The 144,179-nt window shown below is 34.3% G+C and overlaps 5 protein-coding genes across 8 annotated transcripts; 1 reads left to right on the top strand and 4 right to left on the bottom strand.

Moving 5' to 3' along the window:
- Positions 1–39,156: 39,156 nt before the first annotated feature.
- Positions 39,157–44,018, top strand: LOC120088886 (protein RETICULATA-RELATED 4, chloroplastic-like). Its single transcript, XM_039046325.2, has 8 exons — positions 39,157–39,912; positions 40,385–40,453; positions 41,236–41,367; positions 41,450–41,503; positions 41,605–41,649; positions 42,215–42,354; positions 43,344–43,469; positions 43,641–44,018. Exons 1-8 carry the CDS (start codon positions 39,337–39,339, stop codon positions 43,675–43,677), a joined length of 1,179 nt encoding a protein of 392 aa, XP_038902253.1. The 5' UTR covers positions 39,157–39,336; the 3' UTR covers positions 43,678–44,018.
- A 1,045-nt stretch (positions 44,019–45,063) lies between these two features.
- Positions 45,064–50,431, bottom strand: LOC120088023 (ABC transporter G family member 15-like). 2 transcript variants are annotated; one of them, XM_039045046.2, is made up of 9 exons: positions 50,017–50,431; positions 48,770–48,849; positions 48,116–48,577; positions 47,801–47,917; positions 47,447–47,578; positions 47,045–47,332; positions 46,373–46,645; positions 46,038–46,145; positions 45,064–45,642 (listed from the first exon to the last, which is right to left on the bottom strand). In XM_039045046.2, the coding sequence occupies exons 1-9, from the start codon at positions 50,288–50,290 to the stop codon at positions 45,274–45,276; spliced, it is 2,103 nt and encodes a 700-aa protein (XP_038900974.1). In that variant the 5' UTR covers positions 50,291–50,431; the 3' UTR covers positions 45,064–45,273. The 2 variants fall into 2 exon arrangements, with proteins under 2 accessions (XP_038900974.1, XP_038900975.1); XM_039045047.2 differs by lacking the exon at positions 50,017–50,431 and having other exon boundaries at positions 48,756–48,846.
- An 844-nt stretch (positions 50,432–51,275) lies between these two features.
- LOC120088024 (ABC transporter G family member 15-like) lies at positions 51,276–57,796 on the bottom strand. 3 transcript variants are annotated; one of them, XM_090305724.1, is made up of 9 exons: positions 57,394–57,796; positions 55,239–55,318; positions 54,670–55,131; positions 54,460–54,582; positions 54,214–54,345; positions 53,780–54,063; positions 53,418–53,691; positions 53,195–53,302; positions 52,387–53,003 (listed from the first exon to the last, which is right to left on the bottom strand). In XM_090305724.1, the coding sequence occupies exons 1-9, from the start codon at positions 57,629–57,631 to the stop codon at positions 52,647–52,649; spliced, it is 2,058 nt and encodes a 685-aa protein (XP_090161850.1). In that variant the 5' UTR covers positions 57,632–57,796; the 3' UTR covers positions 52,387–52,646. The 3 variants fall into 3 exon arrangements, 1 of the variants encoding a protein (XP_090161850.1); XR_005484797.2 differs by lacking the exons at positions 53,780–54,063; positions 54,214–54,345; positions 54,460–54,582; ... (1 more) ...; positions 55,239–55,318; positions 57,394–57,796 and adding an exon at positions 51,276–51,881 and having other exon boundaries at positions 52,589–53,003; positions 53,418–53,712; XR_005484796.2 differs by lacking the exons at positions 53,780–54,063; positions 54,214–54,345; positions 54,460–54,582; ... (1 more) ...; positions 55,239–55,318; positions 57,394–57,796 and adding an exon at positions 51,276–51,892 and having other exon boundaries at positions 52,589–53,003; positions 53,418–53,712.
- An 11,029-nt stretch (positions 57,797–68,825) lies between these two features.
- LOC120088151 (phenylacetaldehyde reductase-like) lies at positions 68,826–78,026 on the bottom strand. Its single transcript, XM_039045254.2, has 6 exons — positions 77,697–78,026; positions 77,362–77,531; positions 76,559–76,750; positions 75,799–75,961; positions 75,396–75,582; positions 68,826–69,143 (listed from the first exon to the last, which is right to left on the bottom strand). The coding sequence occupies exons 1-6, from the start codon at positions 77,815–77,817 to the stop codon at positions 68,999–69,001; spliced, it is 978 nt and encodes a 325-aa protein (XP_038901182.1). The 5' UTR covers positions 77,818–78,026; the 3' UTR covers positions 68,826–68,998.
- Positions 78,027–124,695: 46,669 nt separating this feature from the next.
- On the bottom strand, positions 124,696–128,876 carry LOC120088152 (phenylacetaldehyde reductase-like). The gene is made up of 6 exons (XM_039045255.2): positions 128,718–128,876; positions 128,425–128,594; positions 127,127–127,318; positions 126,441–126,603; positions 125,684–125,870; positions 124,696–125,044 (listed from the first exon to the last, which is right to left on the bottom strand). Exons 1-6 carry the CDS (start codon positions 128,839–128,841, stop codon positions 124,900–124,902), a joined length of 981 nt encoding a protein of 326 aa, XP_038901183.1. The 5' UTR covers positions 128,842–128,876; the 3' UTR covers positions 124,696–124,899.
- Positions 128,877–144,179: the final 15,303 nt, after the last annotated feature.

Genomic DNA, 144,179 nt, shown 5'->3' on the forward strand with positions numbered 1-144,179 from the left:
AATTATTTTTAATAGCAAATTTGTAACATCCTAAAATTTTCGATGAATTTAAATTAATTATCTTAAATTTACAGGATGTTATCTTCTTTTTAATTTTGGGTTTTGAAGCTAAATTCGAGAAAATCATTAATTTAGATTATTTTTTCATGGAATTGTTGGAGTTAATTTGTTAAACGGTTTGAGATATTGGGATGGTTTTTAGTAATTTGGGATTATTTTCCTTTAATTTAGTAAGATTTTGGGGGCAAAATTAAATCAATTTGAAAAGATAATTGGAAATTGTAGGGGTTGATGCTAAATCTCTTAGGGTCCTATAGTTTGTATTTGTAATGTACAAATATTTTATTCATGTAATAAAATATGTGATGTTTTATTTCAAAATTAGTTGCATTAAACACAAACCAATAAACTAACATCCAGGGTTATCTTGTAGCTTAAACATGTATGTAGAGACATACGGGTGGATCATGTTTAAGTGATAATCTAAATGATCTGTAGTAGATGGATAAGATTGGATACCTTATTTTGTTGACTCTACATGTATGACCTGCTTTGTAGGTGTTACAATTGTTGTAAAGTGCTACAAATGATTTAATCCTAATTATTCATGTGGAGACACGTGAGCGGGGATATTCTATACAAAGGAGTTTGTATAAGACCGGACCACGAAATGTTTAGTCTCATTACATAACATTGTTCATAATAGAGACTTACATTCCACCAAGATGACCATAGGTAATATGACCTGAATCCTGAGTGAGTTGTAAACTCCCGCCTATGAGGGCGTTCCTTTGATTTGTATGGGTGAGTATGACCAGATCGTCGACTCAACAAGCCTACCATTTTGGGTATTTGTCTGATTTGGGAGTTAGGAACACGGCTACACAATAAGGAATTCACTCTTCCCTAATGTCGGAAAAAGTAGATAAGTTGCACCCTTTAAGACTGATTCTGGGATTTGAACAATGTGGCACCACACCTTCTCCTGGTCCAAGAGAGGTTTGATCATAGTTGGACTACGATTTATTGTTAATTAGAGGGATCAGTGGTACTTAAGGAGTTAGATGTAACTACAAGGACAAAACGATAATTTTGGACCAGCTGTACTTACGAGCAATTCGTGAAGGGTCATCATACTATTGATTGGTTATATCCAATGGACACATAAATATATTTGTAGTGCGGAGAGTGCAACTGTCGGTCTTTAGTGGAGTGTCCGACAGTTAACGGATGGTGAATAATTTAAATTAAAGAGTTTAAATAATTATTCACGTATTGTTGGAGCTTCAAGCTACAGGTCAATGAGGTCCCTTCGATAGCTCAACGGAAATAAATGAGAATCAACTTTTGGATTAATTTGAATTGTTCAAATTAATTGAGATAATTAATTTTATATGATATAATTAATTAAATTTTAATTATGTGCGATATAATTACTATAATGTATTTGATACATTATAATATTACTTAAGAAGGGAAATAAATATTTGAATATGATTCAAATATTAATTATATGAATTTGATTCATATAATTGAATTTAATGTAAACGTGATTTTTATTAAAAGCCACTGGTGAGAGAAAATTGAAATTATAAACTATATCGTATTTGATACAATATAAAAACTATAGGTTATATGTTATATGTGATATAACATATAGTTATGTATATAAGTATAATAAATTAGTTATTATATATATGTGTGTGTGTTATATTAATTAATTAATTTAATGTTTTAAATTAATTATTCTATGTTTGAATTATGGGAGGGAATTAACTTCCCTCCCCAATTTTCTCTCCACCCACGTACTATGTGGGTGGTTGACAGACGAAGTGGGATGTGGGTGTTCTGTTTTTCTTCTTCCTACAACATAGAAGAGTTATGTGTGAAAAAAAACAAAAAATTGAAATTCTTCTCCTCCTCCTCTCTTCTCTCAACCTTTTTTCCTTCATGAAAATTCAAAATAGTCAGAGACCACAACTCTTGGGAACTCTACCCGAGAATACCGTGGTCTCCAAGTGGTAGTGTCCTTTTGGTATTTGTGTTCTTCACAAAGAAGAAGGATTCGTGAAGTTTTTTTGTGTCTTCAAAGGTAAGGGTTTTCTGAAACCCAATTTAATTCGTTTGCAATTTATGTTCAAGCATGTTGTATTTTTATGAAATTAAATGCATGATTTTGTTTCTCTGTGAAAATTTTTAATTATATAAAAATGGGATTTGGGTAGATTCACTTTTGCTCAAGGATCCCTTCACAAGGGTTCCTTCAATTGGTATCAGAGCTTTTAGGTTTTGGTCCAAAATTCCCATTTTTATTATGAATTAATTTGTAGTTAATGGTGGGATTTTTCGTTTCTGCATTCTGTGATTCATGTGATGAATTTTTGAGATTGTTGTTTGCATTAACGGATAATTTCGGGGTTGGACTGTTTATAATTTATGGCTTTCTTTATGTTTTGATATGTAAAGGCCCATGTTTGGGGCATTATTTGCTGCTATCGAGTCTGTAATTCATTAGTTGGGTCGCTCGTGATGGTTTTTGATTGAAATATGGAGACAACTGTTGGATTTTATGTCCTAAAACTCGTAGTTTGTAATATCATATTATTGTTCAATAAAGCTGTTATTGAAAATCTTTAGTAAATTTAAATTATATATATTCATGAATCCAATAAACTAAGGTTCCGAGGCTATTAAGTTTAAGTCTGAACTTTATGTAGTGACATAAATATGGATCAAGTTCAAATATATAGCCAAAATAGTCTATAGTATATAAATAAGGTTGGGCGCCTTATTCTGGGGACACTATGGATGCGACCCATTTTGTAGTTAGTACAAACGATGTGATCCTAAACCGTTCATGTGGAGACATGAAAATGGGAGCATCCTATGTAAAGAGTTTATATAAGATTGAACCATGAAATAGTCACTTTTTACGTTCTAAATGTCGTTTAATGTATAAAACTGACTATTTCGTTAATTGATGACCTAGGTAACTTAATCTTAATCATGAGCTGACTATGAACTCCTGTTCACTCGGAATTATCCTTAGATCTGCATAGGTGAGAGCAGCTCATTATCGCTGGCCCAATAAACCTCCCATTTCAGGTGTAAGATCAGGTGGATAGCTGGGAACATAAGGTGCAAGACGGAATTCACCTACCCGTTATAGGGATAATATATAGGTTGTTCCCTTTAGTACTGAATCCAGGTCTTGAACAAGGACCCCACTCTTTCATTGGCCCAAGAGGGGTTCGGTTTATAGGTTGGACCTTAAACCAATTGTTCATTAGAGGATCAGTAGAACTTAAGGAATAAGATGTAGTCTCGAGGGTAAAACGATTTTTATGACCCAACCGAGATTACGAATAACCTGTGAAAGATTAACTTACCAATTGGTTATATCATATGGACACAAATATATCTATAATGAGGGGAGTGCAACTATGGGACTATAGTGGAATGTCCCATGAGTTAACGAATGTTGATTAGCTCCATCTAAAGAGTTTAGCCAGCTAATCTCGGATCGCTGGAGCCCATGATCTATAGGTCCATTAGGTTTCCCTGCTAGCTCATATGGAATAAACTTAGAACAGTATGATAGAATAAATCGAATTGTTCGAATTAGGTGAAGAGAGAGAAACCAACAAGTATATGTGATATAGTGGTCAGTTTTTCAGTTTAGAGATATAGTTTTAATGTTTAAATGTGATTTAAATATTCGGAAGCTCGGAAATAATGAAAATGGTCAAAGATGTAAAAAGTCAAAGAGTTGACTTTTGACTTTGAAAAGTTAAACTTTGACCGACCTTATATTCAAATGTGATTTGAATTTCAAGAAAATGAATGTGGATTCATGCTCGGGAGGTCAAAATTAGTCAACACGAAAAAAATCATAAAAGGTCAAAATGTTGACTTTTCGGTCAAATTTTGACTTTGACCAAATGACTATTTTGCCCTTCTGACTAAATTTAGTGGGAAAATATAAACTTTTATTGGATAATTCCACTAATAAAATAGTGGGCTAGGTGTTGGCTTATAGTGGAGACATTAAGCCCACTTAGATAATGGATTCTAGGTGTTGGATTTTTATGACATTACTTCATGCAATTTTGCATGGCCCTTTTCTATAAATATGAGCTTTTGAATTTGGATTAAAAACTTTTGGACATTTTGCCAAAATAGTTTTCTAAAAATTAGGCTGAAAAAACCTAAACCCAACCCAAAATTCATTCTACTATTTCCATCTCTTTCTCTCTCTCGAATTCTTCATCCATCGGGTCCCACAACTCGGTTTTGAGTCCAGAGGATAGTAGGTCAGTTCTAATGATTGTCCGGTTCGTGTTCGAGCGGAGATAGTGGAGTTTTGTGAGCTTCAAAGGTAAGATTTCAAAAAAACCCTAATTAACTAATTTAGGGTTGTATGTTTAATTTATGCAATTAGAGTAAAATTATATCCTTATTCCGCTGCGCATGCCTATTTTTCCATCATGTGGAAACTAAAATGATTTTTAGGTTTTGGAAATTAAATTAAGTTTTTTTTTTTGTAGTATTAATTTGTAATTGCTCACACGTTTACGAGCATTAATGTGTGAAAAATGGTCTGTAAATTTGCTAGAGTCATTAGAATTGAAATTAGGATGTAATTGCTCGGTTCCGGGAAAGAGGATAGCTTCAAAATGAAGAAAAAGCTCACAGACCCGTTTTTCCTCCCAGAATCGAGAAGATTGCTCCCAGACTCGAGAGAAGTCACCAGACCCGCCGACCCGGTTCGCATGACCTACACACCCGCCCACTCCGTTTAACGCGACCCGTGCGCCCACCTACTTCGCCTGCTTCGTCGACCCGCTCTGCGCTTCCATTGACTATGCCAGCAAGCATTGACCAGCCGGTTTGACCGATTCAACCGGTTTTTGGAGTTTTTTGGGCCGATTCGGGAGTTTTGAAGTTGGTTCGAGAGCGATTTTTTGTACTACATCAAATTATTATTGTAATAATTTAGTTGTTAGTTTAATTTAAGAGCCAAAACTAATCCATTTTAGAGTGTTTAATTAATTATGCATGTTGATGTATGTTTTAATTAAATTTTGAATCTTGTTGTGCATATAGTATGCCATATAGATTTAAAATCCCACCATAGGTTAACATGTACATGCATTTGATATATGTTATAATTGTTATAATGTATATAGTATGCATGTTAAGTTTTTTTTTAATATAAAGTGTTATACTAAAGCATGATCATTAAGTATGAATGTATGTTATAGATGTATGATTCTAGGGTTATAATAGTTATAATTTTATTTTATAATTGTTATGAAATAACCTAGACTTTAAAATCTATAACAAAGGTAAAAGTTGCATGCTCACCTAGGATTAAATTGGTGCAATTTCAATCGGCTTTTCTAAAGAGTTAGAATAGGTTGATTACTTGTTAAACAAAGAGTTATTTACTTACCCGGGGAGATCTTATCTAAGGTTGGAGGTTCTTAAGATAATGGTTTACGGAACACTTTCTACCTGGAGATCAAACTGGCGTCTAAGTCAAATAACCCTAGTTTTAATGAGCATGCATGAAAGATGTGAGGTAATAAAATTTGTTTATCACCTAGACATCATAGGTTAAAATCCAGTATAAGAGTTATACATGGATCTATAACCTAGACTTAGGATATGTTTAATTTAGCCGAAATATATCTCTAAGTATTTTTTATATATACCCTAAACCGTTATAGAACACTTCAGCTAGAGAGAAGTAGCGTACTTTTAGCTCTAGCATTCCTAAGAGTTCACATCGTGAGGTCCATGCAGGGATTTGGATCGTGCTTAGGAGTGGAGTCCTTCCGGAAAGTGTTTGCATGGATCAATATCAAGGTGAATAGGGGAAATAGTTCATAGTAAGTGGGTGAGGGATATGTAACAACATATCCCACGGTCTCTTCCATTAGGCCACATCATGAGATTCCTATAATGCGCTTGCATGTCTGCCCTGGAGCAACCTTTCCCTTCAGAGGGTTGTATTATAGGATTCGGAACACCGCAAACTCCAAATCTGGATAGACTCTCTTAGATCAGTTTTCATATTGACTTTCCACTTTCGGGAGCATGTTGATTCTGGTTTCTGAAATTAAAAAAATGGAAGGTTATACTAACAAGAATTACTAAGATGTCAATATATTCTTGACCAAAGTAGCGATAACTAAAGTGCTATAAGAATAAAGATTTATTCTGGGGGTTAGCATCTAGTCAAGATTGTCTTGGTTCAAAAGAGGAATAATCGACTGCCCTTCGGTGGAGGTTACTCTAAACTTTTGAAGTATTGTTGCAAAATATAATAATGAAGGGTACATCATTAGTTTTTTTTTTTTTTTTGCTAAATTTGATTGGATTTAAAAGATTAATGTTTTTTTTTTTTTACTAAAAAGGATATGTTTATCTTTTCAGCATGAATAACTCGATAATTCAACTCTTAGCTTCTGAGAAACTAAATGGCGATAATTATTCGGCATGGAAATCAAATCTAAACACAATACTGGTAGTTGATGATCTAAGGTTTATCTTAACTAAGGAATGTCCTCAAGCTCCAGCCTCAAATGCTAACCGAACTTTCGGGAAGCATACGATCGATGGGTCAAAGCCAATGAAAAGGCTCGTGTTTACATTTTTGCCAGCATGTTTGATGTTTTAGCAAAGAAACATGAATCCTTAGCTACGGCTAAAAAGATAATAGATTCATTAAGAGAAATGTTTGGGCAACCATTATGGTCCCTAGACACGGGGCAATTAAGCACATTTACACGAAGCGGATGAAGGAGGGGACCTCTGTTAGAGAACATGTCCTGGACATGATGATGTACTTCAATATCGCTGAAGTAAATGGCGGACCCATTGATGAGGCTAACCAGGTTAGCTTTATCTTATAATCTCTTCTGAAGAGTTTTATACCTTTTGAGACACATGCGTCTTTAAATAAGATAGAATTTAACCTCACTACCCTTCTTAACAAACTCAAGTGATTCCAAAACCTTACTTTAGGTAATGGGAAGGAAGTGGAAGCAAATGTTGCTATCACCAAGAAAAAATTTATAAGAGGATCGTCCTCTAAAAATAAAGTTGGAACCTCTAAAGCCCAAATGAAAAAGAAGGGAAAAAGACAGGCTCCCAAGATAAGAAATGGAAAGAAGGATACAGATAATGGAAAATGTTTCCACTGTAACCAAAACGGGCATTGGAAGAGAAATTGCTTGAAGTACCTTACAGAGAAGAAAGTTGAGAAAATGACACAAGGTAAATATGATTTATTGGTCGTTGAAACATGTTTAGTGGAATATGATACTTCAACCTTGATACTAGATTCAGGAGCCACTAATCATATTTGTTTCTTGTTTCAGGAAACTAGTTCTTTGAAAAAGCTTGAAGAAGGTGAGATAACCCTTAAAGTTGGAACATGATAGGTTGTCTCAGCTCTGTGTCACAGTCCTCTTATAACAAGAGCTACCTGATCATTTAGCTGCAGCTACATGATCTGGAACCTCTGTTTCGTCTTCTCCATCGAAACAACGCTCTGTATCACGGTCATGCTTGTCTAGAGCCTGTTGCCTATGGCCGCATGACCGCCTCCACCTCTTTTTACTATGCTTTCATCCTATGTATTTCCTTTTGCTAGGTAGTTAGGTTTATATGTACTTTTCTTTGTGAGTGACCGCTTGTCTATTTCCATATGCAAGGGTGGCGGATGTGTTTTTGTTCAGAATACACTATATGGGGATAAGACTAACCATTACTTCCCCATACCCGGAGTAGTATGTTATAAAGTTGTTGCTGTTGTTGCTTATTACTTTCTAGCATACTACAATCTTTCTCTTCTCTATTCTTACAATCAAACTGTTTGCGAAAACATTTTCTTCAAACCCGTTTTATAAAACCGTTTTCTCTAAAATGGGGGTGGAGGTTGCGACAGGCACCCGGTGTGCCACTGGCTGTTCATATTTGAATTGGCTGACTTGTTCATGAGCGGAAACAAGTGCCGCACAATCACTAAGTGAAGCTTCAGAAAGTGCGATTGTGACATTTGGTGTAAGAGCCAAGTTGGCTCGTAGAGTTGAGAAGCTGCGATCATGTCTGCTACAAAGCAGTTGGGAAAGTCTCATGTTGACCGATTAGTCGAGATTGAAGAGCAAATGCTCTATTTAATAGAAGTCCTTGATTAGGTTCGGTTCCTAGAGACTCAGTTACAAGAAGTCACCGACAAGGCCTATGAAATTGATGCGGTGGCTGGACGCCTAGACAGGATGCTCGTCAGAGAATTGTTGACAAGGGTTAAAACTCTAAAGGCAAAAACCACGATGGATAGGCCTCTCGAGCATGGGGGTTGTTTGCCGGGATCTGTTGCCCTAATAAAAGAACGTGTCAAAGAACTAGACAGCTCGCAAAGAACGATCATTCAGATGGTGATCGAAATGTCCAAGGACTTTTGAGCCACCATCGATGTCATCTGGACAGAGATTGCAGACATTGGTGCAAAAATTAACCTCATCATGAGAGCAATGGGAAATCAAGCCCCAGTGGGGGGTGCAACCTAATTCAACAGGGTAAAAGTACCCGAGTCTAAGCCTTTCTGTGGGGCTCGTGATGCAAAGGCGCTAGAAAACTTTATCTTTGATATGGAACAATACTCAGAGCTACAAACATAGCGACTAAGGAATCAAAGGTCACCCTAGCGACGATGAACGTAGCAGAGGATGCCAAGTTATGGTGGAGATCCCGTTTCATGGATTTCCAAGAGGGACGGTGTACCATCGACATGTGGGAGAGACTGAAATAAGAATTGCGTTCTCAGTTCTTCCCCAAAAATGTTGAGATTTTGGAAAGACGCGAGCTACGGGAATTGAAACATATTGATACTATTAGGGACTATGTGAAATAATTTACCGGATTGATGTTGAACATAAGAGATATGTCCGATAAAGGCAAAGTTTTCTTTTTTGTCGAAGGCCTTAAATCGTGGGCAAAAACGAAACTGTATGAGCAGAGGATACAGGATCTCCCAGTCGCATACGCCATGGCCGAACGGTTATTTGACTTGATTGATGAATCTCAAGAGATGAGGCAACACTCGAGATCCCTTAATAGGGGGAGAAAGAGCAACGGTCCGAGCCCATCGAGAAACAGTGGGGGAGATAAAGACAACAATGGGGACAGTAGACCTCATCAGCAGACGACTAGAAATACATGGCGGGGGCAGAATCAGAAGAATTTTTATCGGCCCTTACCCTGTTATATATGCAAGGGTCCACACAAGGCGAGCGAATGTCCAGAACAAGCCACCTTTAATGCTTTCTAAGCCTCATTAGCTTCGAACTAGAAAGGCAAAGCTGTTCATGTAGAAGACGAGAATGTGCAAGTAGAGAAAGATAGAATCCCATGGGTTGGGGTCTTGAGATATTTAGCTGCCCTTTAAAAGGATGTAGGGGAAGAAAAAGGGATCCCATGGAGGCGGACTGATATATGTTGATGCTTGGGTCAACCATAAATCGGCCAAAAGTACCATGGTCGATTTGGGGGCCACCCATAATTTTATGTTCGAAACAGAAACTAGACGGCTTAATCTCCATTGGGAAGGAGACGCAGGTAAAATGAAAGCAGTGAACTCTGAGGCTTTGCCGATTACAGGAATGGCAAAGAGGACAGTCGTTAAGTTGGGGGACTGGAGTGGCCCTGCTGATTTCGTGATCGTTAAGATGGATGACTTTGATGTAGTGTTGGGAATGAAGTTTTTGCTTGAGCACACGGTAATACCAATACCCCTCACCAAGTGTTTAGTGATCACCGGGTCTACGTCCACCATTGTGAATGCTGAGATCAGACGACCGAAAGGGATAAGGATGATTTTGGGCCTCCAGTTAGATAAGAACGTTACCTATGAGTCAGTCAAAATCGCAGAAGAGAAGGCCCCCCAAGACATTCTGCGTGTCTTGGAGCAGTGTCTGTTGTTGAGCCGGACAGTTTACACAAGTCCCCGACTCTAAAGAGGAGGAGAAGAAGAAGGAGGAAGCCTAGACACTGAGAGTTCCTAATAGAAGACTGGGTTCGAGTGAATTTATGCTTAGACAGTTTCGAAGTTGAGGGCAAAGAGAACATCGCCTCGTGAGCAACTTTAAGGGACCATTGGAAGTCATCGAAAAGGTTGGGAAAACCTCTTATCGGGTGCAGTTACCATCGTGGATGGAGATTCATCCTATCATCCACGTGAGTAGACTGAAACCCTATCATCCCAACCATGCCGAGGAGAGATGTAGAGTGGTGACCCATCCGCAAGCCACAACGAAGAGAAAGGCAGGAGAAAAAGCCAACGAGAGACTTGCGGGAAGGAGCGACAGAGCGAAAGGACCAGGAGCAGGCTGGGAAGAGTTCCTAGATAACTGGAGAAGCCTCCAAGACAGAGAAGTTTGTTGGGAGCGCATGGAAGGCCTCAAAGGCAGCTGTTCAACAGTATACTGGGTTCGAGCAGAGTCGGTTGACGGGGACGTTAACCAATTGAGTGGGGGAGAATGTCACGGTTATGCTTGTCCAGGGCGTGTTGCCCATGGCCACATGACTACCTCCACCTCTTTTTACCATGCATTCATCTTATGTATTTCCTTTTGTTAGGTAGTTAGGTTTATATGTAATTTTCTTAGTGAGTAACCGCTCGCCCATTTCTATATGCAAGGGTGATGGATTTGTTTTTGTTCAGAACGTACTATATGGGGATAAGACTAACCATCACTTCCCCATTCTCGGAGTAGTATGTTATAAAGCTGATGTTGTTGCATATTGCTTTCTAGCCCACTACAATATTTCTTTTCTCTATTCTTACAATCAAACTGTTTGCGAAAACATTTTCTCCAAAACCGTTTTCTCCAAAACGGGGGTGGAGGTTGCGAGAGGCACCCGGTGTGCCATTGGCTGTTCGTATTTGAATTTGCTAACTTGTTCGTGAGCGGGAATAAGTAATGCACAATTTCTAACTGAAGATTCAAAAAGTGCAATTTTGACACTCTACAACCCTTCTTGAAGCCTCATGGGAATAGCACGAGCGACTCTAGCTTACAAATTATAGACTCGATTGTAAAATTAATGCCAAAAGACGCAGGGATCTTTATAAACCAGATTTGTAAATTAAAGAAAGCCTTAAACAGAGAGTTTTATCCCGAAATATCCATAAACAAATTCATCCACAACCATTCATCGCATATATAGAATGCAGATTATAAAATCCACCATTATTGTAAAACAATTCAATATAAGAATGAAATTTGGAATACAAAACCTACAACCTTGCTCTGATACCAATTGAAGGAACTCTAACAAGGAGATCCTTGAGCAGAAGTAGATCGACCAAATTCCATTTTTATTGAATAAAAAGTTTACAGTAAACAAACAACAAGATATGCATTTAATTCTAAATCACAACATGCTTTAAAAGAAAGGGTTTCGAGAAACCTCACTTTGAAGACCTTTCTTCAAGTTTTTCCCTTGAACAAATCACGAACTTCTTGAAGACCTTCTTCAAGATAAACCTCGAACAAAACCAGACATAACCACAAATGTTACCTTGGTATTCTTAGGGTAAGAACCCATGAGTGGTGGGCTCTGACTATTTTGGTTAAGAGGGAAAACTTAAGGTAGAGAAGGAAGATTGAAAATGTTTACCAAACCAAGACAAAACCATAGAACACTTCCGTATTTTCTTTCTCAAACATCCAGCAACAACAACCACAAGAAGAAGAAAATATTTTTCTTTTTAATCTCCTTGCCAAAAATAACCACCACCCACGTAAAAGAATGGGTAGGGAGTTATAACTCCCTTCCTTATTATTTGTATCACATACAATACAAACTATAGTTTTTTTTCTCTTTTATGTGACATTTAATATAAATCTATTTATATTAAATTTAAAAACTACGAATCCAATTCATAAAAACTATATTTGAATCTCATTCAAATTATTATTTCCTCCCATTAAGCTATAATGTATCAAATACATTATGACAAATATATCACATATAATTAAAACAACTTAATTATATCATATATAATTAAATCCCTCTATTAATTTGAAAAATTCAAATTAATCCAAAAACTGATTCTCAACTAAATCCTATTGAGCTATTAAAAGGACCTCATGGACCTGTTGCTTGAAGCTCCAATGGTACATGAATAATTAATTAAACTTTTTAATTACATTATTCACCATCCGTTAACTGTCGGACACTCCACTAAAGACTGACAGTTGCACTCTTCACACTACAGATATATTTTTTATTCCATGAGATATAACCAATCAACAGTACAATGACCTTTCACAAATTGCTCGTAAGTACAGCTGGTCCAAAATTATCTTTTTGCCCCTATAGTTACACTTAACTCCTTAAATACCACTGATCCCTCTAAAGAATAATAAATCATAGTCCAACTATGATCAGACCCCTCTTGGGTGAAGAGAGGGTGTGACGCCACATTGTTCAAGCTCTAGAAGCAGCCTTTTAGAGAGTAATTTATCTACTTACCCCTGCCTCGGGGAAAGTGTGAATTTCATCTTGTGTAGTTGTGTTCCCAGCTCCCTAATCAGACAAATCCCCAAAATGGTAGACTTGTTGATTTGGTGATTTGGTCATTCCCACCCATTCAAATCAAAGGGTCGCCCTTATAAGTAGGAGTTCACAACTCACTCAGGATTCAGGTCATGTTACCCATGGTCATTCTTGTGAAATGTAAGCCTCTATTATGAACAGAGTTATATAATGAGACTAAACATTTCGTGGTCCGGTCTTATGCAAACTCCTTTGTATAAAATATCCCCACTCACATGTATATACATGAATGATTAGGATCATATCATTTGTAGTATTTTACAACAATTATAACACCTAAAAGGGGGCCATACTCGTAGTGTCACCAGGATAAGGTACACAGCCTGATCCATCTACTACAGACCATTTAGGTTATCACTTAAACACGATCCACCCGTATGTCTCCACATACATGTTTAAGTTACAAAGATAACCTTGGATGTTAGTTTATTGGTTTGTGGTTAATGCAACTAATGAATAAAATATCAAATATTTTATTAAATACATAATGAGTTTGTTCAACAATGTTTACAAACTATAGGACCCTACGAGATTTAGGGCATCAACCCCAACATTAACAACGCTCATGAACTTGCTAAAATCCTCAAGTAGCAGGTGTTCCATAAACCGTCAACTTAAGTACCTCAAACCTTAGACATGATTTTTGCCCGAGTGAGTTTGTAACCAAAATTTTACAAAATAACGATCTATTTTAACTATTTAAAAACAAGTTGTTATTTGTTAACCTTAGGTGAGCATGCATCTTATCTTTGTTATGGATTTTAAATATCTAATTCATTTCATAACACTTCATAAAAATAAACATGCTTTCAATCCATAACATTCATCAAGCATTTCATAATTTAATATTAAAGCATGAAACCCTAACACGTGCATAATGTATATTATAACCATTTTTAACATACTTTCAATACATGTTACGTGCTTCCAACGATGAAGTTTTAAATCTACATAGAATACTATATGCACATATAAGATTTATTTAATTATAACATACATTCATAATGCATAAATAATTAAACACACACTAATATGGATCAGTTTTGGCATCCTAAGCAAGCAAACCTAAATTATTTCATTAATAATTAAAAGCAGCTTTAAACAGCCTCTGGACCACATGAACCGTTCCGAACCACCCAAACTGGACCTTCAAGACTCTAAAATAGGCTGAACCAGTCAGATCCCTGTTGAATCAGACAAAAAAGAGTCAAACCGGTCCAATCAAACCATCTGGACCACCCGTTGGAGCGTGCACACATTCTGGGTTGACTGAAGCACAGCGTTGCAATGCTCCAAACTAGCATTGCAACACTTCGAGGAGTCTCTTCATGTTGCTTGGCTGTCGAAGAATAGCGTTGCAACACTGCAAGGCATAGGCTTCAAAAACAATTTTCAATTGTTGAACTTGCTCCCTTCTTTCTTCAATTACAACCTAATTGCAACTCTATTGACTCTAACAAACTTGCCGATCTTAAACACACATTAAAGCCTATGAACAAAGAGCCAATTACAACTTTTGCAACATAATTGAAGAGAAATCTAATGTCAAAACTGAAATTATCCATATCAACACCCACTTTCATACTACTTATGAAAAACACCCACCAAGCTAAAATTAACAAGAATTGAGTACTTAAATCATGCTCTGATACCAGTTGTTGGTATTGACTTTAGCCTCTTTAGGTGTTCGTCAGTCAATCAACAAGTAGAAGCAATTTGGATTTTAAGTACTCTAATTCCATCAATTTTAACAATCAAGCTAGCATGTTCATATTAAAGAAATAGAGTTTATGAAATTATGTCTTTGAATAACTCTTCAATCCTTCAATTTCAGCTGAAATATCCTCTTTAACACTTTGTAGACCACCATTTGACCTTCCCTATTATCCCCTTGGCCCTTAGATTAGGTGGTGGAACCCAAAATGAGACTGAATGAAGGGAGATTGAAGAAGAATGTTCTGGTTTTTTTGTTTGCATGAAGAAGAACTTTTCTTCTTCCGTTTTTCTGATTCTCAACCATCAATTAAGTCGATTAAATTTGTTTTCAAACAACTTAAGCATGCAAACAGAAAATGTATCTTAGAATGACACTAGGACATGCTAAAAATGGTTGAAATTTTTGGCATCTTGTGTGGGAAAAACCCACTCAAACTAAATTCCATTTTTAAATTGAATTCAAAATCCAATTTTTCAAAAATTATGAAATCAAAATTTCAAAGTTAAAAATGAAATTAAAAATTTTATTATCAATTCAATAGTTAATATTATATAAAATTCATTAATAATTAATTTATAAACACAATTAATTCTATAATGAATTTTGTATAAAAATTATTATTAATAATTAATTAAAATTTTTAATTAATTATATTAATTTAATATCAAATATTAAATTAATCTAATACCAATTCCTAGTTTCATGTAATTAATGTTTAAATCATATCGAAATATTCTTCAACTCTCCAATTTCTTCAAAATTGTTTAATTCGATAATTAAACATTTAATTATATCGCATATAATTAATAATTTCCTTAAATCGATTTTGAATGTTTCAATTGTTTCATCACACTATTCTAAGGTTTAATCCATTTGTGAGCTAGTAGGGAGACTAATGGACCTACATATCGTGAGCTCAAACGATTTGAGATTAATTGGCTAAACTTTTTAAACCAAATTAATCAATATTCGTTAACTACCGAGTCATCCACTAAAGCCTAGTAGCTTCACTCTCCTCACTGTAGATATATTTATATCCACTTGATATCACCATAATTAGTAAGTCAACCCTTCACAGGTTGTATGAAATAATGGCTAGGTCAAAAGTTATTTTACCCCCGGGAGTACATCTTGTTTTTTAAGTCCTATTGATCCTCTAATGAACAAATGGTTTGTGATCCAATCACCAAACTGAGTCCCTCTCAGGTCAATGAGAGGGTGGGCCCCCTTGTTCAAGACCCATAGTCAACACTTAAAGGAACCACCTCTCTATTATCACTAAAAGCGGGTAGGAGTGAATTTCGTCTTGCACCCTCTGTCCCCAAGTATCTATCCGATCTTACCCCTTAAATGAGGTGCTTATTGAGCTGATGCTATTGGGCCAACCCTCACCAATGCAAATTTAAGAATAATCCCGTATAAATGGGAGTTCATAGTTAGATCAAGATTAAGGTCAAGTTAGCCAGGTCATCGCTTTGAAATAGTCAGTCTTAAACAGTAAACAACGTTATAAAGTAAAAGTGACTTATTTCTTGGTCCAGTCTTATACAAACTTTTTACACAAGACGCCCCTACTCGCATGTCTTCATATGAATGATTAAGGATCACCTTGTTTGTACTAAAATATAAAGTGGACTGCATCCGACAGTATTCCCAAAATAAGGTACCCAACTTTATTCATATACTATAGACCGTTTTGGATATCTACTCAAACATTATTCGCTCTTATCTATATAAAGTCCAAGTTCTTTCTAAGATGAAATGAGCAATTCATACATTCAATAAGAACTTTATTGAATAAACCTCAATAACATCTTTATTGATAACAAAATAAGTTTAATTATTTACAAACCACGAGTTTTAGCACATAAAACCTAACAAAAAGTTGCCTTAACATCTCTATAACTCTCATGTAGAGAGTGTTGGGGATGATGCCCTAAAGTCTCATGTCCTGTAGTTTGTATGAATGCTTGTGATATATAATATGTGATATTTAGTTCACTTCTTGACTTTGCACATTTGGATGTTTTATTTGCTTTACCAAAAACTAATAAACTAAAATATTTGGTTGTCTTTATGTAAATTAAGCTTGTATGTGGTGACATACAAGTGGATCATGTCTTAAGTGATAACAAAAATAGTCTGTAGTATATGGATATAAGAGGGAAACCTTATCCTGGTAACGCTATGGATGCGTCCTGCTTTGTAGAATAGTTACAAGTGTCGTGACTGAAGGAACTCTTAAACAAGAGTATCCATGAATGGAAGCGGATCTTTCCGATTCATTGTGACAAAATTACCATACATACATTCTAACAAACAGATATGCATTGTAACACTAATCACTAGCATGCTTAAACAAATAAAATACAAAAGACCGAGAGACTTACCAGTTGAGGACAATCTTCAATCACACTTTGTCCAACGGAAGCGAACTCCTCTTACTCCTTATCGTCCAACAAGCAGTCACCTAGCAGCACCACGGTCGTCTACATAGCAGTGCATGAACAAACAGCAACCGAGGACGATACCACCACTCGAAACCCTCATTATTCTTGGAGTGAGAATCCAAAGGGGGGACTTTGATGGAATTGGTAGAAGGACGGAGGAAAAGTGAACTTGTAAAACGAACAAGCAAATGAGAGAAAGGGATGACTATTGTATAGTCGGGTGCTTGTCGTTTAGGCCCGGGTACACGATCGTGTAGGTTTAGCTATGATCGTCTATTAAATGGTAAGCGATCGTTTAGGTCTGCTCGACGCACTAAGCAATCATATAGAAAACGTAAGCGATCATTTAGATCTCATGGGCAATCGTTTAGTGCACGGGTGTGTGATCGTTTAGGAAGACAGGCACTATTGTAAAGGCTCTCAACACTATGCGATCGTATACTTTCACATCGTGAGCGATTTTTCTGGTGTGTCTTACGTAACTCGTACAAAATAAAAACAGTTTAGGAAGACAGGCACTATTGTAAAGGCTCTCAACACTATGCGATCGTATACTTTCACATCGTGAGCGATTTTTCTGGTGTGTCTTACGTAACTCGTACAAAATAAAAACAGTTTTCATTTTTTTCTTCAGTTACAAGAACTGAATCGAACTTCCCACTTTCGCACGAATCCAGAGAAAAACTCGGCCAATTATCACATAACCGCCCAATTAATTAGTTAATGAATATAATCATATTATATTGTTAACCTATAGTTTGATATCGTATATCTACTATAGTGTTTTCTCCTCTATTTGAGATAAATCATATTTATATCCAAATTCCTCCAAAATAAAGTATCTCATAGATTTAGTCAATCATATCATATATAATTAACCAGTTCAATTATATCATACATAATCAAACTTTCTCTTGTCAATTTGAACATTTCAAACTGACCCAAAGATTAATTCTCAACTTTATCCAAGCTACCAAGGGGACCTTATGGACCTATGGCTCGAAGCTCCAATGGTACATGAATAGTTTAATAAATTCTTTAGCTACGAGATCCACCATTTGTTTAACTGCCAGACATTCTACTAAAAACTGATAGCTGAACTCTTCTTACCACAAAATATTTCTGTGTTCATCAGATATAAACAATCATGAGTACGATAACTCTTCATAGATGCTTGTAAGTACAGTTAGGCCAAATTACGTTTTGCCCCTGTAGTTATATCTCACTCTTTAAGTACCACTGATCCTTCTAATGAACAGTACAACATAGTCCAACTATGTGTGAACACCTCTCGGGCTAAGAGAAGGTGTGTAGCGCCACATCGTTCAAGCCCCGGAATCAGCCCTCAAGGGAGCTATCTATCTACTTACCCCTGCTCTAGGGAAGGAGTAAGCTCCATCTTGTGTAGCTGAGTTCCCAACTCCTAAATCAGACGAATCCCTAATGGAAAGTAACTTATATGTACTAAGGTCGTTAGTCATAAAATCCTTGTTTAACACTGAAATGTTCAATACGACAACAACAGCTAAAAGACCAAAGGTTTCTCCTAAGGAAAACGCTCATCTTTGGCATCTAAGGTTAGGTCACATAAACCTCAATAGGATTAAAAAGTTGGTGAAACGTGGACTTCTAAAGACTTTAGAAGAAAACTCTTTGTCGATATTCTCGATCAACTATCTTACTTATCAAAGAAAAGGGCGGAACACATAGTCTTTCAGTCATTTCCGAGGAGTAATTAGAAAAGTTCTTTATAGGTGTGAATCATGCCTCGAAGGCAAGATGACGAAACAAACTTTTACTGGAAAAGGTTACAAAGCCTAGGAAGCCTTGAAGCTTGTACATTTAGACCTCTGTGGTCCGATGCATGTTAGAGCTTGGGGTGGGTATGAATATTTCATCTCTTTCATAGATGATTATTCAAGGTTTGGGTATCTCTACCTAATGCAACGTAAGTCTGAAGCCCTTGACAAGTTCAAGGAGTATAAGGCTGAAGTTGAATACTTGTTAGGTAAGAAGATAAAAACACTACGATCTGATCGTGGTGAAGAGTATATGGACCTCCAATTCTAGAACTATTTGATAAAACATGAGATTGCATCCCAACTCTCGGCCCCATGTACACCTCAGCAGAATCGTGTATTAGAAAGGAGAAACATAACCTTGTTGGACATGGCTCGGTCTATGATGAATTATGCTCATCTTCCAGACTCGTTTTTGGGGTAATGCAGTGTAGACTGCATGCTATATCCTAAACAAGTTCCCTCGGAAAGTATTTTTGAACCACCTTTTGAGTTGTGGAGAGGTCGTAAAGGTAGTTTATGCCACTTCAGGATTAACCGCGTTCAATGGTTTTCCTCTTTATAGGCTACCCCAAGGAAACGAGAGGTGGATACTTCTATGATCCGAGTGAGAACAAAGTGTTTGTTTCTACAAATGTTATCTTCTTAGAAGAAGACCACATTAGGGTTTATAAACCACGAAGTAAGCTCGTTTTACGTGAGATCTCTAGTGAGACTGAGACTACTGAGAGTTCAATAAGAGTTGTTGAACAGGCCGATAGATCAACAAGAGTTGTTGAGGTTAGAACATCTAGTCAACCAGCTCAAGAGTTGAGACTGCCTCGATGTAATGGGAGGGTTATGAACCCACCAGATCGCTACATGGGTTTGACTGAAGCCCAAAACATCATTACGAATGATGGGGTCGAGGATCCGTTGTCTTTTAAGAAAGCAGTGGAGGATGTTGACAAAGATGAATGAGTTAAGGCCATGATGCAGGAAATTGAGTTTATGTACTTCAATAACGTCTGGGCTCTTGTTGATCCACCTGATGAGGTAAAACCTATTGGGTGTAAGTGGATCTATAAGCGAAAGAGAGGTGTAGACGGAAAGGAGCAAACTTTTAAGATTAGACTCGTGGCAAAGGGTTATACCTAGCTTGAGGGAGTTGACTATGAGGAAACTTTCTTACTTGTTGTCATGCTCAAGTCTATCCGGATTCTCCTATCCGTGGACACATTTTATGATTATGAAATATGGCAAATGGACGTCAAGACTGCCTTTCTTAATGGTAAGCTTGATGAGACCACCTATATGACTCAACCAGAGGGGTTCATAGTTCCAAATCAAGAACGAAGAGTTTGCAAGCTTAACAGGTTCATTTATGAGCTGAAATAAGCATTTAGATCTTGGAACATCAGATTTGATACTGCTGTCAAATCGTTTGGCTTTGATCAGAACGTTGATGAGCCTTGTGTTTACAAGAAGATCATCAACAACTCAGTAGCTTTCCTAGTACTATATGTAGATGATATCCTACTCATTGGGAATGATGTGGGGTATCTGACTGATATTAAGAATTGGCTAGCTGGCCAATTACAAATGAAATATTTAGGTGAGGTACAATATGTTATAGGGATCCAGATCATTCAGGATCGTAAGAATAAGCAATTACCCTTTCTCAGGCATCGTACATCGATCAAATGTTGATCAGGTACAGGATGCAGGATTCTAAGAGGGGTTTGTTACCCTTCATGCATGGAATCTTTTTGTCTAAGATTCAATATCCTAAGACATCTCAATAGGATGGGGAAATGAGACAGATTCCCTATGCTTCTACTGTAGGAAGCTTGATGTATGCAATGTTGTGTACCAGACCCGATAATTGCTATGCAGTAGGGATTGTCAGTCGATATCTGTCCAATCCAGGATTTGATCATTGGACAACGGTCAAGACAATCCTCAAGTATCTTCGGAGAACGATGGACTACATGCTCATGTATGGAGATAAGGATTTGATCCTTACAGGATACACGAACTCTGACTTTCAGACCGATAGAGATTCTCGTAAATCGACATTGGGGTCAGTGTTCATTCTGAATGGAGAGGTTGTAGCATGGCGAAGCATCAAGAAAGGCTGCATCGCGGACTCCACTATGGAAGCCGAATATATAGTCGCTTCTGAAACAGTTAAAAAGGCTGTTTGGCTGAGGAAATTCCTTTCAGATTTGGAAGTTGTTCCAAATATGGATTTGTCTATCACTCTTTATTGTAATAACATCAGGGTTGTGGAAAATTCGAAGGAGCCACGGAGTCATCGTCGGGGTAAGCATATCGAACGAAAATATCACCTAATCAGGGAGATTGTGCATCGCGATGATGTGATAGTCACACGATCGTATCAGAGCACAACGTTGCTGATCCCTTTACAAAGGCCCTCACGGCTAAAGTGTTCGAGGGTCACCTGGAGAGTCTGGGTCTGCGGGACATGCAGCATCTTGTCTAGGGCAAGTGGGAGATGATACTGGGGTATGCCCAAGTTTATTGTATATTGTATATTTTTATAATGCATTGTACATTAGTCTCCCGTGTCATTAGGACTAATGGGTGATTGTTAGGATTGGTGTCCCAATTCTCCCGGAGTCTCGTTGCTTATAAAGATGCACGTTGTTTGATGAATAAAATAATTATTATTTCATTCTGGCATTTACTCATATCCAATAAACATAGCTCCTTGGTTATCTATGTGAACTTAAGTATGTATATGTGATATACAAGTGGATCATTCCTTAAGTGATAACCTAAATAGGTATGTAGTATAAGGATTAAGGTGGGATATCTGATCATGGTGACCCTACGGATATAGCCCGTTTTGTAGAGGTTTACCTGTGTTGTAAACTACTACAGATGGTAGATCCTGACCATTCATATGGAGACATGCGAGCGAGGGTGTCCTATACAAAGAGTTTGTATAATACCCGGATCACGAGATGACTAGGCTCTATATATAACGTCGTTGATACTAGTGACTTACATCTCACCTAAATGACCATAGGTGACATGACCTCAATCCTGAGTGTTTTGGGAACTCCTACCTTTGAGGGCGGTCCTTTGATTAGTGTGAGTGAGAGTGGCCAGATTGCCAACTCAACATGCCTACCTTTTTGGGGACTTGTCTGATCTGGGAGCTGGGAACTCAATCCACAAGATAGAATTCACTCATTTCCCGAAGCAAGGATAAGAGAGAGATTGCTCCCTTAAGGGCTGATACCAGAGCTTAAACATAGTGGCCACAGCTTCCCTTTGGAAGAGAGGACTTAGTCATAGTAGAACTATGACTTATGTTCATTAGAGGGATCAGTGGTACTTAAGGAGTTAGATGTAACTACAAGGGTATAACGGTTATTGGCCGAGTTGTACTTACGAGCGATCTATGAAAGGTTATCGCACTGTTGATTGGTTAAGATGGTCACATAATATATCTGTGGTAAGAAAAGTTCAGCTGTCGATCTTTAGTGGAGTGCATGGGGTTAACGGATGGTGGATCTCATGACTAAAGAGTTCAGTCAGTTATTCACGTACCGTTGGAGCTTTGAGCTACAGGTCCATAAGGTCCCCTTGGTAGCTCAATGGATTTAGTTGAGGATCAGTTCTTGGTGTTGATTTGAAATGTTTAAATTGACAAGAGGTAATTCGATTATATATGATATGATCGGTTTGATGTATGAGATACATCTAGTGGAGGATTAATGTAAATGAGATTTACATTAAGTACCATGGAATAGAAAAAGAACTATGGTTTATATGTTTCATGAGATGAAATATTAAAATTATAGGTTATAAATATAGTATGATAAGTTGATTATCATTTATATTTATAATAATATTAATTATTGGATAATTAAATCTTTTTCTCTAATAACTGTGAGATAAAAGAAAAATTATTTTCCTAATTTTAGTAATGTTAAAATTTGAGATTTTGTGAATTCTCTCTCAGAAAAAGAATCTCACTGAAGTTGTCAAGTAAATCGGATTTACTAAGCGACAACTTGACTAAGGTAAATGATCGTGTAGTGTTTTGTAAGTGACAGACACGGAACTAAGCAATGAGCTAAATGATCGTTTAGCTTTTGCTAGACGATCGCTTAGCTTTTGCTAAACGATAGGTTTCAGCCATCTCCTGCTTGCTCAATCGTTTACACGATTATTGAATCTTTCGTCTTCTGCCTCAAACCAAGTCCACACAGAGTGCACCTTCTGGATTCTCAGATCGAGAATACCAAGGTAGCCTTCTTGGTGGTATTATACTCAACTCGATACCATCGAGGTTCTGTGGAGGCCGTTCGTGTTGTTGGGGAGTTCGTGACCGAGGCGATCGCTGAGTTCGAGTGTGCAGTGTTTGTACTGTGTAGCGGTCGTGTTGTTCGAGTGTTCGAGGTTTCTGTGTTCGAGTGTTCGTGATCAAGAAGCATGGAGATGAGTCTACAAATGTGTGTAGAGTTTCTCATTGATCATTTGTAATTTCATGTTGTAATTTTTGTAATGAATGCATAACCATTTATTTCTGTGTACGATTATAATTTGTTAAATTCATACATGATCATAATTTTGGAATGATCTTTTCTGCTACTCATGGAAATCTTCGTGTTCGATTTTCTTCAAACACTTCATGGTTTGGTCTACAAACCCTTTGTATAGGTCGCCACTGCTCGCATGTCCCCTACACGAATGATCAGGATCAGATAATCTGTGACAAGTTACAACACTTGTAACTATTCCATAAAGCGGGACGTTCCCATAGCATTACCAGGATAAAGTTTCTTTCCTATATTCATATACTACATACCATTTTGGTTTTCCCTTAAGACATGATTCACTTGTAAGTCACCACATACATGCTTAAATTACAGACAAATAACCAAGGATTTTAGGTTTATTGGTTTGTGGTAGAGCAAATAAAACATTCAACTGAGAAAAATCAAGAAGTGAAGTAAAATATCATATATTATACATCACAAGCATCTGTACAAACTGTTTACAAACTACAGGACATGAGACTTTAGGGCATCAACCCCAACAGTGACTTGTTACAGATGGTCTGATCCTGATCACTCGTGTAGAGGACATACGAACGGGGGCGTCCTATATAAGGAGTTTGTATAAAACCTGACCACGAAGTGTTAACATCTCGTTATATAATGCCATTCATGACAGAGACTTCACTTCACTAGGACGACCATAGGTAACATGACCTCGATCCTAGGTGAGTTGGGAACTGTTGCCATTGAGGGTGGTCCTTTGATTTGTGTGGGTGCGAGTGGCCAGGTTGCCAACTCAAGGCTACCATTTTGGGGACTTGTCTGATTTGGGAGTTGGGAACTCAGCTACACAAGATGGAATTCACTTCTTCCCCAAAGTAGGAGTAAGTAGATAGATAGTTCCCTTAAGGGTTGATCCCGAGGCTTGAACGATGTGACGCCACACACCTTCTCATGGGCCGATTGGTGTTCACATATAGTTGGACTATGTTGTATTGTTCATTAGAGGGATCAGTGGTACTTGAGGAGTGAGATGTAACTATAGGGGCAAAACGGTAAATTGGCCCAACTGTACTTACGAACATCTGTGAAGGGTTATCGTACTCATGATTGGTCATATCCGATGGACACAAAAATATATTTGTGGCAAGAAGAGTTTAGTTTTCTGTCTTTAGTGGAATGCCTGGCAGTTAACAGATGGTGGATCTCGTGGCTAAAGAGTTTAGTTAGCCATTCATGTACCATTGGAGTTTCGAGCCATAGGTCCATAAGGTTCCCTTTGTAGCTTGGATAAAAGTTGAGAATTAGTTTTTGAGTCAAATTGAAATGTTCAAATTAACAAGAGAAAGTTCGATTATATATGATATAATTGAACTACTTAATTCTATATGATATGAATGACTAAATGTATGAGATATATTAATTTGGAGGAAATTGGTTCTAAATATGATTTATATCAAGTAGAGGAGAAAACACTATGGTTGATATATAATATCAAACTATAGGTTATGAATATAATATGATTATATTTATTTTTTTATTATTTGGACAGTTATGAGATAATTGTCTGGCGTTTTCTCCATTTTCATGTGTTAGTGGGAAGTTCATTTTGGTTTTCGTAACTGAAGAATAAAATGAAAATAGTTTTCATTTTGCAAAAGAACACGCATAATTGCTCACGGTGTGATTGGCATTCCATCGCTTAGTTTTTTTAGAGGCTATACGATAGTGCCAAATTACTAAACGACTGTACACCCACACCCGCGCTTCTCTAAACAATCGCTTAGCTCCTGAGCCTTACTAAACGATCATATAGATGATCGCCCAATTTTTCCTACACGATCGTATACCTTGCCTAAACGATTAAGTAGCTTGGCGGTACGATAATCATTCCCTTCTCCCACTTACTTGATCTTAGTACACAATAGCCTTTCCTTCTCACCTCTACCAAATCCAAACAAAGCCCATACTTTGGATTCTCACTTCGAGAATACTGAGGGCTCTGAGTGGTGGTGTTATCCTCATTTCCCGGTGTTCGTGGTAGACGACACGAGAGTTGTTGAACGATTGCCTGACGTTCTAGCAAGAGTGCAAGGAGTCCGTTCATGTGAGAGCGAGTTTTATGTTGAAGAAAGTCTTCAATTGGTAAGTCCTCATTCTTTTGTCATTTATCCTTGAAGCATGCCAGTAATTTAACGTTGTCAACACATATCTATGTGTGTGAATGTATATGTGGAAATTCTGTCACAATGAATTGGAAAGATCTGCTTCTACTCATAGGTACTCTTGTATAAGAGTTCCTTCAATTGGTATCAGAGTCAAGTTTCTGATATTTCAAATTCATTAATGCAAATAATGTTGGGATTGATGTCCTAATTCTCCCAGAGTCTCGTCATTTGTAATTATACACATTGTTTTATGAATAAAATAATTGTTATTTCATTCTGAAATTTACTCATATCCAATAAACAAAGCTCCATGGTTATCTTATGTAAACTTAAGCATGTATATGAGATATACAAGTGGATCATGCCTTAAGTGATAACCTAAATAGGTCTGTAGTTTAAGGATTAATGTGGGATACCTAATCCTGGTGACACTACGGATACGACCCACTTTGTAGAGGTTTACAAGTGTTGTAAACTACTACAGATGGTAGATCTTGACCATTCATGTAGAGACATGCGAGCGGGGGTGCCCTATACAAAGAGTTTGTATAAGATTGGACCACTAGATGACTAGACTCTGTATATAACGCCGTAGATACTAGAGACTTACATCTCACCTAAATGACCATAGGTGACGCGACCTCAGTCCTAAGTGTTTTGGGAACTTCTACCTTTGAAGACGGTCCTTTGATTAGTATGGGTGAGAGTAGCCAGATTGCCAACTCAACATGCCTACCTTTTTGGGGACTTGTCTGATTTAGGAGTTGGGAACTCAATACACATAATGGAATTCACTTCTTCCTCGAAGTAGGGGTAAGTAGAGAGATTGATCCCTTAAGGGCTGATCCTAGGGTTTAAACATAATCTCCACAGCTTCTCTTTGGAAGAGAGGACTCGGTCATAGTAGAACTATGATTTATGTTCATTAGAGAATTTAGTGGTACTTAAGGAGTTAGATGTAATTACAGGGGCACAAAGGTTATTGGTCAAGCTTTACTTACGAACGATCTGTGAAGAGTTTTCGTACTATTAGTTAAGATGGACATATAATATATTTGTGGTAAGGAGAGTTCAGTTGTTGGTCTTTAGTGGAATGCTTGTCAGTTTACGGATGGTGGATCCCATGATTAAAGAGTTTAGTCAGTTATTCATGTACTGTTGGAGTTTCAAGCTACAGGTCCATAAGGTCTCATTAGTAGCTCAATGAATTCAAGTTGAGGATCAGTTTTTAGTGTTGATTAGAAATGTTCAAATTATGATATGATCGGTATGGTATATGAGATACATTTAGTGGAGGATTAATGTAAAGGAGATTTACATTAAGTGCCATAGAATAGAAAAAGATCTATGGTTTATATGTTTTAGGAGATGAAATATTAAAACTATAGGTTATAAATATAGTATGATAAGTTGGTTATCATTTATATTTATAATAATATCAATTATTGGATAATTATCTATTTTTCTCTAATAACCAATTGAGTGGAAGGTTATTGGTGGTTTCATGGTAACCGTGAGATAAAAGGAAAACTATTTTCCTAATTTTAATAAGGCAAAGATTTGTGAAAATTGGTTTTTTGAGATTTCCAATCTATAAATATACTCCTAGATAGTCATAGTTGTCAAGTAAATAAGATTTACTAAGAGACAACTTGGAGTTAGCTAAATGATTGAGGAGTGTTCTTAGGCGATAGGCCCTCAACTAAGCGATGAGCTAAACGATCGTATAGCTTTTCCTAAACGATTGGGCATCGACCTATACGATAGCTTGTTCCATCTCCCACCTGCTCAATCGTTTACTTGATTGTGGTTTCTTCTATTTTCTGCCTCAAACAAAGTCCACACAGAGCCTACCCTCTGGATTTCTCACACGGAGAATACCAAAGTAACCTTCTTAGTGGTGTCATACTCAACTCGACACCGTCGAGGTTCTATAGAGGTCGTTTGTGGTATTCGGGATGTTCGTGACCTTGGCGAATGGCGATTGCTTAGTTCGAGTGTGCGATGTTCGTGCAGTGTAGCAGTCATGTTAGACGAGCGTTCGTGTGTTGTTGTGTTACTATGGTCGAGTGTTTGTGATCAAGGAACTCGAAGATTAATCTACAAAAGTATGTTGATTCTTATCCTTGATTTTTTATATAGCATGTTGTAATTTATGTATTTTGCATAACCATATGTTTCCGTTTGTGATTGTAATTGTAAAGTTCATATATGATTGTAATTTGGAATGATCCTTCTTCTGCTCATGGAAATCCTCGTATTTGATTTCCTTCAAAGAATCGATTTACATTCACGGTGGGTGGAGCATGTCTACTCTCTGTTTTAATTGTCAATTCGTTTGTGGATGTGAGGATTAATGGAGTTTTCTGGGATGAAACCTCGGTTTGTAAATTCTTTTACATTTTCAGTTAATTATAAAAGCCCCTGCATTTTTGGGCATTATTAATTGTTAAAGTATGTAATTTCAAAATTAGTTTGAGTTTTAAGTCGTTCGTTAAAAAGCTTCGTAGCAAGGGTTGCTGTTCTTCGAGGAAGAAGACGATCAAGCATTAGTCGAGTCGTGTAGAAAATGGGGTAGACGATCGCTGAGTATCGGATACTTGGGAGTCATTTAACGCGCACGCGTACTAGACGATTGTATAGCTCAACAAACCTTATCGCTTAGTTACTGACTATATGATCGCGGAGTAAATTGCATGGTAAACCGTTTACCTTTCGCGTGTTAAGCGATCATCTAGACGATCAAGTTTCACAGCCTTGTTGTCGTCTAAGCGATCGTTTTGAATTCGTGTTATCGTCTAGTGTGTACAACACGATCATTTACCTGAAGCCCTTTACTAAACGTGGGGAGCTTTGCTCGACGGTTTAAGACTTAGTTTGCCTGTGAACTGTTTTGCTCGGAGGGAAAATGTAATAGATAGAATTTTGCTGTCCAGTTTTAGTGTTGGTTCATCCTAGTCCATTAATATATGGTTTGATACATGTGATGTATGTTCTTTTTATATGTCATATGGTATGTACATATAGAAAAATCCCACCTTAGGTTATGCATTGGTCATGCATCATCTCTTTATTATAGATGTTATGATTTAGAGAAACATGATTAATTACGTAAGAGCATGCTCATGCATCATATAATATAAGAGTTGTATTTATGCATGAATAAAGGCATTGATATGCATCATCTTTATATTATAATTGTTACAATATAAGGGTGTATGGAAAACATGTTTGCTTGGTTATTACTTGTATATAAAATTTATGTATAGTAATGACCGGACATTGCATAAAGCATGACACATAGGTTATTTTATAAGTGTTATAAATACCTTGTTGTGTGTCGATATGTTTTAGTTGTTTCTTTTTAAAGGTTAAAGAGAAATTAAAACTAAAAGCAATAAGAAAGACATGCATGCTCACTTAGGTTTATTCATGGTTTTAAAAAGTTTAAAATTTGGATGAGATAGACCTAAAATCATGGTTCTAATATGATTAGCAACCCTTAGGCTTTAATCTTTTCATCAGTTTAATAAGATTAAATTGACTAATAAAAGGTTAAAATGTAGCAAATCTATCTATAAGGGACCTTTTGTCTAAGGCGGATTTTGTCTAGGCTGGGGTATTTAAGTTGATGGAAACATAACACCCCTACCTGGGAACCTACCTCGAAAGGCAAATTAGATAGATTTGATGCATGCATGCAAGTTAAGGACAATTCATTAAAGTGTTTAAATGTGACTACTTGAACTTTTTTATTTCAAAGACAAAAGTTGTTTTTTAGCAGACTTAATAAATGATTTAGACTAAAATCAGTAGCCGAATTGTCTAGGTTAATGAACCCCTAGGTAGAACATTCAGTGAAAGGTACTTAGGGCATATGATGCTTCATCTAAACCTTTCACGTTTCTCCCTTATAGTACACACCGCGAAATCTACTCTCGACCTCGTGGCACCCTAGGAGTATCCCCCTAAAGGATGGTGTTTGGGTAGGTCAATATCAAGGTGGATGGAGAGAATGTTCATAGTAAGTGGAAGCGGGAAGTGCGACAACATATCCCACAGTCCCCCTCGTTAGATTGAATAAAGTTTGATCTCCTGGGAGTATCCCCCTATAGGATGACAATTTTGCGCATTTCTTTATTTGATCTCTTGTAAGAGGATAAGGTTACTTAGTCTCTTGTCTTAATCTGCTTCTTCCTTATGGTGGGCTCATTAGGGCGGGACTTTGGCGCCGAAAACGAGGGGTCACGCTTACGCGAAATTGTTAAGGGTTAACAGTTTTGGAGCAAATAAATTGTAGCTGTTAGGTTCAGTTCCAAGAGTTGGTTCTGCATAATGGTTAAGAATGTCTCATCCTAGTGAAAGAGCATCTAATCACCCCACTGTCATTTATCCTACCTCGCAGAGGCATCATTGCAAAATAGAAGTCTTATCGCTTATGGTACTTGGAAACTATTTTACTAAAACTAATTGGTTAAAATGTGGTTTAGCAAAGTCTTATAAAGGTTCGTTCGTTTTTTAGCAATGGTTTTAAAATGGCTATAGTCACAATCGCTTTGCTTAGCGTCGAAAAATTGATTGGCCATAACTATTCCAGTTGGAAACATATGATCACGATGATACTCATCATCGAGGATCTGATGTTTGCCCTTACGGAGGTCTCTCGTCCTATTCCAACTCCCAACGCCGCTTGAAATGTTTGGGAGGTGTACGAGCGATGGACACAGGCAAACGAGAAGGCTCGAGCCTATATCTTGGCTAGTTTGAGTGACGTGTTGGCCAAGAAGCATGAGCCCATGGTCTCAGTGCAAGAGATCATGAAGTCCCTGCGGGGGATATTCGGACAATCGTCTAGACAACTCAAACACGAGACTCTAAAATACATATTCAACTCCAAAATGGAGAAAGGCACCTCTTTTCGTGAACATATGCTTAATATGATGGTCCACTTTAATTGGGCGGAGATGAATGGGTAAAGAATTGATGAGGGCAGTCAGGTTAGCATCATCCTATATTCATTGCCGGATAGCTTCCTCCACTTTGTTAGCAATGTGATGCTTAATAAAGTGGAATACACCCTTACAGCTCTCCTCAATGAGTTGCAGACATACCAATCTTTACTGAAAAGTAAGGAGAGGAAAAGGGGTGAGGCAAATGTTGCTTCATCTTCTAGGACGTTCCATCGAGGTTTGACCTCAGGAATGAAGTCTGCACCTTCTACTTCTAACTCTGCAAAGGGGAAGAAAAAGAAGGGTGGTTAGGGAAAAGGGAAAGTGCCTGCTAACCCGCCACCTGTTGCCCCAAGGAGGCGTCCACTGCCGGTTGAAAAAGAAAAATGTTTCTATTGTAACCAGGACGAACACTGGAAGATGAACTATCCTCACTGGCTGAAGGAAAGGAATGTCGCCAAGGCTAAGGCTAAGGCAGACAAAGGTAAATATGATTTACTTATAGTAGAAACATGTTTAGTGGAGAATGATGATTCAACTTGGATAATTGATACAGGCACCACTAATCACGTTTGTTCTTCTTTTCAAGAGATTAGATCCTGGCGACAGTTGGAAGCTAGTGAGATGACAATGCGAGTAGGCATCGAGCACGTCGTCTCAGTTGTGGCAGTGGGAGACATCCAGTTATCTTTACATAATAGGTTTCTAGTTTTAAAAGATGTTTATGTTGTTCCTGATTTTAAAAGGAACCTTATATCTGTAAAGTGCTTGTTACATTGTAAATATAGGCTTTCTTTTAATGTGGATAAAGTGTTTATTGTAAGGATGTTGTTGAAATTTGTACAACTAAATTGGAAAACAACTTCTATGTGCTATGATCATTGGCCTAAGTTCCCTCCATAACACAGAGTTGTTTAAATTTGTTGTAACTCAATCTAAACGTTAACGAATTTCTCTGAAAGAAAATGCCCAACTTTTGCACCTTCGATTAGGGCACATCAATCTCAATTGGATTGAGAGATTAGTGAAGAATAACCTTATAAGTGAGTTAGAAGAAAATTCTTTACCGGTGTGCGAGTCTTGCCTTGAGGGTAAGATGACTAAAAGACCTTTTACTGGAAAAGGTTATCGAGCCAAATAGCCTCTTGAGTTGGTACATTCTAACCTTTGTGGTCCTATGAATGTTCAACCCCGAGGTGGCTATGAGTATTTTATCAGTTTTATTCATGATTACTCGAGGTATGAGTATGTTTCTCTGATGCAACGAAAGTCTTAATCTTTTGAAAAGTTCAAAGAGTTCAAGGATGAAGTTGAAAATGCATTAGATAAACGGATTAAAATACTTCGTTTAGATCGAGGTGGAGAGTTTTTGGATTTTGGATTCTAGGACTATTTGATAGAACATGAAATCGTTTCCCAACTCTCAGCACTGGGTGCACCTCAGCAGAATGGTGTAGCGGAGAGGAGAAACAGAACCTTGTTGGACATAGTTCGTTCGATGATGAGTTACGCTTCCTTACCGGACTCATTTTGGGGTTTCGCAATGGAGATTGATAAGAACTCTCGCAAGTCCACTTCAGGGTCAGTTCTTACTCTTAACGGGGGAGCTGTAGTGTCGCGAAGCACTAAGCAGGGGTGTATCACCGACTCCACTGTGGAAGCAGAGTACATAGCAGCTTGTGAAGCTGCTAAGGAGGTCATTTGGCTCAGAAAGTTCCTGACAGAGTTGGAAGTTGTTCCATATATGTCCAGGCCCATCACCCTCTATTGTGACAATAGTGGTGTTGTGGTGAACTCCAAGAAGCCTAAGAGTCATAGACGCGACAAACACATGGAGCGGAAGTATTACCTGATCCAGAGATTGTACAAACGCTTGTGATGTATAATATATGATATTTACTTCACTTATTAACTTTGCACGTTTGGATGTTTTATTTGCTTTACCACAAACCAATAAACTAAAATCCTTAGTTGTTTTTATGTAACTTAAGCATGTATGTGGTGACATACAAGTGGATCATGTCTTAAGTGACAACCAAAATGATTTGTAGTATATGGATATAGGAGGAAAACCTTATCTTGGTAATGTTACGAATGTGGCATGCTTTGTGGAATAGTTACAAGTGTTGTGACTGTTGGGTTTTATATCCTAAAAACTCGCAGTTTATAAAATAATAAACATTTTCTATTATCAATATACTTGTTATCGATCTCATAAATTGTATGAAAATCTAAATCCAATAAACTAAGACCCATGTATGAGTACTTGAACTTTATGTGGAGACATAAGAGTGGATCGAGTTCGAGTAAATAGTCAAAATGATCTATGGTACATGAATGAGGTTGGGTACCTTATTCTGGTAACACCATTGGATGCGGCCTACTCTGTAGTTGTTACAAAGAGTTTTAAAGTTCTATATACGATGTGATCCTAATTCGTACATGTTATGACATGAGGAGTGAGGGTGTCCTATGCAATGAGTTTTCATAAGATCAGAATAAAAAAATAAGTCATTCTTACTTTATAACGTTGTTTACTGTTTAAGACTGACTATTTCACCTAGATGACCTAGGTAACTCGATCTTAATCCTGAGCTAACTATGAACTCCTGTTTATTCAGGATTGCCCTTAGATTTGCATAATTGAGGGTTGGCTCAACAGTGCCGGCTCAATAAGACTCCCATTTCAGGGGTAAGACTGGATAGATAGCTGGGGACATAGGGTGCAAGGCAGAGATCATGCCTACCCGATTTAGGGATAGGAGAAAGATTGTTCTCTCAAGTACTGAATCTAGGTCTTGAACAAGGGGCCCTACCTTCTCATTTGGTTGAGAGAGTTTGGTTTAGTGATTGGATCACAAACCAGTTGTTCATTAGAGGATCAGTAGGGACTTGAGGAAAAAGACGTAATCTCGGGGGTAAAACAGATATTTGACCTAGCTGTTATTGCGAACAACCTGTGAAAGGTCGACTTTTCTGATTATGGTTAAATCATGTGGACATAGTATTTCTACAGTGAGGGGAGTGAAAGTATGAGCTTTAGTGGAGTGACCCATTAGTTAACGAATGAGGATTAATGTGGTCTAATGAGTTTAGCCAATTAATCTCGGATCGTTGGAGCCCATGAACTGTAGATCCGCAAAGGTCCCCCTACTAACTCATAACGGACTAGCTCTAGAATAGTGTGATAAGTTAATTTGAAACGTTCAAATTAGAATTGAGGGAATTAATAATTATATAAGATATAATTATATGTTTAATTTTAGAATTAAACATAGTAGGAGAATTTATATATTTAAATATGATTTAAATATATAAAGATGGATATGTGTTAAAATTAATTTAATATTTGATATTAAATTAATTAAGTTTTATTTAATAATTAATTTATGAAATTAATTAAATTTTTATTTTTAAAATCAAAATAGATTTTATAAAATAAAATTTTGATTTTTAGATAAAATTGAAAAATTGGAAAACAAAAACACTTAAAATGGAAAATGAAGTTTTTCCATTATCCATCACCAAGTAGCTCACTCAAATGACATTATATTTGTCTTGTCTTCTTCAATCATGAGCTGCAACTCATGCAACTCTTCTCTTTGCATGTTGATTTGCAATATAATGAAGAGCTTGGAGTGAAAATCGGGCATGAAATCTATAGAGTTTTTGAGAGAAATTCGGGTTGAATAAAGGGTTTTTCAACAAGGTTGCTGCAGTGAGCTTTTCTCCTTCTACCCTTGATTCAAGTTTGTTTTGAGTCTCACAACTCAATCTAGAGTACCAAGAGAATAGTGGGGAAGATCTTGAGGTGGTCTACAACAAGATTTGGAGAAGATTGCAGCTGGTGAAGGAGCTTTGAAGAAGTTTTACAAGAGGTATGTCTTGAAACCCATTTTTCCTGCAAAAGCATGCTTTATATATTGCAAAATTAGTGAATTTGAGTGCTTAGATGATCCTTGAGCTTCCACTGCTATTGATACAATCCTACAGTGACTTGTCACAGATGGTCTGATCTTGATCATTCGTGTAGGGGACATGTGAGCGGGGGCGTCCTATACAAAGAGTTTGTATAAGACCTGACCACGAAGTATTAATGTCTCTTTATATGACATCGTTCATGACAGAGACTTCATTTCACTAGGATAACCATAGGTAACATGACTTCAATCCTAAGTGAGTTGGGAACTCCTACCATTGAGGGCGATTCTTTGATTTGCATGGGTGCGAGTGGCCAGGCCGCTGACTCAAACCTACCAATTTGGGGATTCGTTTGATTTTGGATCTCGGAACTCAACTACACAAGATGAAATTCACTTTTTTCTCGAAGCAAGGGTAAGTAGATAGATAGCTCCCTTAAGGGTTGATCCCAGGGCTTGAACGATGTGGCGCCATAAACCTTCTCATGGCCCGAGAGGTGTTCACACATAGTAGGACTATGTTGTATTGTTTATTAGAGGAATCAATGGTACTTAAGGAGTGAGATGTAACTACAGGGGCAAAATAATAAATTGGCCCAACTGTACTTACGAGCATCTGTGAAGGGTTATCGTACTCATGATTTTTTATATGCGATGGACGCATAAATATATCTGTGGTAAGAAGAGTTTAACTGTTGATCTTTAATGGAATGCATAGCAGTTAACGGATGGTGGATCTCGTGGCTAAAGAGTTTAGCTAGCCATTCACGTACTGTTGGAACTTCAAGCCATAGGTCGATAAGTCCCCTTGATAGCTTGGATACAAGTTGAGAATCAGTTTTTGGGTCAGTTTGAAATGTTGACAAGAGGGAGTTCGATTATATATGATATAATTGAACTAGTTAATTATACATGATATGATTGGCTAAATGTATGAGATACATTAATTTGGAGAAAATTGGATATAAATATGATTTATATCAAGTAGAGGAGAAAACACTATGGTTGATATATGATATCAAACTATAGGTTATGAATATAATATGATTATATTTATTTTTTTATTATTTGGACAGTTATGAGATAATGTCCGGCGTTTTCTCCATTCTCATATGTTAGTGGGAAGTTCATTTCGGTTTTAGTAACTGAAGAATAAAATGAAAATAGTTTTCATTTTGCAAAAAAAAAAAAAAGAAAAACACGCATAATTGTTCACGGTGTGATTGGCATTCCATCGTTTAGTTTTTTTAGAGGCTATACGATAGCGCCAAATTCCTAAACGACTGCACACCTGCACCCGCGCTTCTCTAAACAATCGCTTACCATTTACTAAACGATCGTATAGATAATCGCTAGTTTTACTATACGACAGTCGTTCCCTTTTCCCACTTGCTTGATCTTAGTACACGATAAACTTTCCTCCTCACCTCTACCAAATCCGAGCAAAGCTCACACTTTGGATTCTCACTCCAAGAATATCGAGGGCTCTAAGTGGTGGTGTCGTCCCTATTTTCTGGTGTTCGTGCGAAGCTGCTCGTGGTAGACGACTGGAGAGTTGTTGAACGATTGCCTGACGTTCTAGCAAGAACACAAGGAGTCCGTTCATGTGAGTACGAGTTTTATTATGAAAAAAAAATCTTCAACTGGTAAGTCCTTGTTCTTTTGTCATTTATCCTTTAAGCATGCCAGTAATTTATTGTTGTTAATGCATATTTGTGTGTGTGAATGTATATGTGGAAATTCTGTCACAATGAATTGGAAAGATCCGCTTCCACTTATAGATACTCTTGTATAGGAGTTCCTTCAGAGAGTTTATTAGAATGGTTGCCTCATTATCTTCTCCCAGCTTGTCCCCTATTTGAGCAAACTTCATTTGTGAGTTTCTCAAACTCATCACCATCTAGGGTCTTTGAATAACTCATTTTGAAAGCAATTTCTTCCTCACATATAACTTGTTGGGCATATCTTTCTTCATGTAAAGCTTCTTCAACTTCTCCCAAACCACATAGGATTTATTTTCGTTGATGACTTACCTTAGAACATTATCTTAAATATTCATAATCAATGCCCCATAGGCCAGTTGCTCCATATTCTGTCTTTCTGATTCAGTAAGAGTTTTAAGCAAGGATTTAGGATCATCAAGAACCTTTAATGCTGATGCCAAAAAAGCATGAATTCTCTTCATCCACGGCTGGAGGTCCCAATTTCCTGTGAATTTCTCCACCTCTTATTGAGTTACTGCCATCTTTGACTTTCTTGATGTTCTTGACAGGTTATTTGGAGCTTTTTTTGAAGCTTTCTTGGAGACTAGCTCTGATACCAGTTGTTGTAATAAAATTATTATTTTAAACTGGACCTCAACCCAAACAAAATGCCCCTAAGTAAATTCGATGATAGGTATCATTTGTGATTCTTGTTTTGCCACATTGCTAAAGAGAAATTATTATATGAAGAAAAAGCTTTTACATTTACAAATTCTTCTCATTTTATTCTTTCAAGCTTTCTCTCTCTAGGGTTAGATTTTCTCTCAAACCTCTCTTTAACGTTCTTGCATTTTCTGAGTGAATTAATGAGAAATATGAATGATTTTCAGCATGTATATCACCCGGAATGAAGAAGAGTACAAGAAATGCACAAAGATTGTAGTGGTTCAATCTTTCAAACTTACATCCACTTTTCAAAGGTATAAGTTTCTTTCTCTATTCAAATGTTTAATTTGTTTCTAGAGCTTTACGAAAAATACCTCACAAAATGAACCGTCTCTTACAATTTATCTTCTTTCGGCACATTTGTAACAGATTTACAAAGATAAAAAGTAGTTTGTTATTTTAGTTGTTAACAACTTTTAACTGACTTTGTTTTTCTTATATGAGGCAAGTTGGAGAAGAACTCAGCTGAAGTTGCTCTGAGTTAAGGTAATTATTAGCCCATATTCTTTACAGATTCGAGCCCAACAACTCCAATGCTGCTCGTTTCTATCAATCGCCATAGCTTCTTGAGTTTCATCAGCGCTCCGATAGGGTGAGTCCTCTAAGTTTGATTTTAGGTTGGGTTATTTACCAATGACATTTAAGTGCTTGATTGGAGACTAAAGGAGTTTTGAAGCACTGTCGAACGGTTGTTTTGGGCGTTCGACGTTTTCTTTTGGTAAGTGCGTGAGGTGTCATGGCTACTTGGAATGTTAAGGATGCTGTAAAATATCTATCTATATTATTATTATTATTCTTATTATTATTGGTTTACGTTCTGGTTAGATTGTCTGGTTGAAGCTTTGAAGTGGTTTCAGATCGAACCACTTATTGGGTGAACATCTTAAGTTATTTGGATTTAATTTGGGTTATTTTGATTGGAGTTATTTAGGGGTTATTTTAGAGTGGGAAATTGACCTTAAAATTCAATTAGTTTTGGTTCTTGGCTAGGGTTGATTCAAGGTGTATACAAGTTAGTTGGTTTGGTTAATTGCACACTAGGCCTAAATTTCAAGGTAAGCGATTTACTACCGGTTCGCCCTCGAACCCAAGTTGGTATTAAGATTGTGATTCACATGATTCTATCTTTGACGGGTTGAATTGCTATAACTTGCTATGGATGGACTGTCAAGGGTGTTCTGAAAACTCATGTTTATGTTATGAAAAATATGATAATATTTGATTGATGGGTGAACTATTGAGATTGTTCTAGAAACTCATGAGATATATTACTATGTTTATTATAATATGCTATGGCTTGTTATAAACTTAGACGATGTATGCTGCATGTTGGTTTGATGGTGGCTGTTAGCATTTCAATTAGACTTTGTTCATCCTTTGAGTATGTTTTGACATCCTTATGGGATCTTCACCTATAATTATGTTTTTGTTTCTTTCGGAGTCACTTCCTGAGAAAGTGTGCATTCAGGTTCGCCCCTTGTGTCTATGCTTATACTTATGTTGGGATGCACACCTTTGTCTTGATAGGGATATTAACCTGTATACTTAGTGGACCCTATAGTGGGTCACTTACAAGGTATTTTTATACTCACTCTTTTATCTATATTTGTTTTAGGTAAATGAAAGGACAGAACGATTAATGATAAAAGGAATTTGTGGCAGGGCCTTTGAACTCGACAACACTTCCACACATGTTTTTCTTATGTTTGCAAGTTTTAACTTTGTAATCAAACCTTTAAATTCTTTAAATATTTTATTCGATTTTTTATTCAGTTTATTTTAAATTAAAGTTAGGGGTACCTTGAACAGAGATTTTATTTTATAGGTTTTATAATAAAAATTTATTTGATTCTTTTGAATTTAGTCAAATTTTCTGAAATGCCATTATGAGATTTATGCATGCATATACTAGCGGTCTGATTCCCATTCTAGAAAGTCAGGTCCTTATAAAATACAAATAAATTATAATTTTTAATTACCTTAAATTATTTAATAAATATTAACATTACGTGTGAAAGTAAATATTTAATAAAAAATCAAAATTAAAAGTGTAAATTTTGTAACTTAAATACCCAATAAAAAGAAAACTTGCAACTCAAGAATACTAATATAGAACTAAATAAAAATTAAATTTAAAAGTTTGGGACAAAAGCTTAACATTTTAAAACTTACCAACCAAATAAAAAATACTCAAAATTTGGTGACTAAAAAAGCATTTTCACCTAAAAATCAATGTTTTTCTTTTTCCTAAAATATATAGTGATGGAGAGAGTAAATATTAATTGAGACGTCGAAAGGAAAAAAAAAAAAAAAAAAGAATTGGCTGGGAAGAAAAGGGACAATTTGGTAATTAAGAAACATTCTCGTTTTTCTTGTAACTTCAGCACATGCATGCATAGGGTTGGGTGCAGCGGTGATGCCAAACAATTACTCTCATTCTTTTAATATCAATTTTTAAAAATTCAACTACCCAAAATGCCCTTATGCGCGTAAAGTCCACGGCCAAATTGCGCGAGTGGAGAATTTAGGAATTTTAATTATTCGATAAGAAAATAATAAATATATAAATTGGTCTTTTTTTTTTTACCTTAGGCTTTCTGACATACAAAAGAAAAACCCCAATGGTTTTTTCTGCGGCTCTGCCATCTATGTTCTAAGTTCCGCCGCCCACCTACTCCGCCGTATCGTTTCAAACTAAAAACCTCCGCCGTCGGCGATCGACGAGAAGAGAGAGAGAGAGAGAAAAAGATCGCGATGGCTTTTACCGCTCTCACTAACCCGTCTTCTATCTCTCTCTCCAACTTCAATCAGAATCGTTCATTTCAGTCATCGCCGGCTTATTTGCTCCAATTGCGAATCTCCGCTTCTCCGGTTTTGGCCTCTTCTTCCACCGGTATCAAGGCCAATGGTATTTTTCTCACTCGTCGATATGACTGTCGCGATCTCAGTAACCGTCGACAGCTGTTTTTGGTATCTTCTTTTGGCGGTGGTGGTGCTGACGGCGGTGGCTCTTCGCGCGGCGGAGGGGGCGGCGGAGATGATCATGGTGATGAAGGAGATTCTGGTAATGCTGGTGATAAGAACAAGGCGGAGGCGCTTTTGGTGTTGGCTGAGGCTGGCCGGTCACTGGAATGCCTACCGAAGGACTTGGCAGCGGCGATCGAGGCCGGTCGAATCCCTGGATCTGTGGTCACGAAGTTTTTGGAGCTCGAGAAGTCTGCTCTCATGCGATGGCTGATGCAGTTTGGTGGATTCAAGGAGCGTCTATTGGCGGATGATTTGTTTCTGGCGAAGGTCGCGATGGAATGCGGCGTTGGAGTCTTCACTAAGGTTTTCTTTTCACTCGCTCTCATATTCCGGATCAGTAAATATGCCTTTTATCATCTCTAGAGATCTTCTGGCTTCTTTTATTGCATTTCTTTTGTTCTTTGCCTTTACTGACTACTAAAGAAACATTTCCCCCAACCTTTTTCAATGTCTTTGCCACTCATCTGCGCATGTTCCTATTTGAATTGCAAGATAATTTACTTATCACTGTGATCTGTGATGTTTTAGGCCTTTTGAACTGATATCTTCGTTGGAGTTTTCTACTTTTTGGCGAAATTTCGTCAGTATCACTGCTGTATCTCTGTTTTGCATGCATACCTGCATTAATCGATATCATCGAAGGACACGAGCCCTTTTCTTTTTTCTTTTTTCTGATCATTTCCTTGCATACGTTTTGTTTTAGATTATTGTAAAATTTCCCCTCCTTCCTGCTTCTCTCTCCCTTGCATTTTGATTTTCGTAATTTCTTGTGCAGACTGCAGCAGAGTATGAACGCCGGAGGGAAAAGTTCTTTGACGAGCTCGAGATTGTTTTTGCTGACGTGGTATAATTCTGTTGTTAAAAGGCCATACTCATCAGATTTTTATGCGTTCCACTTGCACATGTCTGAGTGATTGCACTAAGTATTCGCTTGAGAGATACGTTTGTCTGCTGTAAGATCATGTTATCCTGTTCCCCTTAAGAAGAAATTGTTGGGAGTGATAAAAAATTTCGTAATGGTTAGATGCACGGTGCTTCATTAAATTAAAAGGCAAAAACGTTTCATTCTCAGATGCATCTAACCATTTAATAGTGGCAGTATCACTGTGCTAGCCACGGTATTGATTTTGATCGTTGGCAGAATCTGCAATGGTTAAAGTCAGGGAGTTGATGATCCAAAAACTAGAACTGTGGTCATCATCAGTCACAGCTAAAAATTTGTGGTGTCGTCCAAACTGTTTAAGATAAGCAATCTCTGACAAATAACTGTCTATTGTGGTCGGGAGAAGATGGTAAGGTAACACACAAGACTGAAGTATTAGAGCAATCAGTCTGATGCAATGATTTAATTTATAGATATTGTATAAGATGGTATGGACTGAGACTGCTTTCTTGGAGGTTGGAAAATGAATATGTACTGATATCTAGTTAAATATTTTGAAAAATGGTTGATCGGGTATTTGGCTCAGACAAGTGTAACTAATTAATACTTATGGTATTTGCATTTTTTATTTGTCCATTTGCGACGGTATTCTCTTTCAAAACTCTTGAATATGCACATACTCTTTTTGTCAGGAAAGATTGAACTTTTTAAGCATATATATTGACCAGTACATATTTTTTTAGGTAATGGCCATTATTGCAGATTTCATGCTTGTTTATCTTCCTGCGCCGACTGTTTCTCTCCGGCCACCACTTTCAGTGAGTGCAGGAGCAATTACGAAGTTCTTCCATGGATGTCCTGATAATGCTTTTCAGGTCTGTCATTCTCATGGAATATTTAGATTTTTGCTGAACATTTCTTTTGAGGACCGAGAACTAAATTACTGTTTTGTTTTAGGTTGCTCTCTCCGGAACTTCATATTCATTATTACAGAGATTTGGTGCCATAGCGGTATGCCGATTTTTAATCAAATTTGCATTAATTTTTATTTTATATATTTAAAGAAAAATGCATGAGCAACCTATTTATGTTTTTGGCGGATAATTTTGCAGCGGAATGGAGCTAAGCTTTTTGCAGTTGGCACGACTTCATCACTGGTACGTTGTCATATACTTCCTCTGGAAATTCTGAAATTCTTACGGTCTTTTGCATACTTTATAGTCATCTTTTATGACCTCTTTTGCTGCTGAGAGTCATCTGTCATAGGAAAATAGTCGCTTGTTTTGCCTCCTGTCTCCATAAAAAAAAAAAAAAAATTGGCTCAGTCTCTTTGGCTTTAGATGAATAGGTAATGGGGCCCACTTCTCCTTCTCTTTCTTTTCCTCCCCCGCATTAAACTTGTAAAGTTTGAAGAATGGGTTGTGGGCAGCAAAATTTTGAACGATGAACCATGGGGTCTTATTGCCTAACCTCTTGTTCTTATATCTTAAAGTCTGTATTATTTTACAATGTGCTGCTTTCTTGTAGTGACACTCGAATCGATCATGCTAACTGAGACATATCTTAGCTCACATGCAAAAAAAAGTTTAAAGATTCGCTTTATAGTCCCAACATTAACCACCAGACCTCTTTTGGGATTCTTGTTTCTCTAGCTGCTACCTACAAAGGTGTTAACTTTTGAATTAAAAACGCAGAAACTAATTTATCATGCCCTCTGTTTAGGTTGGCACAGCTGTTACAAACGCTTTAATCAATGCAAGGAAGGCTATTGATAAGAATGCTGCAGCTGAAGTGGAAAATGTGCCTATACTTTCCACCAGTGTTGGCTACGGTGTTTACATGGCTGTCTCCAGCAATCTCAGGTATCGGTTTTTTGCAGTTATTAGTATAACTTGTTGTATGTCTTAGCACAACTGAAATTTCATGTCTTGGTTCTTCTCTATATTTTGTGTTATGATGCTATCTTCTTTGTATACCAAAAATTATGCCATCTTTCTGCATGATGGTCATGCATATCATATGATATAGGGGGGAATAGCTTTTAAGAACGGCAGGGAAAAACTATGTTTAATGGACGTGAATTTAGATAGGGGAGGTAGGTCACTAGTTCTGGCTGGGAGAGTTATGATAGTAGAAGCTGATCTTTCTATTGAGATTTTCAAGACTTGTCGACTTTTTATTGGGCATGTAAATATAAGGTCCACGCTGTGTGGAACAAGCAGTCTGAGTGTTCATGCCTAACGAACTGCACGATTCTGTCCATTATTCTTTCTGATATAATACTTTGATGACTTTATATTTAGAAACATTATACATGGTGTGTTTTTTTTACCCTGGCTTACAACAGTGTCAACCGCCTTTTTGTGTTCTCTTCGTTGCACAAATATTATAAGCTAATGTTTTCCGGAAGTAGAGACTTACTGCAGTCTTGGACGTGATTGGTATTCATTTGACTTTGAGGTAGCAGGTTTTATGCCTGGTCTTGAAAGCTTTTGGAAAACAAGTTGCTGTGTATGATATTAATTATATATATTTGAACCCAGGTTTGTTAGCTTGTTGGTCATTTGGTTGGCTCGAATTAAGCCATTCCAACATGTCCTAGGTTCAAATATAAAAAAAAAATCTGTAGGGGTTTATTAGGTTGTTTAATGTATGGCAGTGATGTCTGTTTGGATTTGATTCCAAAATCTGGATGTAATCAAATTTTAACGGATCCCTGAGATGAAAAGGGACAGTTACATTGTAATTTGTGTTAACTATTCCAAAATCTTTATATAATCAAATTGTAGCGTGGAGAGTTCATCCATTTCAGAGCTTTTCTTATAATAAAGATATTTCTCGCCTTGTGTAGGTATCAAGTTCTGGCTGGTGTTATCGAACAACGAATTTTGGAACCCATGTTACACCAGCACAAGCTCATGCTGAGTGCGATTTGCTTTGCTGTTAGGACAGGCAACACATTCCTTGGCTCACTCTTGTAAGAATTTCACCCCTTCTCCCTGGAAACCAAAATCATGATCGCTTACCATATTCTTTCATTCTTCCCCTTCTTAGTATGAGTTGGTTCCTTTATTTTTGTTTTGAAAAATGTGATAGCTTGCTTAACTTTCTGTATTACAACTAACACTGTACAAACTTGCTATGGCAGGTGGGTGGACTATGCCCGTTTGATAGGAGTTCAGTAATGAATGTTAATTCCATAGGTTTGCTTTTAATTAAAGTTCTAATGAACACGAGGAAGAAGGTTCCAGTTTACAATTAAGTTCAATTGGCGTTTTTTTGGGTTTTAGTTATATTTCACTTTTTTTTATTGTTTCTCTTTTCTCTGGCATTCTTTTCGCTTTTCCTTCTTCTCTTCCACTATTTTATGTTGTTGTATGTAGGTAGCCTGGACAGAGATAGGAAATAACAAAGGAAATGCATTGAACTTTGTTTGAATTAAAACTTAATTTTGATAAAGCTTCCATGAATATGGAGCTGTGAAAGTAATTATCAAATAAAATTTGTTGTGTTTGCTTTTGTATCATGATTACCTGAGCTTCGGTTGTTTTCGGTTTGCTTTTTTTTTTTTCCCTCATGAAAAATATTTTGTTTTGAGAAGGATAAGCAAGTAATATTCTCTTTTTGTTTTTGTTGTCGCCATTGCCAAATATGTTCTGTTTATTACAATGTCTGCAAATGCATTTGGAAAAAGCCAAACATTAAATGGTTAAAATCGTTTTCAACCCTGTCTTTAATTATTCAAATTATAACCCATCCCGATGACGTGTGAATTGTGTTTTAAAATGTAAAATTTGACGTGATGTTGATTTTGAATAATTCAAAGAGGGTTTGTTTTTTTTTTTTTTTTTTTTTTTTTTTTTTGTGAATGGAGAAAGTGCATATTTAGGAGTTACTTTTAACAAAGATGCAATCTTCTTTTCATCAAAATTGTTTCGAATTGATTTTAAAAATGACAAAATGAACCAGAAATGATTTTATCCAACTTAAGATCACTCCAAAGTCAAATGTTTGACATTGAGGGGGCAATTAAACAAATTTGTGACCGATAAAATTTAAGTGATCTTTTAGTAAGACCGTAAATATCATTCTCAGACCACATTTTGAAATTTAAAATTAAACTACAAAAACTATTATAATTTTATAAAGGTTTAAATATTACTTTTAGTTCCTATACTTTCGGTTTTGGTTTGTTTTGATCTCTATTTTGAAAGTTCAATTTGGTCTTGATACTTTTTAATTTTGGTTCCTATATTATAGGAATATTCATTTTAATTCTTGTACAGTGAAAAAGTGACTATTTTAGTCGTTACACTTTGATTAAATGATACTTTTTGAAAGTTTAAGGACCAAAGGACTAAAATGAACAATTTGAAAGTACAAAGATAAAAATGAACCAAAGTTGAAAATGTAGGAACTAAAGTAGTATTTAAACTTTTTATAAAAAACAATAAAAGATTACGATAAAAAAAAAAAAAAAAGACGGGTTGCGCCAAAATAAATATAGTTGAACTAATACTATCGCAATGCAATTGGACCATAGAAGGATTGCACCACTTGTAATCAATCAATAAAAGTAGCAATCCAAAATAAATACTCTTTACTCATTGCTTCTTTGGTGTTTAAGTAGTAACAATAACAACGAACCCTGTTTCACGATCCTTAACAAATCACATTACAAAAGCTCTGTAATTGTATTTTTTCCTTTCCTATTAATTGGGTAATTTAGACTCTTTCTTCAATGCTATAGTATGAAAGAAAGTTGATTTATCCCTCCCACTTCAATTGATTGGGGAGTTGAGACCCTCTTGAGAAGACAATGAATGAAGAGGTTGATGATGTCTCTTGGAAGGGAACTGTGGGACTTTAGATTTTCTGATGGCCATGGATGGCTTGCCGATGCGTCGTAGAGTTTCCTTCGTGTACAGTGTTTGAACAAATGGTGAAACTTTCTCCTTCAACTTGAGGATAACAATAAAGAGAAGCCTGCTAGTGACCAGAATGATTAACACTGCTCCTAAGTCCAACCATTTGGAGTGATGAGCTTGATACCCTAGCAACATTTCAAGGATCACTTCTCCTTTTATTTTTGGACCTCCTTGTAGACCAGAATCGATTTCCAACCCTATCAAGTCGTTCTTGTATGCACCCTGCGTTTGAATCAAACATGAACTCCAAATCTTATGTTTAGATAGTATTTTCTCCGAACAAAATTTTTTTTGCAATCCAACTGATGAAAAGAAACTACATCATCAAATTGGTCTTTTTCCCCCTTTGCTAACAAAAACTAAAAGTACCAAGTGTTATATAGTGTGGAGAGAGACCTTAATGGCGTTTGGTCTTAGGTGAAGTTTCATGTTTCTCCTTGAGTTTTGGTTTCAAAAACTTTTTGTAATTATAACCTAGGCAATATTTTACTTGGTTGGAAGCCCTTTCTTTAGGAGGGTTTTGTGGGTTTGGTTTTTTTGTATGTCCTTGTATTCTTTCATTTTTTTCCTCGATGAAAGTAGTTATTTCTATTAAGAAAATCAGAAACTAAAAGTACCTGTAAACCCCAAGCGCCAAAGTTAATGTATGATATTGGGTAACGCCAGAACACCTTAGGAAGATCAGGCACAAACCTAAAGTAACCAGAAGTCATCATCATGATTCCCTGCACAACTCACTTGTATTAAATCCCTGTTAAAATATATTTGAAGCTCTGAGTCTCCTATCAAGTCAAGTCAATCTTCACTTGTTTGAAAACATCTGAACCATTCAGACTAGTCATTAAAAAAGAACAGAAAGTGAAATTTGAATTTTTAGCATGGAGCTATAGGAAATTTTGTTTCAAGTGTTTATGGAAAAAGGAAAAAGAAAAGGTAATAATTATTGACTTACAATGTAACCAGCTCCAATAATAACACCCATCAAAAAGTTGGGAACTAATGAAGCAATGATCATCATGATGCTTTCTACGACTGCAATGGAGCTGAGAAGGTCAAGGGAGATGTAAACGTAACGAGAGAACTCGGTTTCAAATTTGACCATGTAGAATACTATTGTTGCAGAAGCAATAGACATGAGAGCTAAGAATGGAAATGAAGATAGAAAATGTGACAGCGTGTATACAGCGATCCCATAATGCCCGTTCAGCCTTTCCTTGTGAAACACCTGTTTTACAAGGCAGATATTCAAATATCAAAACAATGAAATCTAATGCCATTTTTATAAAACATTTCTTCAGTTTCCATCAGTAGCCAATCTAAACCATTTGTTTCTTGTTCTAGACAAGTTTCTATACTTTCTAACAGCTAATGCACTCTCCCCCCCTTTTACTTCAAGCATTTTTCCCCGCCCCCTCGTTCTCACAAACTCAATATGCACGGTTGGCCTATTGAGCCTATCAGCTATTCACGATTTTATATAATGCCTTAAGAGGCTAATTGAACTTAGTGTTTCAACTGCATTTTCTATGTTATTCAATCGACTTAAAGATGGGGCAATGGGTTATCAAATGGGTTTAATAAAATGTTCATCTCAAGACTTAAGCAAAACATTGAGGTAAACTACCTTCATCTCTTCAATGAACGATGGAAAGCCTCCAATGGCCATGAAAGTCATAAATCCAGATATAAATCCTGCACACGATGCCCTTGCAAAGATATCAGAATAGCTTGTACCAACATTTATGAATATCGTGCCCACACATACGGATAAGAGTACGTAGATAATAATTCTTATCCAGTAGTATCCCAAATCTCTGGACATGTTCACCGTTGATCTTCTAGTCAATGTTGAGAGTTGCTTCCACCATTTGGCTTGGTTTCCACATTTCTTACTTGTTATAGAAAATCCTTCCTGCATCAAAACTGTTACTAGTAAGATCAGTGTTGAAATGATGTCGGTCCTTCCTGCACCTAAACCGTTTGCCTAGCATTATGTTAATGGAAAATTAATATAATGCAAGCTTACCATTTCTGATATCTCTCTCATCCTAATTTTCACTTTGGCCTCTCGCTCTGAGCATTTGTATTTCCCTATTAGTCTTGCTTTCATCTCTGCTGTTGAAAACTTCGATAAAGGGTCCACAGGTTTTTGGTTTTCCTTGAACAATTGAAACAAAAAATGGTAAACACGAAAGCTTAACACATGACAACAGAAAGCATCGAGTATTATTAATGGTGGCTGGCAATGTGAAGAATGCAGTATTTTTGTTTGTTGGACCGGACAAGGAAAAAGGACCAATTTTTATATAGCCGTAGAAAATATACAGGCTTATCAACCTATGTAAGTAAAACTGTTTATAAGTAGTTTGGTTGCACTTACTTTTTGAGAACTCATTAAAGTCATATTGACTGCATCGAAGTCTGAATTAATGCAGCGAAGGAAGTGATCAGAAGGATTTCTTAGCCTAGGACATGGAAATCCTGCTTCTGCAAAGAACTGCAAAATCAGAAAACACTGTTCGCATGAGATCGATTTCTCACTTGAATTCTGTTTGGAAAGTAGGATGAAAAGGATCTTGAAAATTGGAATTTAAATAAATGATTTTTTTTTTTTTGTTTTCTTTTTGTTTTTAGCTCAGATAGGGAAGTATACTTGTGGAAACACACATCTCCATCAATTTAACTTTATATTTACCTCAGCTGCCGTTTTTGATTCTCCAAAGTAAACAGCTTGGCCTCCTGAAAGTAGAAAAAGATCATCAAAGAGTGCAAAAACCTCACTGCTGGGCTGATGAATCGAACAGATCACAGTTCTTCCATCATGAGCAATGCTCCTAAGAGCTTGAATAACAAAGAAAGCAGCGGCACTGTCAAGGCCACTAGTCGGTTCATCAAGGAACAAGAGGCTTGGTCTGGTGAGGACTTCCATTGCAATGCCCAATCTTTTCTTCTCTCCCCCACTAATGCCTCTTAAATGCCAGTTTCCAACAATCCCGTCAGCACACTCTTGGAGACCCATTTCCAACAATGCTCCTTCCACAATATCATTTACTTCTTCTTTGGTCATAGAACTTGGAAGCCTCAAGTTGGCTGAATACGCTATGGTTTCTCTCACTGTTAGAGTTCCCAACATTGTATCTTCTTGGGTCACATAGGCCTGAAATTTTGGAGACAATTAGAAAAAGAGCAATTAACTATAAGAGTAGTAGATGATGTCTTAACATAGTAATCCTTGAGTTAAGACACATCAGCAGTTGAGACAATGAACATTCTCTGTTTTAAATCGGTTTCAAGTAAAAATGGAAATCAAAAGTTCATATTGGTTGATGATCTACATGCTAAAACTGACCACAATTCCGAAATCTAGCCTTCTTTTCTTCCCATTAAGAAGAATATTTCCTGTCAAGACTGCATTTTGTGCCAGTCGACCTGCAGAAACAAACTCAAAGAGAATGATCAGTGGTATGTCTCTAAGCTTAAGCTTTTATAATACCTCAGGGGCTGTTAATGTTAATATCTAATTAGCAGAAAACTATAAATAAAATAGTTATGGCCTGAATTATAACAATTTTACAAGTGCCCCTTCGTGAAAATTATAATCAAATTTCCATATTATATCTTATGGGTAAAGTATCACATAGATATTCTCTCGTTACACCTTAAAGGTTCAGTCTAAATCATTATTGTGAATTTGATACTTTGAGATGTATGGAAAAAATTTCTTGTATGACTGTGAAAATATTTTATACTCCCTCCATTTATTGTTTGCTATAAAAGAAATATTTGAAAACAGTGTGTGACTATAAAATAAAATAATATATCATCTAATAATGTGTCAAACATTAAATAGAAGGAGTGTGAATTACCGTAGTATTAGAAACTTTTCAATTGGAGTTGAACCCAATGGTTTGTTCTATGCATTTAATGTGTGAAGATAATCAGAAACATTTATTTCATTACCGAAATGAACTAAAGTGCATTGAATAATTTACTCAAATTATGGAAAAATTAGGTACATAAGAGAATATAGCTTAGTGCTAAAGCAAGGAAAGTTCGGCGAAATATTAAATATTTATGTACTGCCATGTGAAGCTTTAATTACCCACTGGGTTCAAATAACTTTGTTGATTAACAATTTCTTTGCCTTGTAATCTATGGTTTAAAAATATTTTAGATTCTTGGCAAAAGGTTAAGTGTTCTGGAAAAAAAAGGTGTTGGTTAAAACTTTAAAAATGCATAAAAAATAGAGAGGAAAAGAAGATTTTTAGTAACACATTAGCCTTACTTTTGAAAATGAAATAGTTTTCAGATGGTGTTTATGTTTTCTAGATTCCATAGTGATTGAGAATGTCACTTTAATCAAAACTTCATAAATGGGTTGTTTTTGTTTCTAAATCACGATATAAATTTCAAAGGTAGAACATAGATTGATTAGTGAGAAAAACAGCTAAGCTTGGTATTGATTTTGAAGCTTGGTAGCCCATATAAGCAGCGTATGCAGAAGGGGAAGAACATGAAAAAAACAGAGAACTTAGAGGGAAAAAAAAAGAAAAGAAAAGAAAAGAGGATAGACAGAGAGTGAGGATGAAAGAGAACCTGCTAATGAGTCGAGAAGAGTGGATTTTCCAGAACCAGAAGGACCCATAATGGCCATGATTCTACCAGGCTCAGCATAGCCACTGAGACCATCAAGCAGGAGCCTTCTACTTTGTCCATTCCAGAGGTTTGGAACCATAACACTCAGATTTTCCCAAACCAAATACATGGAACCAGCAATGGCAACCTCCCCATACTTACTTTTTCTTCCTTCTGAGCTCTCTGCAACCTCCACAGAGCTTCTCCCATTTGCCCTCTCCTCTTCAATCTCCATGAATGTGAGTCACACTTGCCACACCCTCCTGGTTTCCAGCCAACAATCTTTCTGTTTCTCTCTTTATGGCTATCACAACAAGCAGCATTTATATTATGTTCTTCTTGATCTTTGGCTATGTGTGTGCTCACTGCAACTGAAGATCTTAGAAGCAGTTGAAAACAATTTAAAGTTTTTATGAAGGGCTCTTAATTAGCCTCTCCCTTCTGAAAAGGAACGTAGGCAAATTTTCCGGTGTTTGGCCACATCACAAAAAGGACTTCTGAAAATTTTGAAAACAAGATTTAAAAGAAATACTCAACATTATTTACAAAGTGCTTCACTCAATAACCTTACTCTTAAATATCATCCCATCCTAAACACACCATTAGTATACAAAATCTTTTATTTAAAAACAGAACTATCAGAAGAACCATCAAACTTATTGTCGCTTAGTATGTTATTGTAAACCGTATGTTTGTTATATAAGTAAAGACAGCATATTAAGAAAGGAAAGCCCAAAGTGTAAGAGACATAAATGCGCATGTGCTTCAACATTGAATTCTCTTGGAATACAAAAGTACTATTTCATTCAATCAGAACTTTGATTTCTTCTAATATATCATTACAGTGTATTTAAGATTACATATTCAAGTATGCTCTATTCAGTGTATATTTGCTACTGCTAATTAGATGCCTAACTGCATATAGTTACGGTAATAAAGAGTTCTATACAACCAAGTAGTATTTCAAGTTTTAAATGTCACACATCCATCTTTCTTTTTACTTCCTCTGCTATCAATTTTGACATAACCTGTATAAGTAGGAGACATCTAAGTGAGATGTCCAATGTCATATCCGAGGCCTGTGTGTGTGTTCGTTATTTATTTTTCCTTTGTTTTAGTTCATGCAAATTGTGGATCCTCGTTTAGCATATTCGAGATGTCATCTACTCTCTCGGTCTGACAAGTGGTAAAGTGGGTGAGAGTTAATAGCAAGGGACATGTATTTAAAGAGCTAAAATTTCATTCGACAGCTAAGCTGTGGGTGGAAAATTTCTAATACTAACACGATATTCCCATTGTTCACACTTTGAATTTTGTCTTATCAACAAACAATAGATGGAGGTAATATGAAAAATTTTCCATCCTGATAGTACTAGATATTTTCCCATTTGAGAGTTAAGAAATAAAAGTTGAAAAAGGAACGGAGTTAAGTAAATATCCCACCAAACCTAACCAACAATGCAGATTTGGGAAAGCTTGAATAGTGAAAGAGTTACAAACATTTATGGGACAATTATGCACTTCTGCAAAAGTTCTTCATCTATGACCAGGTCTATTTAGGGATGTGAATTTCAAATTACTACTCATTGATGTTGTACTGCCAACTGCATATCTACCATTTCTAATGTTCCATCTCCCTAATTTCATATTCATAGATAATGACAAACAATTGTTAAACAGGAAGATTCGAACCCATTCCCTCTCTGTAAGGAAAAGTTCCATTCTCTGTTTTGAGGGCATTTGGAATCTGAAGTTTCAGCTAGTTCACGGTCGGAGGTCATGATGTATTCCTTCCATCTTCATGGTGCTGCTATGTTATGAAGAACCTGCAATAAGTCTGCAAAACGATGAAGAAAAATACAACACACAGCAGGGCTTCTCAGATTAGGAAAACTTAGGAACAGTTAATGTATCCAAAGGAAAAAAAACAAAATCCTAAACCCGAGCACATTGCTGACCTAATTTTTTTTTTCTCGGTTTAGATGTGGCACATTGGTTTCTTCAATTAGGTCATAAAGATTTTGGCAGGCTGATGTCAAAAGTACTGGTGGACATATGGAGGGTTTTCATTTTTTCTTAGAAAGTTACGAACAACCCACAAATGGAAGTTGCAGCTTAGTAGATAAGAATATGAATGTAAGACAAAAGAAACAGAAATATATGTATGTTACACTCATCAATCTTAGTTATACTACATGAAATTCTGATAGTTCTCCAATTCTCCTTTCTTAGATGTGCCCAGATGCAGATTTCAATCCTACACATGGGTTAAATTATTATTCAGATTGTCAGAGGCAAGCTTAGGCATTCAAGACTGATGAAAAAAATGGATTATATAAGTTCAATCAATAAAAGAAAAATAAATTATTACAAAGTGTGGGCAATGTAAATTGTATGAAATCAACCTCAAGCAAGAAAAATGTCAAAACAAAACTTCTCATCACCATATTGAAGAAATTCCATTGAAATATTTACTATCTGTATCCTTTTTTATCCCCTTCCTTGACACACGGATTTGCAGCTAACTACATACCTCTTAGAAATTACATTGTTATAGGTACAAGTTTGCCAAGTTATCGTTCTTGGTGCTTCTAGTTGAGAGGAGAGTTGAGACCTTCTTGAGAAGAAAGTGAATGAAGAGGTTGGTGCCTCTTAGAGGAAATAGAAGGCATTGTACGGAAGGAAGGCCTTCTCTCGAGATGTTGTAGAGTTTTCTTTGCGAAGATTGTCTGCAGCATTGGTGAAGCTCTTTCTTTCAATTTCAAGACAACAAAGAAGAGAATTCGGTACAGAAGAACGAGGAGCATGAGAGCTGTTAAGTCCCACCACTTGGAATGGTTTATGGGAATCCCATACATGTTGGTGATTACATACTCGCCACTCAACCTTGGCATTCCAGGTATCATTGGATCGAACTCGAGCCCGATCAAGTCATTTTTGTATGCACCCTGCATAAGGAATTCATATAATCCGTAAAATCATAATTGAACCATCCAATCTTCAATCATGACATGGAAGCTTTGAAGAGACTGGACATATCGAATTTTCAAGTATTTCAGTTCTACATTCTCTTTTATATCACTGAGGACATAAGTATCCTCCAATGTACATGGATTTGAAAAGCCTTGCAAGATGATACCTGTAGTGCCCAAGAGCCATAACTGAGATATGAGATTGGATACCGCCAAAATGGCTTTGGAAGGTCTGGCAATAATCTGAAGAAGCCAGAGGTCATCATCATGATGCCCTGAAGTAAAAAAGGAAAACAGAAATTTTTTTTACATTGGAGATGCAAAACATAAAATATGGAGAAGATACACAACGTTTTGGCTTCTGATCAACAAGGTTTATTGAGTTCTTACAATGATTCCAGCGCCTGTTATAATTCCCATCAGGAAGTTTGGAACCAGTGAAGCCACAACCATCATCAACCCTTCTATTACAGAAATGCAGCCAAAGATATTGAGGCAGAAGAATACAAAGCGGGAGAACTCCGGCCGATATTTCACCATGTAGAAGGTGATGGTCCCAGAAACAACTGAGATCGAAACCAAGAATGGGAAAGAAGAGATGAAGTTTGACAATATAAACACTGTAACTCCATAGTACCCGTTGAGCCTTTCTCTGTAAAACATCTGCAAAAGAATGGAACTAAAACTTCAAAAAAAAAAAAAAAAAAAAAACCTAAGGAAAAGCTTTATTTTCCAATGTCAGATGTTTTTCATTCATTTCCTCAATAAAAGATGGAAAGCCACCTATAGTCATAAATGTCATGAAGCCAGTTACAAATCCACCACAGGCTCCTCGAGCAAAGATTGCAGTGTAACTGGTTCCAACATCAAAGTAGATGGTACCAACACATACGGACACTATGACATATATAATTATCCTTAGCCAATAATACCCCACGTCCCTACACATATTCACGAATGATCGACGAGTCAATGTTGAGAGCTGCTTGAACCAACTAGCTTTGTCTCCTTTTTCATTCTCAACATCAAGTCCCTCCTGGAAAACATGAAACTGGTCATACAATTTTGTTCCAAAAATTGCTTGTTCATACAATTCATGTACTTCAATCACCTACAACTTCCAATAAGGTGATTTTATTATGTCCTTTTATCTCTTGAGGACTTGAGGTAGCAGAATCATGCTTACAATGGTGGATATTTCTCGAATTCTTGCCTTCACCCTACTTGCATACTTTGAGCTCCTATATTTTTCAACAAGCATTGACTTGATTTGAGCTGTTGCCAAATTCATGAAAGGGTCTGATGATTCTGGAATATCCTGCAAATTCAAAATCGTAAATAGAGGCACATATGAACGAACTATACATCAGAAAGTGGAAACTCAATCCACCAGTGGTTTTAAACTTATTTACAATTCAAAACTTCTTCTTACTCGAATTCTTAGAGACCCTTTGAGTGTCGCCGTAACGATATCGAAATCCGAATTTATACAACGAAGAAAGTGATCAGATGGATTCCTTCTACTTGGACATGGAAAGTTAGCTTCAGCAAAGAACTACAAAACAGATAAATCAAGCCAAAATAACAAGTGAGCAAAACATCAAACAGTTGGAAGGCAAAAAAAATCTGCAAGTTTGCATACCTGTACAGCCATTTTGGCTTCCCCAAAGTAAACAGCCTCACCTCCAGAGAGCAAAAAAAGGTCATCAAAGAGAGCAAAAACCTCACTACTCGGCTGGTGAATTGAAGAAACAACAGTCCGCCCATCACGAGCAACATTTCTAAGAGTTTGAATCACAAAGAATGCCGAAGCACTATCAAGACCGCTGGTGGGTTCATCAAGAAAAAGCAAACGAGGGCGTGTAAGGATTTCAACTGCAACACTCAATCTCTTCTTTTCCCCACCACTAATTCCTCGAAGATGCCAATTCCCAATCAACCGATCGGCGCAATCTTGAAGACCCATTTCCAAAATCGTTGCATCGACGATACTATTAAGTTCATCTTTGGTCATAGAACTCGGAAGCCGCAGTTGGGCTGAGTAGCTTATAGTTTCTCTCACTGTTAGAGTTCCCAATAATATATCTTCTTGGGTTACATAGGCCTGCAAATTTGGAAGTAAATTTTCAGCTCATACATATATATAAATCCGTCAATAGTTTGATGTTGAAGAGAAGGTTTGAAAGAGAGAGAGAGAGAGAGAGTACTTACAACGTCGCCATATCCGAGCTTCCTCTTCTTTCCATTGAAGAAAATATTTCCAGTCATTACCACATTCTTGGAGAGTCTGCCTGTTTCACCATGCATCCACAATTTACAACATTAATCATATTCATAGTTTGCTGTTTGTTTACAATATCTGCGATGGCCTTTAGTAAGAAAAATATCCATTCATGATTGAAGTAAAACCTTATTCCAAACTTCCAATCTTCTCCTCCTATTATTGGCTGCATGGTTAAATAAAATATTCAAAAAATTCCAAGTTGGTGGATTTTTGTTTCTACAAAACATCCCGTAACAAAACTGCTCATGTTCTACCAGATTTGGAGGTGCCCCCAATTATAATGCACGATTCCTATCCGATCTCTCTTATATCTAGATATTTATCTTAATATATTATTTTTATTTTAGAAAAAGGTAATGGAATAGAAGAGAGTTAAAGTTGCTTTAGTTATTTATACTAATAAATAGTTTATATATATATATATATCAAAATAAATTCAATTCAACCATAATTGATATGATCTTTCTCTCTACAATTTGAAGGTTCGAAAATATTTGATAACTATATTAAAAATTGATTGATATGTATTAAATCTTTTCTCAATACACATAAAATGTAAAAGAAAGATTATAGATATTCATAGATACATATTCATATAAATTATACAAATATCATTGTCGATATCTTAATGTTCGATTCTAATGGCTGTCCTCTAACCTTTTGAAGATTTTTTTTCCTGTTTTGGTAACGAAACTTTTATAATAGTAGGAACAAGTTGAATGACAAAGATTGAAACCAAACAACTCTAATCTACGAAGCATTTACGAAACCAAATAAATAGAAATTAAAATAAATAGAAATTAATGTGTTGGCAAAAATAAAGTCAATCCTGTATTTTTTTTTTTTTTTTTTTTTTGTAATAAGTAATAATTTCGTAAAATAAAATAAAATCCTAAAGTTTGAAATTACATTTAATGCCGACTGTTGAACTCATTAATTTTAGTCGGCGGGGACCTCGACCCATTTTGTTAATATTAATACTGCATATATAAAATACAACAAATTTAAATTTGGAAAAGAAATCATTAAAATTTTAAATCAGTGAGCCACAATAAATATATCCAACTAACAACTAGAAAATGAAAAAGAAAGAATTGTTATCTATTTTCATGGAAAACGGGTAAAGTACAGACCAATCCCCGGTTAGAATATCTTATTATCACATCCAAACAAGCTTTAAAGCACTTTGTTTTTTCCTTTTAAAAAAAGGCTTTGAAGCACTTGAAACCACAAAAATTCACCTTCAAATATATATTGATACAAGGGAAAAAATAAGCTTTTATAAAAACTCGTCCTTTATATAAGAAATTCAAGATTTTGGGGTTGAATTGATTTTATTATCTATGTTTATATTTCATCTGATTATAATTTGTCATATGATTTTTTTTTTATTATATATGAAGAGAATGATGTTGGAGTATTTACATTTAATGTAATAGCATTTAATATATGTTATTTAGCTTAGGCTATTTCTATTATGTAAAAGCCTAATCAACCTCCTACGTTTGTAGTATTTAAATTGAAATGATTTCAAATGGTAAAACTATTGAAAATATTTACAAGATATAGCAAAATTTTACAACTATCAATGATAGATGTTGATAGACCCTTAGACTTCTATTAAAATCTATCAATATCACCGATTGACAAGTGTCTATCAACATCTATCTTTGATAGTTCCAAAATTTTGCTATATTTTGTAAATATTTTGGTTTATTTTTCTATATCTAAAAACAACCCATTTAAATGTGTTTTTATCATATTCCCTCTAAATTTCTCTCAATTCTTTCAAGAGTCTTTCAAATGAAAGATACATAAAAATGGGTGTTATCTAGATACGCCTAAGTATTATAATCAAAATTATTTTCAAAATATTTTGAAATTGAATTTTTAAACTCTAGAAGTTTGATTTTCCATTTCGTATTAGAGTTGAATACAAATGATTAGAAGAAAATTAGAATCTAAATATTATAATATTTGAAATATTTAAATTTATTATTGTGAACAGATTATAGGTTCGAATATGCACGAAAATCTAAAACGAATGCATAAAAAATTGTAGAGAGACAGAGAGAGAGGGACCTGCAAGAGTATCAAGAAGGGTGGATTTGCCGGAGCCGGAAGGGCCCATGATGGCCATAATCCGGCCGGGCTCAGCGTAGCCACGGAGGCCATTTAGGAGTCTTTTGGTGGGGCTGTCGCTGAAATTAGGGAGTACCACCGTGAGATCCTCCCACACAAGGTAAGTCCCTCGCTCGTCGCCCCGTCGCAAGGCGTCGCCGCCGTGGCTATGGCTTCCTCCGACGGCCTCAATTTCCATGGCGGTGAGTAGCAGAGTAAGAATGGAGGATTGGGAGAAGAAAGAAGAACATATAGGGAATGTGGAGATATTAGAAGATTATTATAATATTGGAATATATATTAAGAAATGATGTTACATTTCTTGTAATAGAAATTGGGTGTTTTTATGATTGGATTTGGAATTGAATCCACACCCAACTCTAACTACTATAAATGCTGCCACAAATGGAGGTGCATACCAAATTAATGATGAAAGAGAAAATTAAAGGAAAAAAAAACAGGGTTGAGTTTGATTGTCATGTGAGAATGGGTGGTGAGTTGGGATATTAAATGAAGGAGAAATGTTATGGGGGCATTTTCATTTCTATGTTTACATTTTGAAGGAAATTTGTCAAAAAAACAAAAAAAATCAAGTTTGTGTGTGGGGGGAGGTGAGATGTGAATGTGATGGTTTCCAATCTCACACTAAAAATCAAAATAAAATGAAGTAAAAACACACTCAATACACACTTCTTGCACCCCAAAGAAAACAAAAAATTGGGTTAAATTGTGAGGTTCGAGTTTAGTCTTTATGACTTTAAAAGTTAGATTAAATTATAAATTTGATCTCGTTGGAATTTAATTCTTATGATTTATAATTAAAATTTAGTCCTAAATAATTCTTACAATAATGATTATTTATGATAATTTTGTCAAATCATAGAAACTATTTATAAGGTTGTATCAAATAATAGAGGACTAAATTCTAACTTCCTCCAAATCATAGGGATTTAAATCCTAAAAGTTTATAATTTAGTTCTCTTATGATTTCATAAAATCTTCATAAATAGTATCTATAACTGGGACTATATTGTTTCACGAAATCAAAAAAACTAAATTTTAATTTTGAATGATATATATGGACTAAATTTTAACTTTCTTCGACTAAATTTGTAATTTAACCAAAATAATAGTGTTATTGCAGGTGTGTTGGATGTTCATTTTTTTAGGCTTTTTAGGCTTTCTATTGAGCTACTTGTCTTTAGTCTTGTCCAGAGCTTTTTGTTTAGTGATAATGTTGTATGCTTTCTTATAAGAGTTCCTTAATGTTATTTTCAATCCGTTGTAAGGCTACTTTTCTATGACTCTTTATTAAGAGTAAGCACTTTGTGAGTCTAGATAGAGCGAACTATCATATAAGGATTCCACCGTAGTTATTTAACTATATTAGTGAAGTTATTTTTCATTAGATATACTATCCCTAGACGTAGGTATAACTACATTAAACTAAGTCACCAATCTTTGTGTGTTCTCTCTATGTTGTTTTCTATTTAACTCTCAGTCTCATCTTTTTATGTGACATCGTATTTGACTTGTGGATTTTTTAATTAGATTCATCTATTTTTTTTTTCAAATAGGTTAAATTATCAAGTTTAGTACTTGAATTTTTTAAAAAAAATGTAATAAATATTTATTTTTATTCCAATAAATTAATTTCTAATTTTGTATTTAATAAGTTTTAGTAAAAATTTAAGGTTCATTAACTATAAAAAAAAATAATTTTATATGAATAAATTAATTAATTTTTAAAAATTTTCAAATTTGTGGGGGAATGTACTAAGTTAAGAGATCAATTAAACATTGTTATAGTTGAATAACTAATAAACATAATTAAAAGTTTAAAATTTTATTCTGACACAAACATGAAAGCTCAATGTCTAAATTTGTAATTATTTAACACATCAATATCTGATTTGATTTGATTTTTTAATTATTGGAACAAACACAGAATTTTGGACCTATTGACAACATAATAAGTTAGCAATATTTCACCAATTTTGCTAATTCAACTGACGAATATCACCGACATGGAATTTTCGCCAACTAAAAAAATTACTTAGATTCCGGAATCATTTATCCACTAATTATATCTTAATTGTAATACTGGATAATATATATAATTTGAGTATACTTCTAAAAAATGTGGGTTTGATTAATCTTTTAAAATTGTTTTAGAGTTGTTTTCAAATATAAAAAAATGAGTCAACTTTTTATAAATATAGTAAAATGTCATTATCTATTAATGATAGATCATAATAAATATCTATCGCGATCTATCGATATCTTTAGTATCAATGATAGATATCTATCGTGGTTTATCACTGATAGGCCACATTTTATTATACTTGAAAATATTTTGTTTAATATCATTTTTAATGAAAGACATTATCTTTATTATTGCATTTCCATTATTTTTGGTATGTATATCCATCCCACAGAAGTGGTCTTTTTTTCAATAGTACCCTACTAGTACCATATGAGTTTTGGTACATAAAATAATTGTGTTCTTTTATGATCATTATTATTGTCAAAGTAATTGTTTGGATGTATCAAAATATATTTGACCTAAAGAATAAGAGTTGGAAGAGTGGAAATAACTTATTGTTAAATTCTAAGGAATTCATAAATTCATTGCTGGTCCTAGCTAGAAGACATTCCAACAATTTTATACTATGGATCACGACTAAACAACTCTTTTTTATTAATCATTTATTTTTAAAAATGTAGATAATTGAAATATTTAAGTATCTAGAATTATTATATATGTTCATCATTTTTAGATAACTTTGTTTGTTTTTAGAAATATCTTTATAAATATTTGAATAACTGTATTTATTTGGTAGGATTTCTACTCCCGAGTATCTTAAATTTACATAATGTTTTAAGAATTGTCTTATAATTATTTATTAATTTAATATGATTTAAATTATATAAAAAAAGTGATATATATGGTTGACAATGCTTAATTTAATTATAAAAATGCATATATATTTATGTATACAAAAAATGAAGGGTAAAAAAGTAAAAGGGGATGCCCTCAACATGGGAATCCAAAAACTCATGTTCCAAAAGCACATCCAAAACTTTCCAAATGCTATATGAAAGGCCCTAATATGCCTAGGGGTATCTAAATGTCAAGATATCTTACATTATCATAAAACAAACGTAGTTATCCAAATGGAAAAATTGTCAGAAATAGCATGTTGAAGTTTTCATATTGCAAAACTGTCGTTTTTTTTAAAATTCGTTCAAATAGTTTTTCTTGGTCAATCTTGGACGAGATCGATCATCGGAATTTAGTTAAAAATTAATTTTTTCTAAATTATCGATTGTTTTGGATATTCTTGGTGCATCTCGTACAAATTACACCGAGATTCTATGACTTTTTCCAATTATTATGTAATCTGTCTAAATATTATACCAAATCTTATATATTTTCAAACATTTTCCGTTATTTTTATAAATATTATATCAAATTTCTTACTTAACCTTTCAAAACTTTAGGTCAGTTTCTATTTCCACAATTATATGAATTTTTAAATGTTCAAATTTATTTACCAATTAGATTTTTTTCGAATGGATGATTGCATTTTGATTTTAAAATTTTGGGAAAGATTATTTTTTTTTTTCAAAAAATTTGGATAAGATATGAAAAATATATAAAATCTCAATATTAATCTACCACATAACTCACCGATCTTGGTGTTAATCTATCCGAGATTAATACCCGAGATTTTATATGTTTTCCATATCTTCCCTATTTTTTTTTAAAAAAATTAATTTTTCTCAAATTCTAAAAATCAAAATGCAAACACTTGAGGTCCATTTAAAAAAATCATTTCAATAACTGTAAATTCATTTGGAAATAAAAAAATTGGGTTAAAATTTTGAAAAACTACTTAAAATTTTGATATAATATTTGTAAAGATAACCAAAATTGGTGAAAATTTAAAAATATATAAGATTTAGGAAGATTACATAACATTTGAAAAATTAGAAGGATCTTGGTGTAATATGTAGTAGATGTACTGAAAAGGTCCAAAACAATCAATAAGTTAGAAAAAATTATTTATTAACCCGAGTTTTCAGATAAGGATGCTAGTTTTGTAAAATGAAAATTTCAATGTGCTATTCTGACAAATTTTCCATCTAGATACTTGCTAGGATTGGCAATGAGGCCGGGGCAAGGCGGGGAGGGGTTCCCCTTCTCGATGGGAGAATTTACCCCATCTCCACCATTTGAAAGCGGGGATGGGGATGGAGATTTCTTGTCGGAAAACAGGTCCCACGAGGACCCATTCCTCATTTCCCCCTTTGTTTCTCCTCGAGGACCTTTTTAATTTTTTTTACCTAAAATTCTCTTTGATTTGGGCTTTGACACTTTAGTTGAGCTTAGATTGGACTAAATGAAAAACTAGGCTAAATGTAAAAAGTTAAAATATTTAACATATATATTAAAAAACTAATCGGGATAGGTTTGAGGTCGGGGACGGGGCGGGGATATTCTACCCATTCCTGTTTCGGGGACCCTAGAGAGATCCCCAGTTTGACCCCATCCCCCATCAAACCGGAAATTTTCCGCCTCGATCGGAACAGGACTCATGAGAAATTTTGTCAATCCTAATACTCGCTCTATGCAAATCTTAGATTTCCATAAAACAAACCACCTCTTACACTTAACAATTTCTCATATTAAAGAACTTTACTCTTTCCCCACAAATACCTCTAAAGATGTATTTTACCATTAATTTATTTGTCTAGTTTTTCTAGTCCTGCTAAATTTTGAAAAATATTTAGGAAAAACCACGATTCATTTCTTATAAATGAAAATGTTCCTTTTCCCTTTTTTTTTATTTAGCAATATAAAATATGAAAAATCGATACTGTTGGAAATCTTAGGAGACAAATATATATATATTTACAAATGTATTGTAATTAAAGTGTTGGAGGGAGAATCAAATCTCTAACCTCGAAGTCGATAGTACAAACATTGAACTATGCTCAATATGAAACAAACATATTTCTTTAGAAAAAAAAAATTATTAATTATTAATTGTGATGGACAACAAATTAGGACAAGAAAAAATATGATTGGTTGTTAGTAGTAATGGACTAAAACTATTATTTGAGTATAATCCTTATAGTTTCAACTTGAAGAAATTTTAGAAATAGAAAATACGGAAAATCATACAAAATAACAAAATTTTAATATTCTTTGATAGAGACTGATAGAAATTTATCAGTGTATTAGGGACAATAAAGGTTGATAGAAGTTTATCAATGTCTATTAGTGTCATTTTTGCTATTTCGATAAATAGTTTAATATTTTTTCTATTTATGAAAATTTCCCTCTCAAAGGAATTTGTAACAATTTAATCCCTATCATGGAGATTAGTATGAAGATGTAATGAGATTTCTTACATAAATAAATGGATAAACTAATTTGTGACTAAGCATTTTTATTAAATACAAAGTCTACATCAATATTTTTATTAAATACAAAGTCCACATTATAAAATAATAAAAATTGACAACAATTTTTGATGATTTTTTTTACGTTAGAGACTAAATTATTTTAAATCTAAAAGTACAAAGACTAAATTATTACATACTAAAATTTGTGGGCTAAATTGTTATTTATATAAAATATCGGGGCGAAAGTGTTATATATATATATATATATATATATATATTTGACATGCAATCAAAAGTAGGAATTTGGTATAAACTATAATTATGCTGACATGACACAGCAACTCTCAACATATTTTGTAATAATTATCCTTCAACATCCAAAAGGACTGTTTTCTAATTTTTACAACATACAATTATTATTAATGTGAGTGGTTGCTGGTTAAGCCATCCAAACCTTTTCTATAAAATTGAACCATTTTCAAATCCTTTGAGTTCAATGCTCAATTCTCAGTCTTTGAAATTCATGGACAATTATTGGTATTTTAAAGATACCTAATACCTTTCTTTTCAATTAAATTGAAGTGGTTGAAATTTTTTAATTTAAAATCATATTATGTGAAATTCCTACCACCTTACTTCATTTATTTATACCATGAATCATACCTTTCTTAATTTTATTTTTGTTACCTCATATATGATATACCCACTCTTTGAAATGACAAATAACAAATTTAAACAAAATTTTGAAATATAGAATACATTATATCAAATAAAAGTATTATCAGATTGATTATTATTTTTTAAAAGGAAACAAAAATACCCAAATTTTTTATCAATACATTTTTCTAGGGTGTTGTTTTCTTAGGAATAATCCTTCTCTCCTTTCCTATCTTTTTACTTCCACCTTTTTAGAAACATTGATGTTTGAAAGCTACTAATCTAGAGACCCTTTTCTCATCTCCTTGGTATGTAGCAACTCAATTGTAAATAGCCTATGATGAGGCTTGAGGCCACATCTATATAGGAAGGTCTAAAATGTATTCAATTTAATAAATTTAATCAATTCTCAAGGAGAGATATTTTTCCATTATTGTTGAGTCAGATGCTTTTGAAGTTATCAATATTCTAACTAGTTGATTGAAGGATCTAACGGAAGCGAAAAATATCACTGATGCTATTTGCTCAGTATCGTTGACGATGGCTAAGGTGGGTTTTCGTCTTTGTTCTAGAGTTGAAAATATGATAGCTCATTGCATAGCTCGTGAAACTTGTGCGAGTTCTTTTGTATCTAATCAGGGGACTTCTTCTGGGAAGATGGTTTTTTTTTGGACCGCTTATTTTCCTCAATAGTTTTATTCCCTTCTTAATGAAGGTACTTGTGTCAATATTGTGTGATTAATAAATTGTTCTTTCAAAATAAATAAATAAATAATCCTTTTCTCATTTCCCATCTTTTTTGCTTCAACTTTCTAGGGTATGATTTAAAATATTTTATACCTTTTACATCTAAAATGCATATAATACGTATTTTAAGATTAATTATAACATAATTTTTCCAAAAAAAAAAAAATGAAAAACAAGTTAGAAGAAACCATTACAAATTGTTTAGTTTTTAGTTCTTTAACAGAAAAAATGCACAATATGAATATATAGTTCATCAATAATCAACAAACAACTATGTTTTTCTTTACATTTCAAGAGAAAAATCCAATGTGAATAATACAAACTATTAGCATATGGATTGTGAACTAAGTTGTATGTTCGTCAATGATGAACTATATTCAATATTAACTAAGTCATATTGATTGATGTTATTACACCATCATTTATGATAGTTCATTAAGACGTATAACATCAATCAATATATAGTATAAAGTTTATATTTAGTTGAATCATACCTATCTTAAGAGCATCTTAATTATTTTTTATTTTATATACAACGTGTTAACTAATTGAACTATGTCAAATTACTCTTAAAAAGAAATGACAATATTATATTCAAAGGGATGGAGGCATATAATATTATATTAGCATATGAACTAAATTAAAGTGACAATTGAAGATGGATGAATTAATGTGCTTGAAAATAATTTAAACCAGCCAACCATATCAACATTTATTATTCATAAGAAAAAGAAGCCATATAAAAATCCTAACTCAGGAATGGTCAACGTGGAAGCCACGTAGCCAAATTAGAGAGAAAAAGAGTCAAGTCAACCAATATGAGGGACTACTACCTTTTCTTAAGTTATAATAATAAAAAAAATCTTTCCAAAAAAACTATAATAAGTCCATCATCTTCTTAAATAAATCAATAAATCAATAATGAAGATTTAACGTAGCTGATATAAAATATGTATTTTCAATCAAAACAAAAAAAAATTATGATTTGAATCTATCCACTTCATATATTGAATTAAAAAAAATCAATCAATTTAGTTTGTACTTGATTTTAATGTTCATGTTATGTCATTCAATTCTATCTCTAGTTAGTTTTAGTGATTTGTTACCTAATTCAATCTAATAAAATTCGAAACGTAATTTCCTTGAATTTAATTTATTTTAAGATTTTAATATCGTATAAATTGTTGGAAAATTCGTGAGAAAATAATTATGATGACTTTTATTATAAGTTTGACTTTATGAAATATATAGAAGCGTGTAATATACGCTTTGTGAATTTGTGTAATATTTTTGTTCCTAGCTTTATACTAAGGAGAAGTTAATGCCTTGAATTAAATAGGTTAGATCAAATTTAACCTCAACCTTTAAAAAGGTTTGGACTAAAATTTAGAAGTTAAATTAAATTTGTATGGTTTAAAAGTTTGAATTTGGTGTATGGTGCTATAGTTAAATAAATCTTATAAGGGTCAAAATGAATAAATACAATAATAATTGACACGTACAATATTTTTTTTTAAGGTTGAAGGTTTGAATCTTCTTTTAACTCATTCATTGTTCTAAAAAAAGTGAAATTTTCATTTTAGTTCCTATTTAAATTTTGTTCAATTTTAATCATTATACTTTTAATTGTTCAATTTTAATCATTATACTTTTAATTGTTCAATTTTAGTCCCGTGCTTTCAATAGATTCCCAATTTAGTTTCATGCTCTAGTTTGTTGTTTTTATTTTTTATTTTTTTAAAGAAATTTGTTTTATCAACACTTTTATCATAAATTTTGAAAACATTTACACATGCGGTATTTTCTTGTAGGAAAATTATTATAGTTATTTGACCAATTTTGATAAAAGTTAATTTTGAGAGACTAAATTTAAGATTTATTAAAAGTATAGAGATTAAAATTGGACAAATAAAAATACATAAATTAAATTTAAGATTTTGATATTTTTAACTTTTTTTTTTTTTTTAATTATTGTTACCGTATTGAATAATGTTACTAAAGTATCTCAAAAAATAGTGTTACTAAAGATAAAGATGTCCTCGTAATTTGAACTGAACCGGCCACCGATCCGATTGGTTTGGGTTGTTTTCTAGCATAATTTGAACCAAACCGGACCGATCGGATTATTTGGGTTATTTGGGCTTTAAAACATACTCTTCGTTGGACCAATGGGCCATCATGGCCCATTATCTGTTCCGTCTTCTTTCACCTTGAACTCTGTGTTAATTGGATTCATTGCGTAAATTTGAAGAGATGAGTTCGATCAGATCGTTGTTGGTTCCCAGAGAAGAAGCAGTTGAACGGTGGCAAGGGTTTTTGTTCGTCGTCGTCAGCTTCTTTTTCCTTCTGCTGTTTCTCTATGCCGCCATCATTTCCAAGCTTCTTCCACCTTCCAAGAATGCCGTCTTATCTGCTATTCAGAATGACTGGTAACTTTTCTCTTTATTTTAGAGAATTATCGTTTGGTATTAGAGCTTAGGCTCTCGATTGGATATATCTGTGTTTCTTTTAATTATTTTCTTTGTTGTGTCTAGTCGATAATTAGGTTTTCTTTGTGTTGTTATTCTGAAGGGAAAAAAACGTATTGAAGTGTTAGTATTAGTTTCTGATTTTTCAGTTGAATTCTGGGTTTGATATTTGGAGATCAGAATTCTTTAGTTGAATGCCGACTGAAGATCAAAGCAGATCTCATTAGTTGATCAATGCGAAGGAAGAGAAAAGATGGGGTGGCGGGGGTGGGGGGTGGGGGGTGTGGGCGTGGGCGGGGCGAACAAAAACCAAATACTACGACTCTTTTGTATATGTATATAGTATTAAGGAAAAAAAAAGGGGGAATATAGGGTACATGGAAATCATATTGAACTTGAAAATGAAAGCCAGTGAATAAACATAGCCTTTGATTTTTTTGTTTTTAGTTTTTGAAAATTGTTTTTGTTTTCTCACTATTTCTAACTGATGGTTTTCACACTTCCTAGGTAAACATTTGAATTCTTAGCTAATGTCTAAAATTTTGAAAAATACTATTCAAAATTTGGCTTTGATTTTGAAAACACTCTTAAAATGTAGGCAACATTACATAGAAACTAATTGATCGATGTGGTGTTTATAGGTTTAATTTTCAAAAACAAAAAAATAAAAAACAAAATGGTTACCAAAGAGATTTGTAATAATAACTTTCTTTTAGATCTCATGGTGTTTAATGGAGATATCACTCATGAATCTACTGTTTTGATATTCAAACAGCAATAATATATATGGATGTCAAAATGATGCCATCCGTTCTAGGGAATAAGTATGTATACATCTGAATGCTGCCTTTGAAGCAAACCAAACTCTTGTACAAAGGCTTTTTTTTTTTCAAAAGAAAAAAAATATTGAAAACTGATTTGGTGTTGGTGCCTTTGATCTCTTGAAAAGATCAAGTTGAAACTAATCTGGTAACTCGTTTCTTTGCATAGTATTGATTAACAATGAGCCAATGACCTTTATTTGTATGAATGGTAGCTTTGCATTTGAAGCAAACCAAACTCTTGTTCAGGGGACATTTTTATGAGAACTGATTCAGTGTTGGTGCCTTTGATTTCTTGAAAAGATCAAAATTTAAGGAAGCTAATCTGGTAACTTGTTTCTTTGCCTAGCATTGACCTATATTTGTAATGCATTTCCTCTTCCTTAATAGGTATTACTGTCTCCTGGTGCCCTTGACATTACCTATCCTTTACGTTGCCGTTTATTTCCATTGGCTGAGTATGAAACTATTCAAGCATGCTTGATCATGTCGTTGTATGAAGACAAAGGTTTTGAACAAGTTGTGTCTAAATCTTGGGAGGATTCAACCACCTATCTTTGATTGAATTACAATGCGATGTGTTAGGAATTTCCAATACCTAAGGTGATCAAGAATGTACGGGGGAATTACTAGAGGCATATATGATGATCATGCCGAGCAAATTCCACATCGATGAGTCTCTTGTACTGATTTTTGTAGAGGGCTGTTACTATAAAATATTCACCCATTGTGGTTGAATGATAAGGATATTAGGTATTCAAATTAAACTGAAAGGTCAAACAGTGGTGGACTTGGTGAATGAATCTAAGCACAAGCTCTATGAACTACTAAGGGAAAACCAACTTGGTTTATGGTTGATTTGATATGGACAATCTTGGATCTTGACAATTGCTTGTTTGCTCGATATGCCACTTTGAGTACTGGTTTGATTTATCATTGTACCGATATTTGCCCATTTTGTAATGGAAATTGATCTACTCCGGAGCTACCTATTTACTTCGAATGGTCTACTTTGTTACTTGAATGAAAAATGTTTGATTTATTTATTATTGAATATTATACAAACAAATTAATGAAAATAACCTTTTCCTTTGCCAATTTGAACATAATTCAACTTTTCTCTTGATTAATATAAATTACTCTTATAAGACCCAACTTTTTCTTAATGAAATATAATACTTTCCAGAATAGGAGAGATCGAACTTATGCCATATTATTGCTGTACATATTAAGCTATGATTAAGCTAAAGAAGTAATACAACATGTGCTAATGTGCTACTTTAAATTTGATAGAAGAAAGAAACAGAATTATTATTATTAACAGAACATAAAGTTTCTAAAGCCATCACACAACATAATTTTCATACACAATTTCTCTAACAATCCGAAGATTCACACAATTAGCTTCTGAAAACAATAACAAGCGAGCAATTTCATGGCTTTCAGATGCCAAAAAGCTCAGAAGCTGATAAAATTCTTTTCCTTCAAGCTCTCTACAGTTTCCTTCAAGCTTTCCTCGAGAGGAATGAATTCAATGCCTAAGCTCTTTGCTTTCTCAACCGAGACCTGATACGTTGGTATAAACGGCTTATCATCAACACACCTGCAGTTGAAAATTTTAGTATCGTGGTCGAAATCAAGTATAAATGTATGAAGTATTAAAAGATAAAAGAAAAGAACACAATATTCACGTGAAAAATCCTAATATAGGGAGAAAAAACCACGATAGAAGGAAACTTTTTATTATTTTCTTCCGACTACATACAAGAGATGACAGAGACATAAATAGGCTCTAGAAAGCCCTAATACAGAATTGGAAAACTTAGGGCAAAGTAAAAAGACTAAGATACCCATGGGGCTAAATACATAACAACCCCTTATTGTCAACTCCCCAACTTGGATGTCAATTGGACCCAACTTGCTAATAAGAATCAAAACTTTGTTGAGTAATTCTTTGGTGAGGAATATCAACAACTTGTTGACTATAAGGGATGTAAGGAGTACAAATATCGCCACTGTCCAGTTTTTCTTTGATAAAGTGTCTATCAATCTCCACATGTTTTGTTCTATCATGTTGCACAAGATTGTTGGTTATGCTTATAGCCGCTTTGCTATCACAATAGAGCTTCATAGGTAGATCACTATCTTAGTGAAGATTAGACAGAACTTTCTTCAACCAGATTTCTTCACAGATTCCCAAACTCATAAATCTGTATTCTGCTTCAACACTGCTTCTAGCAACAACACCTTGCTTCTTACTTCTCCAAGTAACAAGATTACCCCACACAAACGTACAGTACCCAGAGGTAGATTTTCTGTCTATAACAGATCTCGCCCAACCAGAGTCGGTGTAAGCCTCAATGCATTTTCTGTCAGTTTTCCTGAACATAAGCCCTTTACCTGGAGTTGTTTTTAAGTATCTCAGAATCCGATTCACAACTTCCATATGTCTCTCGCAGGGTGCCTGCATAAACTGACTAACCACATTGACAACGTAGGATATATTTGGTCTAATGTGAGATAAGTAAATCAATTTTTCTACTAGACACTGGTATCTTTCTTTAACAATAGGAATCTTGTCAACAGAATCTCCCAACTTAGCATTGAATTCCATAGGGGTGTCAACAGGCCTACATCCAGTCATGCCTATTTCTTTCAACAAGTTAAGGGTGTATTTCTGTTGAGAGACAAAAATCCCTTCTCTTGATCTCGCTACCTCCATTCCAAAGAAATACCTTAGACTTCCATGGTCCTTAATCTCAAATTCATCAACCATTTTCTTTTTAAATCTGATAATCTCAGCAGCATCATCTCCTGACAAAACAATATCATTTACGTACACAATTAAAACAACAATTTTCCCTGATTCTGACCTTTTTGTGAACGAAGTGTGGTCAGAATGCTCGTGAGTAAAACCTTAGGACTTAACAAAGGTAGTAAACCTGTCAAACCGAGCTCCCGAAGACTGTTTCAAACCATACAAAGACTTCCTGGGTTTACAAACCTGATGGTCAAATTGAGCTTCAAAACTAGGAGGAAGACTCATATAAATCTTTTCTTCTAATTCACCATTCAGAAAAGCATTTTTTACATTAAGTTGATGGAGAGGTCAATCTTTGTTAACTGCCACAAAAAGTAGAACTCGAACTGTATTTAGCTTCATTACAGGAGAGAAAGTTTCCGAGTAGTCTATTCCATAGGTTTGTGTAAACTTTTTAGCTACCAATCTGTCCTTATACCTGTCAAGAGTTCCATTAGACTTATACTTTGTAGTGAACACCCATTTGCACCTAACAGTTTTATGCCCTTTTGGAAGGACCACACAATCCCACGTATTATTTTTTTTCAAAAGCTCTTATTTCTTCCATGATCGAGCCTTCCATTTGGGAACTTCCATGGCCATATGTATGTTGCTCGGTATTGTTACTGTATCCAGGTTAGTTGTGAATGCCCTGAACTCGAAAGACAAATTACTGTAAGATAGAAAGCTATGCATAGGATATTTAGTGCATGACCTGATGCCCTTTCTCAAAGCAATGGACATATCAAGAGAGACATCATAACTCCCTGTTTTACTTGACTTCTCATCAGTATGAGGACGGTGGTCACACTCAGTTACCTGAGACAACCTCACCCTCCTGTGTTTCTCCTAATGACTCATCATTGCCTGCAACTCTGTCATTCTTTGAAACTATCATATCAATTCTGTCACTCTCAACCATATCGCTCATATCACCCTTAACACATACTGATGTATTATCAAGAATAGGAGTACCTTGAGCTGGTGCTAGTTCCGATTCATGGACCGGAGCCGGTGGAGCAACAGGTGATACCATTTCCTTTCTGAGATTCTTCCTGTAGTACGTTATCCATGGGACTTGTTTAATCGGGAGGACGATATCATCTGTACCCAAGATAGGTTCGGGAAGAAGATTAGTAGGAATCGGAGATGTGGACTAGTTAGTCTCTTCACTAGTACTCTCCTCCTGAAGATGACTAATAGGGAAGAATGGTTTATCCTCAAGGAACGTTGCATCCATAGAAACAAAGTACTTTTGTGAAGATGGATGGAAACACCTATAACCTCGTTGTGAAGAGGATACCCAACAAAGACATATTTCTGAGCACGAGGGGTAAATTTGGTGCGATTAGGACCATGACTATGGACAAAGACAGTGCACCCAAACACTCGAAGAGGAACATCAGAAATAAGATGCATTGTTGGGTACGACTATTTAAAGCATTCAAGAGGAGTTTGGAAATGGATTACACGGGAAGACATCCGATTAATAAGATGTGCTGCAGTCAGAACATCATCTCCCCATAGGTAAGAAGGGAGAGGAGTGGATAGCATGAGAGACCGCGCAACATCAATAAGGTGACTATTTTTCCGTTCAACCACCCTATTCTGTCGAAGAGTATAAGCACAGGAGCTTTGATGGACAATGCCTTTAAAAGTTAGCAACTCATGAAGGGTGTTGTTAAAGAACTCATGGCCATTATCACAACGAAAGATGGCAATTTTAGTGTTAAATTGAGTCTCCACTGTAGTATAAAATTGTGGGAATATTGATGGTACCTCCGATTTATCAGTGAGAAGAAACACCCATGTAAGACGAGTGTCCTTTGATTTATCAATAAGAAGAAACACTCATGTAAAACGAGTATGATTATCAATAAATGTCACAAACCAACGTTTTTCGGAAGAAGTAGTGATGTTTGAGGGACCCCAAACATCACTATGGATAAGAGTAAATCGCTGGGAAGGTTTGTAGGGTTGAGATGGAAAGGTGACTTGATACTGTTTTGCACAAATACACACATCACAAGACAAAGAGGAGATATCAACATTATGAAATAAATGGGCAAATAAATATTTTATATATTGAAAATTCGGGTGACCAAGACGAAAGTGTCATAACATATAATCTTTTTCAGAAGTTGAAAAACAAGAAGATGACAAACTAGTCCTATAACTATTCCTAGAGGAAACATCATCATTAAGGAAATAGAGTCCCCTATCGTGCTAGGCAGTACCAATCGTTATCCCCAAGCTCAAGTACTGAAAACATTATCAGGTGAGAAAGTGACTCGACAATTCAGACCTCTAGTTATCTTACTAATATATAGTAAATTGTAAGATATTTTAGAGGCACGCAATACATTCTGTAAAGTTAAACCCTTAAAAGGAGAAAGATGTCCCTAAGCTCAAGTACTGAAAACATTATCAGGTGAGAAAGCGACTCGACAGTTCAGATCTCTAGTTATCTTACTAATATATAGTAAATTGTAAGATATTTTAGAGGCATGCAATACATTCTGTAAAGTTAAACCCTTAAAAGGAGAAAGATGACCCTTTCCTGCAATAGGAGTAAAAGACCCATCTGCAATCCAAATTTTCTCATTACCAGCGCTTGGAAAATATGACAGAAAAAGATCAGATGAACCAGCTAAATGATTCATAGCTCCTGAATTTAATATCCATGGTTTCTTACCATTAATATTGAGGAGACTTAAGGACTGAAAAATACTTGATTGGACAATAACACCGACCCCAACAACATCAGGATCATTCTGGTTATTCACCTAAGATTAAGATTGTGAAGCACCACTTGTATAATCACTCACAAGTGCTCGGCCAGGGTTTGACTTGTTATTTAGAGGACGATGTTTGCCATTTGGAGGTCGACCATGTAACTTCCGACACTGATCCTTTGTATGTCAAGGTTTCTTGCAATGTTCACAAACTGGAAGTGGTTTTACATTCTACTTGTCACCATTAAACCTAGATGATTTTGCACTAAATGCAGCAGAATCAGTAGCAGAAACAATAGAGTTGTTCATAGCACTTGATTTATCTTCCTCTAGACGAACCTCAGAGTATACTTCCATAAGAGAAGGTATCGGCCTCTATCCCAATATTCGATTGTGCACTGCATCAAACTTGGAATTCAGACTAGCAAGAAAGTCATAAACTCGATCAACTTCCTCAATTTTTGAATACTGAACTCCACCACATGGACAATCCCAGACAATTTCACGACATAGATCCATCTCCTGCCAGATTAAAGACAGTTTATTAAAATAGAAAGTAACATCCCTTGTTCTTTATTTACACTCATGAACCTGTTTACGCAAAGTGTACAAACGAGACGCGTTTTGCCTCTTAGTGTACAATTTCTGTACTGCATCCTAAATATCCCGAGCAGTTGCCGCATACAGTAAGGGTTTTCCTATCTATAGTTCCATACTGTTAATCAACAAAGATCGAGTCAAGGAGTCTTTCCCTTTCCGAATGCACTCTTGAGGATCTCTTAGTCTTGGTCTTAGTATCTCAGCAGTTAGATACCCAAACTTGTGATGCCTCTCGAGGGCAATATTGATAGACTGAGACCAAGAGAAATAATTCTGGCCATTCAGCTTCTCTCCTATAATGAAACCTGCAGAGTTTCCCATAGATCCAGACAAAACATGTGTTGTAGGTAAAGTAGGAAAGGCGGTTACTGGATTCTCTGAATACATCGGTAGATTGGAAGATAAATCCAAATTGACGGGATTTGATTGAAGGTTTGTGGTAGTCTCAAGGACTGCCCCAAATGCAAGAATCTGTTGTTAAAGATTAGCTAATTATTGTTGGACCACCATTGGAGATAGACCCATTAAACCTGAAGCACCATGGCTGGCCGGCGCATGTTGAGGGAGGCTCGGACGTGACTACACGTGACTGGTCATGGCCGATGTGGCTGGTTGCTGTCCACCATGATAGGATGATGACTCACCCATTTCAAACACATATGAGCGATGACTGTCAACGTTGGCGCCAATGCTGATCGGGTGGTCGGCGCTCGAGAGGGTGATCGGATGGCCGATGCTAGGTAGACCGGCGATGGGGTAGGCCACACCGGAAGTGGACGACGGCAATACAGGTGGCAACTCGGCATTAGACCGAGATGGAGGGTCTGCAGGTAGCGATCGACTGCGGCTTGGATGGTGGCTGAAGTGACAGCAACAGCGGCGGTGCTGGCTTCGGTGGAGGTGGCATCGCTGGTTGGGTTTGATTGCGGAAGCGGTGGTTGATTTTCATCAATGACAGCTAGGGTTTTGTCACTATGTTGTGATACAATATTAAAGATAGAAGAAAAGAACACAATATTTACGTGAAAAACCTTGTACAAGAAAAAACCACGATAGAAGGATACTTTTTATTATTTTCTTCTGACTACATACAACACATTAACAGCCCTTTATTTTCAACATGAAGATTCGAGAAGAATGGGTACAGATTTCTATATTCCGACAACAATAATATGAAGTACCTGTAAAATTGTTTGTGCAAAATACTTGTAGATTTAAGGTTCATTATTTGCAAAATATTTTATTCTGTCCTAAGTTTACAGAAAAAACCCAACAACAGATGTATAAAGAGAGATTCTTGATGCTTTTTCATGCAAGAAGAGATGGTTTGACAACATTTATACACTTTTTCAAAGTATCAAAAACATTCATGAAATTTCAAAGCATCTCTCGGAAATATGGTCCACTCAAACGAAAGTACTGCAGGCTTGATGCCTTCTCTAACTACCATGAATAACCAGATTGTAGAGTTGTGAACCATCTTTTCTCCGGTCTGCTGATAATGTTCATTGATACTTTCTATTTTCTAAAAGAAACTTAAAAGATAAATGCTGTGCTAGGAATCGGAACCAAAGCCAAGGAAGCTATAAATAAATGAAGTTTGCAAATGAAAAAAGATAAGAAACCTTGACATGGAAGGAAAGCTTAGTTAATTAAAAAAATTGTCATCGAGAAAGTTACTTTTCGAAAAAAATCTTCAGGGTGGATGAGTAATACTTACTTGTCAGGAAGTTGAAGTGAAGGGTAGAGATCATGCAATATCTTGACAATTCCCGAATAGTGAACAACTTTCTCAACCAAACAGTATCTTCCGCTAGCTGATGGAGTCTCATAAGCTAGAATGTGTGCATTAGCAACATCTTTCACATTAACCCATCCAAATGTGGAATTTGGAAATGTTTGTGCTCCTGCATAGATTAAAATCACATGCTTATAGATTTATCATACTTAATCAACGGTTCAAAATTAAAGATTCAAACATTAAGCACCAAGAAGAATTAATTAGAAATTATATGACAAGCTGTGATACAACGTAGTTCATGTTACAAAACGCTAGATCTTAAAGAGAAATAGTTCGGTGAAAGGAAAATGAAGCATAAACTGCAAAATAACTAAACATATACCAGATATTAAGTTCAAAATAGCTTCGGCACTGGTATTCAGTGTTGGCTGCAATAGTGGACCAATAACCATTGCAGGGTTTATTGTAACCATGTCAATTCCCTTCTCTCTTACAAAATTCCAGGCTGCCTCCTCGGCTAAAGTTTTTGAGAGCACGTACCAAAGCTGAAATCCACAGAGAAATAGAGGATAGAGTTTTATCTCTTTGATATCATAAGCAAATAAACTCTAGGAGACTGAGAATGCATATTGAAGTTTGAAGTCATTTATTGGGCTACTCTTTCTCTATGTACATGATCTAACAGTTGAATATGCATATTCAACCATCGTAGAATACTTTGTCATGCTTCTTCAAGACGTTTCATTAGTTTGCGAAACATAACATTCAGCAAATTTCCTGAAAATGACCACTATTCTTTATGAATTAAGGGGATAATCCTAGGATTAAAGACACTCAAAATTCCACACACCTATCTACTTTACAACTTAGACAATTACAAGAAAACAGTAAATTAGATGGTAACTCTAATGTAATTTTGTCATAGGTCAAATTGTAAAAAATAAGAGATGATTTGTGAAGAAATTTTTAACTAATTATTTGTCCTTTACAAAGTAGAAGATGAAGGGTCACCACACAAGGAAGGCGACAGCTTTAACATTTTATTAGTAAGTCAAGTCATGTATGCTCAGTCCTACTCTAACAATCTTTTCTTTGTCTTCTTCGAAGGCAGTTAGGAGCATAAAAATGAAATAAATGGATACCTTCAGTTCTTTACAAATCTCAGGATTAGAAAACCAGGTTTCATCAATTACTGTATCAGGAGTACGAGGCTGTCCATTATAAGCAACAGCAGCCATCGAAGATGTCAAGACAACCCGCTTGACAGATGACGCTTTTGCAACTGACTTAAGGACATTCAGTGTCCCTTTCAATGCAGGATCAATAAGTTCAGCCTGAAAAGAATAATCTTATCAAAAGGCTAAAAGCATTTTTATCATGGAACATTTCATGATTACTAATGAGCAGCTAAACTAACATGTACTTTTAACTTGTAAACAAGCTAAAAAGAGTGGCCCCATGAACTAAAAATGAGTGAAACAGAGTTCCATATAATCAGACATAAATAAGATAACAACTTCTAGAACCAGAAATCAACCAGAGTAACTGAATAATACATTGTTAGGATACCACCTAACAAGAATCAAGATCTGAAATATATTGAAATATAAAGGATGACTATGATAAACCAAGTATAAGACACTTGAAACCTCCCCTCTTGAGTATATTAACCCAAGCCTTAAATCACCAAGCAATTCTCTGCCTTCCCTCAATCTCCCTCCCTCTGTATATCATCAAATACACTAACTAATTACCCTTGTGCACTTACTAATACCATACTAGTATTCCCAATATAACCCTTACTAGTACTCTCACATACATCCAAGCTTTCTTGCTTCTATAATGAATAATAAATTCAAGATTTCTTGCTTCTTAGTATATGATCAATCCCCCATAAGAGGTTTCATCAACGTAGAACTCAATCCGTAATTTGTAGTGGAAAAACCTGAGGATCTGAGGCAGCATGAAAGAAGGGAGAAGCAGTATGAAAAACCCCTTGACAACCCTCAACAGCAGTATCAAAGGAACCTTCCTCTAGAAGGTTAGCTTTAAACAGATGAAGTCTCTCAGCAGCTCCATCCAATGCAAGCAAATGAGCAGTTTTGATTGGATCAGCTATGAGACAAAAGTCAAATCAATCAACAAAATAATCACCAAAGAGAAGGAAATTTTGCTACCCAACTCAATATTCTCAAGTGGGGTTGTCAATTTTCACAAGCATTCATTTGGGAAGAGGAATATTTGATTAAAAGAATTAAAATGAAGAGAAATTAGGCAAACCCGGATCTCGAACACTAGCTTTGACGGTGTAACCTCGTTGGAGAAGGAATTTAACAATCCAAGAAGCTATGTATCCTGAGCCACCAGTGACACACACAGTCTTCGCTGCTCCGCCGCTCATTTTCTCCTACCTCCCTTGATTTTGGCTTACACTTTCTCTTTGTTTCAAGGTTATAAGAATGGTAGAGTCATTGGCTTTTAGTTTTCAAGATTTTGCCGTATATGCTTATGTTCATGACTTAATTGTTGATTATTGATACCATAATTAGTTGAGATATTTTTAATTTTTAGTACTATGTTCATTTATTTTATTGTAAATTTTACATCTTTAAATTTTAATCGGGTTAATACTTAATATAGTTATTCCCAAAACGAAATCAGGCTAATCTTAGACTCTGTTGTCATTATTAATCGAGGAAGACTTAGCACCACATTAGTAAAAATTATTTTTAGGTGAAGATTTTAATAAAAATATGAAGGTTATATCATTTTCTGGATGATATTAAAAGGAAAAGAGAATAAATAAGAAGAATGACAAAAAAGAAAGAAAAAATAAATGATATTTTTGGTAATAAAGTTACCAACTTTGGTACATGAATGTTGAATGGCATTGAATTTGGTTCATCCATTAAATTGGGGAAGATTGAGCAACTCAATGATAGACTGTGATTTTTTTTCCCAAAAAAAGAAAAAAAAGGACCATGAGCTAAAAAAAGATAAAAGAAAAAGGCCTATCCATGGGATTGGTAAATAAAGTAAATGATGCACTTGCAAAAGGTATGAAAATTTTTCTCATATAGAAAAAATGTCAAACTATTTATCGAAATGACAAAAAAAATATCTTGATAAACATTGATAGATTTCTATTAGTATCTATCACATAATATCAATGATAGACTTCTACTAAATTTTTATTAAGAAAAAGATTAAATTTTACTATTTTGTATAAATAGTTTACCTTATTTTTCTATTTTTTAAAATGTCCCAAAATCTATTATGAAAGTATTAGGCCAAATAAGCAAATTTGATTTCATTAGAGAACACTTTCTAAAGAACAAAGTTCTAATTCAATGATAATAAAAAAAGAACTTTCGCTTATAACCCTAAATTGGCTCTTTATAATATTTCAAGAAAATAAGACAATTAACTAATTAATTCCAATTAAACATTAATTAATCTAAAGGCTCGTTTGGATCAACTAGAGAAAAAAATGTTTTTAAAAAATGTCATTATTATTTAAACTCTTTTTATGAGAATTGTTTAAAATATACTTTGAAAGTGTTTTAAAAACTATTTTGAGAGGTTGCCAAACACATTTTTTTTTTCTAAAACGATTTATTTTCAAAGTTAAACGTTTGAAAAGTTAAATCAAACAAACCCTAAATTAATAACTAAATTAAATATTAATTAAAATATACTAACTATCATATAATTCTCCTTATCGATAAATTATTTATAATTAAATTATATACACATGCATAGATACTATTAAAATTCAAACTAATAGCTTAAAGATAAATTGCAAAAGTCACCCCTAGAATATGGTGGTAGTTGCAATTATACCCTCAAACTTTTGATCGTAAAATAAAATATTCAGAAAATTGGACTCTCAAACTTATATAGTTATAGAAATTGTAACAATGGTATACGTTTGAGGGTTCAATTTTTATTATTTAGGAGTCCAATTTTTAATACTAAAAAAAAATCTATTTTTAATACTTTTATAAGTTTTAGAGTTTAATTTTTACCATTGAAAGTTCGACGATGTACCACCAATGATTTTTGTAACTTTTTTTCTTTATATATTTTATATCGTGGCCCAATTCTTGGGTTGTTAAAGATTATTATTTTTTCAAAGGAGTCCTCATCTAATTAAGTTTATTCAATTATTATTATTTTTTTAAAAAAAAATCAGTTTATTCAATTATTAATTGAATTTTCAATGAAGTATTATTTCTGTTGTGCTCTTAAAAAAAGTATCATTTCTATTGAAATTTATTGAAAGACATTCTCTTTGATTCAATTATTTATAACTAAAGTCAATTTGGTCATGGCATCCATGCACCCATTTCTTTCTAATTTTATATCACTAAAATTCATATTATTGCAATATTTTTTATTGCATTAATTTCCTCAAAATAAACAATAGAATTAGTAATTAAAGAAACTACTAATAGTTTTTATTTTGATTCCTCAAAGTAAAAAGTAAATAATGACCAAATGAACTTCTCTTAAATTATTTACTGAAAAGAAACTACTAATACTTTTTTATTTTGATTCCTAAGAACTTCCTTAAGTTAGGTTGTTTTAGCTTAGGTATTTTGTAATTTATTGTTTATTTTTAAGCCTACATATAGATGCATTATTAGATAATCATGGTGCAGTTATTTCAATTTCGTTGAAATGTCTTTACACTTCATTTATTCTTTGTGATAGGTGACTTTAAAAAGAAATATTAAAACTTTGTATATTTATATTCATACTATATTAAAAATGTAAGATTTTTTAAAAACATTTTTTAGACCAAATTAACCTTTTAGTTTTCCATTAATAACAATTATGCCATTTCAATAACAATTCAGATTTCATAATTCAGGACATTTACACTGTCGTGCTATGAGATTAGGGTTTTAGATCCATTTTGTATAAAATTTTGGGGCATTCTTGGGCCATATATACCCAGAGATTTTATACAAAATGACGCTAAATATTCAACAATCAGCCAAATTTTGAGACACAATGAATCTCTGTGAAACTTCATCCAATCTCGGTCGAGATTCAATTGGATTTCAAGTGTCATAGGATGAAGTCTCTAGAATACCATCGATTAAGCCAAGATACATAAACAAAAAATTGAAATATGGAAAAAAAACGCAAATATATAACCAAGATTTCTCAGTCAGACAACTTCTAAAAACCCTAACAAACGTTAATTAAAACTAAACTATCTTATTAAATGAAAGAAAAAATGGAAATACTTCTACAAAAGAGATTTCAAGATGCAGATAACCATGTTAAGGATGCACATAATAGTAGAGATGAGCTAAATTTGAAAGCAAGTGAAGCGAGAACTCGAGCGAAGTGAAGACCTAAAATGGTTTCCGTAAGGATGAAAGATTTTTTCAATCAAAGGTATTTTTATCACTTCACAAGATTGCATTATTTGAATTCCTAACGTTTAAAATACAATATCGGTGACAATTTTTCCTGAAAAGGTCTGAAAAAAATCATTTAAATGACTATTTAGAAAGGGTGCTATTTTGGTAATGTCAAAACTTAAGAGGGTTATTTTGGACAATTTTTCAAAAAAAAAAAAAAACTATATTAAAAAGGTAAGATTTCGTAAAAAAAAAAAACATTTTAAAACCAAATTATCCTTTTAGATTTCAGTTAATAACGATTGTGCCATTTTGATAATATTTGATATTTCGGATTCCATTATCATTATAGTAATTTTAATTGCCAAGCTATTATTATGTATTATTATTATTCCAAAATAATGGAACCATTGTGTGAATTTCGATGTTAAATAGTAATTTTTCCTTATTATTATTATTATTATTTTACAACACTAGCAATAATCCTTATAATTGACTCCTTTGAACCCTGAAACGTAATATAAAATAGCAATATTTTAAAAAAAAATTGTTCTAAATTGGAGCTTTATGATTCATCATCCTGTAACATTCAATTTTCTTAATACAACAATCACGAGATGGGACATTGAACTTCCAGACCTCTTGATCAAAGTACATATCAATACCAAGTCAAACTCAATTTGATTGTAATATTCTATTATTAGTATTAAATTTTAGTTAAAAGTTTTGAAGTAGTTAAATAACATATTAATAAATATCATTATTATATTATTGTTACCTATACCAATTTCAATGACATATCTCATCTACAAATATAAGAATGTTGATACAAACTCTATCGGGAATCGAGGCCCAAATTTTCTCAATTCAATTCTCAAAGTTGTTTGGCAATTTATTTGAAGAAATTTCTAAATTCATAATAGAGCTCAATAGGTAATTTCACTTAAATGATCTCTTGTATCTATTTCCATGATCTAGATGAAAAATATATATGACAGTACTAGAAGATTTTGAACCTTTTGATTATATATAAAATTCAAAAGTAGAAAATGAGATTCTTTAAAAATTATAAAATTGATTGTGGTTGATAAAGAGGTATTATATACTTAATCATTGGATTGTGATACAGTATATTTCAACGAATTTGAAAAAGCGCTAGGATGACTCGTTACTCGTTATACAGATGTTAAACGGAAAAGACCTACAATCGCTGTAACATCAAAAAATACTAACAACAAATAAACGAGTAAAAGCACACAGAAGTTAGTAACCTAGTTCGACGATAACCCACCTACGTCTAGGGGGCAGAGTGCCCAAGAAAGATAATCTACTAATATTAAAGAGTTAAACAATTTACAATATAGTACTCATCTATAACACTCAATAACTACAGTGACTCATGTAGAACTTAACTCACATACCACCTAGGCTCCCTATACGTGAGACTCCTTCTCAAGTGCACTTAGGCTCCTTCTAAGTTTGATAATATTAGTGTCAGTCACCATGACTTCTGATGACAGATGAGACTCCACTTACGATGATATCTTTCCCAACTCAGTGAACTCCCTTCATGAACGCCGAGTCTTAGGCTCCCCCTAGGACTGAGAATCCCTTCTCCGGCAGTAAAGACTTAGGCTTCCCTTAAGTTAGAAATTAACTTTAGAGTAGAATACTCCAACGAGTGAAAATCATGCGCAGTGGAATAATGAACAACGAGCAAGATCATAATATAAAACAACTCGACCGCCGAACGTCTTATTCCCTCAAAAACACAATATGGCTAATAAAAATGGCTTACTTCAAAAAGCGATCTAATATGACTTTTATAAACATATCCAAAAAAAGAAAACAACTCTCAAATTGGAAAAGATAAGTCGCGCCTTAATAAAGGAAGATATAATAAATTTGTCAGATATTTCCAGATTAAGAAAAAATATTATGCAAAAAAAAAAAAAAAAAACTCCATTATCACTAACTGATGTTAAGACTTCGTTTAAGACAACTGAATAAACCAATGACTTAGAAAAATATAAAGCCAATCAAATTAAATCCTCAACAAGATCCTCCTCCTTTGGCTTATATATATATTTTTAAAAGGCAGAACAAAAGTAACCAATAAAACCAACATGGCTGAATGTCAAGAATAATAGCTTAACAGTCAATAACATCATCAAAGTTAGAGCTGAAAAGCCAAACACAACATGGTCTTTGAAACACAATACTTTCAAAAGAAAAAAAAAACCACAAAATTAATATAAATATTTTCAAAAAGACATAACAACAACACCACAAGCAACCAAACACCAAACCACCAATCGTCCAAGCACCAATCCGCGCCGCACACTCCCCCTTTCTAGCTTAAAAAAAATTAAGTCTGAGCACAAGAGGAAGACACTTGAATAACTCTTGCTAATGTTATACGCATTGTCTACAACATCCCGACAACAATCTCTCTGCTTTTGGAGTTTCAAAATCTGATCATCAATGTCTCTTTGACTTCAGAAGACAGATGATATAGTACACAGCTGCCAAAAGAAGACTCAATAAAAGCCCGACTCAGCCTATCAACACAAGTTTCAGTAGAAGAAGCAACAAGATTTGGAACATGAAGATTTTGTAGAAGCTTAGAGTGGATTGAAATGAGTGCGGGAGCAACACCAATAAGCTCATCAGCATTAACCAGATCTGGTTTCTGAGTAAATATAACTCCACAAATCAGACGATAATAGCAGTTGGGTAACTTCAATGCTTGAGACCTAGTATTCCATTTGATTTGATTAAGAATAAAAGTTACAAAATCAAAAGGAATTCCAGTACCAATCTAAAATAACAACTTAACAAGAGAAACAAACAGGCCAGATTTGTGGGAGGAAGGACACTAGTTGAAGATTCCAATTTTATGAAGTACAATATATTTGAAGCTCATAACAGTAGTGGATAATTGTCATTTCTTAGGCTAACACGACCTTGCCTCTTCGATTAATTCCAAAACCAACTCTATCGAAGAAGGTCGTTTCTTAGAAACATTAGCAACACTATTCGATTGAGGTATTTATTTATAAGGTCTGCAGTGAAGATAAATGGATATCGACGCACATGAACTCTGTGAAAGTCAGGATTGTTTGGGTTGTCAAAATCTGGAGAGAGGTTGAAATAAATTCTCACACTAGTTGTTGGTAGGAAGGACCTAAATTGAGTATAGTCCTATCAAGTTAATCTTGAAGAATCATATTAACAAGATCAAAGCAATTCTAAGTTCCATTCGATAGTTCATTTTCATCTACAATTTTCTTTTGAACTACAAATTTCCACAAGGTAGCCCCTAACTCTATATAAAAAGATACACCATCCAATGGAACAGATGACACATTTGACGAAGCCGATATAGAGGAAACAATTTTCTTCCCTTTGGATTTGATAGAAGCTCGAGTGTGTTGGAGTTGATGCCCTAAATCTCGTAGGGTCCTATAGTTTGTAAACATTGTATGAACAAACTCATTATGTGATTAATAAAATATATGATATTTTATTCACTTTATCTATACAATATTTGATATTTTAGATGCATTAACCACGAACCAATAAACTAACATCCAAAGTTATCTTTGTAACTTAAACATGTATGTGGAGACATACGGGTGGATCATGTTTAAGTGATAAGCTAAATGGTCTGTAGTAGATGGATAAGGCTGGGTACCTTATCCTGATGACACTACGAGTATAGTCCGCTTTATATATGTTACAATTGTTGTAAAGTGCTATAAATGATTTGATCTTGATCATTCATGTATTAGACATGCGAGCGGGATATTCTATACAAAGGAGTTTGTATAAGACCAGACCACGAAATGTTTAGTCTCATTATACAACATCGTTCATAATAGAGGCTTATATTTCACCAGGATGACCATAGATAACATGACCTGAATCCTAAATGAGTTGTGAACTTCTATATATGAGGGCGGTCCTTTGATTTGTATGGGTGAGAGTGGCCAGATCGCCGACTCAACAAGCCTAACATTTTGGGGATTCGTCTGATTGGGGAGTTGGGAACACAACTACACAAGATGGAATTCACTCCTTCCCTGAAGCAGGGGTAAGTAGATAATTGCTCCCTTAAGGGTTGATTCCGAGTCTTGAACAATGTGGTGCCACACTTTCCCCTGGCCTGAGAGGGGTTTAGTCATAGTGGGACTATGATCTATTATTCATTAGAGGGATCAATAGTACTTAAGGAGTTAGATGTAATTATAGGGGCAAAACAGTAATTTGGCCAAACTGTACTTACGAACAATTTGTGAAGGGTCATCGTACTGTTGATTGGTTATATCCAATGGACACAAAAATATATATGTAGTGCGAAACGTGCAGTTGTCGATCTTTAGCGGAGTGTCCGAGAGTTAACAGATGGTGAATAATGTAATTAAAGAGTTTAATTAATTATTCATATACCGTTGGAGCTTCAAGCTACATGTCCATGAGGTCCTCTTGGTAGCTCAAAAGGATTTAGTTGAGAATCAGTTTTTGGATTAATTTGAATTGTTCAAATTAATAGAAAGATTTAATTATATATGATATAATTAAATTGTTTCAATTATATATGATATAGTTGTCATAATGTATTCGATACATTATAGCTTAACGGGAGGAAATAAATATTTGAATGAGATTCAAATATATTTCCTATGAATGAGATTCATAATTGTTAAATTTAATTTAAATAGGATCTATATTAAATGCCATATAAAAGAGAAAATAAACTATAGTTTATATTGTATGTGATATAATATTAAAATTATAGGTTATATATTATACTTGATATAACATATAATTTAATATAAATATAATATGGTAAGTTAGTTATTATATTTATTTATATCATATTATTATTATTTGAATAATATGGAAGGGAGTTACATGTCACAGGGTCAGTGTTCGAGACGACTAACCACATGACACTTGCCCAGCCTTGCTATCAAAGAGCACATATTAAGCCTTTAAAAATAAGTTAGTGTCTATTTAAGACACTTAGGAACACGCCTTAGAGGTTTGGAGAGTGTTGGATAAGTGAGTGAGTTTGGAAGAATGTTGAAAGGCTTTATTAAGCAATGATGTTGAACTGTGTTGCTTATGTACAAATGAGGTGCCCCCTTGGGCTATTTATACTTGTCCCCACCGACCTAGGCCCCATCAAGGTCGGCCATGGAGGTTTCTAGACACTTAAAGGCATCTTAGACATGTCCCTAGGTCATTCTAGACCCTTCCACACCTTTCAAGGTACATACAAGAACATTCTAGACTCTCCCAGACAATTCTAGACCATTACGGAGTAATTTAGAGCATGTACAAGTGTGTTGATTTGGGACATTCTAGATGTTCCTTGAGCCTTCCAGAGTCATCCAGAATGTTCTGACACTTTCAAGACTCTTCTAGAGCCTTCTAGGACTGGGTGGAGCTGTCTAGCCCATGTTGGCACGTTCTGGCATTGTCTAGGATCGTCTAGCACTGTGTGGGGATGTCCAGAGGCTTTCAGACATGCCTAAAGGCTTCCCATGGGTGCTGGCACTATCTCGTGGCTTCTAGAAGCTTTTAGGGTCGTCTAGGACCATCAGACGCCTTCCCGAGTCTTTCCAAAGCGTCTGTCTCATGGGTGTGTACGCAGGGACTGCTGCACGCCTGTTTGTTTGTAGAGCGCGTGCCCCTGCCTTGTAGGTTTGTGTCTGCACACGCAGGCGTATGCGTCTGAACTAGTACACTTCAAACAAGGGCGCACGCTTATCCATGCGTCTGTGAACTTCCTTGGCCTCGCACAAGCCCTTGCCTCTCTCGAGCATTTGTGCGGCTTGGCTACTCACAGCCGTGCACATGTGGGCGCTGTCCTTGGCATTTCCTTCACTGTTGTACCTTGCCATGCCCTCGTATGCCTGATCCTTGGCATGTGGACACCCCGCCCAAGACACTTGTGTCATGTCGTGCTGCCTTGCCACACCCTCATATGCCTTCCCCCTGGCACGTGAGTGCCCCACCCAAGGTAAACTCGTCAGCCTTACATGTCTTTAGGATGCCTTCCGATGGGTCTTGACTCCCTCTTGGTCATGCTATTGGAGTCTTATGCCCCTTATTGGCGCGATTTGAAGAACTATTTTCGCTGGGCGTGACATACAACTCCCTTCCCCATCTTTTCTCTCCACCCACTTTTAGTGGGGGTGGTTATTCAATTTGGCAAGAGGAGAATAAAAGAAAACAGTTTTTTTCTTCTTTTTCTACATTGAACTTGATTGAACGATAGAAAGAAAAATTTACATAAAAGTTATGTGAGTTTGCCGAGTGTAAAATCTCTCAATCTTCCACCTCCTCCACCCAAACTTTCCCTCAAACCAAAATAGTTAGAGCCTACCACTTCTGGGTTCTCACCCCAACAATACGAAGGATTCCATTGTGGTTGTGTCCAGTTTTATTTCAAGGTCTTGTTGAAGAAGGTCTTCAAGAGATTTGTGAAGAAAGGTTCTTCAAAGGTGATATATCTTGAACTTATTTCTTGTAAAAACATGCTGTAATTTAACTTTGAATGCATATCTATTGTATATTTACTGTAAACATAATATTTGATAATTAATGGAATTTGGTCAATCCGCTTCTGCTCAAGGCTTTCCTCACACGAGTTCCTTCAGAGTGACCCAACTTGGGGTTGATTTGTTAACATCAGAAGAATTATTCAGATCACTGTCTTTTGGAGAATCAGAAATGTCCTCAGACTCATCCTCATCAGACTCAGATTCAGATGTCTCAGAAGATTCTACCAACACTTTTGACATCCTCGATTTTCTTGCCAGTAAGTACAGACAAAGGAACATTATCATCAAGTCAAATTCATGGACAGGCTTAAAAACAGTTTCCTTCTCATTGCTTATTTCACGGGACTCATGATCAACAATGGACTGAACACCATATTTCAAACCTTCATCAATGTGGGAAACCACTGGAACACCATCCATTTCAGTATTCACAACACCCTGATCAGCTGAAGCAACTGCCTTGAGGGATACACTGATACCTTTTTCAAAAGATTTTACGAAGTCATGCACAACATCTTGGTCCACAATGGCAATCAAGATCTCAAACTCATTACAAACAGGAGAGAAAAACAGAAGTCAAAGTTTCATAAATAAATCTATCAATAAAATCATGCAAAGCATTCACATAAGACGCAGACAAAAAAACTTTTTCCATCTTCAAGATACTAGAAACAACATTTTCAGTAACAAGCACAACAGATTCAGAAAGAACAGTTTCAAAATTTTCAACACTAGAAACAAGGTTATTGTCATCCGTAACCCTACTCGTAGAAATCCTAACTTTAGTTTGATCTTCGATGGACACACTTAAGCCATCCTTAGGGTTTCTATGTAATGCTATAAACTCATGCGTGTTACTTAAAGAATCATCAGAAGAGGACTTATTTTTTTTCTGGGAAAATTTCAACCACAACACCAATTAGATTAGTCATTATGAGAGACGATGAACTTACCTTTTCCTACCCTTTCGTCTTGGTAGATTGACCAACACCAAGATGCCTTCATTTCGTCGACGGAGGAGGAACTCCAACTTCTTTCTTTGTGACAGAAAAACCATGCACTCGAACACCATAATCGTTTGTTGAAGCCAGAACAACATCCTCTTCAATAAGCATCTTTCTTTTGGCCTTTATCTTGAAACATACCATCTTACTTCCAGAAGTATGAATGCATGTTCTAGTACTAACCATTAGTGAAAGAAATACATTGACCACAAGTAAATAACTGCTCTGGGACGGTTGAAGGAAAAGATCAAACACGATTTTAAAAGAGGACTTGTCACGCTCAAACTGTAAACAATTCAAATTTGGAAGATAGTTTGAAATCAAATGACATTTAGACTTCCTCAAACCATTAACAACTGTAATTAATATAGTTTTACCATCAATTAATTGTTTGACCTTCTAGGCTTGATGGGCCAAGTAAATTTGAAGACTGGCCTAATACGGTAATTGCTATGCCTTCAAAATGCACAAACCAAAAGCAACTCTTAGGACCTTAAATCAGTTAGCATTTAATGCTTTGGTGAAGATGTCAACTAATTGATTTTTAGTGTTGACATGTTCTAACGGTTGATGTTGATATTCAACAAATGGAAGTAATGTAGGATCTTAAACACTCTAACTATATCAATTTTAGTAAACAAGCATGCAAGGTCATTAACATAGAAGTAAGGTTTCAGAAATTACCTTTGAAGAACTCTTCAAATTTCTTCAAATCTAGCTTGAATCTTCTCTTCAACACCTTTTAGACCACTACAAGATCTTCTCTACTATTTTCTTGACTCTTAGATTGGATGGTAGAATCCAAAATTAGTTGAATTTCAGGGAATTTTTTAAAGGTTGGAGAGTCATCATTTGTAGAAGATGAAGAATCCTTCTTCATCCATAGATTAGCTTGCATGCCTTTATTCTTAGCAGATTAAAACCAATTTTAATCACTCTCAACATGCAACATAACAAAGTGACATCCAAACATTTAAAGATTGAGTGGAATTGAAGGTGTATTGTGTAGTAGAAGAAGTGGGAAAACCCCACTTTCTTCCATTTTAATTCAAAAATTCAAATTTTTCATTGATTTTCATAAAATTAATTTAAATTGGATTTTTTGATTTAAATATTTGAATTTCATAAATTCAATATTCAATTTTAAAATAAATTAAAATTCATTTTAATTTTTAAATGATTAATTAAACATCTTTAATTAATTAAATTAAATTAATTTCAAATATTAAATTAACAATACACCAATTCTAGACATGAATCTTTATTCATGTTTTTATTATTTAAATCAAATCTAAATATTATCCAACTCTCCAATTTGTTTATTTCAATAATTAAACTTTTACTTATATCATATATAACTAAAATTCCCCTAATTCGAGTTTGAACATTTCAAATACTCTCATCACGCTATTATAAGATTTAGTCCGTTTGTGAGCTAGCTACCAAATTAACCGAATTAATCAACATTCGTTAACTATCGGGTCACTCCACTACAACCCAATAACTACACTCTTCTCGCTATAGATATATTTTGTCTACTTGATTCAACCATGGTCAGTAATTCGACCCTTCACGGGTTGATCGTATTAACAGTTGGGTCAAAATTACTATTTTACCCCTGTAATACATCTTGCTCCTTGAGTCTCAACTGATCCATTAATGAACAACTGGTTTATGGTTCTACTAGTACATCGAGTCCCTCTCCGTCATAGAGAGGGTGGGACCCATTGTTCAAGACTAGAAGTCAGTACTTAAGGGATTAACCTATCTACTATTCTTAAAGCAGGTAGGAGTGAATTCCATCTTGCAGAACTATGTCTCCAACTATCTATTCGGTCTTACCCCTAAAATGGGAGGCTTATTGAATGATGCTATTAAGTCACTCTCACCCATGTAGATTAAAGGATAATTCTGAATAAATAGGAGTTCATAGTTAGCTCAAGATTGAGATCGAGTTACCTTAGGTCATCAGATTAAATAATCAGTTTTAACAGTAAACGGTCGTTATAAAGAAAATTGACTATTTTGTGGTTCGATTTTATGCAAACATCTTTTGTATAAGATGCCTCCACTCGCATGTCTTCACATAAACAATTTGGGGATCACATCGTTTGTATTAAATATAAAGCGAGTCATATCCATAATGTCCCTAAGATAAGACAACTAACCGTATCCTTATACTTATAGATTGTTTGGTTGTATATTTAAACTCGATCCTCTTTTATGTCTCCACATAAAGTGAATATTGATGCTGTAGTCAAGGGTTTATTAGTTTATTGGATTTAAACTTTACAAGTGTAATTTACATATTCAATAACAACTTCATTGATAAACTTCAATAACATCTTTATTGCAAATAGAATATGTTTAATTTTACAAATTGCAAGTTTTAGGACATACAATCGAACAAACTCCCACTTGGACTAAAACTCCAGTGGGTTTATATATATATACAAATATATACCATGTTGAGTATAAGAGAATAAATATAAATATAATAAACTAGGGCATCAGATACCCATGAATTCTTCCACTTGCTTTAGATTTATCTATCTTATAGTCATAGTCTGACTAGGTGACCCTCGAACACTTTAGCCGTGAGAGTCTTTGTAAATGGATCGTTGGATTATCTTTTGAGGCTATCTGCGTGCTCCTTGGTGTACTATCTCCCTAATGAGATGGTACTTACGCTCGGCGTGCTTCCCGCGCTTATGGCTTCTAGATTCTTTTGAATTTACAACTGCTCCACTGTTATCACAATAGAGAATGATAGGCAAATACATATTTAGAACCACTTCCAAGTCAGTCAATAATTTCCTTAGCCATACTACCTCTTTGTTGCTTCACATGCAACTATATACTCCGCTTCCATGGTAGAGTCAGCAATACAACTTTGCTTTATGCTCATCCATAGTATAGCTCTTCCATTTAGAGTGAATATTGATCCTAAAGTATATTTTATAGAATTCACATCAGTTTGAAAATTAGAATATGTGTAACTTGTAAGGATCAGTGATAACTTATAGAAATACAAGTTATTGTGACTCAAAAGTTGGAACAATTAGGGTCTTTAAGGATAAAATCTCATCATTCTTAGAGAGAACGCATGAAATTACTCAAACACTATCAAACTCATACAAAAGAGGGTTTATTACTGAAATACTGTGGCGCTAATGCATAATATTGCAGGATTTCAACAGACTTCAAGTGTCGCAGGCAACGTCAATGCATAGGCATGTGTCGAAGGGGTTTCAATGCAAGAAAGATTCATTAATTCTGGCTGTTTGTGTCAAATCACCACTTGTGAGCATGGGCATCTATAGCTGGCGGCATCTGAAAAGTATCTTAGTGTCAGGCGATTGACCAAGGTATGGAATTTAATGCTGTCCCATCATCAAGTTGGTGAAGAACAACGCCTATAAATAGAAGAAATCCCACCAAATGAAGATCTTAGCTCAAATTTTATAGTTCTAAAATTTAGGGACTTAGAGTTGTATTGTTGTGACAAGAAGAACACAAGAGGGAAGAAAACCACCCCCATCATCGATCAAGGAGTGGAGAAAGCTGAGCTCGAGAGAAAATTTTCTTCCATTTCTTCTACAAATTGATTGTATATGAATTAGAATTGAGCCAAAGAGGACAAGGGATTTTACTCTGTGGTTTGACTCATTTATTTTCATCTGAATTATAATTCTCTTCATCTCATTTGATTGAGTATTGATCTTGTAAAGACAATCAGTTTCTTTATGAATTCACATATTTGATTTATTTCACTTCGCTACTATTTATTTCTTGCTTTACGTTAGATGCATCTATAACTTCATGCAAAATCTATTTCTAAATGCTTAAACCAATTGAATCACTTGGTAAAAGCTACTTTAGCTTGAATTATTCGAGAGAATAAGAAAGCAAGCATTAAGTTAGAAACGTTTGGTACATCTAGAGATAGACGCACTAGTGTTTTATTGCATTCTATGACTAATGCATACATCCTAGAGATAGAGAATTGTATGACATTCGCATTGAGAAGTGCTGAATAGAAAGTAAGCAAAAATCTAACGCATAAACGAAGATAAGCAAGTCATTTCATCCGCATCATATTCTTGTATGTGTATATCTCACTTAGATCGACGCATATCCCCTACACTAAAGTCCATTTTCACATGACCCCTTGTTTTCTACTTGACCCTTTTTGTATCTTCTTCCACGCACCCAACAACTTAGCGTAAATAACTCATTTCTGCATTCACTTAAGATACTTCTACATCAGCTACAATACAAGCTCTGCATTAGCTTTAATCTGAATCCCTGAGTTCAACCCTGGACTTACCAAGAACTTGAGTTGGATTTATACTTGGATCTGATTTAGGAAAACTTGAACGCATATAGAGGAGTGTCACGCGTCCCTTCATACATCACTAACGCATCAGCGCATCACTCACATTTGCACTTATTTTTCCAATTACTTTATACAATACACTCCTAAACTCGCATCACGAATTCAACGAACAAGTTTTTGGCGCCGTTGTCGGGGATTCAACAACAAAACTAACCAGAAATTTTGCTTGTATCTTTTGTAAGAAAACTACAGCTGAAGAAGTATTACGAGCTAAGCCGAAGCTTGTAAACGTTTATGAGAATGGAAAACACTCCTGATCTCGTATACGACCCCGAAGTTGAAAAGATCTTCCTACGAAGAAATCGATTTAATCGTCGCCGTAGGTGAAGGCAACAACTACTCAGACAGCAAATCAGGCAACAACAAATGGCGGACGAGGAAGCAAATCATAACTTAGCTCAACAGCTAGCCCACACTGCTCAAAATCCTATTATAATGTCAAACAGTAGTATGCATTCCATGCGGGAGTATGCATCTCCTGTGTTGTATGATTTCTCACCAGGTATTATATATCTAACATCAGATGGGACAATAATTGAGATGAAATCTGTGATGTTACAAATGCTTCAAACAGTTGGCTAGTTTGGGGGTGCTCGGGGAGAAGACCTTCACTCTCACATGAAACGTTTCTTGGAGACGTGTAACTCGTTTGTGATTCCTGGGATCACTTCAGAAGCTATCAGGCCATCTTTATTCCCATATTCTTTACGTGACGATGCAAAGCAATGGGTAAGTTCTTTGGAGCCTGGGGAGATCACGACCTGGGAAAAGTTGGTGGCGAAATTCATGCAGAATATTTCCCACCCACCACGAATGCAAGGAGGCAGAGAGAAATAATGAACTTTGAGCAAGAAGAATTTGAAACCTTGAGTGCCGCATGGGAGCACTTTAAAGGATTAGTCAAGAATTACCCCAATCACGGATTACCGTTAACCATCCAGATGGAGACCTTTTATGGAAGATTAAACAGAGCATCTCAAGTGGCAGCCGACGTAGCTGTAGCTGGCGGTATCATGGACAAATCTTATAATGAAGCTAAGGAAATACTGGACTGCATAGCCAAACATAATATGGAATGGGTAGATGACACTTACGACGCAAGAGCAGATAGGAGGTGACGATCTCTGAATGTGAACTCTATTGATTCTAACGCAATAGCCACGCTCTTTGCACAAGTGGCTACCATGATAAACCTTTTACAGAATATATCACTGGAAATGCATCACACTCGCAAAAGGTAAATCAGGTGGAAACATTCGTACAACCCTAGTTAGCTGTGTGGATTGTGGAGATCCTCATCCCTACATTGATTGCCGACATAATTTGCAGTCGGTATGCTTTATTAAAAATAACCCATTCTCGAACACCTATAATCCCTGATGGAGGAACCCTCCAAATTTCTCTTGGGGAGGTCACCAACAGGAGTAACACCAACCAGGGGTAAATCAGCAGCATAGGCAAGGACCGCCGCCTGGATTCCAGCCATCATAGCAACCACACCAACAATCCTTTAATAGAGGAAGTCATGTATCGAGTTCAGCTTCTCCGCTTGAAAATCTCTTAAAGGAATATATCGCCCAGAACGACGCATTGCTAAAAAGCCAAGCGTCATCCATAAAAAATATGGAGATACAGGTAGGGCAAATTACAAGTGAGCTGAAGAATCAGTCGCAAGGATTCTTGCCCAACAATATGGAAACCCCAGGAAATAACAACGGAAAAGAGTAATGTCATGCAGTGACATTGCGAAATGGCAAACCTCTTATAGAAGGAACCATGAACCCAATAATCAACAATCCTTCAAAAAAGCACAACACACGCCCGACGACATTGAAAGATCAAGAAGAACAGATGCCAGAATCCACAAGCCATTTGAACCCAAACACGTCTAACGCAGGAGAACCTGCGGTGCGGCTGAAAGCACCATTTCCTAAACGCCTGCTGAAGAAGAATGATGAGCAACAATTTAAGCGTTTTCTTGAACTTCTGAGGTAATTGCACATTAATATCCCACTTGTAGAAGCCTTAGAACAAATGCCGAAGTACGTCAAATTCTTGAAGGATATTCTAACAAAGAAGAGGATAATCAGCGAGACAGAAGTAATTGCTCTAACGGGGAGTGTGATGCATTAGTCAATAACAAATTACCTAAGAAATAGAAGGATCCAGGAAGCTTCACAGTCCATTGCTCAATCGAAGGGCTGGACGTAGGACATGCACTATGTGATCTGGGAGCAAGCATCAACCTCATGCCACTCTCAATTTTCAAGAAATTGGGAATTGGTGAAACATAACCCACTTCTGTAACGCTTTAACTTGATGATAGGACAAGAACATATCCTGAAGGAAAGATTGAGGATGTTCTGGTGAAAGTTGACAAATTCATATTCCCAGCGGATTTCATTAAGATGAAGCAGACAGGGATGTACCAATCATTCTTGGACGACCCTTTCTCGCCACTGGGAAAGTACTAATAGACGTGCACAAAGGAGAACTGACCATTCGCGTAGACCAGGAAATGAAATTTAATATGTTAAACGCATTAAAATTTCCGTATAATAAAGAATTTCAACTTAACAAAATAGAGTTACCTGAAGAAGAAGCGGCCTAAGTTTGTGAGGTCCTTGCGTTGGAAGAAACCATGAAGAAACTCGAGCTGCCAAGTCTGAGTGAGCGATAGACGAAGCCAGCGCGTCCATCATTGGAAGAACCACCAGAACTAGAACTGAAACCTTTAACTAACCACCTTAAATATGCTTTTCTTGGATCAAATAACACCCTACCTGTAATTATTTCAGCAAATCTTTCCGAGCCTAATGAATGTTCTCTTTTGCAGATGCTGCAAAAACACATGCGTGCAATAGAATGGACGCTGACAGACATCCGTGGCATTAGCCCATTGTACTGCATGCACAAAATTAGGCTAGAATAAGGGAAGACTGGATCAATTAAGCCTCAACATAGGCTAAATCTCATAATGAAGGAAGTAGTCAAGAAAGAGATCATTAAGTGGTTGGACGAAGGAGTAATATACCCTATCTCCGATAGTAGCTGGATAAGCCCAATTCAATGCATCCCTAAAAAGGGAGGTACAATAGTGATAGTCAACAATAACAACAAGCTCATCTCTTCAAGGGCTATCACGGGTTGGTGCATCTGCATGGATTATAGGAAACTTAATGCGGCAACCAAGAAGAACCACTATCCTCTTCTCTTCATTGACTAGATGCTTGACCGATTAGCTGGAAAAGAATTCTACTGTTTTCTAGATGGATACTCTGGCTACAACCAAATTCTAATCGACCCAAAAGATCAAGAGAAGACGACATTCACTTGCCCATTAGACGACATTCACTTGCCCATTTGGAATGTTCACGTTCAAACGCATGCCTTTCGGACTGTGCACGCACTTGGAACGTTCCAAAGATACATGATGGCAATTTTCTCTGACTTCCTCGAACAAACCGTTGAAGTTTTTATGGATGATTTTTCAGTTTTTGGAGACTCATTTCAATCGTGCTTAGACCTCTGGAGGCCGTCCTCGCTCGATGCGAGGAAACAAATCTTGTGTTAAATTGGGAAAAATGTCACTTTATGGTGACTGAAGGCATTGTTTTGGGCCACAAGGTATCTAAAGCCGAATTGGAAGTTGATGGGGCCAAATTTGATGTCATAGCCAAACTTCTTCCGCCATCAAATGTAAAAGCATTACGAAGTTTTCTAGGACACACAGGCTTCTACAGAAGATTCGTAAAGGGGTTTTCTCAAATTGCGCGTCCTCTGAGCGCATTATTAGAAGTGAACCGGCCTTATGAATTTAATGACGACTACTGCACGCATTTGAAACACTGAAGTATGTGTTAACTACAGCTCCGGTACTAATAGCACCGGACTGGACGTAACGCTTCATTCTGATGTGTGACGCAAATGATGTTGCAGTTGGAACCATGTTGGGGCAGAAAAAGGAAACTTGATATGCCTCATCTCCTATACGTTGAAGACTTTAAATGTCTCTCAGGAACATTACACAACTATGGAGAAAGAAATGCTGGTTGTAGTGTTTGGAATCGAAAAATTTACATCTTATTTAGTTGGTGCATCAGCAACCATCTATATAGATGACTAGGCCATTGAGTTCCTAATGAGCAAGAATGACGCAAAACCAAGGTTAATCAGATGGGTGCTGCTCTTGCAAGAATTCGACATTAACATCAAGGGCAGAAGGGAGACTGAGAATCAGGTGGCTGGTCACCTGTCCAGATTAGAGAATCAGGAGATACAGGACCAAGAAGATGAAATCAGAGATGCATTTCCTGATGAAGGATTATTCAAGGTTGAAGATAGGGAACCATGGTACGCATACATTGTTAACTACTTAACCACCAAACAATTCCCTGAGCACCTTAACTTTCAACAAAAGAAACAGCTGGTTCATGATAGAAAATTCTATTTTTGGGATGAACCATTTCTTTACAAACAAGGTCCCAACTCCATCATACGTCGGTGCGTTCCAAAAGGAGAGACACAACGCATCCTTGTTGAGTGTCATGATTCTCCTTACGGAGGTCATTTTGAAGGGCAAAGAATCGTTGTAATGGTTCTTCAAAGTGGATATTTCTGGCCTACCCTCTTCAAGGATGCAAGGGAGTATGCTCTCAAGTGCGGCCCTTGTCAACGCACAGGAAATATATCATCAAGGGACGCAATGCCTCTGAACAATATACTCGAAATCAAATTATTTGATGTATGGGACATCGATTTTATGGGACCTTTCCCCCTGTCCTGTAGTCAACAATATATCCTGCTGGCAGTAGATTATGTATCAAAATGGGTGGAAGCTGTGGCTTGTGCTAAAAATGATGCGGCAGCTGTTTCAAAGTTTCTCACCAAGAATATTTTCACACGATTTGGAACACCAAGGGCACTAGTGAGTGATGAAGGTACGCATTTCATTAACCACATCATTTTAAAATTATTTACTGAATACAATGTTAGGCACAAGATTGCTACCGCCTACCACCCTCAAACCAACGATCAAGCAGAAGTATCTAATCGAGAAATAAAGTCGATATTGGAAAAAGTCGTCAACGCATCAAGGAAAGATTGGGCACAGAGGTTAAACGAAAACACTTTGGGCCTACTGAACTGCCTATAAAACTCCAATAGGTATGTCTCCATACTCTTTGGTATTCGGAAAAGCCTGTCACTTACCCTTGGAGTTGGAGTACAAAGCTTTTTGGGCAGTGAAGAAGCTGAACTTAAACATGGAAGTCGCGGGCGAACACGTAAGCTTTAGCTCAATAAGCTTGAGGAATGTTGATTAAATGCATGTGAAAACAACAAACTCTACAAGGAGAAGACTAAACGTTGGTACGACCAATGCATCAGTTAGAAAGAGTTTGTTGTTGGGCAAAAAGTTTTATTATTCAATTCATGGTTGCGTTTGTTTCCAGGAAAATTAAAATCAAGATGGTCAGGACCATTTATCATCAAAACAATCTTTCCTCATGGAGCTGTAGAGTTGACACGAGAAGATGGCACAAATGCATTCAAGGTAAATGGGCAAAGGGTGAAGGCCTACTTTGAAGAAAGTTTAGAACGACAAAAGTCATCCCTTGCATTGCGCGAAGCCAACTGAGGCTCGTGTCGAAGCTTCCCTACGTTCAAATAGTCACATATTTTAGGGACGTTTCTTCTACCTTTTTTTTTTTGCACTCTGTATTTTATTTCTGCGTTTGTTTTTACTCTGCGATTATTTGTTTGCCTTTGCTTTAAGTTTTAATTGATTGCTGATTTTTATTGCTTTTCTTTTTTTTTTAAAAAAAAATGTGTACAACTTGAAGAAGTTTAGGAAGGGGATAGGATTCTTATGCATTGGACTTAAGCCAACGCATGGACCAAACAGAAAGGACTTTCCTCGAAGACGCAAAACACTTGATTGCTTAGAAACCCTAGGCACGTCCTTTCGTTTACAAAATTACGATGTCAGGCGTCTTCCTCTAACAAGTCTATAAAAGACATCTCACTCGACTTTCTTTCTTCTTTCATCACTTTCAACCCTTCATCTTGAAGTCCTTTGCTCCCGAACCCTCGCCGTCCAATCAAACCAAGCATTGCAACCGACATTCCGGTCATCTTCTTTAGTAGCGATGTCTTCTGCTTCCGATAGCCAGAACCAATCACAAAGCTATAGAGGAGACTCACTGGTAAGCTCATTTTCCTCTTCTTCTGCTTCAATGTCGCTCCCTCATCCCCTCGCAATGCCTCGAAAAGACCTTCTCTGGCCAAACCCTTGCACGATGGATCTTTTCCCATCTCTCAGCGACCATCTCGATCAAAACCCTCCAAAACCACCACAAAACCTCAACCTTCTAAAACCCCCTATACATCGAAAGCCTTCACCAAGCCTAAGTCCAAAACCCCCACCAAACCAAAGCGGAAGGTTGCAGCGAGGCGCCCTTCGACCTCTGCAGCTACCGAAAAACCCTAAAAATAGCTTGCTTCACTGCCATTTATTCCGAACATTAGTCTGGTGGGTGCGACGCATGACCTCATTCTAGACCATCTCCGCACCACGCCATCGCCCGCCGTGCGTCCCCTTGCCCCGCTATCCATCCAACCCTTGGCCACAATCTTCCCCATTGAAGCGGAAGCAGCCAACCAACCCATTCAGCCATCCACACCCATCATCATATCATCTCTTGGGTCGCCGCATACCCCATTTTGCACCCCATCACCCCCTCCCCCAAACCAAGCTCTGACAGTCTTGCGTCAAAGCGAGATAGTGTGAAGCTTGTGGAGTTAGCTCGAAGGGACGAGCAAGAAGTCTTTGGAGAAATTTTAGCAAGCTTAAACCAAGGACAACTTGAAGAGGAACAAGTGATGCATCCCGACCCAACCAACGCATCACTCGAAGTTAATGAAGCGGAGTGATATGCGATGATGCTTGAAGTTGAATTGGAAGAAGAAGAAAAAGAAAGAGAGGTTAGCTCAGACGCATTGCAACCTCGTCAAATTGATGCGGATGAAGGGCCGTAAAAAAGAAAGAGAGCATTGAGAAAAAGGAAATTTATTTTAGAGGATGAAGAAGAAGAGCAGCCTGCACCTGGTCCTGAAGGTGCGACGCATGAAAGCTGCTCTGACTCGAGAGCTTTGAAAAGGGAATTGAAGATGTATAAGCTTGCACGACAGGGGTGAAGGAAGTCTGCCCTCCAAAAAGAATTAGAAAATTAACTAAGGGAACTTGCGTGAGAGGCCAAAATGCATGAGACGGGGAAACTCAAGATGATTGTCGCGCCATCAAAAAAGACCACGGGGAGGAAGCGCCAATTCAATGACATCCTTACTGAGAAAGGCTTCTTCCCCGAACGCAACCTATTGCCTCTGTATATAATCGACACTGTGGATGCAGTGGGCTGGAGTCAGCTATGCATTGGGCCTACAAGAATTTGGCCCAATCTTGTCTGCCAATTCTATAATAGTGAATTTGAAGGGGAAAGAAATACGACGCTTGTTGATGACGTCTTGGTGCGTTTCTCCGCTAACAAAATCAATGAGGTGTTCAATATTGAAAGAAATCTGGATGCAGAAGGAAATCGCATCTTGGAGCATCTAATTCTCAACCATTTTGAAGATGCGTTAAGAGTTGTGGCCAAACTTAGAAGCACTTGGCAAATATCAAGAAGTGGAGTAATGATTTTAGCTTCTAGGAACCTAACATCGGACGCAAACTTGTGGTTCTATTTGATTAAGAACTGTATCATGCCTACAATGCATGATGTAACGGTCTCAAGAGAGCGCGTCTAGCCACCTATTGCATCATGCAGCGTATTCCTCTAGACATAGGGAGGATAATCATGGATAAGATCAAAGCCATCAAAGCAAAACCACGAGGACAACTTTACTTTCTTTGGCTGATCTGCGCGCTGTGTGAACGCGGGGTCATCCCTCTGGGGGAAGAGTATGAGGAGATCGATAGTCTGATGGACATCAAATTAATCAGGCATCTGCTTCGCGGTTCGCCACATCAACCTGGCCTACCTTTCAAGACTGCGGTAGCAAGATCTTGATCCTCCCAACGTGCCCCCAAAAGAAGACGCGTCCGGATTAGTGAACACAACGATGATGCTTTGGAAAATGAACAAGAATATGAAGCAGAGCATGAATTGACCGAAGAAGAAGCATGGCCAGACTTGAACCTACCTCTCCCAAACTCACCCTTGGCCCCGCAAGAAAAGATTCTTGATCTAACGCATCACGATAATACCAACCTTGATCAAGAAATCCTTAGTCCTCTTCCTTCCCCTTTACCATCTCCAATTCCAACCTTTATCCCTCCTCCAACTATTTTTGAACCAACTGAGTTAGGGTCAAGCAATGCAAGAAATCAGAAGACCCAGTGGAAAGAGCTGAGGAACCTGCACCGCCCCAACCAAGCACTAATCTTGATGAGTTGAAAGCTTTCATTAGCGATCAACTTAGACCACTGGCTGCGTCCATCGAAACACTTCAGCAACAGAATTGGGTTCTAAAGGACTATATGCGGCAGAAAATGAGAAGAATGCAGGACCAGTTATTCTTTACAATGCAATATATCAACCAAGTTCTGATTGGGATGTTTGCCTTGCCACCTCTACCTGCCCACCTAATGAACCCTTTGCGCTTCATGGATGAAGACCCCATGGATAAACACAGGGATGACACACCAACACAATAAATTTAAGGGTGTTGGTTATTTCGTTTTGTTTATTGACCTTTTGTGTTAGTTTTTTGAGTTTGTGTTATTCTATTACTGGCTTATCAATGAAATTGCTATTATTTTTCATCCTTGCGTTTGTCTTTAGCATACCTTTGTTGTTCTTTGGCTATTTTTCTTGTCTTGTGCTTTGTTTTACCTCAATGATATTAGTAATATACGAAACTTTATAAGTATAGATTAGGCATTAAGAAAATCAACAAAGTCTGAACTTTTCTAAGAAGTCAAGTACATGCTTTCTTTCTGACGCATGCAAGCCCTAAACTAAAACTCCTTTCGAAATTCTCAAAGTCTTTTCGAAATTTTGTCTCTCTTTTAGCAATGAGGATTTAGCTAATCCCCAAAATTTGGGGGTGGGAGAATCCGAGTTAAGATACATTTATCAAATAAATTCATCAAAAAGTGAGGAAACAAAATAGAAAGATGTAATAAACAAACTCCTCTATCAATACTTTATATAAAAAAAAAAACCTCAAATTGGCATGAGTTAAAATTGGAACAGGCACTTAACCAGAGTTGGATGCTTGCATGACACCCGTGGGGGCAAGCCAAAACGAAGTTAAGTCTCTTAGACCAATGCATCCCAAAACTCTGCTATCTAGTTTTAAGAAACTGTATCTTGAAACGCATACATGCTTAGATATGAGTTTAGTTGTGAAGAACTCTCACCCGTAGTTGGATGCTCGCATGACACCCGTGGGGGTAAGCCAAAACGAAAGTGGGATACCTGGAACAACGCATGGGTGATCCAGAATTCATATTTTTTTACTTGCATCCTATTTTGGAAAGCATCTAACGCATTGCTGGTTTAGAAAAAACGAAAATGTTTTGAAGAGCGAAAAGACTTGTTGATAAAAGACTTGTTGCACTTAAAATAAAACATTATTCCTTTTAGAAAAGAATCAACTTGCGTTACATTTTCTAAACACCAGTCTCAAGCTTATAAGTGAATATGATGAGGTGAAACTTGCACACTTAAGGCAATGGAGATAACTAGGAATTATTTGTGGAATGCTCGAGGACAAGCATTGTTCAAATTTGGGGGTGTGATAACTTGTAGAAATACAAGTTATTGTGACTCAAAAGTTGGAACAATTAGGGTCTTTAATTCTAAAATCTCATCATTCTTATAGAAAACGCATGGAATTACTCAAACACTATCAAACTCATGCAAAAGAGTGTTTACTGAAATACTGCGGTGCTAACGCATAATATTGCAGGATTTCAACAGACTCCAAGTGTCGCAGGCAACGTCAACGCATAGACATGCGTCGGAGGGGTTTCAATGTAAGAAAGATTCATTGATTCTGGTTGTTTATGTCAAATCACCACTTACAAGCATGGGTATCTGCAGCTAGCGGCGTCTGAAAAGTATCTAAGTGTCAGGCGTCTGACCAAGGTATGGAATTTAATGCTGCCCCATCATCAAGTTGGTGAAGAACAATGCCTATAAATAGAAGAAATCCCACCAGATGAAAATCTTAGCTCAAATTGTATAGTTCTGAAATTTAGAGACTTAGATTTGTGCTGTTGTGAAAAGAAGAACACAAGAGGAAAGAGAACCACCCCCACCATCGATCAAGGAGTGGAAAAAGCTGAGTTCGAGAGAAAATTTTCTTCCATTTCTTCTACAAGTTGGTTGTATACAAATTAGAATTGAGCCAAAGAGGACAAGAGATTGTACTCTGCGGTTTGACTCATTTATTTTCATTTGAATTATAATTCTCTTCATCTCATTTGATTGAGTATTGCTCTTATAAAGACAATCAGTTTCTTTATGAATTCACATATTTGATCTACTTCACTTCGCTAATGTTTATTTCTTACTTTATGTTAGATGCATCTATAACTTTATGAAAAATCCATTTCTAAACGCTTAAGCCAACTGAATCACTTGGTAAAAGCTACTTTAGCTTGAATTATTCGAGAGAATAAGCAAGCAAGCATTAAGTTAGAAACGCTTGATACATCTAGAGATAGACGCACTAGTGTTTTATTGCATTCTATGACTAACGCATACATCCTAGAGATAGGGAATTGTATGACATTCGCATTGAGAAGTGCTGAATAGAAAGTAAGCAGAAATCTAACGCATAAATGAAGATAAGTAAGTCATTTCATCCGCATCATATTTTTGTACGTGTACATCTCACTTAGATCGATGCTTATCCCCTGCACTAAACTCCATTTTCACACGACCCTTTGTTTTCTACTTGACCCTTTTTGTATCTTCTTGCACGCACACAACAACTTAGTGTAAATAACTCATTTTCGCATTCACTTAGGATACTTTTACATTAACTACAACACAAGCCCTATGTTAGATTTAATCTGAATCCCTGAGTTTGACCTTGGACTTACCAGGAACCTGAGTTGGATTTATACTTGGATCTGATTCAGGAAAACTTGAACGCGTATAGAAAAGTGTCACTCGCCCTTCACACATCACTAACGCATCACTAACCATCAACGCATCACTCACATTTGCACTTATTTTTCCAATTACCTTATACAATACACTCCTAAACTCGCATCACAAATTCAACGAACAATTAGATCCTTAGCACCATACATGATCATATAGTCCCTTGTTCTCTGAAGATACTTGAGAAACAACATTTCAATGATCATATCCAGGATTGGAATGAAACTTGCTGACTATTCCAATTGCATAACAGATGTCTAGTCGTGTACACAACATGACATACATTAAACTGCCAACTGCAGATGCATATGGAATTCATTTCATAACCTCAACGTCTTGAGGTGTCTTAGGACATTATTCCTTAGACAAATGAATTCCATGCCTGAAAGGTAACAAACCTCTCTTGGAATTTTGCATTTTATATCTAGATAACACCTTATTTATATAAGATGCTTGAGATAATGCTAGCATTCTATTCTTGTGATTCCGAACTATTTGGATGCCAAAAACATACCGTGCATCTCCCAAATCCTTCATTTGAAATTTTGATGCAAGCTATCTCTTAATGTTAGTTAGAAATTCTACTTCATTTCCAATGAGTAGAACATTATCAACATATAAAACTAGAAAAACTACAGTTTTGTTGACAATCTTCTTGTAAACACAAAGTTTATCAACGTTTTGTTCAAAGCCATAAGATTTGATCGTAGTGTCAAATCTCATATTCTAGGATCAAAATGCTTGTTTCAACCCATAAATGGATCTTTTAAGCTTGCAAACCTTTTGCTCTTGACTATGTTCTATAAACCTTTCTGGTTGAGACATATAAGTACTCTCTTCAAGATGGCCATTTAGAAAGGCTGTCTTGACATCCATTTGTCATATTTCATATTCATAAAAAGTGACAATGGATAAGAGTATTCTAATAGACTTGATCATGGCAATTGGAGAGAAGGTTTTTTCATAGTTCACCACATCTCTTTGGGTAAACCCTTTTGCCACGTGTCTAGCTTTGTAGGTCTGTATCTTACCAGCTTGGTCTCATTTTCTCTTGTAGATCTATTTGTAACCAATAGGTTTTACCCCATCTGGTTGATCTATAAGTTTTCAGACTGAATTGAAGTACATAGACTCCATTTCGAGGTCCATGGCTTTTATCCACTAATCTCGATTCACATCTTCCATTGCTTGTTTAAAGCTTAATAGATCGTCCAGGCCATCATCAGGTATGATGATTTGAGTTTTTGTCAAAACCCATGTAATGGTCAGGCTATTAACAATCCTTCCACTACATCGAGGCACTCTCAACTATTGAGAAGGATGTGACGGACCATTTTCATCAACCAGTTTGTTGAATGGCCAGCTTGATCAACAACTCTTGTTGATTTATCTGTCGTTTTTTTGGACATTTCACTTAATACTAGCTTACTGGAGGTTGATGATTACTTATGTGGCCCTCCTCTAAGAATGTAACATTTGTCGATATAAATACTTTGTCATCTTGAAGATCATAAAACATACCACATTTTGTCTCTTTAGGGTATTCCACATATAGACATTCTTTGGAATGGCGTTTTAGTTTCTTTGGGATCTGTACTAGTACATGTGTTGGACATCCCCAAATCCTAAAGTAATATAAACTACCTTTACATCTTCTCCATAACTCATATGGTGTTTCAGAAACATTTTTTTAGGGAACCATGTTCAAAATGTATACAATAGTCTCTACTGCATGCCCTCAAAATGAATTAGGCAACTGAGCATAACGCATCATTGAACGAACCATGTCCAACAGGGGTTTATTTCTCTTTTTCGCTACACACTTTTATTAAGGTGTACCAGGTACTGTGAGTTGAGACTAAATTCTGTGTTCTATCAAATAGTCCTAGAATTTCAAGTCCATGTACTTCCCACCTTGATCTGATCGAAGCGTTTTAATCTTTTTACTTAATTGGTTCTCAACCTCTGCCTTTTATTTTTTTTGAACTTTTCAAGAGTTTCCGACTTATGATGCATTTGGTAAATGTGGCCATATCTAGAATAATCATCAATAAAACTAATAAAAATACCCTCTGCATGCTTTAACATTCATCGGACCGTAGAGGTTTGAATGTACGAGCTCTAAGGGTTCTTTGGCTTTAATATCTTTTCTTGCAAAGATCTTTTGGTTATCTTACCCTCAAGACAAGATTCGCACGAAGGTAAAGAATTATCTTCTAATTGATTCAGGACTCCACTCTTAACTAATCTATCAATTCTATTGAGATTAATGTGGTCAAATCTTAAGTGCCAAAGATAGGCATTAGGAGAATTTTTTTGCCTTTTATTTTGATTTTCAGTTATTTTAAACATCTCTATATTCAAAACAACTTTTGCCTCATTTGGTTTTAACATATATAAGTTATTTTCCAATTTTGTAGAACACATTTTAATACCCTTTGAAATAATGAACATTTCATTAACTTCAAAAGAAACTTGATACTTTTGTTCTAGCAAACATGAGATAAATATTAAATTCCTCCTCATGGTAGGAACATAACAAACATTTTCAAGTAAAATAAATCTATCTTCAATAAATAATTTCATATTTCTCACTGCTTTAGTAGAGACAACCTCTTCGGTTCCTACCTTAAAGGTTCTCTCGCCTTCTGTAAGCTGCCTCTAGGAACTAGTTTCCTGAACGAAAGCACAAATATGATTGGCGGCACCTGAATCAAGTATCCAGGTTAATTTATCATTTTCACTAAGTATGTTTCAACAACCAATAAATCATATTTACTTTATTGTGCTTTCTTAGTATAATATGATTGGCAACAATTAGAAAAAGCGCTAGGATGGCTTACCACTCATTATACGGATGTTAAACATAAAGCACTAACAATCACTGTAACATAAAAAGATACTAACGGCAATAAATGAGTAAAAACACACAGAAGTTGATAACCCAGTTTGACGATAAACCACCTACGTTTGGGGGGTAGAGTGCCTAGGAAAGATAATCTACTAATATTAAATAGTTAAGTAGTTTACAACGTAGTACTTATCTGTAACACTCAACAACTACAGTGATTCACATAGAGCTCAACTCACAGACCACCTAGACTCCCCCTAGATGTGAGACTCCCCCTCAAGTGTACTTAGACACTCCATAAGTTTGATAATATTAGTGTCAGTCACCACGACTTCCGATGGCAGATGAGACTCCACTCATGATGATATCTTTCCCAATTCATTGAACTCCCTTCACTGATGCTGAGTCTTAAGCTCCTCCTAGGACTGAGAATCCCTTATTTGGTAGCAAAGACTTAGGCTCCCTTTAAGTCCAATATTAACTTCAGAGTAGAACATTCAAACAAGTGAAAATCATGCACAACAGAATAATGAGCAACAAGCAAGATCACAATGTAGAATAACTCGACCATTGAACATCTTGCTCTCTAAAAGATACAATGCGACTAATAAAAAAGGCTTACTTCAAAAAACAACCTAATAAGACTTTTATAGACGAATCTAGAAAAAGGAAACAACTCCCAAATTGGAAAAGATAAGTCATTAAAACTTTGTTGGAGACAACTGCAGAAACCAATGCCTTAGAAGATATATAAAGCCAATCAAATAAAATCTCCAACAAAATTGAAGGTACCTTCTTCATATTTTAAATATAAAATTTATTATAATTTTTTAACGATAGATAATCCAACCATTATATTTTGCAACAAAACAAATGCTACAAAAATCTAGTGCTCGCTGAAGTTTTTTCCCTCCAAAATGGACAGACGAGAAGAAAGGGTAATTGGCATTTTTAACCTTTTTGAAGTTATGTTTTTGTAAATTTAGACCCTTTTGAAAAATGTTTTTCTTGGACCCTTACAACTTTTCAAATAATGTAAAATTACAATTGCCATTGAGATTTCAAAAGTCATAAAACTTTCATTCTTCTTCACTCTCCTCCCACTTCATTTGAAACCTTGCTCCTTCCATTTCTTTGCCATTTTCTACTTCAATTTCGATTGGATTTCGAATTTCTTTGTCATTTTCCTTTCCATTTCAAGATAATTTTGGATTTGTCATCTCAAAATTATGTTCGAATTTAGGCATTTTTTTTTGCTCATTTTGTTGGTTTATCTGAGATGGTGAGTTTAAATGATTGTTGTAAATCAATGTTATAAGATGCTAGGTTTAAAATCGATGTTTTCAATCTTCTCTTTTATGTTTAGCCGTCCAGATACTTGAACTAAGTGTATTTTTAGGGTTTCGAATGTAAGTGAGATGTGGTGTATATAACCAATCTTCTCTTGCATTCTAGTGAAATTTCTTTGCTTTTAGAAACCTCTTTGCATTTGAACATCATTTTTGGAGTTCTTTGAACGATTTGGAACCAAAAAGTTGGTTTTTTTCCCCATAAAAATCTCACCTTTATTTTCTGAAAAACATGTAATACCCGGTTGGACTTCATACGAGCCTAACCGAGTATTGACCAGGGCGAGGCAAACGAAAAGACGAATTCCTTGCCTAGTCTATCCCTATTCGGGTATTGACCAGGGATAAAACCATGAAAAATCACGTAAAATAATACAAATAATGAAAACCATGCAAAACAATGCAAAATCATGCAAAATCTTGCAAAACTACTATAAACCATGCAAAACCATGCAAACTCGTTTAAGAGCAAGTACAATGATCCAAAATCATATATAAAAAAGGCACAATAATCCAAAAACCATGGAAAATCATGCAAAACCCTTTAAAAACGTATTTGTTAAAATCAATAATTTAAACAAAAAGAATAAATTACATTTTAATTTTTTAAATTAATTACCAAAACCATGCAAAACTCATGAATAACAAGTACAATACTATAAAAATCGCCAAAATAAATCCAAACGCGAGAAATTTCTACCATGTATAAGAAAATGGTGGTAGTAATAGTTAATATAATTTTTAAAAATAAAACAGAAAAGGAAAAAAATGAAAAAAAGTAAACCCAATCCAATATTCAGTCCCAGCACAGGTCGGGCCCCAAAATCTTTTTAAACTTGACAGTCCCTCCTACCATGTTCGGTACCAAGCAACCCCAATCTCATCTAACCCGTTGGACGCCCAACCGAGGGTTTACCGGGTCCTCTATACATCCTTCAACATCTGCATCAGGTCCCAATTTGTTTCACCCGGTGTGGATCTGGCTAGGGCATGACCAGGTCCACTCTACCACCCTTGGTGCCAAGCAACCCCATCTCAATTCACCCATTAGACACCTATACCTCCCGGCACCAGGTCCCCATTTATTTCACTCGCTATATACCCAGCTAGGGCATGATTAAGTCCCCTCCACCTCTCCTAGCTGGGCGCTTTATCGACCTGATGGAGACTCGACTTGATTAATGCATACAGAGGTCAATCCTAACCACATATCAAAATGACCTGGTGTGGCCTTGGTAGAAGTGGTATGAAGCCCGACTAGGTCTCTTTACTACAGATTTTGATTTTTTTTTTAATATCTTTTTAAACTATTTTTTGACGATTAGGATCTTTTTAAATAAGTTCTTTTGTTCACTAAAAATTTGAATTTCTTTCTTTCTTTCTTTCTTCTTCTTTGTCGTCTTGTTATTGTGGATAATGGAATGAGATTGATGTTAGGTTGGTTAATGGTTAAAATTAATTGGTGTTTGAGGTAGGTAAAAGTTGGTGGTTGGGTAGGTAAGAGTAAACAAAAACTTCATTTAATTTAATTCTTTGACCTTTGTACAAACGTTGAAAGGATAGAAAAGTAATTAATCATATAAAGTTTTCCTTGCTTACATCACTTTCATCATCATGGGGTAAATTTTTTTTTAAAAAAAGTGTCATTTTTTCAAAACATAAAGTAGGAGGAGGCTATTTTTGTCAACATAAAGTAGGAGGATGCTATTTTTGTCAATTTGTCGAGAAGAAATTGGTTGTGATGGGAAAAAATAAGCATGGAAAAAATTAGCTTCATAGGGGTGAAAGATGGGGCCTGGGCAAGAAGTTAGTTATTATAGTCCTAGGTTATAATAGTTTATGTTTGGAGTGTAGATTATTTTAGTTATAATAGTATGTGTTTGAGGTGTAAACTATTTTAGTTTGAGAAAAGAATAGTAAATACTATAATAAAGAATAAAAAAAATGATGAGTGTAAAATAGTAAAAACTATAATAAATAGTAAATAGTAAATAATGTGGCAAATAAAGTTTTGAAATAGTATTGACTGTAACTAATTGAATGTTTTGAAATAGTATTTATTGTCGCAAAAAGGGATTATCATAGTCTTATGATAGTCTTTATCTTAAACGTCCCAACATTAATGTGAAAAAGGATAAAAAAAAAATTAATTATAATAAGCAACCCAAATATTGACTTAAACGCTAAATTCAAAGTTTATGGAATTAAGGACAAATTGGATGTAATTTATCTTTATTGACTTATGTTTTATTTCCTAATATTTTATCTGCTAACAAATTTCAAATCATAACTAAAAATTTGCAATAATTACAAATATATCATGTTACTTTACCAATCTCATATTTCTTATTTCAATAATAATAAATAAATAAATAAATTATGAAATGCCTTAAATTTCATGAGAAATACAAATTAAACTATTTGCAACTGACAAGTTAATTGCAACATTAAAAATCAATTACTTGCTAAAAATAAATAATAAATTATTGACTGTTACATTTAAAAAAATTAAAACTAATAAAATTTTACATGAAAAATAGAATCATTAAGCTTTTTTGTGATGGTTACAAAATTAAAATTAATAGGCAATTATTAGCCGTTCACATAAAATCACAAATTACTACTCAAATCTGATTCTAGAATAGTGGCAGAAGAAAATGTCAGATATGCATTTGCTCACAATTATTTTTTCTTCTTGAAGTATATAACTTTAGATAGATTTAGATTTGGAATTTAATTTTTAATTTTTATACAAACCTTTTTCAGACTAACCTACCATTCCATTCTCCACTATAGAACATTTATCCTTCCATTTTAGAATGTTATACAGAAGTTTAATAATATTGTTTGTTTGTTATCTGTTTTGCTGTAGTCCCTAATTTGTAGGGTTTTATGTTCTTTTCTCTATCTTTCTTCTTGGTGGTTTGCAGTTTGCGTCTATGGTTTTGTTCTGGTCTTATTCTGTTGGTTTTATTTTGGTTTTATTGTTCTATTTTTGCTTGTGCTTTGTTGCTTTAATGTTTTGATCCCGGGCTGTAGGATCCTCTTTGTTGTTCTATAATAATATCACCTATTCTAAAAAAAACTTTTTTAAAAATAAATTATCTAAGAGAAGAAAAAAAAATTCAAATCCAAATATATCCTTTGCACAAACAAAATGACAACATGTTGAAATTTAAACTTTATCCATTATGTTTATAATGTATAATTGTACATGAACTATAAAATAGTTTTCTTTTTCCAACATAAACTATAAAATAGTTATATAAATATGATTCAATCTCATAAATATTTTTATAATTATTAATAGAAAATGTTGCAAATGTATTCCCTTGAAATAAATTTTTTGAATTCATTTAAGTGGCTAGTAAATAAACTAAATTTTATAGAATGAGTGAGTCATTAATTATATTACAAAAAAAAAAATTGACAAATAATAATTAAACAACCAACTTTTTTTTTATTGATCAATTTTAGAAAAATAAAATGCATAAGCTAATTGAGTTGTGTTGAATTTAGATTATATGTTACCATGTTTAGGTATACATAGGAAGACAATTGGGCACACTTTTCTCTAAGGTTTTCTTCATAGATTACTACATGGATAGTAATTTTAATACATGGTTGCTTATTTATGTTTTCAAAATTATTTTTTAAGATTACATCAGGATCCAACCTGTAAAAATAGAAAACCACACCAAAAACTTCATCTAATAATTAAATTAGTTTATTGGTCTAAAAGTTACAATAAAAAATTATCACAAAACAAGTTGAAATATATAGAATACATGATATTATATTTGTCGAAGAAATTGGCATAAAAATGAAGAGAGGTAATCTTGGAAGAAAAGAGAGAATACTCTTTTACTCTCTAACACTCACTCACTTTTCTTTGTTAACTCTCTAACTTTGCTTTGTTGCTCTCTTTGCTTGCTTGTTTTACATATGAGGGCCCAACTCCTATTTACAGGCATGAGGTCCTTCGAGCCTAAGCAAAAAGGATCTCTCTAGAAATATCTAAATATTTCTTGGTTTATTCTTATCTATAGGAATTCTCCTCAACCTAAAGAAAGCCTGGGATTTTTCTAGACCTTTTTTCAGATATTTATTTACACACTTCCACATAATTCTAGAGAAATCTAATTTACATATTTATGTCATATGGTAGATACTTCAAGAATCCTCTAGAATAGTTAGTATTGTCTTCTACTTTAACATTCCCCCTCAACGCTAACTATTCTAGCTCTTTACATCATTTCGAGTTATTATTGGAAGTCTGCATGCTTGGATGCTTTTAGCCTTTTGACACTATGTCCCAACATTGATGTTTGCTTAATACATTTTCTTCTTCCTTGGTCTTTTTCCGCTGGATATTATGTGACACTTCTTCATATGTTGTTGCCTCTTCAAATTTTTCTAATCTCGCATTCACGTAATTTGAACTTGGTTTTCTTAGTCTAGTCGATCTCCGTAATTATGACTCTTAATTATGCATTCCACTATGCCAAGGACTTTGTGTCCTTAATTACTCTTCTTCGTCTTCGTCAATTTTTTCTTCTTCTTCTATTGGATCCTATTGCACTTGAGTTATCTCTTTTTGGATCCTTTATCGAAAGGTCTCTTGTCCTTAGGTGTTTTTCTGATTCAGGTGCCTGCCATGATGATGCTTCATCAAATGTAACATTTCTTGATGTCTAGTATTGTTTACTGATAGGATCAATGCATTCTATCCTTAGGTGCCTTTACTTATTCATGTAGACACCCTCCTGTCCATGACATAAATGGAGTCCATTCCTTGTCCTTCCATTGACAGTGTACCATTGACTTCCAAATCTTAGTATACCTTGATATCATTAGTTCCAAATACGACGAAGTTGCCTACTGATGTCAATTGAGATACTGACACCAAATTCTTCTACATTCTAGGCACAAAAATATGTTCTCCAGTTTCACTTGATTAGAATTAGAACGAGGCATTATCAGAATTTCATCGACATGGGCTATTGGCAACTAAACAACTCGACTTTCTTTGTATTCTGATGTGTTTTGCAGTTTCCTCTTATCATCCGTCATGTGATTAGAGCAGTATGAATCGACAATCCAATCATTTTTCATAATTTACCTCTTTTGCATGGACAGCCAACACTTCGTTCTCCACTGCATTAGATGTTGACTGGGGTTGGAATATGCTATTACAAAACATGTATATGCATCCCATTCTTCTTCACTAATGCTCACAGTCTGGAAGGTGAATGCATTTCTTTCTGCTAGCTTCTTCTTTCGACGACAATCTCTGGCATAATGACCTACCTTTCCACAGTTATAACATTCACCCTTTTTTCTATACTCGTGTTTTCGATCAGGTTTACTAGCTCCCTCTACTTGAGAGCGTTTTGGAGTTTCTTCATCTCCTTTTGATCCTACTTTCTTTTGAGATTTTGATTGACATTTTCTTTGGCCACTAAAGAGTGCTTCTTTATTTTTGCTCTTTATTGTGACCTTTGACATTTGCTAAGCCAATGCTTCTTGACTAGCAAGCATATTTTCTAGGTCAATCAAAGAAGGTTGGACTGCCCAACCTTGAATAGCAGCAATAAAGCTTCTATATTCAAGTTTAAGTCCATGAATAATAATTCTCCCCATCCTCGACTCTGAAATAGTAGAAGTAGGATCTAACTTAGAGATTTCATAACATAAATTTTTTTACCATGGTGAAGTATTGGTTGATAGTAATCTCCGTTTGAGCAACTAATAGGAGATCGTTTCCTAGAAACTACAATCTCGCATCATTTCTCTTCGAAAAATGTGATGTAAACGTGTCACATGCTCTCTTCGATGTCTCTCATGTATTTATATATTCCAATATTTCTTCATCGATTGTAGTTTTAATTACAAACACGACCTTACCTATTTTAACATTTGATAACTTGTAAAAATACAAGTTATTCTACATCTTTTGTTAGAACAATTAGGGAAATTCATAGGCAAATGCATTAGTTTGGTAAGAAAATTGTGCAATTAATCATATCCTGCAACCACATGCCTACAAAACCAATAATCCTTGAAAATTATAAAATTTTTCATTTTTGGACGTAGGATTCTGTTGAAAATAGAGAAAACCAGTAGAAGAAGCAAGTCGCAGCTGTGAATGCATAGAACTAAGTCTGACACCCAACTTAACATCGTAGAGTTCCACGCAATGAGATAAAATATGATTAAAGATACGACAAACGTGTGGACAGTGGAAGTCAAATAAAAAAGATCAAGTTGGTAGTTGATATGAAAAGTTCATGGCAGAGTTAAATGAATTTCTGACGCGAGGCAAGCGGCGCAGTAGGACATGAAATTTAATGCGAGGTGTCAGCATAATCATTAGAAAAAAGGCATGGAACCTTCCTTTTTGATTCCTATAAATAGCCCGTTGAAGAATTTCCTAAGTATCAGACGTCTAACTAAGAAATTGGCCAAGCCTATGCTCATTTTCCATCTCACATCTGCTATAGCCACAACCTCTGAAGCTTTTCCTTGAGGAATTTTGGATGAAATCTCAATTTTTCTTCTCTGAAAAGGAATAAGAAGAACACCACCACCATTACAACTGCCGTAAAACAGCCACCATTGGAGCCAAGGAAGTAAGAAACTGCAACTCGTGGCTTGACACTCTCCACCCTTATCTTTTATTTCATTCTTCTTATTATTAGTATTTGTATTATTTTGTAGAGATTGAAAAACTCTCATTATCAATATGAATGCCATTACATTCTTCCATCCATCCATGTTTCTTACATCTAGCATGGGCAACTAAATTCGTAATGTGTTGGGAAGGATAAGATTAATACGTTGCTAAGTAATACACAAGTAAGCATTCATCTTGTTAACATATGCTTCATAACTATTGATAGGTCTTGAAAAGAGCTATGTTCTTAGTGTTAATTCCCTCAATTCTATATTAATTGGTTACTTAAAACGTCCATTTTGTAGGAAAAATCCAATCCCGACACTTTTAGCATCGTTACAACCAATTTGGAGCTTAATGGAGGCAAAAGAATCTCTTAAGAAGAACAAAGGACAAATTACCATTCTACATCCCTCAATTGAACCGATTCAATATGCTTCAGCATCAATCGAAGCGTTGCAACGCTCTCACTATAACATGGTCCAATGCTAGCTCAATGCTGTAAGACAGAATGCACCAAAATGCTGCAAAAGAGGGTAGCGTCGTAACACTATACCCAGGGTTGCAACGTTCCGAAGATTGACGAAAAAATAAAAAGAGCGCGTACGCCTATGCTCAAATGAGCGTTAGAGTGAGCATCATCGTAGGGTTGCAGTCGAGCAACTGTATGAGCTAAGCTTGAAGAAGAAAAAGTTGCAGCAGAAGATGAAGGTCTGGGAGAGCAATTTCTCTTCCCTTTTCTGTATATTTGATTTCGTATATTAAATCTTTTCCCCACACTTAATACAAGGTAGTGATGTATAGATATATACACTTAGGTTTTAGAATAAGGACAAAAAATAACTAACGGATCTTCTGTATAGCTGGTAGAGAATAATTATATGGCAGAGGTTGTTAGGATAGCATACACATCAGCATTAGCGAGAGTATACACACTAGCGACACCAGCGAGAGCATACACACCAGTGACACTAGCGATAACATACACACCAGTGATACCAGCGAGAGCATACCAGCAACATCAGCGATAACATACACACCAGCGATACTAGCGAGAGCATATACACCAGCGAGAGCATACACACCAGCGAGAGCATTCAGATAAGCTTCTACATGGCTCTTTTTCATCTGCTGACGAGGCAATTTGTTCTTCCTTGACATCTCCCCTCAAGCGAGAGGGTAAGTCCTTTAGTTCGAGCTTGCTTCAAAGGTAGATAAATGTTTCAAGGGGTAAAGGCTTAGTTAGGCAATCTGCCAATTGTTCTACAAAGGGTACATATCTAACATAAAGTTGATCTTGAAGGACAAGGTCACGGATGAAGTGCACGTCTATATCAATATGCTTAGTTCGTGCGTGAAAGACAGGGTTGGCAGCTAAGGCACCTGCACCTATGTTGTCACACTAGAGAACAGGTATACCCTTTGGAGAGAAACCAATCTCGGTAACAGATTTTTTACCCAAATATCTCGATTGCAGCATGAGTAATAGCTCGATACTCGGACTCAGTACTGGAACGAGCCACTGTCATTTATTTCTTAGATGACCAAGAAATGAGAGCCGATCCAAGATAGAGGCAATAAGCAGCTGTAGATTTTCGATCATCAATACTTGAGGCCCAATCTGCATCAGAATAGGCTGTTAAATTGAGGTAAGTATCATAGTTGATGGTAGGCCAAAGTGGAGAGTCCCTGCAAGATATCTAAGCACACATTTGATAGCTGACCAGTGAATATCAGTAGGAGCTTTGAGGAATTGGCTAAGCTTATTAACAATGAAGGCAATGTCCGGTCTTGTATTAGTGAGGTATTGGAGAGCACCAACCATGCTGCGATATATAAATGGGTCATGAAGGGGTGTTCTAATGCTCAAAGACAGAGAAGTACCAGGTACTGCAGGGGTTGGACAAGGTTTCATATGGTTGAGGTTTAGTTTAGAGAGAAGCTTAGTTATGTATTGAGCTTGATGCAGATGTAGGCCGGAGGGTGTATAAGAGAATTGGACACCAAGAAATTTGCTGAGCTGTCCTAGATCTTTGAGAGAGAACTGTATATGCAGTCTGGCAACAAGATGATCAATATGAGTTGGATCACTGCACGTGAGCATCAAATCATCTACATAGACTAGCAGCAGAGTGATGGAGGATGAGGTACCAATATAATATAGAGAAGTGTCTAGGGAGCTTACTTTGAAGCCGAGCTGACAAAGAGATGCTTTAAGCTCATCATTCCACGCACGAGAAGCCTATTTGAGACCATAGAGAGCTCTATTGAGCTTGCAAACATAATGTGGTCGAGTTTTGATTTCAAAGCTCGGGGGTTGAGACATGTAGAAAGTCTCTTTCAACTTGCCGTTGAGAAAGGCATTATTGAAGTCAATTTGACGAAGTGGCCAGTGATGAGACACTACCAAAGTAAGTACAATTCTAACAGTAGACATCTTAACAACAGGACTGAATGTATCAAAATAGTCAAACCCAGAGTGTTGATGAAACCCTTTGGCAATACGACGTGCCTTATACCATTGAACAAGGCCTTGAGCATCACATTTAATACGATAGACCCATTTGTAACCAACAACAGTTTGATCAGATGAAGAAGGTACCAATGACCAGGTATTTGTATGTTGCAGTGCAGCAAGTTCTTCATTCATAGCTTCGTGCCACTGTGGAGCTGTAAGAGCCTAAGAGACTGAAGTTGGTTCACTCTGAGTAAGGTCTTCAATACGTTCAACAACCCAAGCCTTGGGTTTGAAAATACCAGCCTTCCCTCTGGTGATCATTGGATGAGTGCCAATGAGGGGTTGAGTGATAGATTGTAGGGATTGCTGTGGAGGGGAGGGTAGAGGTGTTGTTAAGAGTGACACTGTAGGGGATTGAGAAGTAGTTGAGGGAGACAGTAATAGGCTAGGATGTGGAGGAAGGTGAACTTGTGGCTGGTGTAGGAAAAGTATGAGGAGATTGAGGTTGGATAGAGGGATTTGTTTCAGGTGAGGGTTGTGGAGAGGATGGATGGACAGGAGGCGAAGAGAACCAGGTGGAGATTGATGGAGCTATATTTGTGGGAGTAAAGATTTGAAGGTTAGCAAAGCCTGTTTGGAATGGAAATTCATCTTCATTAAATATGACATGGCGAGAGATGATGACCTTCCCATCCTCAGTAAGACATCTGTAACCTTTGTGTATTGGGGAAGGGCCAAGATAGACATATTTGCTACTGTGAAAGGTAAACTTATGGTGCTGATATAGACGAAGGTGTGGATAGCATGCACACCCAAAAACTCTTAAAGATAACAGGTCCAATTTGCTTCCAAGTAACACTTCCATGGGACTGTGACCCTGAAGGATAGGAGAGGGAAGAGAGTTAATAAGATAAAAAACAGTTTGAAAGGCATACCACCATAGGTGCAGTGGCATCTTAGCCTGTGCTAAGAGAGAAAGACCAGTTTCAACAACATGGCGATGTTTACATTCAGCTCGACTATTTTGTGCTGAAGTGTAGAGGCAGGAGACCCTTATTTGAATTCCAAGCTGATCATATAAATGTGCCACTGCTTTGTACTCACCCCCACCATCCATTTGCAACATATGAATGGATTTGTTGAATTGATTAAGAACAAAGGCTTGAAAGTGTCTAAAGGCAATTGCAGTGTCACTTTTCTGTTTTAACGGATATAGCCAAGTAAATCGACTACAGTCATCAACAAACAACACATAATATCTATATCCATTTGCAAAAAGCATTGGGGCTGGCCCCAATAGATCGTTATGCACTAGTTCAAAAGGTGTGCTTGCATGGGAAAGAGAGTTAGAAAAGGGTAAGGCACGAGACTTTCTAAACTGACAAGCTTCACAAAATGACTTCTCATTATCAGTAATTTGTAAGTTACATCCACCAATTAATTTTGACAAAAATTTAGGGGATGGATGGTCAAGTCGCCTGTGGAGAAGCTTTGTGGTCACTATCCTACTGGTTTGAAAAGCAGACTGACGTGAGAACTCTTTGGGTGGAGCAGTCAAGCGAGCATCTGACAATCTTGAAGTAAGAGGTGCATTATTTATAGACTAGTTGGCATCCTCCAGCTGGTATAGCGCATCTTTAAGCTGGCCTTTCAGGATTGATACTTCCGACTCCTTGTCCTTGACCACACAAAAGTCAGCATGAAATTCAACCACTATATTGTTGTCTTTAGGAAGTTTGGATACACTTACAGGTTATTAGCTATGGTAGGCACATAAAGAATATTTAATAATGACAGAACACCAGAACTAGTAGGTATATTTGTATGTCCATAGCGAGATATAGGAAGGGATTTACCATTTCCAACCACTACTTTGTCATTACCTGTGTAGGCAGATAAGGATTGGGGGAAGTTTGGATTGCTGGTGATGTGTGAGGACGCCTCACTGTCTACATACTAGTTGGGGTCAGCAACTGACTCAGGTGAAGCTACAGCTGAATGAGTAAGAAGAACAGAGGTGTTTTGTTCTTGACCGATTTGGTGGGAGTTGAGTAGATTCAATATGGTTGTGAGTTTGTTTGGGGTTGTTGAACTCCTTGTTGTATCTGAAGTAGCAACCATCAACTGTATGCCCAAGTTTTCCACAAGTTTGGCAGGTTGGTCTAGTTGTGGATGCATTATTCCAACGACCACGACCTCTGTTGTGACCTCCTCCACCCCTAAAATTTGGTAGTTATGTATATCCAGAAGAGTTTCGAGGGGTATGTGTTGAAGGATTGGACTGATTATGCACAATGTTGGCTGAGGGTGGACTGGGTGAGAGTGAGACATTGGCTATTCCGGTAATTCCTGTCTTGACAATAAGTTGAGACTCAAGCCTTTTCTCATATGACAACAGGTCAGATTGCAGATCAGACCAACGTGTTGTTCCTTTGCTTTGGATTGCTACTACAACTGGGTTATACTCTTCATCAAGACCAGCTAGCACTTGTGAAGTCAGATCAGAGGAGGAGACGGTGGAACTTGCAAAGGCAATACCATCAGCAAAACGTTTCATCATAGCAAGGTACTCACTCATTTTCAATATGCCTTTGCGAGTTTGTTGAAACATTCTTTTGAGGTAATCTGTTTCAGCTCTGGATTAGACTCCAACCAACTCTTAGATTGCTTCCCAGAGTTCTTTGGAAGTTTGAAAACCCATCACTTGTGTTGCTATCTCCTGGTTCATTGAGTTATAAAGCCAGCCCAAAAGAAGCTGATCCACTGCTATCTAGGCATCATAAGCTGGATTTGATTGCATTTCGGCATCAGGGACCGAGATAGTGGTTGGATCTGAACTGGAGCTTTCATTGGATCAACCACTGGTTGGAACTTGAATAAAACGATCTGGGCAAGGAGTTTCCCTAGTTAGATAACCTTCCAATCTGTAACTTCTTAGAATTGGCCACGCAAGATTCTGCCAAAGTAAGAAGTTCGACCTATCCATTTTGATGGATGTCACTTGGTTGAGAAGTTGATTTAGGGGAAGACCTGTGATGATTCCACTGCTGGCAGCTTCAGAAAAAATAGGTGAGAAAAAGTTTGTAGAAGGTTGATTTGCCATAGCTTACCTAATGCTCTGATACCAAGTCGAGCAGCTGTATGAGCTAAGCTTGAAGAAGAAAAAGTTGCAATAGAAGATAAAGATCTGGGAGAGCAATTTTTCTTCTAATTTCTGTATATTTGATTTCGTATATTAAATCTTTTCTCCACACTTAATACAGGGTAGTGATGTATAGATATATACATTTAGGTTTTAGAATAAGGACAAAAAATAACTAACGGATCTTCTGTACAACTAGTAGAGAATAATTATATGGCAGAGGTTGTTAGGATAGCATACACATCAGCATCAACAGGAGTATACACACCAGCGACACCAGCGAGAGCATACACATCAGCGATACCAGCGAGAGCATACACACCAGCGACACCAGCGATAGCATACACACCAGCGATACCAGCGAGAACATATACACCAGCGAGAGCATTCATATCAACTTCTACATGGCTCTTTGTCATCTGCTGATGAGGCAATTTGTTCTTCCATGACAGTCGCAACACTACAACCTTCAACAGATAAAAGTTTCAGATTTTCCAAATTTTCAAAGGAGAGATATCATTTTTTTGATGAACTAGAGAGCTTTTCTTTGTAACTTCTTGAGAGATTCTATCAAATGTTGTTCATTCTTTGTACCAATTATGCAAGACTCAATGGATTTCTTGAAGAATTTTCCTCTCAATGAGTAGGTAATTTCTTTCTTGGGGATTATGTAAATTAGCAATTTCTTGAGGCTTTTCTTCAATTTCTTTTATGCAATTTGTTCTTGCTAAGATTTTTAATGAATTAAAAATGAACTGACAAATTAAATTTAATTGATTTTTGTATGTAAAATTACATGGAATTATAGCAAAATTGTAATTAGGTTGCAAGAATTAGTAATCTTGATAGAAAGTTTGGACTTCTTTTCCTATTTTCTTGAAAGAATCCACTAATTTAGAATATTCATATAATCATGCTTGATTTTTCGATCTTTTGAGTTTTAAAAATGTCATAGTTAAGAAAACACAAGAGTTTAATGCAATTTTGGGATTAATTGTGGAATGCCTTTAGGAAGCAATTAAGAACTAAATTAGGACTAATTGTTTAATTGGCTAATTAGGGCATTAGGGGTAGGGGTAAGTATGGATGACCAAAACACGGAGCTGAAACGAAGGTTGGAGGTCGATTTTTTCTAAAAATTGATTAGGGTTGGTTTTAAAAAATTCCAGGAAAAAGTCAACCCGACCTGACCGACATTTCACTCCAAACCACTCGATTCCGACCAAACCATCCATTTATTATTTTGTTATTAGTATACTTTTAATTTTATTATAAATAATAAAATAAAATATCCTAAAAATAAAAAATCATTTTTTTAAAATATCTTAATGATATTTTTCACTCTTCTTTTCAAATCCTAATTTAATATTGAAATTTTCTATTAGTATTAATTATAAATTATATTGGAATTTTGTAATTTGCATGGCTATTTTAGTTTAGATATTATTTTAATGGATATTTGACTGGAAGAAGAAAAAAAAATAGTTTAAACCGAAACTGACCGACCCGACCCCAAATTGACCTATTGGTGTAAGCAAAATTTTTTTGATGAGCGGTTTTGATTTTAATAAACCGAAGAGAGTAGTTTCGATGGCGGTTTTCATAGAAAACTGACCCTACACAATCGATACTCACCCTTAATTAGGGGTGGTCCTTTATTATATGATAAAATGGTTATCATATATAAATATATTAATGTTTTTTTAAGATTATTTTTTCTTTTAATTATTTTTAATTTTTGAAAAATTATTTTGGGAGGGAGTTGTAACTCCTTCCCTTTTTTCTTTCTACAACGTATGTGAAGATGGGTGTGGGGGCAGAAGGTGTTGTAACAATCATCTTCATCCTCTTCTTGATTTTTATAGATATACACATAGATTTTTTACTCTGAGAAAAGTTTTCAAGTCCTCTGTTCTTCCCCTCTTCCTCTCTCAAACTCTACCCTCTCTTCCAAAATACCAAGATCCCACAACTCCTTCAATTCTCATCCTAGAGAATACAAGGGAAGTTTTTATAGTGGTGACCAAATTAGGGTTTCGAGTTCATGCCATTTTAGAAAAAGAATTACGAGAAGATTAGATCTTCAAGGGTTAGTAATTCTTCTCTTTATCCCTTATTTCTTTTTTTCATAATGAGCATGTTGTAATTTTAATTTAATGCATAATGTTTCTATTTTGTTTCTGTAAAATTCATGTTCTGTAAAAATTGGGATTTGGGACCGATCTCCGTTTATGCTCCAAACCTTAATCGGTTCCTTCATGTACCTATATCAATTCATCTTCCTACAAGGACAAGGTATATTTACTCCTCTATGTTGATGACATGTTGCTAACAAGGAACTCTAAAGAAGAATTAACTCATGTCAAAGATCTCCTAAGTAGAGAAATTGAACATGAAGGATATGGGTCAATCAAGAAAGATCCTAGGAATTAAAATCACCAAAGACAAAAAACCCTCTATCCTAAGCATCAATCAATCAAGCTACTGTGAGAAAATTATTAGAAGGTTCAACCTGTCCAATGCCAAACCCATGATTATCCCTATAGCATATCATCTTAAGTTGTCTTAAGCTAATTCACCTATAAAAACTGACTTGGAACACCTAAATCAGATGTAAACAGTACCTTACAACCAGACCGTGGGTAGTTTGATGTACTTGATGGTTTCAACAAGACTAGACCTCTCTCATTGTGCTAGTTTAGTAAGTAGATACATGTCTAATACTGACAAAAGACATTGGGAGGCTACTGAATAGATACTTAGGTATCTAATTTGGTCTAAGAATACTAAGCTAACCTATCAGAGCACTTAAGAGACAAAACTTGAATTGTATGGCTATGTTGACTCTGACTTTAGAGGGGACTTAGATAAAAGAAGGTCCTTATATTAGGCTATATTTTCTTATATTGCCCTAATTTGGTAAGCTAGAAAGCTAATTTACAGTCACTCAAAGCTTTATCTACTACAGAAATAGAGTACATGGCACTAGCAGAAGCAATTAAAGAAGGATTGTGATTAAAGAGCTTGATGGCAAACTTTGATATATCACAAACAATAATTAAAATCTTTTGTGACAACCAAAACACTATCCATCTTTCCAAAAACCCACAATACCATTCAAGAACAAAATATGTAGACATAAAATGCCATTTCATTCGAGAAAGAATAGAAAAGGGAGAGATTAAGTTGCTGAAAGTTCATACCTCTGAGAATGCAGTTGACATCCTCACAAAGCATGGATCAAAGCTCAAGCTACTCAAGTGCTTCGAGCTGATCGGCTTTGATTTACTTGAAAAAGGATGAAATAAAGTCAAATTTGGAAGGAGAAGACTATATGTGTCGGGATCAAGGTGGAGATTTGAAAAAACTTGATCTCCAACGACTACTTTTACAAAACAGTTTCACAACAGCCTTTGTAAAAGATCTAAAACACGTACACATATAAATAGATCTAAGCTTAAACAAAACTGTGAGCCAATATAATCTGTTTTATGAGTGAAAATCTGTAGAGAGAAATCTCATATTCTAGTTGTGTAGTCTTCAAGAAGTGAAAAAACTCCTTCCTGTGATGTAGGCCTTCATTTGCCGAACCACGTACCTCTATATGTTCGTCTTTTTCTTCTCCTTCTTCGTGTGTGCATGTTGAAGTACTTCTAAATTTCTTGCTAAATCACCATAACTAAAATCTGAAAGTTAGTGAGAGTTAAATTTCTTTCTAACTTCATTAGATCAATTTGGATCAGTTTTCTTCTCGTTTTTGGGCTTGCAATTAGAGTTAAAAGCCCAACGTAATAGGACAATTTCCTCTCAATATCCATGTGTGAGTTAATAAAAATTAAAGTAAATTAGAGTTAATTTAACAAAAAAAAAAAGGACTGAGTGCAATCATTAAGAAACTTTAGGGGATTATTTATCAAATTGAAAGTTCTTCATGAGTGTGATTGTAACCAATCTCATAGTTGATGATGGTTTTTTTAGTTTTCCCAATTTATTTTTGTTATATGTAACATTTTTACTATAAATATTAAAAATATATTAACATATTTATTTTGTTGCATGAAAATTAATATTATTAATTAATCAATTTCAACAAAATTTAACTTTAAATTTAGAGATTAAAATAATAGTAGTTATTATATGCAACATTTTTACTATAAATTGTTCCATTTTTAAATAAAAATATCAACTTATAACTTGCAAAACTTGAGCGTATAACTCAATTAGTTAAGATTGCATGTATCGTTGAGTAAGAAGGCAGAGATTCAAATGGCCATAATGTACTGTTTTTAAGTTGATAGATAGCAATATTACAAGAAAGAAATTTTAAAGGCCTTAGCACAGAGCATTTGTTTTTCCAATTTACCATTATTTTTTCACAATGAAAAGAGTCTCTTTCACACATACATAAAATTAGCTTCAGATAAGAGTAATGAGTGATAAATTTTTATGGGTCTGTTATGTACCAAAAGGCTCAAAAGCTTATAAAATTCTTTTCTTTCAAGCTTTCAACAGTTTCCTTCAGACTTTCCTCTAGAGGAATGAATTCAATGCCTAAGCTCTTTGCTTTCTCAGTTGAGACTTGATATGCCAATACAAATAGCTTCTCATCAGCAGGCCTGCACTTTTAATTATTGTAAATTAGTTAGTATTTTTCATATTTTCAAATGTATTCGAACTTCTAACACTTTGGTCAAATGATATTTGTCGTTAAATACGATGTTCAAGTTGATTACTAATTAAGTTGAATTGAGGGCAAATTTAAGTATTTTAATTTAGTTTTGTATTTTTAAATGTGTATATTTAGCACAAAATCCTTAAGCTAAATTAATCCCTACAAAAAAAAAAAAAAAGTTTCTATTAACGTTGCTTGAATCTAAAAATTTTGTAAACATTTATATTATTGGATCTTTTCTTGAATGACCATTACAAAACTATATTTTTATATAATCAAGAAAGTTTATGATATTGAATGTTGGTAGAAAATACTATGAATTCTCTATTTTCTAACTTTTTTAAAAGCTAAAACTGTTACTGATTTGATTTTCAGAGTGTCGGCTAAAAACCACACCAATGTGAGATTTTCTGTATTGTATTGGGTAATTGTTCAATTCCTTTCAAATATTATACATTCACAGTTGATACCAAATTTCTTTATCAACAAACCCGACATTAATTATTGAGCTTTTTGATGATGCAAGGTTTGATTTAGAATAATCTATTTGTTGTTGGTAAAAGGATGGATGAGGAAGACTCACTTATGGGGAAGTTGAAGTGAAGGGTAGAGTTGATGTATAATGTTCACCATTTCTGAATAGTGAACAGCTCTCTCAACCAAACAATATCTTCCTTTGGCTGATGCAATCTCATATGCTTCAATGTGTGCATTTGCAACATCTTTCACATTAACCCAACCAAATGCTGCATTTGGAAATGTTTCAGCTCCTGCATCATATTATAACCGTCATCATTTCGTCCTCTTTTATCATTACCTATTTTAAAATTTTTACTTTTTGAAATTAAAAAAAAAAATGAAGTCCCATTTGATAATAATTTCGTTGGTAGTTTTTTACATTTGAAATTTATGTTTGTTTTATCTTAATTTTCTCGATTTTTTTTTTCTTGAAAAGATCCGTAGAAGGTGATCAACAAAATAAAATAAACACTTATCTTCATTTGATAACTATTTGATTTTTTATTTAACTTTTATAATTATATCTGTTTTCTTACAAACTTCTTTATCATGATTTCCACTTTTTTCAATAAAACATTTAAAATTATTGACCTTATTTATTTAAAAAAGCCGAGTTTTCAAAAACATTTTTTTCCTATAAAATTGATTGATTTATTTATTTATAAAACAATACCTTTTAATTTAAAATAGAGTAACAAACACGAAGAAATCGTGTATATAAAGAAAGTGTTAATAAATTTAATGATTATTAAACAAGAATGGATTCAACCAAACAAAAACTAAATAATTATCACCTAAGTTATCTCAAATAAATAAATTACCAGAAATTAAGTTGAGAATGGCATCAGCACTAGTATTTAGGGTTGGCTGCAATAATGGACCAATAACCATGGCTGGGTTCATGGTAACCATATCTATTCCCTTCTCTCTTACAAAATTCCATGCTGCCTCCTCAGCTAAAGTCTTGGAGAGTGGATACCAAAGCTAATATCACACAATAGTAATAATAATTAGGTTTAGATAATATTTTTAATTTTAGTTCATTCTGATTTTCATACTTTTAGTTTATTCATTTTGGTCTATATATTTTTAAAATATTCATTCATTTTTGTTCTTGTACTATTAAAAAGCAATCATGGTGATCTATTTATTTCCATTTTTTAAGAAATCAAAACTGTTAGCTTTTTAAAATTTGCCCAAAATGAACAAAATTTGAAAGTATATAGAGACCAAAATGAACAAAAACCGAAATCATAAGAACTAAAATGAATATTTTGAAAGTATAAGGATCAAAATGAACCAAAACCAAAGATATAGAGACTAAAATGGTTAACTTTTTTTTAGTACAATATGGGAGATTGAACTTTTAACCTCTAGAGAGGAAGTACAGTTGAACTAAACTCACTTTAGTGATGAAAAAATAATTAATAATAATACGAAATTAATGAATCAATTCAAGGATTGAAATGAAAGGACTTAGAAATAAATAATTTTATTGTATATATACCTGTTGATCGGTGCACATCTGAGGATCAGAAAACCAAGTATCATCAACAATTGTTTGGGGAGTTTGAGGCCTTGTAGAATAAGAAACAGCAGCCATGGAAGATGTTAACACAACCCTCTTCACAGATGAAGCTTTTGCTACTGAATTTAGAACATTCAATGTTCCTTTCAATGCTGGTTCAATAAGTTCACCCTGGAAACCAAACACAAAATATAAATATATACATATAAATCGCACCTCCTATACAGTGGCGGATCCATAAATTTTACAACGAGGGACTTTATATAATTTAACAGAAATAAATATAATAATCAGGGCTTAAACCTAAGTCTCGAGAGGGTTGGAAGACAGATTTACCACTAGGTTAGCTAATGGTTTTGATACCATGCCAATTATATTTATATATATGTATTACGTAAAGAGCATAAAGTTGAGGGGGGCTCGAACCCCTCCGGATCCATACTAAATCTGCTCTCGATCCTATATTTCAATTAAAAGCTTTAACACACACACATATACACAAACCGTATGTTCATATGAAGTCTTATCAAATCATAAGTACTAAAAAAACTAAGTTTGAAGCTCTTATTTGTTAAGCATTTTGTTTTTTGTTTTTAAAAATTAAGCGTATTCTCTTATTTTTATACCATGGTTTGCATCTTTTTTAATTACATGAGTGGAATTCTTAGCTAAAATCTAAAAACAAAAACAAGTTTTTAAAAACTATTTTACTTTTTAAAATTTGGCTTAGTTATTAAAAACACATGTAGGAATTAGATAGCAAAACAAGAAACCTAAAGGTGGAAGGTGTCTTTATAGGCTTAATTTTGAAAAACAACAAATAAAAAACCAAATGGTTATCAAACGGGAACTAATTCATTTATTAAAAAAAACTAACTTTTAAAACTATAAAATACTAAATTTTAACTTTTTCCAAAATAGAAGGAACTAAATTTGTAATTTGACTTATATATATAGTTTCAAATTTGTGTTGATTTGATCTCTAATTTTTAAGGGATGTTTGGGACAAAGGAGTGGAGGCTGGAATTATGAAATCATGGAGTTCAATTATAAAATTGATGTTATTTAGTAGTAGGATCCACAAATTCGTTTAACGAAAATATACATGTTTAACTAATATATATATATTCAAACTTGTAATTTTCTATCTAATAATTTGCTGAAGTTTGAAAATAACATGAAACTGACATGTTAGACACAATTTAAATTAAAGTTAATAATTTAATTAACAAACTTTTAGGAATTTTGTATATATGCTAAATCCATCCATAATTTACCTGAGGATCTGAGGCAGTATGAAAGAAAGGAGAAGCAGTATGAAAAACTCCTTGGCAACCCTCAATAGCAGAATCAAATGAACCTTCCTCAAGCAGATTTGCTTTAAACAAATGAAGTCTCTCAGCAGCTCCATCCAATGCAACCAAATGGGCAGTTTTTATTGGATCATCTAATAGGGAGACAAAATGGGAACCCGAACCGACCGTTGAAAATTAAACTTATAAACATTGTAGATCTTTAAATGGAAAGAAAAAGAAAAAACGGAAACATTATCAAACACCAAGAGACGAACCGGGATCCCGAACACTGGCTCTAACAGTGTAACCTCGTTGGAGAAGGAACTTAACAATCCATGAAGCTATGTAACCAGAGCCACCTGTAACACACACCGTCTTCTTTGCTGCTAACTCCCCCATTGTTCTCTCCTTCTTCACTTTACTTATCTCTTCTAATTACTTCAGCTAACTCTTATTTTTATACTCAACAATAATCTTTATTTTTATTTTAAAAATTTTGTACTATTAGATTAATTTAATGTTTGATTATAAAATAAAGTTATTTTCAATTCAGTTTTTTAAATCTTTGCTTCAAATTTAGAGACAACGGTCAAGATACATTGTTCAAATAATTTATGATTACGTATTAATACTATACTACGAGGTAGTTTATTTATTTCTTCTTTTACTATTGAGACTACGATTTAAAATATTCTTTTTTTTTTTTTAATAAATTCTCTCAATTTATTATACCACTTAACTTTCATTTTTAGTCTAGTTGTTTATGAATTTATGAAATTTTAATCTGAATCATGGACTTATTAGACCGTGAATTGAAATTTCTATGATTTTTTTTTTTTTTTTTTGAGTTCAACATGTAGGGTTGAGTGATTCAAATTTCTAATATCTTAGTTGAAGATATATATGTCTTAATAACTATACGATCTATAAATCTAAAGTCTAATTTGATAGCAATTTCATTTTTAGTTTTATGTTTTTTTTAAATTCAAATTTTGTTTTATCCCATTTTTTTAATTGAATTTTACCATTAGTAATGAAACAAAATTACTAGATAATTTTTTAAAAATAAAATTAAAAAAAAATTGAAAATAACATTTTCTTAATTTTTAAAATTTGGCTTCATTTTTAAAATATTAATAGAAAATGGATACAAAATATGGAAAATTATGAATAGTAAAAGTAGTGTATATAAGCTTAATTAATTTTTAATTTTCAAAAGTTAAAAAGACTAGAAACTAAATTATTATCCAATGAATCTAAATACTTATGTTCCATTAGTAATCATTTGGTTTTTGATTTTTTGTTTTTGTTTTTTTATTTTTTTATTTTTGATACTAATTCCATCTCTAAATTTCTTCCGTTATTATCTACTTTTTACCAAAAGTTTAAAAAACTAAGAAAAATTTTGAAAATTAAAAAAGGTAACTTTGAAAATTTTGATTTTTTTAATTTAGTTAATAATTCAACCATTGTACTCAATAAAAATGTAAATTGGGAGGAATAGACTTAAGTTTCAAAAATTAAAAACAAAAAACGAAATTAGAGTTAAATTTAAGATTGTTTTTGTATTTTTGTTTTGTTTTTTGTTTTTAAAGGTTGATGGTACATTTATTGAAGTTATGAATATAATAAACACAACCAAGGAAAAAGATACCCGGCGGCTTTCTTAAGTGAATTTAACACATATTATTTGTTTTCAACAACCTATTTTAAAAATAAATTTTTTCTTAAAACAATCATAAGATTGTGCCACGTGTAACGATGGTAACGGAAAAGATTTTAAAAAAAGATGTTGAATACCAATTTTCATCTTTAAGGGGACATTTGATGTAAGATGTTGTATATGCTCTAGAATTAATAACGTAAGAGAATTATATGTCTAAAAATAAGATGCCGGATAATCAAGAATTAATGTGTTTGATTGTACTTGAAAATTTTATCAATTAAAATTAATTAAGTATATATTTAAACACAATATGATTATTATTATTATTAATTAAGTAAGTAAGTATATATTTAAACAAACTATTATTGTTATTATTGTTATTGTTATTGTTATTATTACCACTGCTGCTACTACAATAGTTGAATTGCAAAAATATCTATGTAAGTTTAATATATTGATTATCAATTAAATTTTATATATTGCACATTTATATTATCAATTTTTTTTAATAAAAATAATATTGACAATTGATTTAAATATCTATTTTCTTTCCTTCTTAATTGATAATCCATAATTTAATATAAACTTAATCTAATTATAAGCTTTCTTAATTGATAATTTAATTAACTAATTGATTAATGTCAATTATAAGTTTTCTACATATACAAAAGATGTTGATATAAACTAATTGATTTTAAATCATCAAATAATATTTTTAATTAAAAAATAACTATAATTATATATTAAAAAGAAGCACAAATATACAAATCATTTAATTAAAAAAATTTACTTACTTTTAGTTAATTAATTAATAATTTTTAGAAGGCCAATCAATAATTTTAATAAATAATTTGTGATGTTAATACATACGGCCAATAAAAAGAGATTTAAGTAAATATAATTATGTTTATTCATATTAATTCATAATAATAAAATAAATTATTATATTAATATTGTTATTAATAAAATTAATTACTGATGTCAATTATAAATTTCATTTAGACATACTTATAATAATTAAATAAATTACACAATATCAACTATCAAGAATGAAAAACAAATAAATGAAAAGATAAACAGTAAGAGAAAAAACTCATTAGAACTAGAGAAAATCCACATTTTCTTGAAATATGATATTCTCATTCCATGGTTAAAAAATTTGTAACAAACATGCTATAAAATATCATTTTCTATTCTCACATCTTATTTTCAGAACCAATCAGAATGATTAGCTATAATTAGTTTCCTATAAAATAGCTCTTAACAACTGTCCAATAATGTCTTTGTTTGAATTAGGTAGCATCATCAATTACATTTGAGAATCAAATCTTCCAAATCACCATAATCTTTGCTTTTTCCCATCTCATATAATAAACCATTTACAAAAAAGAATATTAAAAAGAAATATTATTTTTCATTCTTATAATTTAAAGTTGGTTTAATTTAGCTTTTATACTTTCCATAAATCTTATATTTAGTCTATATATTTTTTTGTATGGACTCAGATCTGGTTCACATTGGGTTATATCCCACGTGTGTTTGGTTCCTTGTTTTTGGGTCCACTTTCTTTTGGTATGGTCTCGATCTTGTTTGAACTGACCTGCGTGAGAGATCCTGCATCAGTGTGGTACCAGAGTCTACTACACCTTGATACTTAAATTCGTATTAGGAGTAGCTAATTCAGCTAAGCACAAAAAAAAAAAAAAAAAAAATCGGATTTCTCTCTTTGAGATTACTTACTCTACCCTTTGAGGTGGTTGAATGAAGCTATTTATGAGCCAAACCTTTGATGCATGCTCACAATTACGTGTGACGATAGATGTGTCTGAGTTGTTTTCGACACTTAAGTTTACAGGGTGTCGGTTCGATCTCAGCTCATTTATTTCTCGATTCGTAAATATTTATTGGCTCGATTGGTTGGCTTAAATCTCGAACATTTTTCTTTTGAGATACATGCTCTCCTATACTCTTTTTAGTAACCTTTGGGCTTGGGCCCTTTCGTAAACTTTGGACATTGCCTTGGACAATGTTCAGCATACTTGTTTATTGTTATTCTTTTTTCAAAAATTTATATTTTGTATTAGCATTTTTATTATAAATTTTAAAAATATATTCACATATTATATTTTACTACATGAAAATTATTGTTATTTAATCAATTTTATTAAAAATTAATTGGAAGATTCTAAATTTAAGATTTATAATGGACTAAAATTAGAGTGAATATGAGATTAATAAGCAGGCAACAAAATTTAGTATCTGAGCAATTTTGTAATGCAAAAATATTTATTATTCTTGGATTTATTTTGATTTCAAAACATAATTATTCTCCGGTCTCTGTCTGGAAGAGCTGTAATGTAATTTTTTTAAAATATAGTATTTAAATATATATATATATATATATATATATATATATATTAAAAAATGTAGTGTGTGAGGGTGTAACCACCTAATCTCTTTAATAAATAATTTAAAATCCAGCAGCCTTCGTTTGACGGGGATGTGGTATTATACTATTATATTACAAAGAAAAATATTTAAGTGGTCAGGTGCAACCCACCAAAATTGTTATACTAAAAAGGTTCCACCTACGCCTAATCTTTATTCTATTACAAATATATCTACCACAATAAATAAATTAAATGATAATTCTAAATAAAATTTTTAAAAAATAATAAATGAATTAAATGATGAATTTCCATACCTAGAAGACACTTCGTTTGGGGTTGTTTCGCCAAAAGAATTAGGAAAATAGAAATTAGGGAATGGAGTTGTGAACTTCAATCATTGTTCGATCTAAGAAATTTGTGGGCTTCACAATTATAAAAGAAGGGTTTTATACCTTATTAACTCTTTAAGATTTAATGTAGATAAATATCTTTCTTGAGTGCATGATTTTGTTCTAATCGATCTTAATTATCTTACGTTTTGTCTATTTTGTTCGTTTGTTACTAAAAGAAATTACCATTTACCATGAAAAAAGAAGAGAGAGACAAAATAAAATAGTAAAAAGAACAAGGAGTTTAAGACAAATCTCAAATAGTAGTTCTATTCAATATTTTCAAATGTCAATATTGTCTATCCACAAAGTTTTATATAATTTATCATTTTAGTAATGAATCATTTGTCTTTCGAAATTTGTATGAATACCATTTTTCAAGCATTTCTCCTCAATTTTGATTCATGATTTTTTTCTTCTAAAGATAACTTCATTATAAATCAAATTCTAGTAGAATTACAACATGAACATAGTTCAATTGGCATAATGCTTATACTATCGATTTCGAGATTAGAGGTTCAATTCTCTAATTGATTTTGATCTAGATGATTGTTTTCCTTTGTTTTTAAAATTGTTATTCTATTACATAGAATGGAGAAATTTATTGTTAATTATTGCTCCCCTTTTACAAATCTCTATCTCTATTATATTATATAAAAATGGTAAAGATAGGAAATCTTTACATTCTCATCTTGCCCCTCATTTTTAAGCCTATGACTGTTAAATCCCTGAGTTTAATGGTTAATTATTAACAAATCTATTTAAATATATTATCAAAACCTTTCAAAATGTTCACACCTTTACAACAAAGCATCTTTTGAGTATAATATAATTTTTCACCAAAAGATCATCTATTCTTTTATATGTATTTAACCAATGTGAAAGGGGAGATTAGAGATTTTTGAGATAGTCCACCCTTTCTCCAAAACAAAGGTAATGGAATAATGTAAGTCCTTGTGCTCTTTTAGAGGTTTTATTTTAAGTAGAATTGGAATGTATGACAAAATTTAAGGTTTCATTATGAAAAATGGCAAAACCGTCTAAGAATAAGATTTATGGCAAGTCACACATGACCACAAATTTCTAAATCCCTGATTTGTTTGGTTCGTAATTGTTGTTATTCATGAAACTACAAATATCGGGTAATTGTAGAATAAAACACAAGTATGTATACCGTCTAGCTATTGATTTTCCTCTAGAACAACTCCTCTTGATTTTGGTCGTGTAGTTAACATAATCTTCATATTTTATTATTAATTTAGATTCTGTTTTTTTGAATTAATCTCACCTGAATTGAATATTCAGATTTTTTTACCAAATTAATATTTTAAATACCCATATATTATCAACTTTTATTTTATCTAATCAAATTTCAAATTAATTCAAATCATTGAATGCTTTTTCATTACTTTTTACATATTCAATTTTAATTGTTTTTCATAATTGTGTACCTATATTCTTAATAAATTAGATGTATATTTTTCATATCCTCGAAGGATTAAATTGTTTTATATACTATTTTTGCTATTATTTTAATGATTTTCATAATTTTGGACATATATTCCTAATAAATTAGTTGTATATTTCTCATATCCTTGAAGACCATTTTTTTACGAAGTGATATTTATTTTTTCCAAATAGTTAAAACACTCTTCATTTTTTTAATCAATTTTAGCACTTATCATATTATTATAGTTATGTTTATAAAAGGTTTCACAAGTTAACTAACATACAGTTACACATATAGTGTAATAGTAATATGAAACTATGAGATTTAATTATTTAACATTTACACATACAAATGTAAACTTATGAGATTTTAACCATAATTTTTTTTTGTGATTTGTTATTATAATAAAATTTTGTATATTCCTGATTTTTCTCAATCATTATTTATCTAAATCTATCTTTTGTCATCATATTTGATTTTAGCTTATTCAGTGTTGATTTATTTATACATATTCTTATCAAATTTGGTTTTTATCTTATTCCTTTTTAATTTATTTATACATTTTGTTATCAAATTTAGTTTTTCTGTTACCTTCTTTTTTTAAATTGATTCAGTTTTATCTATTCTTTCTCAATGTTTTTAATATATTTAGGGATTTGTATTTTATCACAGTTTAACTATATTTCATACATTTTTTTTCTTTTATATTATTATTATTTATATAATTTATTTTTTAAAATGTAATATAATGATATAATAATATTTCATTGGTATATAAACCGTAATATTCCGAGATCTTGTGAACTTAAATTAATTATCTAAAATTATTGAATTTTGTTTCTTTTTAATTTTGTATTTTAGTGTCAAGACTAAGAAAAGATAGTCCAATTAAATTTATTTAATACAAGATTTGAAAGTTTTGTATTTAAGTTGATAAAAGATTTGATATTTATAAATTTTAAATTTAAGAGGAAAAAGTACACGAGTCAACCTTATTTCGAATTATATATATGTATAGATTTCATTTTTTAAGAACCCAATAAATTTTAGTTGAGTTTGAAATGTCTAGATTTTGTTTTAGAATTCAATTTTAATATAATTCAAATCAATAGAAAGAAAAATGAATAAAAGGAAAAAAATATATATAACCCTACGGGCAACAATTTCTTTCCCTTTTTCCCTTTTTGTTGTTTTACCATTAGTGTGTTTTTTTCTATTTTTTTTCATTCATGAACTTAGTAATTGACAACCATACAACTTCAATTTATTATTTTTCTTTCCTTTAATCGTTTCATGACAGTGTGTATTATGATCGTCTGACGAAAAGGAAAATCAAAGGAAGAGGTGTTGTGGTTGTGTGAAGAAATTCTCAAATGTCTAATTTCTTTTTAGAGGAAACCGAAGGAAGAAGATAAGTTTTTCCAATCCCTAGTTTTTTTTTTATTAGAGCTGTTGGTGGTTTTGGTTTTAATTATTTTTATTTTTAGAGAATTCTTGTAACCATATCATGGAGGTGTTGATTGGACTTTTTGGTAGGCTATATTGATTATCATGGTAATTGTTTAGTACAGTGTATTTACTTCAAGTTATGAACATTAGGTATTTATTTGTAAGTTATGAACATTAGGTATTTATTTGTAATTGAGGACAGTTTTGACAATTTTATCATTATTATTTTTTATTATTTAATTCGATTTTGCCATTTTCACTATTTTAATTTTTTTCCCTATTTTTCCAAATGAAACCTCTAAATTTTCTATTTATCTTGTCAACACTTATTTTGAACCAAAACAAAGAAAATTATCATTGATGTGTGTGTTTTTTCCTTTTTGTTTTGTTTTGTTTTTTTTTTTTTCCGATTCTTCATTCCCCAAAACAAAGCAATCCTCATTGATGTGTGTTTGCGTGTTTTTTTCTTCTCTCTTTTTTTTTTTTTCCGGTTCTTCCCTTGTAACATTTCCAGAAAAGTATTGCTTTTTTAGGATTTTTATTTTGATCAATATGTTTATGTTTATGACAATCTCTCTTCTCCAATATAAAGGTAATTACCATTAATGCTTATGTTTTTTTTTTTGCCTTAATAATACTCTAAATGCTTTTTATGGGCTTTATTTTGATTGATATGTTTATGTTTATTATTAGTATTACTATGGAATATTGAAAAGAAAATGGAGAGACGATAAGGAAGAATGAAGGGATGAGTTAGCAAATGAGAAGATATTCTGTTTGAATTTTGATAATTTTAATGGTAAATCATATATCATTTTCCCTAATCACATTGTTAATTTAATTATTATAATCATTCTCCTTGCATCAATAAAATTTAATCAAAGCTTTAGAATGAATGACAAATTGATTCATATGGATGAAATTGAAAAGTGTTTGATTTTATGTGTAAGTGAATACATCAACTCCCATAAAAGTCAAAAAGTGTCCTTTTTCTAAAACTTAATTTTGAAGTCTATCAATGACTATCATCAATAACTTTTATAATAATTGATGGACTTCAACGTAAATAGGAATTCTGCAAGTGATAGAATAGACTTCAATACATACATAATACTATTAACAATATGAATCTAATGGTCATAGACATTTATAGACTCATAGTACTGATACATCCCTAACTGTGAAAGTTAGAAATTGTATTGTATGGCTAAAATAAAAGTCGGGTTTTGAAAAATATCCATTTTTATATTTTAAAAAGTATAGATGTAGTTGCTTTGGTCATTTTTTTTTTAAAACTAAAACCGTTTTGACCATTTTAAAAAAAATATATATATCATTCTATTTTGGCCATTTATTTGGTCCACATTTTTTATTGTTGAAATATTTCAATGATTGGAGACTTCCATCACAAGACATGTAATATTTGATTCACTACTACCATTTATAAACTTATAACAAAGAGAAACTCCCGTGATTGAAGTCTATTATAATGATTAAAGTGCCAATGTAAAAGCCCATCTGAATGATTGAAAACTATGATAGAACTTTGAGCGAAATGAACAAATGGCCAAAATAAGATTTTTTTTTGGTTGACCAGATAAATAATAAATTTAGAAGTTTCATTTGGAAAAATAACAAAAAAATTTCAAAATTGTGAAAATGTCAAAATCGAATTAAATAATAAAAAATAATAATGATAAATTATCAAAACTGCCATCCCTTACAAATAAATACCTAATGTTCATAAGTTGAAGCAAAGAACTTCAAATACACTGTAATTAAACAATTAGCATGATAACCAATGTAGCCTACCAAAGTCCAATCAACACATATGATTACTATAATTCTCTAAGCATTTATAGAAAATAAAAAATTTATTAAAACCAGAACCACCAACAACTCAAATTAAAAAAAGATAGGATTTGAAAATTTCTTCGCGACCACAATACCTTTTCCTTCGGTTTTCCTTTTCGTCAAGTGATCACAATACACACGATAATAAGAAATGATTGAAGGAAAGAAAAATCATATATGTTGTATCACTGCCCATTACAAATTCATGAATGGAAAAAAATGTGAGAAAAGGAAAAACACACACGTTATCCCGGTGGTATGCTATACAACTAGGATAATAGTAAAATAACAAAAATGGGAAAAGAGAAAGAAGTTGTAGCCCTAGGGTTATATGTTTTTTTTCCTTTTATTGATTTGAATTATATTAAAATTGAATTCTAAAACAAAATCTAGACATTTCAAACTCAACTAAAATTTATTGGGTTGTTACAAAATGAAAGCTATATATATAATTCGAAGTAAGTTTGACTCTTATACTTTTCTCTCTTAAATTTAAAATTTATAAATTTCAAATCTTTTATAACTTAAATGCAAAATTTTCAAATCTCGTATCAAATAAATTTAAATGGTTATCTTCTTAATTACATTAATTTTGACACTAAAATACAAAAGTAAAAAGAAACAAAATCTAGTAATTTGAGATAATTAATTTAAATTCACAAGGTCTCATAATATTATAATTTATACCAATGACATATTATTATATTTTTTTTAAAAATAAATTATGTAAATAGTAATAATATAAAAGAAAAATGTATGAAATAAAAAAAATAATTAAACCGTGATAAGAATACAAATCCCTAAATATATTTTTAAAAATGGAGAAAGAATTAGATAAAACTGAATCAATTTGAAATAAGAAGGTAACAAAAAACTGAATTTGATAACAAAATGTATAAATAAATTAAAAAGGAATAAGATAAAACCAAATTTGATAAGAATATGTATAAATAAATCGAAATCAAATCTGATGACAAAAGATAGATTTGGATAGATAATAATGGAGAAAAATCAGGCAAAATTTTGTTATAATAACGAATCACAAAAGAAAATAATGGTTAAAATCTCATAAATTTACATTACAATTACGCTATATTTGTAAATGTAAAATAATTAAATCTCATAGTTTCAAAATGGTCATTCAAGAATATGAAAAATATACAGCTAATTTATTAAGAATATATGTACAAAATTATGAAAAACAATTCAAAGATTGGAATAAAATTGAATATGTAAAAAGTAATGAAAAATCATTCAAAGATTTGAAAAAAATTGAAATTTGATTAGATAAAATAAAATTTGATAATATATGGATATTTAAAACATTAATTTGGTAGAAAAAAATTAGATATTTAATTTAGGTGAGATGAAAAATAGTTAAACAAAATCTAAATTAATAATAAAATATGGAGATTATGTTTAACAAAATCAGACAGTTGTTCTTGAGAAAAATCAACAATTACACTACATTGTGTTTTATTCTACAATGGTATAACAGCCAGACAAGGGCAAATTAAGGATTTAGAAATTTATGGCCATGTACATGTTGACCATAAATCTTATTCTGGGGCGATTTTGCCATTTTTTAGAATGAAAACTTAAACTTTGCATATACACTCCAATTTTTAGTACAAAAACTTAAATTGGAGAAAATTGTAAAATTCGATGGTTCATTTGGATTTATGGCAAAACCAGGATAATGAGATTTTTTACAAAAGCCTGTGCCGCTCATGCGAGGTCAACTTATATAATATCAGATTTTCCCTTAATATGATCGACCAACAACAATATGAAAATACAGTATAATTGCTATAATAGAAATACAGTGTAAATAGGTTACCATTGGTGATCAGTTTCCACTTTGTAGAAAAAAGTGTTGCATTTTTTGCTAAAGTTTGAATTTCAAATTGACAGTATTTTTTATCATATTTGATTTGTATAACCACTTTTCGAATACATTCAAAATAAATCAATCTCTAATTTTTATATCTCCATTTAAATTTTAATTTTTAGTAAATCTTCATATCTTACATTATCTTATTAATTTTTATTATTTTAAATTCTTATTAATATATGTAATTTCGACTAAATTTTTGTTTATTATATTATAAATATTCTCATCAAACAAAGTGCGTAATTCATTCAAATTTTTTCTATTTTTCAAATTTTATCAAATTTTATCACTTATTTCTTATATTATTATATTGTTTTAAAATTTTTGATATATACTTTGTTTTATTAGTATCTCAACAAAAATATGTCTTTTTGACAAACAAGTAAGTATTTACTTTTACAATCTTGTTGTTTTTACTATTATTCTACAATGAGTTAAGCTTCTTGCTATTTTTTCCTTTATGGATTCGTAGATTTTGTGGTTAATGGAGTTATAAGTATAGTGTAATTATTGATTTTATCTAAATAACTTTCTTTAAATGTTTGTTACAAGTTCCATTGTATCTAAATATTATTTCATTAATTTATACATATTGTTATCAAATTAATATGATCTTTTTGTTCCTTCATATTTTGATTTTTTTTAATCTGTGTGTATATACATACATACATACATATATCATATACACATATATATATAGTTACTAGATTCAATTTTATTTTTTTTCATCTTTTTCAAAATTTTCATGTATGTTCTTATCCTTTTTTATCTCAGGTTATATTATTATATTATTATATCATTTTTAACTATTTGAAATACATCATTAGTTATCAGTATTTTTTTTTTTGAAAAAAAAGGTTTTTTTGATGCATAAGTAAGTATTCAATTTATATATTACATCTCACTAATTTCTCCACCAATGTCGGTATGTTCTAATAATTAACTAATATATATCTATACATGCAGTGTAATAGTAATATGAAGTTATGAGATTTAACTAATTTATATTTACATATACAATGAAATTATAATGTGAAGTCATGAGATTTTAACCATTAGTTTTCATGATTACTGATTATAACATTATATTGTATCTTAGTGATATTTTACCACCAATGTCGGTGTGTTCTGGTAATTAAATGATATACATTTACACATACAATGTAATAGTAATGTGAAACGACGAGATTTAACTAATCTACATTTACACCAACAATATAATTGTACCATAAAGTTATAAGTTTAAATATCTCGAGTTCTAGGTTATGTATCCCTTTAATTTTGTTTTTTGGAGCCAAAATCAATATAATTGAGAAGATAATTCATTTAAATTTATTTGATAAGAGATTTGAAAATTTTGAATTAAGTTAGACAAAAGATTTAGAACTTGTAATTTTTAATTGAGATTAAATAATAATGATGATGATGATGATGATGATTAGTGATGATGATGATGATAATAATTATTATCCAAAAAATATAATAATAATAGTAATAATGATGATAATATTTTTTTATTATTATATTTTTTGATATGATAATAATAATAATAATAATAATTATTATTATTATTATTAAGTAATCTAAATAAAATAAAATAAAAAAACCCTAAATCTATCAAAATCTCTCTCTCTCCTTTTCAATCTCATGTATGTGATCGTTGGTTCAGTAACCCTTTCTTGAATTCCATTTCTTCTTCGATAGCTTTTAACGACCCACCCTTGTCAGGTCGTTGATCTCAGTCACTCGCACACATGTTTCCTACTTTTGTTTCTACTTTGAACATCGTTTCAACAATGATGTTCTAGGATGTTTATGTTGGGTTATATGTCCTAATACTCGTAGTTTGTAAAATTAAACATATTCTATTTGCAATTAATATGTTATTGAGGTTTATTCAATAAAGCTGTTATTGAATATGTAAATTGCACTTGTAAAACCTGATCTAATAAACTAACGAACCCCTAGCTATAGTATGAATACTTAAACGTTATGTGGACACATAAAAGAGGATCAAGTTTGGGTATATAACCAAAACGGTCTATAAGTATAAGGATATGGTTAGGTACCTTGGGGACACTATGGATGCGACTCGCTTTGTATTTGATACAAACAATGTGTCCCAAATCGTTCATGTGGAGACATGCAAGTGGCGACATCTTATGCAAAAGATGTTTGCATAAGACCGAACCATGAAATAGTCACTTTCTCTTTATAACTACCATATACTATTAAAACTGACTATTTCAAATTAATAACCTAAGATAACTTGATCTCAATTCTGAGCTAATTATAAACTCTTATTTATTCGGGATTATTCTTTAATCTGCATGGGTGAGAGTGGCTTAACTGAAGAAAATCAAACATGAGGATTTCCATGAGCAGCGAAAGGATCGTTTCAAATTCCATTCGAGTGAATACAATCAATTACAGTCTAAGAGCAAAAACTAATAGGTCATGCAAAACTAGAAATTACAGCATGCTTTAAGATGATACAAGGGATAGAGAATGAACCCTGGGAGAGACCTCCATTTGAAAAGTGTTTTCATGGGTCAATAGCAAGGTGAATTGAATAGGGAAAATTGTAACAACTTAACTTTCTAGGACTTATACTTGGCCGTTACTTCATACATGCATAAACCTTTAAAAGACTTTATCACAAATTTTAACTAAATCAAACGAATTTATTTACATAAATACTTTTGTAACATTCAAATAACTGAAAATCTTTCAATATAAATTTCATGAAGTATGATAAATAAAAATTTCAACCATGAAACTTAATTTTCACAACATGACTGAAATTTAAAACACTAAAACATGAAAACATGAGTAGAAACATTTCTTTAGTTCCAATGGCACGGTCACGAATTCCTTCCGTCACTTGCCGAAATGTCCTTGCACTTACCTGAAAAACATAACATAAGAAAGGATGAGTATGAAATACTCAGTAAGTAACCCCACTACTAAGGTCAGGCTAAGCATTTATGTCCTTTCAGTGGGATAGCTAACTAGTGGTTAGTTGAACCCACACTACCATAGATTAACTGTACGTATAAACTTCTGGTGAATCCTAAAGGAAACACAAACCTCTAGTGAATCCCGAAGGAAACACAAACTTCTAGTGAATCCCGAAGGAAACACAAGCCTCTGGTGAATCACAAAGGAAACACAAGCCTCTGGTGAATCACGAAGGAGACACAAACCTCGGGATTTGGAAAAACGAACCTCTGGTAAATCCCGAAGGAAACACAAACCTTTGGTGAATCCCAAAGGAAACACGAACCTCTAGTGAATCCCGAAGGAGATACAAACCTCTAGTGGGTAACTAATTATGGGTGAGGTAACTACCACTATCATAGTCATAACATTCATCATAAAAAATAGTCTCACAACATGCAAATACATAGCATCACACCAATGTTCATCTAGCAACTCACATCACACTCAAGATTAATCAGAATTTCATATAAAAAAAATACTGAAATCAAACTAGCATTCAAACATCTTTTATACGTAATCAGTTCCTCGGAATCTCAAATGAAATCATACATAAACATCCTTCTAAACAAACAACCTCAGAACCTCAATAAAACTTGAATGTTATTGTCTGATTAAACAGTTCTAATAGTAAGATTACTTACGTCAAAATTGAGTCTAAAAGAAGTAACCCAAGCAAACGAACTCCTATCTAGCTTTCCAAAAACTCTGAATTAGATCCTAGAATATGATTCAATAATCAATTTCAACCATAATCCCAATTTCAAACATTCAACCATTCCAAACATTACTAACACAACTTACCCAAAACGAACCTTGATCAACAGTCGTTCCAAAAATTTCAGTCTCTAAAATCTTTCATATAACAGATTTTAATTCCAATGGTCAACACCTAAATTCTTCCCGAAAACTGCAATTCCAACCTTAAAATAAAACCCAAAATATTTTAGGCCATGAACTTATGAAAATTTATTAATTTATAGAAAAATATATGAACTTTAATCAAAATACTAGAACTTACCCAAAACTGTACCAAAATCACCAAAGCCAAACTTTTGTAACGTCGGACAACACACCTTCTACTTAAACTCCTACAAAGCTCGAACTCAAAATACCAAGATTCTGGCGACCTCTAGTGTTGGCGATGAAAACCCACAACGACGACGAGTAGGTGAGCGGTGTGAAGGCTAGAAAATATACCTGACGGTCTTAAGGGCATTAGCACGAGAGTGAGAAATAGAGAATCAGTGGGAGAATGGGATCTGGTGGCCATCAAAGGCGGCGGCGTCGTCGACTTGCCGTGGAAGGATCTGGTGGCGAGTAAATCTCCTAATTTTAATTCAATTTTTCGAATTTAATTAAAATTGGAGTAAATCTCAAATTCTTCTTATTTTAAAACACAAAAATAATTTGAATTATCTCCAAATTGCTCAATCTACCTCACATATAACCAAAATTTGGAATCTTCTTTTATTTGAAATAAATTCAACCCAATTGAATTTAAATTGAGTCATCTTAACCCAAATAACCTTTTTTTTTTTTTTAAGCCACAAAACTCAAAATAACTCCAAAATAATTTAAGATAATTAAATTAAAAATTACCTAAAATATTTGGGTTGTTATATAAATAGTTCATAGTAAGTAG

Source organism: Benincasa hispida, chromosome 10 (genome assembly GCF_027475165.1).
Source record: "Benincasa hispida cultivar pf3 chromosome 10, pf3_genome.v1.1, whole genome shotgun sequence".
In the NCBI taxonomy this organism is placed as follows: Eukaryota; Viridiplantae; Streptophyta; class Magnoliopsida; order Cucurbitales; family Cucurbitaceae; genus Benincasa; species Benincasa hispida.

What these genes read in the sequence shown, in the direction of transcription:
- LOC120088151 (XM_039045254.2), bottom strand. Translation starts at nt 77,817, where the DNA reads ATGAGCGGCGGAGCAGCGAAGACTGTGTGTGTCACTGGTGGCTCAGGA. An exon ending in ATGCTGCCTCAGATCCTCAG is followed by an intron (nt 76,751 to 77,361) that starts GTTTTTCCACTA and finishes TATTCTTTTCAG; the next exon opens with GCTGAACTTATTGATCCTGC. An exon ending in AGATTTGTAAAGAACTGAAG is followed by an intron (nt 75,962 to 76,558) that starts GTATCCATTTAT and finishes TGTGGATTTCAG; the next exon opens with CTTTGGTACGTGCTCTCAAA.
- LOC120088024 (XM_090305724.1), bottom strand. Translation starts at nt 57,631, where the DNA reads ATGGAAATTGAGGCCGTCGGAGGAAGCCATAGCCACGGCGGCGACGCC. An exon ending in AAGCCAAAATGGCTGTACAG is followed by an intron (nt 54,583 to 54,669) that starts GTATGCAAACTT and finishes TCTGTTTTGTAG; the next exon opens with TTCTTTGCTGAAGCTAACTT. An exon ending in ATGGCTCTTGGGCACTACAG is followed by an intron (nt 53,004 to 53,194) that starts GTATCATCTTGC and finishes TTCCTTATGCAG; the next exon opens with GGTGCATACAAAAATGACTT.
- LOC120088023 (XM_039045046.2), bottom strand. Translation starts at nt 50,290, where the DNA reads ATGGAGATTGAAGAGGAGAGGGCAAATGGGAGAAGCTCTGTGGAGGTT. An exon ending in TCTTCTCGACTCATTAGCAG is followed by an intron (nt 48,850 to 50,016) that starts GTTCTCTTTCAT and finishes TTGTTTCTGCAG; the next exon opens with GTCGACTGGCACAAAATGCA. An exon ending in CGTTCATTGAAGAGATGAAG is followed by an intron (nt 46,646 to 47,044) that starts GTAGTTTACCTC and finishes CTTGTAAAACAG; the next exon opens with GTGTTTCACAAGGAAAGGCT.
- LOC120088152 (XM_039045255.2), bottom strand. Translation starts at nt 128,841, where the DNA reads ATGGGGGAGTTAGCAGCAAAGAAGACGGTGTGTGTTACAGGTGGCTCT. An exon ending in AGCCAGTGTTCGGGATCCCG is followed by an intron (nt 128,595 to 128,717) that starts GTTCGTCTCTTG and finishes TCTCCCTATTAG; the next exon opens with ATGATCCAATAAAAACTGCC. An exon ending in CATTCTCAACTTAATTTCTG is followed by an intron (nt 125,871 to 126,440) that starts GTAATTTATTTA and finishes AATATGATGCAG; the next exon opens with GAGCTGAAACATTTCCAAAT.
- LOC120088886 (XM_039046325.2), top strand. Translation starts at nt 39,337, where the DNA reads ATGGCTTTTACCGCTCTCACTAACCCGTCTTCTATCTCTCTCTCCAAC. An exon ending in AGATTGTTTTTGCTGACGTG is followed by an intron (nt 40,454 to 41,235) that starts GTATAATTCTGT and finishes ATATTTTTTTAG; the next exon opens with GTAATGGCCATTATTGCAGA. An exon ending in GCTGTCTCCAGCAATCTCAG is followed by an intron (nt 42,355 to 43,343) that starts GTATCGGTTTTT and finishes CGCCTTGTGTAG; the next exon opens with GTATCAAGTTCTGGCTGGTG.